We start from the raw sequence: 135242 nt of genomic DNA, 5'->3' as shown, positions 1-135242 counted from the left end.
CTAACGGTGCAGTCCAGACCCTCATTATCGAAATCCTAGAGAGATGCTCCAGTCTCCCTGCAGGTCTTCACTCTCCTCCATTTCCATCCCACCCAACATGCACCCTTCTCTTACTTGTTACCAAGCGGTGCTGGTGACAACAACCACACCTTGGCACACATCAAAATCACATAGGTAGGGCACTAAGGATTGTGGGAGGAACTACCTCCAAAAAGTGTACAGTACAGTTGCTAATAATAATAAAAGATGGCAAAAGGCAGACCATGTTTCAATAAAAATCTCCAGCACATTGAAGAGAAAAGACTGTTTTTACCCAACCTTATCCTAACTTCTAACCTATCTCCATTCCTGATCCATATCCTATTGGGCAGGACCAGCTTTATGGCTGTGTACCCTACACTTGGTTTAAGACTCTGCTGTCTCCGTCTTGAAATTCTCAGTTCTTAATGCTTTTTGAACAAGAGACCTGTATTTGCATTTTGCACCAGGCCCCAGAAAGTATGCGGGCAATCTCACCCACTGGTGACATTCTCAACATCCTCAAACCTACTCCAGCTTCTCAACCACCCCACTGCTCCTCTGATTCCTCCCCTCATCCCCTCTGCAAGCCTTGGCCAGTCTCTCCTTTCCTCACCTCTCAACTGCACTGATTCCATTATCTTCTGTCACATGGCCTCTCCCTAACACCACCCTTGTGTCGCATCCTTTGGCTGAGACAAGTACCCTCTTCTGGCCTCATTCACTCTTGGCACCTCAATCCCTATCCGACTGTCATCCATCCCAGAATTGAATCCTTCTATGAACGCTACTGCCCCCCTTCCCTTTATAGCCTCACCAAGACTCATCCTGTCCCTGAGCCTAAACACTGATCTTTACCCCATAAAAGCCTCAATTCATCTTTGCACATGGATTAACCAATTAATCAAGTATCATGGGCTGAACTGTGCCTCCCCACACAATCTACATGTTGAAGTTCTAATCCCTTTACTTCAGAATGTGACTGTATTTGGAAACAGGGTCTTTACAGTGGTCATTAAGTTAAAATGAGGTTATTAAGGTGGGACCCACTCCAATCTGTCTGCTGCTCATATGAGAAGAGGAGATCAGGGCACAGGCACACAGGAAAAAGCATGTGAAGACACAGGTAGAAGGAGAGAGATCTCTGAATAAACCAATTCTGATGACACTTTGATCCCACACTTCAGGCCTCCAGAATCGTGAGAAAATAGATTTCTGTTGCTTAAGCCGGGCTGTGGTACTTTGTCAGGGCAGGCTGAGCAAACTAAGACACCAAGTATTTACTCAGTGCTATTGTGTGCGGGGTAGTATTCTAGGACCTGGGATTACAGAAGCCAATAAAACAAACAAAAGCTCCTACCCTCATGAAGTTCAGACAAAAAAGACAAAGAAGTCAAAGATACAGGATGTTGGGTGATGACTAGTGCTGTGGAGAAGAATGAAACAGAGAAGCGACTTTGAGTGTGGGGTCTTTAGATACAGTAGTCAGGGAAGACTGCACTGAGGAGATGGCATTTGAGCCAAGATCCAAAGGATTTGAGGGGCCATACTGTTCCACCTTGTGGGATCCACACATGCCAGAGCCCTGGAATCAGGTGCACGCCTAACACACCCTGGGGGCACCCAGCAGGCTGGTGTGTTGCAGTGGAGGGACTGAGAGAGGAGGACGGTGGGGATGAGGCCAGAGAGGCCACAAGAGAGGGTGGTGAGAGATCATGCGAGGCCTTGCAGCCCATCGCGAGGACTTTGGCTATGAAAGTGATGTGGAGAGACATTGAGGGGTACTGTGATCTGACATCTATTCTCATCCAAGCGATCAATTGGGCTGCCCCCGAGAACATATTAAACAGAGAAAAGACTGGAAGCAGGGATACTATTTTGGGGTTCTTGAAATAATCCAGGTGAGAGACACTGGTGGTTTACACCAGGTGATGTGGCAAAGGCAGTGAGAAGTAGGCAGATTCTGGGTAGTTTCTGATGACAGATTCGTATTGAGCTACAGCAGAAAGACACAAGTCCAGGACAGAATGAGCAGCGAGGTGCAAGGAAAGAGGATCAAGAAGGAGGGATTGGCCACTTCTTCAAATCCTACCAACTGGATGACTAAGAGGACAAAGAAGTGACCACTGTGTTTAGCTGTTTAGCAATGGAGGGCTCACTGGTAGCCTTCCTGAGCAGTTTCCACGGAGACGCGGGGGCCTACAGGTGGATCAGAGTGCTTCCCGTCAAGAGTCAGAAAAGAGAAATTGGAAAGTGGTGGTTAGTAGGAACACGAGGGAACAAGATAAAAGTATTGTTTTAATGTGGGAGAAATTACAGCACAGGAACAACATGTTTGTGCGCCAATAAGCCAGTTAGGAAGGAAAAAGTTGACGATGCAGGAGACAGATGCACAGGTGCAGGGAGATAGGAGAGGTCACGGCGGAGCTTGGAGCACTTGTCTTCTGGTGCTTTGTCTTTTCTCAGCGAAACAAGAAGCCAGGCCACTAGCTGGGAGTGAGGGTGGGAGAGAAGTATCAGTGCTTTCAGGAGAAAAGGAAGAGTTTCTGGGAGATGCGAAGGCTGGACTCTGTGGAAATGCAGCAGGACCGCTAGGCTGTATCAAGGGCCCACTTGAGGTTGAGTGGCCGTCAATTTAAAGTGAAAATACTTACATGCCTCCAAGGTTTTCACCAGGCACATTCAATCTCAGGGGTGCAGACCCCAAGTCGGTGGAAGGTTGGGTTATATCACGGTTGAGTCTCCCTACATGAGTACAAAGAAATGGCAGAGGGACACAGGAGCTTTGCATGGTTCTAGGAAGCAGTGATGATGACTGGTCATGGATTAATGGGTAAGGAGAGAAGTAAGGATAGAGTCAGAATTTGGTGTAGGGCAGTGGAAAAAAAATGGTAGGATTGTTGGTTGAAGGGTCCCGGTGGCAGGCCACCCCACCACTGAGCCGGCACCCTAGCAAGCGCCACACCCTCTGTCCCCATCCCCCATATCTTCCCTGAGCCTTGCTCCTGAACATTTAATTGAGCACCTACTATATGTCGGGCGCTATGCCTGGTGCTCATGACATAAAGGTGAATCAAACAGACCAATGTCTACCCTGCTTCCCTTCTGGTTGGTGAAGAGAGACAATAAGCTAGAAAACACAGAGGATACCTAGGAAGGCAGTTGGTAGAGGTACAATGGAGGAAACCAAAGCTGCGAAGGGGGCTGGGGGGACCAGGTCATCCTTATTCTGACCCATGCCTGGAGCCTCCCAGTCTGTGGGCTGCTCAGCCTAGGCCAGCTCATGGTGACAATGTGTAGCTTCATCCATGCCCTTGCAGTCTCCCTACGCCAACCCTCCCCTCCCCTCCTCCTTGGGCATGGCCTCCGGATCAGCCCCCAGTGACGTTCCTGATCCTCAAGTGTTCCTCAGCCCTCAACTGAGCTGTATCATCAAACTTCATCTGCTCCCTAAGCTTCATGTTGCCCAGAGGCTTCCTTCCTCCATAAAGCTCCCCCAGCCCTGCCCGTCTCTCCTAACAGATTCTCTCCCCACTTCATCCCTACCCAGACCCCGACTCCATCTGTTCCTAGGTCTACCCTCAAGCCCCAATGCCTCCTCTCTTACTCCCCTCCCAGCTCCTGCTCTGGCTCTGACTATGTCTGAGCAGCTTCTGCCTTCCTGGCTGGTGTCAGACGGCCTTTCAGCATCCCCCTTCTTGCGGCTCAGCATGTTCCTTGGGGACACAGGGTCTGAGGGTTCAGGATCCCAGGAGTTTGAGGACAGCTGAGGAAACGCCCAAGATTGGAGGCTAGTCTTTCCCTAAAGAGGAAGAAAAAGTTCCCTCAGTGGCTTAAAGGTCCCTGGCACCTCTGCCCTGGCAGTGGGATCCTCTCCTTTTCCCTGGGCAGTCATCGTCTCTTTGGCCATCTGCCTCTAGACCGGAATTTCTCAAAGATTTTGCTGTACAGAACTGTGAATCCAAAGACGGGTCTGAGCAGCCATGAGGTGGCCCATCACAGCCCCACATCCCTTCTGTCCCAATGTACACACACGCACACCCTACTCCCCTACTCTGGGAAAAGATGCTTAAGCAGACAAGCAACCTCAGCCCCGGTGCATTTCATTTTTCCTACTGCCACCTCCTGGACACAGTGGACATTGTAGCCACCACCCTGACCCCATGCCCCCCACCCACCAGGTGCATTCCTTTCCTGTGCCAGGCCTCTCCAGATCCCATTATTACACCATCAACCATGCTTGAGGGCTCCTCACTGAAGTCCAAATACATCCCTTCTCCCTGGCCCTAATGTTTGGGGGGTGGGGAGCTGGAACCATGCCAGTTTTCAGAAGAGAACTGAGCCTCCTGGAGCTACCCCCTGACAGGAATGTTCACCAAGCAGCAGATAGGTACCAGCCACCAGCCTCTGGTCTCTGGGAGCAGACACTTAAGGGAGAGAGGATGCAGGTGAAAGCTGTGAGAGATCTGATGACAACTGTGCTGGGCAGAAGCACAGAGCTTCTTCTATCAGCCCGCTCCAGCCACAGTGCCCCCCCTTGCTACTCCGGGAGCACCACACACACGTTCCCCACCTCGGGATGTTTGCACTCGTTGTTCACTCTGCCTGGGATCCTGTCTGTTCAAAGTGCATCACAAATACTCATTGAGCACTCACTCTGCACGGGTATGTTCTAGAGGCCGGGGGCTCCCAGCAGCGAACCGAGTCAACCGAAGGCCTGGTCGGCCTGGACGGTGCAGCGAGGGAAGACAGACGACACATTAATAACTAAGCCTGATGTAAATCACGTTTCATCAACTCTAAGATTGCATCAATTGCATGACCTCGCAATTAAGCCATGCTTCCAATTAAGCCATGATACAACACTTCCCTATCACATATAATTTTTATTTTGTCCTTATTGAAAGAGCTCTTTTAGACTTCCTCGGACATTGATTTTTTTTTTTTTTCGGACATTGATTTTTATCCTAGATCTCACTGGTGCTTGCCTAAAAAGGAAACCACAAAGCAAAGTAAATTGGTGGAAGTAAATGAGGCCAGTCCTCCCGAATCATTTTTTGACCAAGCTTTGTAGATGGCAGCAGCATCCTCTGTGCCACCAGGAGTGTTGGGGAGGACGCCTTTCTTTAAAGAATTTTCTTTAAGCCTGCAGGTCCTAAATCAGGGTTTGGAATTCCCGGAGGCTTGCCCACTTCACACTCCCGCTTAGGGAATGTAGCTGATCACATTCGATTTACCACCTCGGCGCCACCCTCCACCCTGTGTCCGTGGCCGTTGGTTCCTAGAAGTTCAAGAAGTGATTCCCTATCGTCTCCGGGATTTCTTCTCGAATGCTGACACTCCCGCTGCAAGTTTTGATGTTGACACTTTGGATTGGTGCTGGCCTGGCCTGCACTGTAAATGAGAGTCATCTTGATTTTGGAGGCTGAAATGTGAACCAAAGGGAAACCAAAAGGCTCCTCTTAGCGTGTCAGATGACAAGCCTAGGGAGAAAAATAAAGCAGAAGGTGGGGTGAGGGGAAGGGCTGGGGGATGGCGGATTGCAGTTTTCAATTGGCTGGTTAAGAGAGAACTCACTAAGAATTAAGATTTGAGCAGCACTTGAAGCAGGTAATAGAGATAGCTGACCAGGTAGGAGGGTATTCTGGAATCCAGGAACAGCACATGCAAAGGCCCTGAGGCAGGCATGTGTTTGGCCCGTCTGAGGGACAGGGAGTGCCAGGGAAGGGCTCAGCCACGGCATTCCAGTGACCGCGCATGTCTCCACATAGGCCAGGTAGGCAAGGCTCAACGGCAGCCTGACTCAAGTCTCGGTCGAATGCCCTGTGACCCCCCCAGGACCATTGAAAGATGGGCAGTCCCGTGAGGAGCCATCACTAGACCCTTCCTCATCTGCCTTTGTGTCTGGTGCCAACAAGGAGGCAGTTTCTCAGCCACTTCCCTCGTTCCAGGGACGGAGGGAATTTTCCACCATGCCCCCCACCCACCTTTTGGGGACAGTGTCAACTATACCAGCGCCTTGCTGAAGAGCACCATGGTCATGTGTTGCCTGGCCCCTGACCCTTGTGTAACTTGGCCCCTGAGGAGGGGACCCCGGGGTGGAGGAGCTGCAGAAGAGATCAGAAGAGACCAGTCCACCCTGCTCCCCACTTCCAGTCACTTCCCAGCCGCGGGGTGCTTTCCTTCAGAGCACCTTCTCCCCATCTTTCTGATTCATTCAGGTTCCCTTGCAGCCTGCCCGCCTCCTCCACCTGATTGCACTCTGGACTCCTTCCTCCTTTTCTAATCTCCTTTCCCACCACACAGCTCAGGAATTGTACTTTTTTTTTCCCTCCCGATTCTGTTCATAAAAGAGTAATATGCTCCCGTTGTGGTGGCAATTTTAGACATCCCACCAGCCAGGAAAGTCACGATTACAATCTGTATATATTGCCTTCCTGTTTCTCACTCCACAAATCCGATTTCACATCATTTACTTCAGACGATGTAAAGACTTTTTTATTCCCTTTTTCTCTGCGCATTATTAAAATGTCAAGACAAAACACACATACATAAAAAGGAAAGTTAAAATCACCCCCGATCCTACTACCTGGTGAGAATCACATTAGTATTTGGGGCCTAGCCCTCTGATATTTTGTCTCACACACACACAAAGGAATTTTGAGCTTTTCCCCCCTCCATGAGGTCTGTGATTTCTCCAGCTGGTGTCCCTGTCACAGCAACACACAGACGTGTGAACCAACACCTCCTCATTTCCGAATTCTCTCCTGCTTCCTGTTTCCCACTGTACACCATGCTGTCCCGGCCTTGCCGGTGCCCACCCTTGTGCCATTGCACCATTTTCTCCATCCCCAGCATTTAAAACATTTATGGTTTTCACTGTGTGTTTTGATGTTTTTGTTAGTTAACATAGAAGTGTTTTTAAGGATTTTATTGATTTATTTGAGAGAGAGTGCATGAGCATGGGGAGAGGGAGAAGCAGACTCCCCGAGGAGCCCAATGTGGGGATTTGATCCCTGGACCCTGAGGGTCATGATCTAAGCTGAAGGCAGACCCTTTAGCGCCTGAGGCCCTCAGGCGAGCCAGCAGGTACATGTATAATCTGTCCACAATGGAATTTGGCTTAAGATTTAAACTAAGGATTAGCTGTATTTTTTGGTTTAATATCTGCGGAACACTGTCATTTCTGTAGCAGCATGGGAGAGAAGGCCAGACTCAGAAGGTAGGGTCTCTATGGGATCCATTAACTGTCCCCCATCCTGCACTTGTTTCATATGAACTATTTCCCGAGCCTTTGAGAGTCCTCCCCCCAGTGCTCCTCCCCCCACCTCACCGAACATTCATGTCTTAAAGCAAGTCCGGAGCCGAAGACAACACCAATCCAACCATGTCTGTCTTCTGTATCCTTGGCTCTGTTTCCAGTCTAGTCCATTCAACGTCTTAAGCCAGGGTAGCTCGAATGTTCTGGCAACATGTGGCGGGTCAGGCACCCTCTCCTCCCTTGCCTGCCCCCATCACTTCTATTTCTTTTCCCCCTCAATTCCATTCTTGCTTATTTACTCCGCTCTCTAAACTGTAGAATCATTGCATAAAGTTACAAATGAAAAATAATGCCATCACCATCTTGCTTGTAATTGCCTTACATTTATGGATTGAATTTGGGGGAAAACTGATTTCTTTACAGTACAAAGAATTTTTCAGTCAAGCTCTTGATTTGTCAGGGCCCCTGGCTGGCTCAGTCGGTAGAGCCTGTGACTCTTGGTCTCAGGGTCAGGAGCTCAAGCCTCTGGGTGGAGAGCTTACTGAAAAACAGACAGACAAATAAAAAACCCCAAGGTCTTGATATTTCTCTTTATTTACCTAAATCTTGCGTGATGTCCCTCAGAAAGGTCTACTTTTTTTTAGGTTCTGCATATTTTTAAACATTTTAGTATAATATATATATACATATATATATATATATAACATATATAATACATAATGTTATATATAATGTTATATAAGTATTCTATTATACTTGGCATATATTATATATTAACATATATTACATAACATACATATATTCCTTGTAGTTGTGAGTGGAATCGTTTTTTCTGTTGGGCTATTGTTGGCTTATGAGAAAGGTGCTGAGTTTTGTAAAATCATCTTGTATTCATCTGCCTTGCTAAAAATGTTTCTGAGTTTCTTAGTTTTAAAACGAGGCGATCATAGAATTTGCAAATAATGATAAATGTGTCTTCTCTTTTTCTAATATGCATGCCATTTGTTCCTTGTTCTGCTACTACTGCAATGTCCTGTCCTTGGCTTGCATGGCAATGCCTCCAGCCATTCAGGATGCATACCAATGCTTCGTCTACCATTGTCTCAGATACAGTTAATGTACTTGTTGAGGAAGAACTTCTTTGTTCCTAGTTCACTACTTTTTATTTTTTTTTTAATATTTTATTTATTCATTCATGAGAGACAGAGAGAGAGGGGGGCAGAGACACAGGCAGAGGGAGAAGCAGGCTCCATGCAGGAAGCCTGATGTGGGGCTTGATCCCAGGACTCCAGGATCACACCCTGGGCCAAAGGCAGGCGCTAAACCGCTGAGCCACCCAGGGATCCCTCTTTTTGTTATTTTAATCAGGAATAGAGTTGAGTGTGATCAAACAATTTTTGTTTATTTGCAGTATTTTTTTTAACGCATATAGTTTCATTGCATGGAGGTTTCAAAATATACCCGACAATTGCTCAGGTAATGGGAGGCTTAGGTCATTGCTATTTTTCGCCTTTGTAAATGATGCTGTGAATGAAAAAATAATTAATAATTGTGCTTCTTCTACTTCCTCTTCTTCTCAACATAAACAGGAAGGCCAGCAAGTGACCAAGATTACCGAGCAGCAGTTATGTGTTTGGGATTGGGGCTGGGGTTTCTGGTTCACCTGTGCTTGAATTAGTTGGGGGAGGCATCTCTAGTAGCTACGTTTGGGTGAAGCTTTGAGTGAGTAGGAAGCAGCTAATATGGAGTAATCTTGTCCTTTTAGACGTCTATTCATTTTTCAGCTTAATTCAATTCAATAAATAAACACTTATTTTTCCTGTAAATCAAGGGCGATATGGATTACAGACAGATTCTACTCAGCCTCTGCTTTCACCATGTCCTCATGTGCATGAGAACTTCTTAAAAGCAGAATTGTGAAAAAAAAATAAAAAATAAAAATAAAAAAAGTAGAATTCTGGTTCCCTAGCAATAAAATTCCTTGTTAAAGAATATGAACCTTGAAAGGGGTTGACTCTGAAGACCTGAAGTGTACAAAATTGTCACAAATTGCAGTGCACAAAGGTGTTCATTTCAGCTCGCCCTTTGCAGCAAGAAGCATTACAAGCAAATTTTTTGGTAGAAATTATTCATATATTTGGTCCTTTTGGATTATATTTTATCATATTTATTTTTTCACACACTCAGTCACTATTTTCCTTCTCCGTGAATTGTCTATGCTCTTATTTCTCTGCTGCAATCTTAGGGGATTTCTTATTGATTCACATATGCTCTGTGCACACTAGGTACACTGATGTATGGCACATATTTAAGCTCTTGCTTGCCTTTTACTGTCTCTCATATTCTTGGCAAACAAACATCTATTATTTTAGTGTAGATAAATCTGTTATTTTGTTTCTCCTTTGCAATTCTTTCCACGTTTTTTAACATAGAAATCTCCATCCACTCATGGATCACAAAGATATCTCATACATTTCTTTATTTTTTTTAATGGCTTCGTAGTTAGAGCAAAACATAAATCTAGAAGCCTCAAAGGGGTGGAAGCTCATGGAATGAGGTGGGGTTATGCCGCTTTCACGTAATGTCCACCCTAGCCCCATCCGCAACCTTCTGCAACTGGTGACATCCATTGGGAGCTGAGAGCCAGTAGAAGCCTGGGCTGACATTCCTCAACAAACCACTGCTTGCTTCCCTTACAGCATCTCCATTTCTTTCTTCTTGCTCTCAACATGCATCTAACAATTGCCCACCCTCCGCCCTGGACTCCGGAGAGAGTGGGGAATCAATCTCTGCCCCCACTTTGCAATAGAGTTCAGAGGTGGGCAGAACCTATATTGTTGGCATTCCATATGGGTAAGTCTATTTACTTACTTATTTCTTCAACAAAATTGGATATGAGAAGTTGAGATGATTTGTATTGCTATGAGAGTTTATAACAAGGGAGGGGATTTTAGGTAAAACAACATACTAAGATTAGGACAAGAAACAAGGGGCATACATATTGGAAAACACACACTGAAAAATGTATCATTATTTGCAAATTCTGTAACTGGCTGCTTAGAAAGCAAAAGTGTTACATAGTGTGGGAGATGATGGTGGAAACTTCCGGGGCCAAGAGCAGTGGATGGATTCCAGATCAGTTTTGGACGTAGAGCCGAGATAGGCATGTTGGGTGGATGCAAACGGTTTAGGAGAAAGAAGTAGTCCAGAGTGAGCCCGAGTGCATTGGTTGGCCCCATTGTTGTCACAAACCTGGCGGCTGTATCAGTCCACTGGGGCTGCCCTAAGAAAATAGCGCAGAGTGGAGCCGGGCTTCAACAACAGACATCCATTTTCTTGCAGCCCTAGAAGCTACCAGTCCCAGCTCAAGTGCTTCAGATGTGCTTCTTGGCAAGGGCCTTCCTCCTGACTTGCAGATGGCTGCCTTTTCACTGTGTCTTCACGTGGCCGTTCCTCTGTGTGTGCACAGCAAGAGAGGAGTCTCTGGTGTTCCTCTTCTAATAAAGACACCAGTCCTATTGGACTAAGTCCCCACCCTTCTGGCTTCATTTAATCTTAACTGCTTCCTCAAAAGCAAATACAGTCACATTGGGGTTTAGGCCTCCAACACACAAATTTTGGGGCGATATAATTCAGTCCACAACAGTGGCTTATACAAGAGAAATGTATTGTCTCAATTCTGGAAGCTCGAAGTATGAGATCAAGATGTTGACATGATTGTTTTCTTCTGAGGCTGCGAGAGAGAATTTTCTCCCCCATCTTCTATAGTAGTTTGCTGAAAAATATTTGGCATGCCTTGAAGTATAGAAGCATCACCCCAACCTCTGCCTTTATGTTCACACGGGACTATCCTCGTGTGTAGACCTGTGTTCAAATTTCCATTTTTCCAAGGATACCAGTTTTCCTGGGTCAGGGGCTTTCCTTATTCCAGTATGGCCTCATCATGGCTAATAACATGTGCAATGACCCTATATCCAAATAAGTTTACATTCTGAAGTACTGGGGGTTAGGGTTTCACCATACAAATCTTTGGGGGATACAATTCAATCCATACTCCATATTTCTGGCTTGAAGAGTTAGAAGAATGAGGGTCCCATGTACTGAAAGAGGAAAGACTATGAGGCAGGCTTTGGGGTCTCAAAGGTTTTGTTTGGGGCATATTGAATTTCAAATGCCAATAAGGTATCTAAGTTTTGAGGTATAAAGTGGGCAGTTGCTTATGAGTCTGGTTCAGTAAAGGAAGGTGGGGTGTGTGTGTGTGTGTGTGTGTGTGTGTGTGTGTGTGTGTGTGACTTAAAGCTATGGGCTGGATGTGATCACCTAGGGCATGGAAGGAGATAGAGTAAAATCCGAGATCCAAATTCTGTGTCCTCCGGAGTTTAGAAGTCAGGAGGAAAAGCCAGCAAAGGAGAGTGAGAAGGAGCTACCAGTGGGGTAGGAGATGGAGGCCATGGAAGAGAGGTGCCATAGCATCGTAGAGAAGGGAGTGTTACCAGACAGAAGGGGTTGTCCAGGGATCAGCACTGCCAAGGGCAGAGAAGTACAGAGTGATCTTGACAACACGGAGCTCATAGGCAACCCTGGTAAGAGCTATTTCAGGGGCAGGAGCTGACGCTGGATCTGAGCATACTGATGACTACATGAGGGAGAGAGAGGAAGTGGAGACAGTACCTGCAGACAAGTGCTTGGAAAAGGAGGAAGGAAATGTGATACTTGCTGGGAAGGGGTGTGGGGAGTCCAGGGATGAGTTTTTTTCAAGACAGGAAATATTACAGCATGTCTGCAAGGTGATGAAACTGGTCAAGTAGAGAGGAGGAACCCGGTGATGCTAGGGAGAGGGGCCTGTGGGAAGGAATGGCATTCAGAATGCAGAGAAGGCATCGACCATAGAAAGGAGAAGAGATGCTTCCACCATTTCAGCTTGATGAAAGGAGGACAGTTGAGTATAGAGGCAGAGAGGCTAAGAGGCTTGGTGATGGGATGATGGGGGAATTTCCATTCCATGTCTTCCAATTTCTAAATCAAACACAGATGAGGCAAGTAGGAGCAAAGCGGGAAGACATGAGGACTTTGAGAGAGAGCAAGTCACCGTTCTGAGAATGGGACTGGCAAACACAAAACATGAAAGTCCTTCTGAGCCCTGAGGTGTGCCTGGATGAAGCCGGAGATCATAAATCTACAGTAGTGCATGATCTGCCAGCTTGGTGACTCTCCCTAGCAGCACAGAGACACTTAAGTGCAGGCACACAGAGGACAAATAGCTGGGTTCACACAAAGCTGGGGATTTGCCGACTATTGTGGCCAAGGGAAGAAGGGCCAAGAGTAACAACATGATGGATGGTGACTCTGAAGGCCTGTGGAGAGGAGAGAAGTGAGAGATACCAGGGAGCTGACCAAGGACTGGACCAAGGTCTTGAGAATAGAATTTTGCCGGGCTTAGGGTCTGGCCTGGAGTAGGTGCTCAAGAAATGTTAGTTGATTAGGCCACAAGGGAGGCCACGGGACGGCTGCAATACTGCGACCGTACGCCAGGGGGCAAGAGACGACAAGAAATGAGTCCGACGGAGCCCCGCCTAAGGTTTGGGGGCCTGTGGTCAGAGCTCCAGGGACCCTTCAGCCGGCTCTAGGCTTCCCTAAGGCATGGGCGTGAGTGGTGCTGCCTATCAAGCTGAAGCCTACTGTTGGTACCACCAGATGGCTGGTGGGGGTGTGTAAGGCAGGAGCAGATGAAACCATGAGCCCCAAGACACAGATAAGGGAAACGTCCTTCATTTGTGCGAGTCCTGTGCTCCTGGCCCATGTCCGGGCTCTGTCCAATGCCTCAGCCTTGAGAAACCAGAAGAACACACTCTAAGTGTTCTTGGGCACCCTAAGCCTATGTCCTGGCCCTGAAGAGCCATCAAAACTCTTTCTTGAGGCTGGTACCATGACATAGACCTCACAGGCTGGCCCCAACCTAGAGGGCCCCCAGAGCTAAGTGTCCCAAGCCTGGAGGGGGGTGTGTGCCATGTAGACCATCTAGCCATCTGTTTATTCATTCACTCCCTCATTCATTCACAGTTCCTCTGCCCTTACTGTGTGTCAGTGGAGGGAACAATTATGCCCAAGAGGAAAGACTGGGGAAGGGCAGTAGTCAAGGCCAATGTCTGACCACTAGCTTGGGTGACCGAGGGGATGCAGGTAGGTGCCAGTCCCTGAGAGGGGTCAGTGAAGAGCCTGTTTTTTGCTGTGTAGACTTGAGGTGCCTGAAGGACACCCATGGGGAGATGTCCAGTGTGCGGTGGGGGCCAGGGGGCTGAGGAAGGGGAAAGTAAAGCCATTAAAGGAGGAAGTGGGGCTGAAGGGGGCCCAGAGGGGACACTGTCCTGGGCATGCTTGTGAGTGGAGCAGAAAGGACCAGGACCCGAGTGGACCAAGAGGAGCGGGGCTGTGAGTGTAGGAAGCATCCGCAGTATGTGGATCCTCTCAGGGACCAGGCACCCCTCTGTGTCTTCATTAGCACTGACGACCAGGCCGGGTGTGTTGGGGGAGCCAGACTGGCATTTGTTCGCTCCTTCATTCATTCGTTCCCTGGCTCTAGTCTCTGCTCTGGAGCAGGCCTGTCATCTTTGCCCCAGATGTTCCAGAGTCAGCACACGCGCAGGGGGTTCGAGTGATTTGCCCAAAGTTCCAGAACAGGTGGCAGACAGCAGGTAGAAATGTCAGCTGAGAGTTCCATGTCTTGCTGTCCTCAGCACCACATCCCACATGGAAACTGGTGGGCATGGCCCGCAGCCCCCTGAGGGGAAAGAACACAGGAGCAGCACTGAAGTGGGTGGCCCCCCACTCCTGCCTGGGTCCCCCTCCTCCCGGTGCTCAGCTGAAGTCACACGCCATCTCAGCCCAACTTTCAGCAGCCCCTCTCCCACCGACCTTCCCCACAAGCTGCTGGGCTAGAACCCTAAATAGATTACACAAACACTTGAATGCACGGTTCTAAATACTGCAATTTGTCTGTCCTGTCTGTTGACCTTTGCCTCCGTGCCTTTGACATGTTTTGATTCCGCAGGGTTGTGGGTTTTGTTTCATCCACAAGGTGACCGTGTGGTTAATTACCCTTTGACCTCCAGGGTCAAGGCCTCCATCTGGGCAGGAAACATCCATGGCTCTGGAAGTTTTGGGCCTCTTGGCATTTAGTCGTTCCTGCCAACTCCCCCGGCTCTCCTCCCACCCCCATCTCCCTGCAGGGCCCCTGCCTTTTGCGTGCCACAAAGCCACTGGCAGGAGGTTCATTGGGGCCACCACCGGGGACACTTGCCAAGTCAACCTACACTAAGCACCTTCCTTTCCCCTCACTTCGGTTCAATAGGAAAGTGGCAAGGCAGGGCACAGGACTGTACCTCCTCTGCAGGGCACTTGGCGGGTTCTGTGTAGCCTCATCTGAGCCCCGCCCTAAGAAGCCGGAGGAAGGGCTACAAGTTTACTGGTTCACACTGAGAAGCTTACAGGCATATTCACCTGAGCTAAATGTTAGGTGAACAGAGAAGGAAGGCTCTGCTAGGACCCCGGGTCCGGGGGAATGGGCCACTCTTGGCCCTGGGGACCGCCTGGCCCCTCCCAGCTCTGGGAAGGCGACCAAGGAGAGGTGACTTCCTGCCTGATGGCCTTCCGCAAGGAGCTGGGGTGTTTTAATGCAACTTTTCAGGTGACTGCTAAGGACTTCAGGTACAAAGATGTTCATTGGGACATTTGTAGAGGAAAGGCTCGGTGTGCAAGACATGGTATTCTGGGGGCATCCAGGACCTGCCCTGTAGCTCGGTCTCCAAGGGGCAATGCCACACGTGCAGCGGGAGCTGAACAGAGACACAGATGCTCTGAGTGAGGCACAGGCAGGGCCGGAGGGGGGCATGGAACACACCAGAGCTTCCCGGCTGAGCTCTGCATCATGGGCAAGGGTTGGAAACGCAGAGATGGGAGGGAAGGACGTGCCAGGTGTACGGAATAGCGACAGAGACCGGGGCTTGTGACAAACCCAATGGCTTAGCACGGGAGGAGGGACACGCAGCTGTGGAGGAGGAGTGGGTCCATACCCTGCCAAGCTGAGAACTTGGATTTGATTTGATGGGCAATGGAGAACCACTCACCAGCGTCTGGCTTACCCAGGAAAGCTACACTATCCCCTGTGAAACATGAAATTGGGTCCCAGCTACAAAGCAGAGGGTTTTCACTGGAGCTGTGGTCGCCCAGTGGACAGCTGGGGCTGGGATTGTGGGCTCTGTCCTGAAGCTGGAGACAAGTTTGGGCCTCACCCTGGTGAGAGAAGCTGCAAGGCGAAGCTCCCATGCCCACCCTGCCCTCGTCCCCTCTGCACGGTCTTTCTCTCTCACCCTTCCCTTCCTAGTGATTTTGGCAGAGCCGAGCAATAGTCATACCCCAGAACGTTCTTTCACTCTCATCGTCTTCAAAATCCTCGGGACACTGGAGATGCTGCGGAGGACATCAGCTGGGGCCGTGCTGTCCGTGGGAATGCTCTTCCTCTTCATCGGGGGCGTTCAGGAGCAGGGACAGTTACAGATCTGTGATCCTGCAGGAGACACATGATAGTGAGCTGCTGAGTCTGTAAGTGGAGTATTGCGTTACTGTCCACACTGCGTGTTGCTCAGTGAGAGGCTGTGCTGCCCACCGGGAAAGGAGTTGGTGTGGCGGTCGTGGCAGCTGTGTCCGGAAGCTTGGCCATCTGTGGGCCCCTGAGGCCCCTCAGTCATGTTTTTCCAGCCCCCAGAACCCCCCCCCCCCCCCCGCCGCCACCAACCCACAGAGAAACACAAGCAAACATGGCTTGATGTTAGAAAGGTCAACAAATCCACACTGAGCCCCCGTTGAGTCTTGCAGGGTCGTGGTAAGGTGACGATGGTCTCAGCCAGGGCCCGCCTTCCTGACAGCTTTGCTGGGGCGGCCCACTTTGGATCTTGGGTCCGCTGGTGGCTGTGTGGTGGGAAGGACCACCAGGGCCTGGGGCCACTGGATCTCCTGTGCAGGCAGCCGGGCTGAGGGAGGAGGCCACAGCTGTCCCAGGACAGGTGCAGGCAAGGCCGGGAAATCTGGAAACAGGCAGCCCTTGTAGGCCAGCCAGTGAGGAAAGTGTGGCCAGGGGCCGAAGCACAGAGCCACTGCCTCTTGGGGGCCACCCAGGCAGCTGAGCCTGGGGTGTGGGGGTGTGGGGGGATATCCTGGGAGCAAGACCTGCTTTGCCTTTGGAGTCCACCTTCCACTGGATCTGCGGACCCTTGGGCTGCTGGGGAAACAGCTCAAACTCCCCAGAGCCTCCTGGACCAGTTTAGTTGAGCACAGAGCACGAGGACGGCCGTCGGTCTTTCCAGTTTGAGGCCTGGCCATAGAAGCTCCTTCTGGGACCTGTGTTCTTGACTCAAGTCTTGCCCGAACTTCTGTCTGCCTGAGGCCTCACCCCTCAGTTCATACCTGCTTCTGATTCCATTGTTGCTGAAGGAACACCAGCCACCCCTCGCCCTCAGGCTGTCCTGCCCTCCTCCCCACGGGCCAGCCCTGCCCCCTGCAAAGCCTGCGAGCACACAGCTTTCTCCCTGGCTGCGATCAGCAGGACACCCTCTGGAGCTAGGGCAATTAGCTCTCACGCCCGGGAAAACGAGCCAAAAGGTAAGTACCAGCCGGCCCCACTTAGAGCCCAAGCCCAAGGCCTCGGCCAGGGGAAGCAGGAACGCCTTGGAGCAGGGACAGCCCGCAACTGCCAGAGGGGCTGCACAGGAATCCCTCACCACGGTTTGCCTTCAGTAATACACAGAACACACTGACAGCCGACCGTTCTGCATGTGAGCGCTGGTTCTGGGATTTGGGGCCCCCGTTCCACCCTAAAATGGGATGTCCTTATAGCTCTTCCTGTGGGGGTGTCTGGGCAAGAGCAGACCCAGGCAGCCTGCCCCTCTGACCCTCAGGCCACCTCATCCTGGGGCTGAGCCAAGAGCTAAGGAGTTGACTGAAGCACAGCCTAAGGTAACCGCAGACCTTCCCAGTTCAGGGTCCTTGTCTGAAATCCAGGGGGTGGTGAAGGCTGAGTAAGGTGGGCGGGCTCAGACCAGTCCTGGCCCCGCCAGGCACACTCGAGACCTGAATCCAACCAGTAAGCCCAACCAAGTGCCTCCAGCGTCATCAGCTTTTATGGTGTCTTTCCCGAAGTCTCTTCCAGCCCCTGTTTTTCAGATGGAGAAACTGAGGCTCAAAGAGCTTAAGTGACTTGTCCAGGGCAGAACAGGGCGTCAGCTGGGTCTCGCGGGAGTGTGCCATTCTTAGGGCCTGCCTGGACGTGTACAGGCAGAAACGAGGCAGGACAAAATCCTTTTCCTGTTGGAAACAGCAGGTGCAGCTCTGGGAGCTCCACAGTAAGCCCGAGCCTGCCCCGTGCTCAGCTGACTCGGTAGCCTGAGGGGGCCTGCAGTGCCAAGTGCCACCCGCTACCCATTCACGCTCCACCAGACAGCTCCCGGCCTCTGAGCCCGGGCCAATCTGCACGCCAGCGCAGCCTCTCGCTCCCTCGCAGCCTCTCCACCACAGCGTGGTGTGGACATGTGGGGTCCTTCCTGCACTATCTGGCAGGAGGGGGAAGGCGGCCTCCTGAACAAAAGAGGCAGCTGCCAGTGCAGGAGGCCACGGGGTTCCTGCCAACATCCCCAGGATGCCCGTCTCCACTTCCAATTCTGATTCTTGATTCTCCAGAGTCAAGGTGGGTGTCAAGACTGGCCCTGGCCTCTCTGTTTCCGTCTCTGTGGGGCAGCCCAAGAAAGCTGGTTCTTGCAAACGTTGTGCCCCTGCTCAACACCGTGGGCCCAGGAGGGACTCTTGCAAGTGAGCCTTCAGCTGCTCCTTCCCAAGGCACATGCCAAGAAGCCAACAGCCCCTGTGTCTTGGTCAGCTCAGGCTGCCATCACAAAGTGCCACAGATGGGGGGGGGGCTCCAACCAAAGGCCTTTCTTTGTTTCTCACAGTTCTGGAGGATGGAAGTCCCACATGAAGATTCCAGCGATCTAAGTTTTATTCTGATATGTCTTCTCTTGGCTTGTAGGTAGCCACCATATTCCTTTGGGCTGATAGCACCTCTAGGTGCACACAAGGCGAGAGGGGGAGCAAGCTCTCTGTGGCTCCTCTTACGAGGGCACTGATTCTATTGTGAGAGTCCCACCCTCATGACCTCACCTACACCCAAGCACCTGCCAAGGGCCCCACCTTCGAATACCATCACATTGTGGGGTCGGGCTACAATATCGGAATGCGAGAGGGACACATTCAGTCCATACCACCCTGATAGAGATCAGGTTTCCCGAGGAGTGCCAAAATCTTCCCGTGGGCCTGGGGCCTCATGTGCCCCCTTTCACTTGTCATTGGAGACTCGGAGGGGGGGTTCCTTTGCCTGATTCCAGCAATGACTCACTCTTATGATGGACGTTAAAGGCTCAGGAAGACTTCTGATAGGGTTATCCAAGTGCCCCCTCCCCCCTCCTTGTCCCCTGTGAAGATAGCTGGGACAATGCTCTATTTGGCGTTTGGCCAGAGAACAAATCACTTCTCCTCCAGGAAGTCCACCCTGGAGGAAAAGCTATAGGCAGGAGAGAAGGAACAGGCAAGCAAAGCATCCAGGCTCACCTTGGAGGTGATACATGAGGCAGAGCACGGTCTGCATGGAGTGGGTAGCCTCTATCATTTCTGGGTCCCAGAAGTCAATCACAAGTTCACAGAGAGTTGCAATGAAAGACGATTTTTATTAAGCACTGGAGCTGTGATTATTTCAGTACAAAGCACCTATGTTCATCTGATTTTAGCTTCCCACCACTGGATTGCTGTTCCCTGTGGTTTCCCCAACACGACTGTGAAGGAGATGCAGGGCTTGGCCATCAAGACCAAGGCTTTGGACCTTCTGGGGCTTTAGTACAGGACAGCTTCCTATTAGATGGCAACCCATGCTGGAGAATGTTTCTTGGCAGAAAAAAAGGTATTTGAACTTAAGCAGATTTGGCAGCCTGCCGGCCCGTGGAGAAACACACATGTGCCAGGCCAGGAAGGGTGGGGGCTGTAGCGGGGCTGTTGTCACACATTAGCACACTGGGGCCACAGGCTGCCTCTGTGACACAACTTTCAAGAAACAGGCTGTGCTCAAACAATTGCAAACAGAACTTATAAGGAAAGAAAAGAAAATCCCCCCACCCCCCAATCCCTGCTCAGGGGACTCTGAACCTTGGAATCCCCTGGCCATGCAGGCCTCATTGGCCTGTCTGCCCCTCTTCTCTCAAGGTTCGGTACGATAGTACCGCTGGTGCTGGTGCTGGTGCTGGTGCTGGCGCTGGCGCTGGTCCAAGGAGGACTGTTCCATGGACATGAAATAGCTCATTTGGCCTGGTGTATATCTGGCAGGGTCCTGGAAAGCCTCTGAACCTGCCTCAAGAGCTGCCACCTGCTGAGAAAAAGGGGGACAGAGTGAGACACTCCCTCTAGTCAGAGTCAGCAAGCTGCTGAGCCACAGCTCTTTGGAGCACAGCCTTACACGGTGCTGGGAGAAGGCATAGCTGGGGACCCTGGCGTTCCTCTCCTCTCCACTCTGTCTTCCAACAGCATCTTGCCTTAAAGAACAGCAAGAGTAGCCACGGGCTCCCCCACAGTTATCTTCATGCCTTTGGGTTCCATGTCTGGCCCTCCCCAGCCCAGATTCCCTGCCAGCCGGGGCTCACCGAGGGCTCGGAAGGTCTCTCCCTGCTCCTACCCTTGGACCTTGCTCTTACTCTGCTCAACCTAGTAACTTCCACACTGAGCCTACTCAGCAGCTGTCTGGCTTACTTGAAGAATGTGCTGGGAAAGGTAACAACCACTCACTCTGAGCTGTACAGTGGGGAGCAGGGGCAGACACAAAGGTGGTATTACGAAGAGTAAGCCCAGGGAGTCTTCCATTTGAATAGGAAGGACCCCTTTGGCTGGGTTCAACAAGTGGAACCCAGGGGGTGGAAGAGAAGACAGAGGAACAGAAGGAGCAGATGTGTCTGGGGCCCCAGGGAGTGGGAGGGCCCAGGGAACAGTGGAAACGAGTCAGGGCAGAGTGTGGGGAGCCACTGAAGTCTTGTGGACAAAGAAGCTCTCACACGGTCCCACCCGTGGCTGCTCCACTGCACTCTTGCAACCACCTTCCAGGGGTCCCCCCTTCTCCACTCCCTTGGGATATCTGCCCAGCTTAGTCTTGGCTCTGCTTCTAAGGGCTCATCCAGATGAAGGGCTTCACCAGAGTCTGCCTTGGGAACTGAACCATAGGTCCACTGAGCATCTGGTCTCTTCGTGTGGGCAGGCCCTGTGGTGGATCAACTTTCTGGAGGACTGGCAGTCCAGCTGGTCAAGGTGTGTATGTGAAAATAATCACACCTTTAGCCATTTAAAATATCCAAACTCCCTCAATCTGCCTTAGCCTCCTGGGGTTTTGTTTTTCTCATTGTTGTTAGTTTTAAAAATCAGAGGTTAGGCTCCATTAAGATCTCTAAAGCCAGAATCAAAACACCCTTTCTAAGTGTTATAGTCAGATGGAGAGTCTATGGTCCCAAGGGGGGCTTGCTGGGGGTGTATCTGGGAGCAAAAGCCAGTATGTGACTGCCATCTGGACCAGCTGCCAACCTGAAACATGACCATTGCAGATGGTCCCCGAGGTGGGGTCCGCCCTGTGATACATGGAGCACCCTGTGAATGAATACCAAGCACATTCCATACAAGAACCGTTGGTTTATTTTTCAGCACAAGGAAACACACCCACTCTAGGCCCTGGATTTTGTAGAACTAACGATCCACAAGTTCAGAAAGGGGCCTGGGCTCGGGCAATGAGCGCAGTATACGGCATGACCCACTCTGCCCAGGTAACACATGCTTGAGGAGTGTTTACAGCAGATTGCATTTAACATTCATGAGGACAGCTCGCTTTTTCATGGAAACTTAAAGGGAATCTTTTTACTCAACGGTGTGTGTGCCGCCATCATACAAGCAACCACCCTCAAATTTACTGAGCTTTGAAATCTGGATTTCACACACAGAGCGGACTCCTGTGGTGTGTGCCTTTCGGGGAAGGGGCCCATGCTGGTCAGGTGACAGGACATTCTCCGTGCAGAATGCCTTGACCTGGGCTGGGGGGCAGAGGAGAAAGGAATGGAATACCTGGGGCCAGGTGGCTTGGTCCTGCATGGTGGTCTGCTCCCTGGAAGGCCAAGTATTCACTTGCAGGTAGAGGTGATGCTGTGAATCTGGTGGCTGTTGCCAAAGTTGGATGTAATCCTGCGGGGTCTCCAAGGTGATTAAGGTGGACTCAGGATTTACGGGAGACCGACGAAAGCTGGTTATACAGCTTGGGTTGTACACCATTGGCTGCGGATCCCTGGACACACCCTGCTGCTCCATAGGAAGGAAACTAAAAGAAACACGTTACAGTGACATGGATCTGGGAACACTGACCCGGGACCCACAGCCTCGCCCGTCAATAGGTGCTGAGGGCACATTTGATTTCGGTGGCTAAATCAGGATTCGCTGGTTTGTACTCTCACTTTGCCCGAATTAAGATCCCACTTGCCAGAGTCAAGTGCTTGGCAAGATTGAGATAAATTAGTCTTTGTCTCAAGTGGTTTTATTGGTTTTACCTGGACGGTCCTGATTCTGCCACAAAGGTGAGCTCTGGGGCCTTGTGCAAGTCACTTCACCCACCCAAAGTCAGTGACTTGCCCTTTGTTGCTGAAGGCGCTAAGAGCTGAAAGGGGCTGCTGGGCCAGTTCCTGCCTGCAAACCCAGGGCTCTCTCTACAACCCTATGCCTGAGGCTCTTGGAATAAATCGGGACTTCTGAATCCGTACTTTCCACAGGCTCCTCCAGTGGATTCTGATGATCAGGCCAGCGGGAAACGTGGCACCGACCCACCCACCAGACGGATTAGGGTCACTGATCCTATAGGGAGGCCCCGAAGGACCTTTGGAAAGTTCTGGAAGGCCCACTCAGACAGCTGGCATTCATTCAAAAACATTTACTGGGCCCCAAGCATGTGGCATACAACCCCTTCATTGTTGAGCAGAGCCTTCTCTTTCGGGTATTTGGGACCACAGACTTTTATCATTGAGCAGAAAATGTGTTCGGGTCCTCAAACTTAGTCCTTCTGTGATCTTAGTGTTTTGGAATCCAACAGCCATCTAGCAACTGTTTCACACCCACTTCCCTCATAGATTGTCAACGCTATAGAGACCCCTTCGTCTGGTCTGTTGTGATCACTAGGCCACAGTGAAGCAGGAGATGAAAACTGGGAGCCCAGGAGTCGTTCAGCGACAGGCATTTGAGACTTTGCTATACGCACCCTGTGTCATGAGACAGGGCTTGGGAGGACGGAGCTAAGCCATTTTAACATCTGTGTGCCGATTCCCTAGCCTGGAAGCATCCTTATCTCAGCCTCCTATATTCACAGAGACTCCTGTGTTCCACCAGCGCGTGTTTGGCCATGCACTGTGCACGTGGAGATGGCGGCCGGTAGCCCCAGAGCAAGGCGGGTGGAAATGCCCAGCCTCTGATGGGGAGGGGCATCTGATGCCCTGTGGGCAAGTCACTTATGGTCTCAGGCACAGCGTCCAGACATGAGAGGAAAGCAGGGACCAGAGCCCTTATCACCGTCCCACACCCTCCTTACCTATGACTGTTACCTTCGGTGCCCCTCAGGGTTTCATTTTGATAGTAGCCAGAGGGCTGCTGTCCAGCTACGAGCTGGACGGGAAGGACGGTGGGCTGGGTCTGCATGAATGTCATCGGCTCCTCGTAGAGGGGCATTGCCACGTTGGCCTGGCCCTGCAAGTGGACCTGCAGCGTGTGGTTTCCCAGCAGCGTATGATGCTGCTGGGGCTGCTGTGTATGCCGCTCGTGCACCTGCTGGAACTGTTGCTGCACGTATGGGACCTGCGCCTGCAGTGATGCCTTCAGAAAGACAGATGGAAGGACCTCAGTGCCCGCAAGGGCCCTCCAGAAACCGACCGAACCCTCCCGCCTCTGTGTGCCCAGAGTGGAAGACGACAGCGACCCCGGACCTCCAAGTGAGGTCAGGGTGACATCTACGCATCCGTGTGGCCACGAGTTGCAGCCACACTCCCAGCTGCCGGACACTACTATCTGGAGCACAGGTACGCATACCTGGGCATGCATGTCAGGGTCTCGTTCACCAAGATTTTTATCTCAGGAAAGCAAATTACAGCCAAGTGAGCAGCCACTACCCCCTCAGGAGAACCAGGTGAGCCCCAGTGTGTATGAAAATGAAATCTCCTTTCAGCCCCACACTTGAAACAGACTGTCCATACCTGGTTCAGGGTGTTGCAAGGCTCCTGAAGCTCCTGAGGGCATTTGAAAGAGCGGGAAGAACATGAACCAGACGAAAGTTTGAACTCCTTGAGATCTGAGAAGGGCCCCTTCATCCACTCAGTGCGTTGTTTCTTGGGCACTGGCCCCAGAGACTGGGACTCAGGAGTGGCAAGGTGGTGTGAGGTGGTTGGCTGCATCTGGAAGGACATACAGCACCATGAAGGTCTCATGTGGAGGCCACACCTGTTGTCAGGTCACAGGACATGCTGGGCACAGAGTGGGACTGCCCTGGGACAGGTCCCCGGGGAGCGGTGGCTACACAGGAGCCCCATCTGCCACCACCAGGGCCTAGCTGGGCCCACCTCAGTCCTTACAGCCAAGAGACAAAGAGCACAGCTGTATGTCCCTGCAGAAGATCTTGCAAACATCCTGTGCTGCCCCGGTGCAGCTGCTGTCAGTGCGAGCAGAGCCTGATAACTCACTGCTTGAAAACTGTCAAGGCCCCCTCTCTCCTCTACCTTTGGCCCCTCACTTATGTGGAACTGGCCTCTGACCTGAAAGCCAGAACTCTGCATCCTCTGAAGCTGGTCCTTCACCATTTCCAGTGCATCCTGCTGGCTCTTGATGTTGCCCTGCAGCATCTGTGTCTTCTCTTCTAGCTGTTCCCTAAACTTCTTCATCAGCTCCAGCTCCCGCTTGTTGATGTATGATGTGATTGCTGATGGTGGCTGTGACAGCTATGGGGAGGAATCGCCTGGGGTTCAGGGAGAGGGACACCAAGTTCTCCAAATCCTCCCATGCTGTTTCACTGCCACATTTGGAAGGACCAAGGATGAGAACGCCGGCACCCTACTCCCTGAGGCACTCATCACTAGAGAGTCTGAAGAGAAGGTTAGAGAACCCAGGAAGTCGAGATCAGAAATGGATCAGTGGGGATCACTTAGTCTGAGTTTTTCCGCAGGACATAAAGCTGTGGCATTGGCCCCAAAGCGTGAGGCCCAAAGTCCTCAGTGGAAGAGTCAGAGCGCAGTGGGTCATATCACAGATGAGACATATGGGAAACATCTACCAGATGCCCCCATCAGCAGGCGGGAAGAAGACGGTTCAAAGGGCACTTCTTTTGTTCCAGACACTCTTCTAAGCACTGCAAGGCAATTCACGGATCTGACCTGCCCAGTGTCCTCTAAAGTGAGTACTACCCACACACAGTTATGGTAGAGGGAACAGGGGCCTCAAACAGAAAAGGAAGGAGACAGAGAAAGAAAGGGACACATTTGAGAGAAATTAAGAGAGTGGACACAGCTTCTCAAACTGACCGGCTGAAAGTGGAGGAAAGAGGCAGGTTTCTTGGGAAAGAACAATCTGTAAAAGCTATTATTTGCCGTGATCTGGGCTAGGCACTGTGTGTATGAACAAGATGAGGGAGCCACCATCCCAATATTAGTGATGAGGAGAAGGTCATAGACACGCGACTGCTAGAGGACAAAAACAAGACTCTATTCTACCATACTGTGGCCTTCAACCCTGTATGGCTAATGGAAGCACACAGCTGAGTTATTAAAAAGACACAGAGGAAAAAAACATGCAAGCAGTTTTTCGCACTTGAAATAAAAATTATACATGTATGTTTAAGCCACTGAAAATTGTCCAATTGTCTTTCTTTGGCTATAAAGTATATAGATTTTCACATAAGAAAGTGGGCATTTGTCAAGCCAAAGAAACAAAACAAACAAAGAAAACCACTAAACTTAGGACAGGAAGCGACAAACCTTCCAGGTTATCACATCCACCTCCCCATCCTCCAAGCAGGAGTGTTTTCTCTGCTGTCCCTGGCAGATGAGCTCCCAAGCCTGTCTCAGACCGGCCCATTAAAGGAAAGAAAGCTCACCACCTGGGGGAAGTGACCTAATCCATCTGAGAAAGGCTTTCTTGAGGGGCATGGGAAGCTGCCTACCCTGAGGTGCTAGATCTCCACCCTGGTTGGATCCACTGGAGACTCGTCTTCCACTTCAGGAGCGTGACAGCCACGTAGCTACTTGGATCAGGCCATCCTGTCCCCTGCCAGTCTCCCTCCTCCAGAACCTTCCACTGTGACTACCATCCCATCACTGACAACATGACATTTCCTAGCCTCTTTCCATCCTGGTCTCCATCTTCTGGATACATGACAGTCCATCAATCCATGGCACCCCAAAATAAGCCCAATACGCTACCATGGGCAGAGTTGTACTACCCACACTCATTGCTGGTTATGCTATTTTAAACAAAGGTTATATTTAAAGTGTAGTTATGAATTCATTCAAAGCAGAAGAGAAACTTGCCAATGGTGAAAGGGGAACCACACCTTTTTTGGGATAATAAAGACGTAAATCAGGACACAATGGGTTTCTACAGAAAATTTTTTTAAATTGTTCAAAACATTTTCATAGCAGTCCTAACATCCCTGCAAGGCAAGCTGACCATTTCAAGATGGAGAAACAGCCTTAGGGGATGTGCCAAGGTCACTGCTGGGGCCAAACTCAAACAACTTTCTTCTAGCCCTCAGTTCTTCTCATTTATAGAAGAGGGAGTGACTCATTTAGGCCTCTTAATTAATGCACACGATTCCACGTAACAGACCATAAACTCATTATCTTGCCTGCCAATCCTGATTTTAATAATCCTGCTATTATAAAAGATGATTGCCCAAATCTGTAATAATGTACACAAATTTGAGGATAGAAGAGCAACAGAGTAGTTAATCCAACTGCATTGATTTGGCCTCGGACCATACATTGGTGCTGACATTTGAAGGTCGGATACACCTAACATTCTGAAACATGCTTCTACCTTAATAACAATTCCATCAGAGAAACCTAGCACGTGGTGGGGAGGCATTGGTATGGCAGGCAGGAAAGTCATCTGCCCCTGAGATGATCAGCAGCCCCTCACAGGTGATAAGGAACACAGCTCTTAAAAATATTGCCTTTTCTTAGTGGGTAAGCTTCCTATTTGGCCTAAACTTCCTCTCAAACCCAAAGTGTCTTTGCATATTTCACATTAATAGGAGAACAGAGATTTTTGTCTTAAAGAACCTCCAACCTCCCTGTTTCCGAGGGTCCACTGGACTCTCAGCTGCGACTGAAAATCCAGTATGATAGAAATAGTGATAAAAATGGGATGCTCTCAGCAAAGTGGACCTGAGCACAAGACTGGAAATTCAGGGCTTTGCAGAGTTAGTGGTCCAGACAAACATATGGAGCAACATTTCCAGAAGTACCTGGTCAGTGGTGTTAGCAGCCACAGTGGAGGGTGAGAGGGCTTGCTGCTCCAGCTGCTCATCCTGCTTCATCTCGTCCAGCTGCTCTTCCTTCTTCACCTGGTCCAGCTGGTCATCCTTCTCCATCCGGTCCACCTGGCTCTTCTGCTCCACTTTTTTCTCCACCATCCATTCCACCTCTTCCTCTTCATCTACTTGTTCCATCTTTTCCATCTGGTCCGCATCATCCATATCATGTATCTGTTCCAACGACGATTCCAATTCAAAGCTCTGCAAAGATGATGTAGCTGAAGAAGAAAGCACAGTAGAATGCATGACCAAGAGACCAGAAGTACCAACATTCTCCAAGAGATTTACAGATTTCTCTTTATTTTCTTTTCAAGTCATAAAAACAGGAGAGTTCAGGTTTATTGCATGTTAAGGATTATAGGTGCTGGGTACCAAGAATAATTCAGAACATTCCTTAAAAATCTGTTCACATTTGAAAAGAAAGGAAAAGGAGGCAGTGTCTGACTTTACCTCTACCCACCCAAGCACAAGTGGGCAGGTACCCAAACCATTCGTGCTGAGTGTCTTCTCATTATAAAATTCTTCTGGCCATGCTTCTGGAAATTTGGTAGCTTCCAACTGGTAACACCAAATCAAACCTAATCACAAATCACTTCCAAAAAGTAGGTTCCTCAGATGTGGTGATCTCAGTAGTGCTTGGAATGCTGATGGAGGTATTGAGAAATTACTCTCCCTCAACAACCCCCAAAGCAAGGTAAAGAACATTATTTGAAAAATGCACAAGGGCAAAGTCATTTTGGAAAAGATTCTGGCAGTTTCTTTCACACATGCTTCATATGACCCAGTTGTCCCACTCCCAGGAATTTAACCAAGTCAATTAAACATTTGTATTCACACAAAAAAAAACCTCTCTGCAAATGGCTGTAGTAGCTCTATATATAATCATTGAAAAACATGAAAACGACCCAGATGTCCTTCTGCAGATGAATGGATTTTTAAAACTGCATAAGATGCAGTACTGAGTACTCCTAAGCAAGGAGAGAGGAATGAACCATTCATTCATCCATGAATTAAGACTCATGGATGAATCTTAAATGCATTCTGTTAACAAAGCCAAACCAAAAAGTAAGATACTGCATGATGCCATTTACACGACATTCTGGAAAAAGAAAACCAGAGATGGAATACAGACCAATGGCTGCCAGTGGATGAGAGACAGGGTTGAAGTTCAAAGAGACAACACAGGGGAATCTGGGCATGACAGCACTGTTCTGTTCGGTACTGTGGTGGCAGGTGCAGGACTCTCTACCTTTGTCAAACCCACAGAAGTGTACATCCCAAAGAGTGAAGTTTACTGTGTGCAAATTTATTTATTTTTTATTATTTATTTATTTTTTTGTGTGTGTGTGCAAATTTAAAACTAAATTTGCTCTTACATGTTTGGGAAATCACAACCACGGGTTCACAGATATCCCCCTCCACAAATCAACTGTTTTGAAAGGAATTTTTTTAGGCAAAGTTTGAAATGGATAGCAATAACATAAGAGTTGTTAATTTGGATATTTAAAGCTAGAGGTATTAATTCTATATATGAAAATTCCACAATACAAAGACTCTATGCTAAGGTCAGGAATCCAAGGACATGATCTGCATTATGCATCCAGCACTGCTTCAAGTTTGGTATTATTTATACAATTATATTTATGAAATGTCTTTAATATTGAAACTTACATAATAAATATCACCGTTTCTGAGAGACCATCATTTTTGGCCTTTTGTAAAAATTCTTCTTATAGTACAGTTTTTTAAGACAACAGGTTTCTTTGGACTGCAACCACTATGGCACAGCAGTGAAGACTGCATGAGTACAAAGAGATAAGATGCTACTCCCCCAAGGACTGAGCTCCAGCACCAATCTTTAGAAGATTAAATTTTAATGGGACAGAGTAATACCACTCCCAAGCACTCGAACCTTTGATGAGACATTCACTTTCATTGCTCTCAAATCATCATCTCAAAAAGCTTACAGAAGATGAAGAAAGCTCACTCTTGTGAATTCACACCATTATGAACAGAACATTCTCTTCCTCTGAAAAACCAGACCTACCCTGTGGGCCACAATTTTTCTTCTGATAATCCCTATCCGAGTGTCCAAATGTACCTACCTGGAGATATTGCTGTGCTTTCCAGGGAAGATATGCTGGAGTTGTAAGATGTATCAGACTGTATCTTGATTATCTGAACAGACTCCTGTAGTCCATACTGCTTGACCGTGACAATACTGGCCTGATCCTGAGAATTTCCCAAAGAGGAGAAGAGAACATGTCATTTTGGAGACAGATATATAAACAACAGGAAACTCGGGCAGAACACAAACTTGGACGCATTTCACATCACAATTTCCAACACTGCTCCTACCAAGTGAACACCTAAACAAAACCATCATGAAACATGTCCTTGAAAAATATTATTAGAAGGTAATAACAAGCAGGGATTATGGGTGCCACATGCTATACGCTGGCAAAACTGAGAAAATAAACAGAGTACAAATGTGCTGAAAGCACAAGCAAAAGAAAACGGTGTTCCATTTGAAGGCCGTGGCATGCGCACGTGGGCACACACACACACACACACACACACACATATTCCTTTCACAGGTGTTGGTAGGATGCTGACCAGGCCGCGGGAGAAGGGCACGGCCACCAGTGGGGCTTTTTCTCCACCGCTTCTGCATGGGCAGCCCGCGCTGAGAGCAAGGAAAGGTCAGATGCAAGCTGCTTAACGACTAACTCCATGTCTTCAATCCAGGTCAAAGTTGGAAGTATTACTACCCAAGACATCTTTACCATAGGGATGCTGAGATGGAAATGGCCCTGGAGAGCAACCTCCCCCTTTGACGGTGTCAGAGAGGACAAGGTCACACAGTAAGGCAGGAGCAGAGTGAAAGGGTCCAATGACTTCAAACCCAGCACTCTCTTCCCTAGCCAGGCTTCCTCCATTTAAGCCGTCTGCTCCTTTCAATTGTACACATCCTATTCCTAGCCCACTGATCCACTTCTACTTCCTTCACACCTGGATCCTTTTGAGCAGTCTGCAGCTCACTGCTCACATAAGTACCTGGTTTAGCGATGGAATCTTTTACATCTCTGCTGAAAATTTTAGCGCTTGGGCTTTGATTTGTTTTGTTTCCAGACTGGATTAAGACATGGATCCATGCCGATTTTTCTACAGGGAACCTGTTTGTGGGAACACACTGGCCAAGATCAAATCCCAAGATTTCAACAGCAGGACATTGCGCAAGCTCCCTGTTCAAGTGCACTGTGTTTTATACTCCTTAAAATAAGCAACGTGTAGCTGGAGACGGGACAGTCTTTTCATTATTGAGAAAGATATGCTGGTGGGGCAGTATTCAATGAGATGGGATATTACCTTTCTTTCCCTGTCCTCCTCCTCCTGCTTTTTATCATAGTCACATATCAATTAACTCACTAGTCCTTGCTTCGTGGATGAGTTTCAGTAGAAATGTGCATACTCAGATGTTGACTAAGATGTCCATTTTTGTGTGTTCAGATGTTTTATTTAGCCTAACATAAATTCACTAAGCCATTATGGGTTTCTTTAAAAAAATACCTTTCCATGTTATAATTACTTAGGTTTTAAAAGTTTATAAAGTGAGGTATTTAAAGCCCAGCTTTCCTCAAGACACATTACACTGAAGGACTCTGAACTGCTCACACATTATACATTACAGACCCAAGGTGAATATTTGTTGTCTGACTGATGAAGTAACGTTGTCAGCAGCATAGATGCTAGACGGATGGCCAGAGGTCTGTGGATGTGCTGGCCTCTTTTCCTGGCCTAACTGCAATTAGTTTGTATATAAACAGAACACTGCTCTGCTGAAAATAGCCTTTTTCTACCTCATTTCGTCGACTTCATACTTCTTTGAACTGTGTTAGGTTAAGCAGAGGTACTGTCTTCAGAAAGTTTCATCTACATACAAGTGGCTTGTTATCTACAAGGTTCTCCTGACTGCTCTAAGAATGAAACTTCCATCAGAGAGACTAACAGGAGAAAATCAAACATGGCATCCCTCCTGCATACATGGGAGAGACCCAGGCATACTGGGTGAGTGCTCAGGGTGGCTAAAGCCGTCAGCTTAGACACCATCTCCAGGTAAAAAGACAAAAGACGACGCTGGGGTTAGGGAGTCACTTGTGGGAGGTAACTAGGAGAACCAAAGTAATAGGGTAAGATTGTCACGTAGATCTGAGTCATTTAATCTCCACTGATGAGTTCCTAGTGATTTAGAGGTCTTTCTACTCTTCCTGGTACAGAGAGGGAGTCACACTTAACAAAAGAAGGATTTCCCTTGTAAGGGAGATTTCCCTTGTAAATGTAAAGGTCTCTTACAAAACGTTAACTTTTACTCAGTCTTCTGAGCTTCTCCTGTGTTTGCACTTTGTTAAAAATATTCAGCCTAAAAGAATCCCGATGCCAGAGACATATTTTGGGATGGTAAGTTCTGCTGTCCTACAATGAGCAATAGCTGGAAAATGCAGTTACAAAATCAGCACTTTGTATTTAAAATGTGTGCTCACGGGATCTCCTATGTTACAGAAGAGCTTAAATAGTAAAAACACCTGCTGTCTGCACAGTCCCAGAGACACAGAAATCCTTTGAGACAAAATCACATGCAGGCCTGAAAGCCAAAGTGAGAATCCACCCACCCACCTCTCTATACTGCTCTTGGAATACCTTTATCTTACATTTGAAGAGGGCTATAAAAATAACACAGTGCTGTAACATACAATATTCACTGTGCATCTAATATTTATGAGCACCTCTTATGTGTGGCAAACCTTGTTCAAGAGATCTGGGGCTAGGCTGATGAACGACACAGCCCCTGCTCTCACAGAAGCTTCACTCTATTGCAGGAATACAGAAAATACACTGATAAGGGAGGTTACGTTCAGGTGAGACAGCCTAGCAGATGATCACTTCCCTTTTACTGATAGGGAAACAGAGACTCTCCCCAGGCAAATAACTTTCCCCAGGTCACAAAAATGGTAAATGGCAGAATCAAGAACTGACCCTTATCTTCTGACGTCTAGGCCATCTTTCTCTCTGCAGCACCACCAGCGCAGCAACTGGGTCACAGGGACCCAGGGAGTGGAAGGTAAGGTGGAAGACTGTCCATAGGGAAGGCTTTCTGAGAGGCTTTTTCTGCTCTATGCCCTTTTTCTTGCACTTTAATCTTCTCTCCCAGACTAGAGTTTCAGATCACTGAGTGCAAATCCAGGTTCCATATTTCTATTAATGTCCAGCCCTATAAGATTCTCTCTAGTGACATCTGGTGAATGGGTAAATGGATGATCCATTCTGTGGCTTAGGAAAAGAATGAGGACAATGTAGGCTAATGAGAGGCTGGGTTCTGCCCATGAAGGGATGATGCCGTGCCATGAGTCTACTCACATTAGCCTACTGCAGCAGGCACGTCAGGAAATGTATTTGCACGTCAAAAAGATCATGATTGATGGCACAGACCCGAGCTTAATTTTTAAAAATGTATGACGGGGACATTCCAAGTGTTGGGAGACCAGGGCAGGATGACCCAAGATGGGCCACTTTGCATGAAGATTATTTTGAATTAAAAAAGCAATCAAAACCCAGCATATTCAGGAAAAGCTCTTTCCCTGCCTGACAACTGCCTAAAAGAATTTAGGCAGAGGCCCTGCTCCAGGAAGAGAGCTCTCACCATGTACCATTATACCTACGAACTAGGGAGGGTGACGTAACAAGGCCTGTCTGATCAAAGGCCTCTCTGTGCCCCACTGTTTGTGTACCATTTACTCTTTTTCATTCTTCCTGAGGATTGCATTCCTTCCCTTTGAAGTCCCAGACCCCTATCTCCTTTTCCTTAGTTCAGAATGACATACAGATCTCCTTCTGCTTGACTTCTTTGAAATTTCCATTGTCTGTGTGGGTTTCCTCTATGTATGCTATTAAATTTAATTTTCTTCCATTAAACTGTCTCATGTCAATTTGATTCTTAGTCTGGCTAGAAGGGCCTTGAAGGGGACAAGGCGTTCTTGCTCCCTAACACAAGCATGACAGGTTACTGGCTCCCAGTTAAGAAATGGCTACAAAATGGCAGCCTAAGACCACCACTCAGGTGCTCTGCCCATATGGGCTACCTCTTTAAATTAAAACCCTTTTACATTGGCAACACACATTAACTAAAAAATTAACATTACAGGGAGAAGGATCCATCCATTCACCCTATGGCTCTCTTAAGTACATACGCCTGAAACACCAGTAGCAACAGACTCAGCAGCACGCAGCGATTCCATTCTAGAGCTTCTTCTTTGGCCTTGGATTCTATAAAGAGATGAAAAGAGAAATGCTAAGCACATCTTGCTTGCCATTTAAATCTAAATTTTCTATTATACAGTAAAAATAAGGTTCAAATAAGAACAAATATTTATTTTTCTTAATACATCACATCTTTGTCTTTGAGGTGCTGCTATTCCTACAGAGAAAGTTGTTCTGTGCCGTATCTATAAAATGAATCATCTGGACCCTCATGAGAATGAAGTTTGCCACAGGTCTCAATGCCTCTGGTTAACAGTGGTGAGCAAAGCAAGCTTAAAAAAAAAAAAAAGCCAAGGCGTATGAGTGAATCTTCTTAATTTTTAAACCAACTACAATTACAAAAAAATGCCTTCAGGCCAAATTTAATTTTGTTTCTGTTTCCTGTAATTAGAGAAACTCTCTACTCTTTGGCTCATTAACAATTCATTTCTATCAAAATTAGAATTTTGATGCCCAAGGTAAGAATGCAGCTTCCTGGCACTGGAGTCTAAGTACTAGCTTATTTTTCACCAAGTGAGTGGAAGGTGAGAGAGAAGTAGGGGGAGATTGAGGGATGGTGTGGGGAGGAGAGAGTAGAGTGAATGAGAATATTGGTTTTAATACTGAAATTACTTTTTAAGCCTTAAAAATGTCCTGGAGATCTGTTATGGAAATGTAATTTGTTTTCTAGAGTTTTTCTTTTGCAGGCCAAGGCCAAAGAGTAAAAAGCTCCATCACTCCACAAAATTGAGAAACTGGAGTCTGGTAACAGATATGATAAAAAACAAGTCCTTAAGGTGGCAACACAGTGACAAAACGGTATGTGAAACCGTCCCAATTCATTCACAAAACACGAGATTAATAAAATAACTGGATTATTCTGCAAGGTTTCAGAAAGTCAATCCTGATCCAAAGGTGAGAACTTTTCCATTCGATATTTCACGGGACACAGCCAAAAAAAGTCAATTTTATTTACATCATTTTTAAAGACATCTATTTATTTGAGAGAGAGATTGAGAGAGAGAGCTTGGGAGGGGCAGAGAGAGGAGGAAAGAATCTCAAGCAGACTCCCTGCTGACCACAGAGCCTGATGCAGGGCTCAATCTCAGGACCCTGAGATCATGTCCCGAGATAAAACCATGAGTCAGATGCTCAACAGACTGAGCCACCCAGGTGCCTCTTACATCATTTATTTTTTAATGGTAGAAAACTAAGAAGAGCTTGGGAAAAATATATTTTAAATATCAAAATATACAACATTTAGGAAGGAGTGATTTAAGTGGTATAAAACAACTATTTAATGAGTGAATTCAGTCATTTGTGTATATGATGGGGCTATAAAATGTCTACTATGTATTTCTTAATGGTTTGACTTTCAGCATCAAGTAACATCAACAGAGTTACTTAGAAATTTATCCTGACATCATTTAAAAGTAAAGTTCCTAAAAGAATATCTATATCTTTATTTTTTTTCGGTCTTTGACTCAATTTATAAGCAGCTAAGTCTAATAGAATGTTTTCTTACTTTGGAAGTGTTGGTACTTCTTTCAGAATGTTCTTCACTTTCTGTTTTTTCTTTATATTATCTTCTTGCAGACTCCATTTTGTTTCTTGGCTTCAACTAAGGGCAACTCTAATAACTCTATCTCAAGACCTCTCCCTGAGGTATAGACCCAAATATCCAACTGCCTTCAGGATGTGCAGTCTGGATGTCTAACATTAGACACCTTAACTCCAGGTGGTCCAATGAGACCCCTTCTCCTCTTCCTCATCTTCCTCATCTTCTTCCTTCTCCTCCAGTGTCTCCTCTATTGGTGACAAATGCCACTCTTCACCCAGTCTCCCAAGACTAAATCGTATAAGTCATCATTGACTCTTCACTCTTTCTTTACTCTGTTTTGTATGAAAGTTTACTTTTTGTCCACCTTTTCTACTTAATGAATTTCTTGAAGGTAATGCACATGCACTGAACCTCTTGTATCCCCAGCACCTAGCACAATGCAGAGCACTTACCAAGTGCTCGTGAATATTTGCTGAGTGAACAAAGGAATAAACAATTTGACCAGCCAACTCAATTGAAATATTTGCACATTTCTCACCCCAGGGCTTCTTGGCATGACACAATTATTTTCAGGAACAAACGGAGGCTTCTATCTGTTCCTTAAAAGTAATTAAATGTCACTATATTGGCCTCTAAACTGCGAATATCTTTATACCTCAGATAAACAGCCTGTGAATGAATATACTGCTGAACTGCCTAATATGGTAGCCATGCACCACATGTAGCTAAATTAAAAGCAGAATTAAAGAAAATTTAAAATTGATTTCTTTGGTGTGGCAGCCACATTTCAAGTGTGCAGTAGCTACATGTGGCTAGTGGCCATGGTATTAGAGAGCAGATTAAAGAGCATCTCTGTCATCACAAAAGGTTCTATTGGACAGTGCTGTATCAAAGGATGCAGTGAGTTTTACTGAACAAGACACCGAATTTGACAACGAAACACTGTGAGGTGATTACGATTTGCTTTAAATCCACTGCTTGGATATCAAGAATGTAATAGTTTTCCAAATTCTTCCATGAATTCATATTTCATGCTTCTCTGTCAATATAGATGGCAAATTTCTGAGTTGTAATCAGAATGTAAAAGTAACAAAATAAGCACATACATTGCTTTAAAAAAAAGCATTAAAGAGTACTTCATACCTAACTAATCTATACATATAAATAATGAATTCAGACTCAGGACAGGAGGTGTAACAGAGAGTTTGCAACCATAAAACATTGCTGGCCTTTGGTCAGGAACAGATATAAACAGAACTTTCCTTTTCTAAATCACATCAGTTAATCTTCAAAAAGAAAGAAAATGATCAAAGAACACTTTGCTAGCTGTATTTACATGAGACCAACACTTTCTGATTTAATGAAGAAAAGTACTTCTCTCTCTCATTATGTAAAACCTCAAAATGTGACTCTTATATTGAGCCCTTAATGTTTCTTACTCTCTCTCTCTCTTAAATTTTTACCAAGGTTTGATATTCATTGGTAAAGCACTCAACACTGCTGAATTACTATGATGGAGGACGGTTCTTGGCTCAAATAAACTCATCTATTTCTACTTGCTATATAAATGAAATCGTAAATATGAAAAGATGTCCAATGAATACTGTCCTTTCATACATCAATGCAGAATAAACTAAAGTGTTCTGAACAGTTGTGGCAGAGTCAGGAAACTAGTGACAGTAAAATAGAATCTTAACTGTCGCTCCTTGTTTAACTTAACAGCTGAGATTATCTCATCTGAAGTGACGGCAGAAAGGAGAGTCAGGTTTCCCTTCTGAGTCGCAGGTTGTAAGCAAAGTGTAAGAAGCTACTTTTCAAGAGTTCTCTAACCAGAGCTAGTCTGTAGGCTCATGGAAGCACCCCACCACCACTCCCTGTCAGAAATGGGACCTCTCAGGTCAAGGTGCAGGCAGCCGCTTTTCCTCCAGGCCCAGCTGTATCTCAGCCATCCTTGACAACTGCATTGGTACTAGCATCTCCAAAGCCCACCTTCCCCCCAAGTCATTATTCTCTTCAGTGCTCCCCTAGGAATGACGCCTGAAACAGCCTATTTCTCCCAATCCCCTATTCCCACCATTGTGTCCAGCATTCCAGAGCTGCCAAAGGAAGATGGACAGAATCTGAGGTTGCCCAGCCTAGGGCTCACACCTCAGCCCTGACACTTCCTAGCTGTGAACCTTAGAGCAAGTCTTTTAGCTTCCCTGAGCCCCAGCTTCTGAATGTTTAAAGTAAAACTCATAATATGTACCTTGCAGTGTTCTTGTAAAGATGAAATAATGCTGGGACAAAGTGCTTTGTAATCTGTACAGGCTAACGTGATCATCTCATCTCAAATGCCCTCATTAGTCATTCTCCCTTTGATTGCTCCATTCCTTTAAGTTCTTCTCCACTTAAATATATGATTTGGGATATATAAGACTGTAATTTGCTCTAAAATGGTTCTTTTGTGATTTTAATTCTCTCTCCTAGAAAATGTGTTCCACAAAGATGAGTTCTGCATATGCTATCATTGTTCTATTCCTTCAGAGCCAACAAGCAGACTCTCCAGTGTTTTAAGATAAGCAGACTGGGGAGCAAAAGGTGCTATTGCTAAAGGTCACCCAGATGGTTATTCCTTTGGGCAAGGGTTGGGGGGTGGGTGGAGACGGGTGTTGTATGGTGATGTGGATGTGCATATGATGCACACTTGTAAAGAGCTCCTGAATGAATGTACAAACTGATCCCTACTAATAGATAATAATTACCCTGCCTTTTAAATATTTCTTCTCTTTCACTATAATACCTTTTAATAAATAAATTATTGGAGAATGTTACCTTAATAGACTTACATTATTTGAAGATGTAATTAGTTTATTTGGGGAAACTTACCTAAAGGCAGAAGGTGAAGGGGATGATTCTGATCAGTTCAGGAAATCAGTAATTTGAAGTGAGTGCCCCATCACCACCTTCAGTTCTAAGGCAACTGCTCACTAACCTTTCTCCTTACCCACCACCAATCTCACCTCTGACTGGCAGGGGAGACACTATTATTTACTGTGTTCCTACCACGTAGTGGGTATCTTTCACATATTATCTCTGTATCCTAAAATAATTCAATGGCATGTGTTCTATTATCATCCCACCTTTACAGATGGGGGAGATAAGGCTCCACAAGGTGAATAATATATAAGGTCATAATAAATGACAAAGTCTGAATATAAACCCAGTCTGACAACTCCTTGTACCAGTGAGGGCAATAGTTACGTCACCCCCACCAGGGTGAAAAGGAATAATTTGCAATCCCAAAATATGCCTTTTGTCACAACGATTTATCTTGAGCTGGTTATTCTTTTTTTTTTTTTTTTTTAAAGAATGTGAACAGCACCAGCTGTATTGCAGCCTTGATTTATTTTTGAGTAGGGAAAAAAAGAGAAGGGGGATAAGCTGGTAAGAGGTGCATAAAGGAAGTGAGAAAAAAAAACAAACTAAACACCCCATATATGGTGCCTGCACACCCGCACACACACACACACAAACACACACACACACACACAGCACACAGCTGTCCTAGCAGCTCTGAGCCCCATGATGCAAGGAATTCCAAGTTCTCAGGATCTTGAAAACTCTGGGGGCCAGCAATCCTCATTACACCATTTCTACAAGCTCAGAAAAGCCCTGCCTCATATCATGAAATAAACCCTGTGGCTGCCTCCAGATGGAACGGAGGCAAAGAAGACCTTGTCCTTGCATTCACATAAGAATTTTAGTCTTTGAGCCCTTTTGTGCGTACACATACCATCCGAGTGACCAGTTTCCACAGAAAGGAGCTCTATGGCCTTTTCTCCCCAGCCTAATGTCTGACAGGATTGAATATATGCTACAGATGTTGGCATCTCTCCCCACTTCAGAACCACATCCTTGGGGATTTTTCCATAGGTATTCACATAAACCCTTTCATCTTATAGCATACCAGAAGATCCATGCCATCTGTGTTGGGGAGTATGATGATTGCATAGGGTTTGAGGCTACACTGGATCAGAGTCTGGGTTCTTTCTTATGTGTGTTGGTTGATAAATATCATAGACCTCTCCTGAATCCACATCAGTGGCATGTCCAGCCAAGGATCCACAGATCACTTTCAACCGCTGGCCTTCCCCCAACAGTGATATCCACCAGTAATGGTTTAGGTACCAATTCTCCAAATGACTCAAAGGCTATAAATCTGTGATATGGCTTGTGTGTCCATGCAAAGACCTTCACAGAACTCTGCAAATTACCAGAAATTTGTTCTTTCATATTTTACAACTTCATAGTATACACATCCTTCCAAATCCCCCACAGTTGTCCATCCTTGCTTTTTCTCAATTTCTGGATCATTGTGGAGTAATTCACAGCATCAGGCCACTTTCTATGCCTACTAAAAAATTCACTCCCCATAAGACAGCACACAGAATCTCAGGATTAAAGCTCTTCTTATATTTATGAATCTCTGGAGTGCCACTCTGTGGTCTAGTGTTCATGGCATTCACACTGACCACTGAGCCCTTCCAGGTAGGATCTTGCTTATGGTTTCTGGTCTTAGTCCATCACAGGAAAATCCCACCACAGAAGTCACTGCTGTCCCACCAGATGGAGAAATCTGTAGCAATCCGGTGTCTACAAAAAGTGTAAAGAAGGAAGAAGACTTGTGTTTCTGGAATGTGTTACCAGTGGACTGAGTCTAGTGGATGATAGGAGTGCCCTCCTTGGATGGGGCCATGACTCGTTCACTTTCTACAGCATCATATAGACAATCACAGTTTTCATGGATTCTGTTTCACCATTGCTCAAATTCAAAGATGCTGCTCTGGTGTCCTCAGTCCAGAGGTGGGTTCCTCAGCCCCTTCTTATTCTACATCATCGTCTTCCTCATCTATTGTCCCTGACCCCTCACTGGATGAGTAGTCATGTGTCACTTGGTGTGAAGGTCACACATCTTCCACTGCTTGAAGTTCTTTGGCCAATGCAGTCTAATCAGCAGGCTTGAGAGGTCTAAAAACTTCTAATCTTCACATTTTTTCACTGCATTTTCAAGGCACTGAGATGAAGAGCCTTCAGATTTGGATGATGAACTCACTCTGAAGTGCTCCCCTGAGACACTCTGGAGACCCCGGATGGGACACAGGCTGGGATCCTGAGTTGCTGGACCCCAAGGAACTGCCACTACCAGACCTGGGCACCAGCTTCTCCACTCTCTCCCATAGCAGCCTGGGCTCAATACTGCTGGTGGAGTTTCTCTGACATGCTTGGCTATTTTGCTATCCACTGCCTTGCAGTGAAGAATCTCAAAGGAACAGAAGAGGAGAATAAGACATTGTCCTCACAAGAACCTGTGGCTCAGCTGGGTCTCTAAGGGGCAGGATGCATAGACTCAGAGCTGCTACTGGAAAAAGATTGATCTGGAAGGCACTAGTACTCTGCCTGTCTGCTTAGACTAGGGTTCAGGGGAGCTGTGGTTAATTTTCCTAAATCAATCTTCCACCTCTCAAGCTCTATTAGTGGTGAACTGGTTGGTTATTCTTAAGAGACACAGGTCAAGCTCTGAGAACTGAGTAGAAGTTACCTTTTTGTTAGACACATTTACATTTATATGGGAAATCTCTATTTAGAAGTGTTATCTCCCTCTCTAGAAACTCTTAACAATGGAGAAGGCAAGGACTTAAATCCACACAGCCACCATACCCTTGTTTACTGTGCTTTTCCTGATAGCCTCCATAACTGTCCTCTTCGCACCAAACATCTTTTGTCTTTAGCTATGGATGACTTTTAAGGTAGTGGCTTGGGCTATTTCAGGGAGTTACTCAGTTTTCCTGGGTCTCTCCCATGTGCATATACAGGAGCTATATATGCTATTAAATTTCTATTTCTCTCCTGTCAATCTGTCTTTTATAACAAGGCATCTCAACCAAGAACCTGGAAAGAGAGGAAAGCTTACTCTTCCTCCTCTACAAGGAAGTAGTAGAAATTAGATAATCTTTAGTTTTGCTCAACTCAAGCTGGAAATGTCTTGATTTTGCCATGCCACATGTACAGTATGACTTTGTTTTTATTAATTATAACATGTTTGTCTCATAAATTAAGAGACCACATGTTAAAATCAGTTCCATTCCTTAATAAGTCACACCACAAACTAACCTATGAACATCCTCCACAGAATGAACCACAAATGAGTATGTGCTCTTACCAACTCTGCCAAATAGTCTGTACACGCTACTATGCTCTCCATTCTTTCCAGAAAGGATAGAAACTTGCCCCACTTCTGGCTTCACTTTCAGAAAGCCTCTGCTTTCTAGGATGGAAGCGGAGTGATTCACAAAGTCGATTTATTAACATCAAATTTGCCAAAAGCCAACTTGCCAATGGACCATTTGGCTAAATGGCCAAAGGATCTATTTGCCAAACTGGCTAAATATAATGATTTACCAAAAACATGTTTCTTAAAACTATTCATAATATTTATAGTGCAATGGATTGGCAGAGCTCAAGACTGTAGTAGTACGGATTTCAGAGTTCTGGGACCTTCAGGCAGCAACTTGGCTCCTGATCTCCTTCTCTCATGGACACAACAAGTTCCCTCTCAACCCAACATGAGGCTGTGCTGGATTCTTGGCTCTTCTTCATTTCTTTTTCCCAATACAAATTTTTCCTCTCTTGTTGCCTGCTCTATCCAGTTGCAGCAGTAGGAAACTGGGGTACAGAAATATGGAACTGTCCTTAAAATGCTGATTAAAAAACTGGGGATCCCTGGGTGGCGCAGCGGTTTGGCGCCTGCCTTTGGCCCAGGGCGCGATCCTGGAGACCCGGGATCGAATCCCATGTCGGGCTCCCGGTGCATGGAGCCTGCTTCTCCCTCTGCCTATGTCTCTGCCCCTCTCTCTCTCTCTCTCTCTCTCTCTCTCTCTCTCTCTCTCTCTCTCTGTGACTATCATAAATAAATAAAAATTAAAAAAAAAATGACCATGGAAAATATTCCAGGTATCTTCAAAAACTGTTGAAACCTTTCAATCTACTCTAAATCACTGAACTTTGACATTTAAAAGATATACATTTTGGGAAAATTGGTAAACTTGGCAAATGAGTCAGTGGTGATAAAATCTGAAAACATGCTAGATCATTAAAAAAATAGAAAATGAATTTTTGACAGGATTAATACTACACTAAAATAACCTAAAACTTTTTCGTATGAAATCCTAGAATAATTACTGCTGCTTATTCATAAGAATGGTACTCTTTCTGTGATTTTTAACTTCTAACAAATGGAATACTCCTTAAAATGCTGATTACAAGAATATATCCATTGACTATATTTAAGAATGTAGCCACTGCATATACTCAAGAATAATATATTCATATGAAAAGATAATTAATTAAATATATAAGTGGTCCATGGGGCATTTGGCTGGCTCTGTTGGTAGAACTCACAACTCTTGATTTTGGGGGTTGTGAGTTTGAGCCCGACAGTGAGTGTGGATATTACTGTCAAACGACAGCCCATGAGGTAAAATTGGAAGCTGCCCATTTTTGTATGAGGTAGGGATGATTTTTGCTTTTTTGAAAAAGTTGTAAAACAAGCAAAGAATATTCTATAGAGACCTTATATAGCCTGTAAAGTTTAAAATATTTGCTATGTGGTCTTTTTCAGAAAACTGTTTATCAACCCTTAGAATATATTCAAAAAGCTTAAGCTTTTTGATGAATCAATACATTCGCATAAATTTTGTCAACTGGACATTTGATGGATTGGTTTTGAATAAATTGATTTTTGGCAATTTGGCCACTGGACAAATTGATCATTTGGCAGAAAGTTTTCCAAGAATTGTTTTTGGTGAATACACCTGGAGCTTCTCAGGAATTCTCTCAAATGAAAGACTATGGAATTTTAATATATCAAACTTTTGAAAAAATAAGTGAAGGATTTCTTTTCTCTCAATGACTTTGGAAGCCAATGGAAAACCTGAGTCCCACCAGAGAAGCCCAATCTATTCTCACTTGGGAAGGACTTTGATGGATTCAACCCCCTTTTAAAAAATATTTTACCATTTGAGTATGAAACACTTTTTAGTAACTGCTTCCAAAATTGTTTTTTGGGTTAAATGATCATTTTTATTCTCAAAAGTTTTTACTTTTGGGGATCCCTGGGTGGCTCAGCGGTTTAGTACCTGCCTTTGGCCTAGGGTGTGATCCTGGAGTTCCGGGATCAAGTCCTGCATCGGGTTCCCTGCATGGAGCCTGCTTCTCCCTCTGCCTGTGTCTCTGCCTCTCTCTCTCTTTCTCTCTCTCTCTCTCTCTCTCTCCCTTCCTCCCTCCCTCCCTCCCTTCCTCTGCCTGTGTCTCTGCCCGCCCCCCCGCCCGTGTCTCTCATGAATAAATAAATAAAATATTTTTTTAAAGTTTTTATTTTCTTTTTTTATGGGAGGAGCAAAGTATAATATTACAGATACTCTGAATGAAGCAGTGTGCTATTTGAATATCCAGTCTTCTCCAGTAGAGTAATTTATATTACTGACTATCCTATACTGAAGATCCTGGCAGTTTTTAAGTGCAAATTCTGGAAAAAAAAAAAGAGTATATATTTCCTGGCCAAAAAGGATAGAGCAGGGAAATGTTTGTGTGTGTGTGTGTTTGTAGGTGAGTGTATGTGAAGGTTGGGAGACAGGCAGAAAGTGAACTACGATGGCTTGGGAAATACTTGGTTCTTCTCCTCTCAGATTCCCTACTGCACTGCACCCGTCACTGCTCCTTGGCCAAAATGTCAAGAGAACTGGTACTCATGAGAGGGTAACTAAGCAAATGTACCAATGGCATCTTCCTTTTTTCCTGCTGAAGCCATGGACATAAATTCTTGTGGCTTTTAAAATCATATTCTTTGTGCGGGCTGATATGTATTTGATGTATAACTGATATATCTGAAGCTAATATAACTAAAATGCTATGTTACCAAACCTATATTATACAGGAAGTTCAGATGATTTTACACATTACAATATGAAGACCTAAAAACAACTGTGGAGTTTCAAATGTTGAAAATACGGAGTCCCTTTTAAAATGATTTGGGAGGTTATTACTCTTATCACATAGCTAAGAAAACTCAATTCTTGTTTTAGTGATATGTTAACAGACTTGTTTTTTTTTAACATTTTATTTATTTATTTATTTATTTATTTATTTATTTATTTATTTTAGAGATTTTATTTATTTATTCGTGAGAAACACAGAGAGGCAGAGACACAGGCAGAGGGAGAAGCAGGCTCCATGCAGGGAGCCCGACGTGGGACTCGATCCCAGGACCCCAGGATTGCGACCTGAGCCAAAGGCAGATGCTCAACCACTGAGCCACCCAGGTGCCCCAACAGACTTATTTCCAATCACTGCTGATACACAACTGAAAAGCAACAAAGTTTAAATGCTCTGACCCTCATATATTTCAGTGTTTTACAAAGGGTGGCATCCAAGTGGGAAAATTTCCACCAAAGGCTTACTCCATCCATTTCATAGAAAACACCACTCTCTAAAGGGCCAGTGTGAACTTCTCTAATGTGCTTTCTTGGTTACACCAGCTTTCCACAAACATTTCCAAAGAGGAAAGACATCTAACAGCACTCAGTGGTATTTCCTCACCAGAAGAGAAAAACAAGAAATGCACACTTCAAAAGTACATACCATCAACATGGTAAAAGCCATAGCCTGATGTCCTCCATACCTTGAAGGGCAGGTAACTCATAATAAGCAATGCCCTGCTGTCCAAGAATGGAAAGCAAGCAAACACCAAGTCAACAAAAACTTTATGGCTATGAAAATATGGTCAGTCATCAATAATCAAAAGAAAAGTTTTCCAGTAGTGACAGAGATTATAAGAGAAAGGAGGGGAACTGAGTGGGAAAAAATAGAGAGAGAGACAAACCATGAGAGACCCCTTCCTAACTCTGGGAAACAAACAAAGGGTTTCAGAAAGGGAGGTGGGTGAAGGGCTGGGGTGACTGGGTGACGGGCACTGAGGAGGACACCTGATGGGACAAGCACTGGGTGTTATACTATATGTTGGCAAATTGAATTTAAATTTTTAAAATGTTAAAAAAATAAAGAAAAAAATTCCAAGGTTTTATCATCTTGAACAGAATATTGCTGTTATTGGCCTCTTCTGACCAGCATGGAAATATTAAGTAAACAAGAAGGGACCTTTTAGCATCTGATTAGTGTTCCGCGGTCTGCCCCTTTTTCAAACAGAAAAGGCGACATATCGTGTTGGTTGGTGAGTCACTGGAACACGCCTGGGCCTTAGCCTCGGTGCCAGAGGCTAACACTGCTAACATTCACAGGCAGACTGAATGTCAAAGCTACACAGTTCTCCATCATATATTTGTGGAAAATTCATTCCAGGAGAAATTCATAAATCAGACAAGAGACCAGCACTGTGTGGGAAGACAGTTTGCTCTGTTCCCACTAACTAATAAGCCTTTTATACCAAGTCTTGAAGCACAGCACAGGGTTCTATAAGGACGTATCTCCTACTCCAAGAGAAGAGAGTCTTTGAAGGACTGGAACTGACAGCTGAGATCTGTGTTTATAATTTATCTGCTAGTGTATTTACTTGCAAACTTCACTATTTTTGTATTTAGATCTATTATCGAATATTTCTTCCAGTTTGCAATGGTTTGAAAACTGTTGTATGAGTTAAAGCTCAACATTGTTTAGTTAAAATCATTCCCCTGACACAGCACTTCAAAAAAAAGGAAATGCGCACAATATTTTTACATGGAAAAAAAAGCTGGACCAACTTCTTTTTTAATACAGCCAGTGGATTCAGAGGTCCTGGTCTGGGTACATACGTTCATGGTAGGTTTTACCGAACAGCCCACATTTTATTTGGCACCTCAGACTTCCTACCTTACAATCCACTCTCTCAATCATTTCTCAAAGGTGACATTCTATGTGTTTCTTCTGTCACTTTCATGGGACTATTACTGAGCCAGTTGGGGAAATAAAGGAGATCAAATTCCAGCATACGTTAAAAGAAAGACTTTCTTTTTTGGACATGTCTTCACTCTGTATTAAAGCACAGATAACCTAAGTGTTGGCTGTGTAGATAGGAGATAGAACTTTAAATTTGGCCTTCTTTTTTCGTGTTCATTCTACATGTCAGCTCTATTAATTTTTACTGGCAAAGTGACACATGGCTACTCAGAGGCTCGTATCCTAGAAATCAGAAAGCAAGTTAATTTAAGAAGACAAAGTATTCTCTGAAAAGAGAGGGAGGCACAAGGTGAATGCAGTTTGGATACTTCCCTCTCGGAGCTTTTGATTCTCTAGAAGAAGAGTTAAGACAGTCTGTGTAATCTCAATGCCAAGTGGAGAGTGTCAATGGGAAAGCAGAGAGGGGAGAGCCCTGCCAGCCCAGGCAGCAGGAAGGACTTCAGAGAGCAAGTTCTAGAGTGGTGAGGATGATCTGGACATCCAAAATATGGAGGACAAGAAAACAGGGCCAAAGGTACAGTGAAAGAACTTAGACACATTTCCATGGTATGGTGACATTATTATAGTTTCTTGCTTACTTGTCCATCTCCACATTAGGCAGTAAGTTTTATGAAAGCAAGGACAGTGCAGGGCACTGAGAACACAGTCTCACAGAGTTTACAATTTCATGTGGCATTAAATGAACTAAACAGTCCCAAGATAACTATACATTTATGAACTGTTAAAAGCATGACCTAGGAAAAAGAGCAAGGTGCCACGGGAGAGAACCAAAGTGGATCTAGAGGACCAGTAGGAGCCAACCATGGGACAATACAGTGGAAGAATAGTTCAGATTGAGGACATAAGCATGTGCAAAGTTCTGTGTTGGAAAAGAGCTGTGAGAGTTCACAGTGCGGATGGAGTAAGATAGGGAGTGTGCCACAAAATGAGGTTTGGGGAACAGGTAAGCATGAGAGTGGTGTGCCTTACAGATCATATAAAAGGCTATCTGATTTCGTTCTTTTTTTTTCTTTTAATATTTTATTCATGAGAGACACACAGAGAGAGAGAGAGAGAGAGAGAGAGAGGGGGGCAGAGGGAGAAGCAGGCTCCATGCAGGGAGCCCAATGCGGGACTCGATCCCAGGACTCTGGGGTCACACCCGGAGCCAAAGGCAGACACTTAACCACTGAGCCGCCCAGGCATCCCTGAATTCATTCTAAGAACAAAGGTAAACCACTAAGAGCTTTTGTGCAGGAGAGGGACAAGATCGTATTTTAACAAATGGTTTTAGAGCAACTGGACATGCATATGCCAAAAAATATGGACCTCAATGTAAGCCTCACACTTTATAAAAGTATTAACTCAAAATGGATCATAGATACAAACCTTAAACCCAGAACTATAAAACTTTCAGAGAAAAAAAAAACAGAAAACCTGTGAGTGGTTTGGTGATAAATTCTTAGATAAGGCAAGAAAGCACAATCCATTAATTAAAAAAATGGTAACACTATCCTTTCAAATTAAAAACTTTTGTTCTGCAAAAGACACTGTTAAGAGAATGAAAAAAGAAGCTATAAAAGCTAGAGAAAGTACTTACATATCAAATATCTGACAAAGGACTTGTAGGTAGAATATACAAATATTTTCAAAACTCAATAGTAAAAAGTAAGCAACATTGTTTTAAAAATAGGCAAAACATCTGAATATTCAAATGATAAAAAAATGCTTGACACCTTCAGTCATTAGGGGAATGTGAATTAATGCCATAAATTCAAGACCCTAGGGAAATGAAATGAAAGCTTATGTCCACCAAAAATTTGTATACAAATGTTTCTAGCACCTTTACTAATAATTAACCCCTAAGAGGGCAACAACCCAGTCGTCCTGTTTCAACAGGTGAATGAATAAGCCATGGTACATCCATACAGTGAAATGCAACTCAGCAATAAAAAGTTATTGATGAAAAAAAAGTTATTGATGCTTGCAACAACAAAGGAATTATGCTGAGGGGGAAAAACAATCTCTAAAGATTGTATACTATATGACTATTTCCAGAACACTTTCAAAATGACAAAACTCTCAGGATGCAGAATAAATCAGTGGTTGACAGAGGTTGAGAGTGAGGTGAAGTAGGGGTGATTATAAATGGACAGCGCAAGGAAGTTTTTTGGGTGGTGATGGAAGTGTTCTTTATCTTGACTGTGGTCATGATTACATGAATCTATGCCTGTTAAACCCCCCCAAAAAAATATTCATCTTACTATATAATTTAATGAATTTTTAACACTTTAAAATGAAAATATATGTCCACAAAAAGACTTCTAAAAGAATGTTCACTGCAGGTCTATTTGTAGTAACTAAAAATTAGAAATAAATGGTCATCAAAGGAAACTGCCTTACAAATTGTGCTATATCCATAGACTAGGATACTCCTCGACAACAAAAAGGAATGAACCACTGATACATATGACAAGATGAATACGTGTGTGTGTGTGTGTGTGTGTGTGTGTGTCTATTCTCTTAAGAGAGCAGACTCAACAGAGTATGTATTATATGGCTTCATTTTTATGAAGTTCTAGTAAACCAAGAAAAATCTATAGTGAAAACCATCAGAATAGTGGTTGCCTCTAGGTAGGAGCAGAAGAGGGAAAGTGCACAAAAAAAGCTTTCCAGTGTGTTGAAAATATCATATGTCCTGATAGGAATATGGGGCACGTGTGTTTATGCGTTTGTTACATCTCAAAGAATAACAGAATTAAGATCTGTACATTTTATTATATGTAAATCTTACCTTAAAAATGTAAACAATACGAACTCAAAGAGGAAGTTTGCTTTTTGCAATGACGTGAGTTGGCAACCCCCAAACTACTATTTGTGTATTGCAGACTTGAGCTAATAAGTCAGTATACTGAGGATGATGGGGCCAAGCCTCGATGACTATTGGGTAAGACTATTGCAAAAATGGAAACAGGAAGACCAAAATGAACCCCCTGTGGTGCTGGGGTAGAATTGGAGGCACCCATATGAATTCATGGGTGGTATTATTTTCTAAACACATGTATACCACAGTACACATACATAGAGATGGGCAGACAAGGAGATAAATATAGATATAGGTCTTTATGCCTCTGTGTGTGTGCGTGTGGATGTGTTACCTAGCTCTGAAAGCACTAGAAGTAGTCACAAGCTAGTAACAAGGAGCACAGCGAGTGCCTAGAATTTGGCTTCTAAACAACTACACTTAAAAAGCCAGGGTCCCTTTGACTAAGGCTTAAAGAACCAACTGATTTCATGGCTGAGGCAGAGAAAGAACAAAATGAACCTAGAACATCATTAGTGCCAGAAAGTGAGGAATGCTCCAAGAATGGTGAGAAGTGTGCAAAAGACACAAAATCCAGGTTAAAGGGGCCACGATTGGTCGAGTGTGGGACAGTCTGAGTATTGAAATAAATGATAATAGCAAAATATTATAACCTGGTGAATAAACAAAAAAACAAATACGAAAGAGTGCAGTAAAGGAGAGGGAGATAAAGAATAATGATAAACCAAACATGGTCAAATGCCCACAGTTGTGAGTACAAGTAGAGGAGGATACACACAGTAGATCCTGCCAATATTCAAATTAAAGTTTAAAAGTTAACAAAAAAGTTTGACAGAGCAAAAGCAAAAGAGTATCCTAGGATACAAAAAGGTAGAGAAAAAAGCAAGTTTAAAGAGAGCCAGATCCTGTCTCACTTCCTTAGATCCTAATACCCAGCCTGACATCTTCATGACAGGATGATGAATGAACACCATGAGGAGAAAAAATATATATATTACATTAATTATCTGAGTGGAACAAGCAGCTGCCAGTTTATTTACCCAAAACTACTTTTCATAAAATAGGCTAATACTCAGATCATTTGTTCCCAGTTTTTCTAAACTTTGATATTTATTAGACTTCTTTTCATTAGTATCTAAGCCCTCAGTGATTTCAGAGTTGCTTCAATGAATTTCAAGTACAAACCCTTACTTTGAGCTTTTCAAAAAAAATATTAACAATGAAACTGTTCTTATCAATTGCAAATCTAATAAGACAGTTAATGACTTTATGCTTTGAGGTGATCGGAATAATTTGTCATGCAGCTAAATATGGCATATGGATGGGCTAGGGGTCACATAAACACAATGAAACATTAAAAACCACAATGAGATACCACCTCACACCAGTGAGAATGGGGAAAATTAACAAGGCAGGAAACAACAAATGTTGGAGAGGATGCGGAGAAAAGGGAACCCTCTTACACTGTTGGTGGGAATGTGAACTGGTGCAGCCACTCTGGAAAACTGTGTGCCGGTTCCTCAAACAGTTAAAAATAGACCTGCCCTACGACCCAGCAATTGCACTGTTGGGGATTTACCCCAAAGATTCAGATGCAATGAAACGCCGGGACACCTGCACCCCGATGTTTCTAGCAGCAATGTCCACAATAGCCAAACTGTGGAAGGAGCCTCGGTGTCCATTGAAAGATGAATGGATAAAGAAGATGTGGTTTATGCATACAATGGAATATTCCTCAGCCATTAGAAATGACAAATACCCACCATTTGCTTCAAAGTGGATGGAACTGGAGGGTATTATGCTGAGTGAAGTAAGTCAATCGGAGAAGGACAAACATTGTATGTTCTCATTCATTTGGGGAATATAAATAATAGTGAAAGGGAATATAGGGGAAGGGAGAAGAAATGTGTGGGAAATATCAGAAAGGGAGACAGAACATAAAGACTCCTAACTCTGGGAAACGAACTGGTGGTGGTGGAAGGGGAGGAGGGTGGGGGGTGGGGGTGAGTGGGTGACGGGCACTGAGGGGGACACTTGACGGTATGAGCACTGGGTGTTATTCTGTATGTTGGTAAATTGAACACCAATAAAAATTATATTATTAAAAACAAAAACAAAAACAAAAAAACAGAATCCTGGGCAGCCCCGGTGGCTCAGCGGTTTAGCGCCACCTTCAGCCCAGGGCCTGATCCTGAAGTCCTGGGATCAAGTCCCACTTCAGGCGCCCTGCATGGAGCCTGCTTCTCCCTCTGCCTGTGTCTCTGCCTCTCTCTCTCTGTCTATCATGAATAAGTAAATAAAATCTTAAAAAAAAAAAAACACAGAATCCTATGCCTGCTCTCCCTTCTCCTCTCTTCTTCTTCATTTAAAAAAAATTTTTTTATGGCTTCCCTGCTCAAGAACCAGGTCCTATACATAATGTATCAACAGGAGAAGTTAAATGGAACCCAAGAGGCTGGCTCCCATGCAACAACTACAGCTGCATGGGAATGGGTCCCAACTTTCTTTATCTGTTAGCACCAGATATTATCATGCAAGTGTCCCTCAGGTGGGTGTGAGAGCATGGAGTTATGGACTAGATGTGGCCTCCAAGCTAGGAATTCTATCATGTTCAGACTTGGCCATAAACACTCCCCCCCACACACACACATACACACAACAAGCAAGATGGACACTTTGCAGAGAATAATTTGTGTTAATGGATATAGAACCATGTCTTAAGAATAGAGGCTTAAAACGTGCTGGCTTTATTTTATTTAACTTTTTAAACCGTATTTATTTATTTATTCATTGTTAGCACGTGATGTAAGGAGCACTGGGTATTATATACGATGGATAAATCACTGACCTCTACCTCTGAAACCAATAATGCATTATATGTTAATTGGATTTAAATAAAAATTAAAAATAAATAAAAAATACATGTGCTGACTTTAAACAGAAAAAGAGAACCTTAAATTATTAGAAAAATAAGAGTATTGAAGAAATCACGATACAGACTTTAGACCATGACCGTAAGCCAAGTTTACATGTAACCCTTTGCACTTAATAACACCATTATAGCTTAGTTAAGGATTTAGTATAGATTTAAATTATAATTAGTCTATCTTTGGAAATACTTAATTGATAATAACTTGACTTTGTATAGTATTTCACAAAGCATATAAATCTCATGTACTTATCAAAGCAGATAGATCTAGTTCCTTATCTTCTAAGATTGTGATGAACATTCTGCAGTTATTATCCTCACCGTTTATAGATAAAGAACCTGAGACTCAAGGAGTCTTTTCCAAGATCACACAACTTGTAAATGGTCAAGGTGAAGAATAAAACCCAAATACTGTAGTTGTTTAAAAATCCTGATTCTATGTTTCTTTTTTTTTAAGTAGTACTATACCACAAGACCTCCACCCTATTTGCCAAAGGTGACAGATGGTAGTGTGGAGTAGAATTAGCCAAGTAACTTGCTCAGAGAGAGAAAGGAGATTTGATTGAGTCTTCAATAGGCTGTGAAAAGGTCTCTTGTGGAGAGCGGAGCTGGCCACCCTAATATGTGACACCACTAGGAACTGCCAACATTGCACCATCTTTTAACTGATAAGAATGTCAACTACATATGGCAAAACCTAAATCAAATTTAACCTCCCCCGAGAACCTTCCCTAATCATCCTCATTGCTTACTGTTTTTCCTTTGGCCCTCCTCACCATGTAACCTACTCTGTTCTATTGCTGTATGTATGATCTTTCTCTTCCACTAGAATGTAAGCTCTAGGAAGTTAAGGATTTTGTTCACTGCCGTGTCCTCAGAGCCTAGGACAGAACTTCCCTCAGAGTAGGTGCTAAGTATTTACTGTATGCATAAGTTTCACTGGGATTAGAACCGTAAGACTGGCAAACTAGCTCCTGAGTGGCAGAGAAACCCAACATAACAGCCTGCGATCCAATGATGCGCAGGGCCCTTCTCCTGCCCAAGATAGGGTGGACATGAGGAATGAAGTCAGTATAGAATAGTACCAAGGCTCCATACAACAAAACTGTGCTAACTAGAATCATCATACATCTTTATAAAATGCCCTTCCCCACTTTGAACAACATAACTCTTCACTGACACAAGCTGAAAGGGGAATTAAGCAGGAACATTCTTCTCGGTGCAGCTGCTGACAGGTTGGAGTCTCCCCAGGGACCAATTCCAGCACTCTAGCAGTTTCTGAAGATCGCAAACTAATATAAGAGCTACTTGGAAATGCTTGCCATTTGATTTTCCAGTGTTCTTTACCCGAGGGTGAGAAGATGCTGTCCTCATCAGCAGTGTTAGGGTTAATCGTTGTGGCCTCCTCCCTATGAATTGTTCTCTCCTCTACATTTAAGGTGAAATTAAAGGGAATAAAGATTTTTCTCTCAGTAACATCCTCCATCAAGGACTTCCTAAAGACTTCTTGAGTTTTCTCCTTGGAATCTCATACTAGCCACAGCTCCTGAAACTGATGTCCTGATGGGAATGAGCCCAGGAAAATCTGGGTCCCAGTTCCACCTCTACTGCGGCACCAACTCTGAGTTTGGGCAAATCGCATATCCTCTATGACTATATTCCAACAGGTCTAAAACCTACCTTATAGATTTGTTTATAACTCAGTTAATAAACATGCATTCCTACCGTGAAGGATAAAGTACAGATTGCATTTGTACTGAGATGATGCTATGAGGGGAATCCAGGCCTTACCTCTACATACCACTGGCCAAACTGAAAGAGTAGTTGGGTACTTCCCTCTGACTTTAGCAGGACACAGATAGGAGAGGGTCACACAGTATTCCAGTTTTTGTCTGCCCTTCACTGACTTCTGAGTACCCCTTACTTCTTTCTATCTTCAGTGGTCCAAGCAAACAAGACCTTCCACTCCAGTGCATTTATAGCTTTAATGGAAAATAACCTAACCACTGAGTTCCTCTTCTGAAACGAAAGGTTCTTTAGCCTCAAATCTGAAACAGCAGGGACAACATATCCTCCATGGAAATAGATCCTTTCTTCCAAACATCTCAAATTTCCCTCTTTGTGTTTCTTTCATGAGCATAGATAAAGCTTTCAAGCCTCTTAGTGAAAATGCTTCTTACCTTTCAAAGAACATGTAAAATTACCAAGAGAAATTCCAGAAGTACTTTGGGAGCTGCAGGTCCCTATGACTTCTGTGCCTGATTACTTTTCTAGTCATCCCTCTCAGTCTATAAAATGGGAGCCAGATTAACAATGACTGATCTGGGTGCCTGCAGACCATGACCCTGACAATCTCTTCTCCTTATTATTTAAAAATAACCTGAGGACAAGGAATGAGTCTATGACAAAAATAAGGCAATACTAGTCTGCACTGATTTATAAATACTGCATTATGTTTGAGAGGCCTCACGGCATGGAATGGATTACCATTTTGATGGAATCGATCAATCAGTGGGTCCCTGAGTAGATGTTTGTTTTATGCTTACTCAATGTGAGGCTCTGTGCCAGACAGGGTCCTCCTTTACAGGCCTCAAGATAGTGGATGAGCCAGGTCCACCAACAATCCATCATTGAGACATTGTTGAGAGCTGAGGTGGCTGAGAGCAGAGCAGTGACCATGGTGTTGGAGGAGAGGGGAGGGATATGAAAGGGACAGGAGGGCTGGAATTAAATAGAATTTCTTCATTGGATCCATCAGCTCTGTCCTAAGTGTCCTTATTCCATCTTACTGTCTACATGATAATCCACTGCGTAATTTTTGAAGGAACTTTAATAGTATTTTATGGAAGTACAGAACACATGAAACTATAGTGCATTCATCCACACTGGAGTAATAATTTCTTACAATGAGAAGCAGCTCTAAGCCTTACGAAAACACTTATTTTACATTCTATGTAGATCAGTGGCATAAATGTAGTAGCTGGCTCATTTTTGCATCAGAATATTTTTCATCCAATTAAACTCCACTTAAAAGTAAAACACGGGTTTCCTTACTCTCTGAACTCTCATATGTGAATATCTGCTACAATGATCTGCTGATAGATACAAAATTCATTACCCACGGGGCTTGCCGCTTTTGTATCTCAGATATTCTCCTGATAGGAGAGTGTCTTGAGTTCACATTGTTTAAACATGTTATGTTTTATAGCTATCCTATTGCCCACATTAATCAGTAAAAGGTCTTCTGATAATTTAGAGAAACTAACGAAGGAAATTGTCAAGCCTAAAAAGCATAAATAGCCATACGCAATACAAGAATAACCGGTAGTGATAACGCACATTGAAAGTTGAAGGACTATGAGCCTTTAAGCCTGGCCATGCACTCGTCCTATCCCCAACACCTACAAACCACAAATACAATGCTGAATATTTACAAAATATTTGAGATTCCACAAAAGAGATTTTTCTTTTTTTTTTTTTTTTGCTGGTGCAAGTGAGTGTGATCCTGGCATGAGCAGACTTGTCACTTTCACACAATTACAAATGCAGTCTCACGTTAGCGAGAGCTGTAGGACACCAAGCACATGGAATGCAAACAGACTGCCACCGGGAGCTCTGCTTTCCATCCCATTGCTCTGTGTGTAGCTTTAGACAATGGTTCACAGCCAAACACCTCTGAACTCTCCTGCCAGGAAGGGAAGATTCTCGCCCCCCCTCCCCATTGCTTAGATCCAGACACAGATGAACGTCAGACATTTCCTGTTTAACTCACTTCTTCACCAGCTCTTTCTTCCTTACCACCCCCACCACCAAATAGCAACAGTGACCACAGTCTCCAGCTCCCTCTCCTTACCACCAGACCTCACACAAGCATGTCTTTAATCATAAGAAACCTCTTGAAAAATTATCTTGTTTATTTTATTTTTAAGTATTATTGGCATGTGGTGCACATCTTTAATAGATTATTTTGCTATTTATTTACATGTACATATATACTATCATGCAGAAGGAAAGATGCAATCCACTCTCGATACTCTACCCAGCACAGTGTCTAGTATTATGGCTTTCTACATACAGACATACCTACTAATGAGTTTATCAAGTATTAAATAACTAGATAGTATCACAAACAATTTCGATTTTGTAAAAATCTTTGGTGGATTGTTAAAAAGGTAAAAGAATGGATTTACTAGTGATACCTGTTCAACTGGCATTTTCCCATGAATTAGGAATGTAGTTTTATTTTTCTCACTCAAAATCATGGAATACTGCCTCTGTTCTTTGAAACTTGATTAATAAATGTTAAAAAAACACATAATATTCACAAAAAGAGGGACACCTGTCTAATAGCAGTGACCACAATGTGTACTCGCTGTACACATTTAAAAGTATTTCAAGAAGAAGTAATAATCAAGTATCATTCTTAAAGGCATTGTCTTAATTTGAAAGTCATTAAATGTCTGTGTCAGTTAAGTGTGCTCTATTGCTTTCTTAAAAAAAATAAAAAGCCAATGGCTTGTATTTATATTCAGCTGGAGAGGTTAGAATCATATTATCTGGGCAAAGGAATTCAGGCTAGTAGGTTGCTCTACTGGATTCGATTGTTTTTTCATTTTAATGGGAGAATATTTGTAGATATTATTTCTCTCATTTCAGTGTTGTTTAAAGTGTGTCCTTTCATTAAAGTATGTCTCCATCACTTACATCAGCATCAGCCTCTCACCTGTACTCTGGATATACATGTTCTTCATTTGAGTCTTCTTGTATCAGCATAACCTCATCCTCAGCTTTATTGACAGCACAAAGTTCCTGCAGAAAAACCAGCATTTCAGATACTTAAAATGTACTTGTATAGTAAAGCTACCCAACACTTTTGTATATAGCATGTAGCCAATTTGGAAGCAATCTCATATCCAGTATCACAGCTAATCTGCATATCAATGTGAGAAAGACGCTTGATTTTGCAGATGTGAACACTAAGGATTGTAGAGATGTAATGATCTGGCCCGAGAGGCACAGCTAGTAGACCCAAGATCAGAGCCGATCCATTAAACAGATGTACTGAGTTCACTGCTCTGTCCACTGTGCTACATAGTCACACCGTGAAAAAAAAAAAAAAAAACCTTCAAAAGCCCTCCATTCTCACAAGATTTGTCCTTCAAAGTGATCACTAATATGGAACAAATATTCTAGAAACCCAGAGAAAAACTTCAATAGATCACAAATAGGGATCCCGGTGCCATGATGGTAGTGTGCCAAATGAGATCTTTTTTTGCTCGGAGGGAGGAGACTTGGAAGTGACCCCAAAATGGGATGTCTGCCTTCTCGATGCAAATATGAGAGCTCAAATCCCAGAGAGCTGCCAGAGAGGCGTAATGATTGGGGCAATCAGATCAAGCAATTTCCTTCAACTGCTTTTCTGTCACTTTTGTCACGATTTTAAATCTGAAAAAATGATGACATACATTACTGCTCTACAACTGAATATAAAGGGATCCTTCACAGTTTCTGAAATGTGGTCAAAGTCCACATTCTAAACCAGAGAGGAAAAGTAAAGCATGTCTTTTGCTCTCTCTGGATTCTAATGATCACAATACTAATGATAATGATGATTATGATGACTGTAATAGCTTGCACTTCCCAAGTGCTTACCACACATAAGGTGCCATCTTATTCACCCTTCACAACAACCCTAAAAGGAGGTTCCATTCTCGCCATTTACAGAAAAAGAAACTGAAGCTACAAGACGTAAGTGACTCGGATGAAGTTCCACAGCCGGTCTGGACCCAGAGGCTTCTCCCGCAAGGCACCTGGATGTATTGTATGTCACAATGTCATCATAATGTTAACGTGGCTCTTGATTTGCCCCCCACTCCCACACTGCCCAATCCACAACATCCCTGTCTTGCTCAAGTCAGCTGGTGGCACTTCCATTCACTGAGCAGCTGGGGCCTAGAAGCTAGGAGTCGTTTCTCTCTCTTCTCCCACCCACTCTCGCCACATCAGCAAAGACTCTGCATCCCGTCTGCCAGTGACAACCCCAACCCGCGTACTTCTATCTCCATTACTCCAATCCCAGCCCATTCCATCACCCCTCACACCACTCCTCTCGCCTCTGCTCTTGGTTCCCCCAGAGTCCATTTCCCACCCAGGAGCCAGCCTCATCTTTTAAAAACAAAAGCAATGATATCAGATCACATCATCCTGCTTTCCACTCCACTTGAGTAAAATTCAAACTCATGCTTCCAGTCCTCCAAGTTCTCCATAACCCGGCCTCTGTCTACCTCTTGTATCTAATTTTCTACTACTCCTTCCCTCTTTCGTCTTCTTCTAGTCCCATAATGGTATTTGTTCCTTGGTATCCTACAAGCTAGTTACTACCTTGGCACTTTTATAGCTGCTGAACCCTCGACCTGGGTTGCCTTCCTTTCTTTGCCGGGTCGCCATCATCATTGCAGGTCTCAGTTCAAAAAACAGGTCATCAAAGAAAGACCTTCCGTGACCACTCTGCCCGAACTCCCTATTGCCAGCAGCCATCAGCATATGATTGTTTTTTAAAGATTTTTTATTTATTCATGATAGACATAGAGAGAGAGAGAGAGGCATAGACACAGGCAGAGGGAGAAGCAGGCTCGATGCAGGGAGCCTGATGCGGAACTCGATCCCAGGTCTCCAGGATCACACTCTGGGCCAAAGGCAGGTGCTAAACCTCTGAGCCACCCAAGGATCCCCGAGCATATGATTGTTTTATCATCCCTGTGGCACCTTTCAATAATACTTGTGTATTGTCTCTTTCCTCTTCTATTTCCCCAGAACCTAGCATAGTGCCATGGACATCATAGATGCTTACTAAATATTTAGTGGATAAATTCACTGAACCTGAATCTATCCAATGAATTCTAAAGGCTGATTTTTCTTTTTTGAGGCAGAATCTGTGAGTGCTATGTTAGTAGAACACTAAGCAAGCCATAGTGGTGGACGTGGGGGAGAATGGCCTCAAAACTCAGCTGGTGACAGAAATCTTCCTTTATCCTCCTGCCAAAATGGTCACTTATCTTAATATGTCCCAGCCCCCAGTCCCCATATACCTCTTTCATATCACATCAAAATCACTTGTGAATGATTGTGCATCCCTTTTGGATGTGCTGACGGACACGTTCACCTTCTGAAATGCAGGAGCTGATCTTTCCTCATTCACATATCCTACTTAGCGCAACTCCCTGGACACGTTGGGTTCCTTACCAATGCTGTCTGGTAGTGGAAGGACCAAAGAGGCCATGGCCTTTCAAAGGAAGCCCACACACTGAGGTGGGCACTTGACGGGATGAGCACTGGGTGTTATTCTCTATGTTGGCACCAATAAAAAATAAATTTATAAAAATAATAAAAGGAAGCCCACGATGCCACAGTAGGAAAGGCACACACACACAACATACTCACCTGTAGGGTCTGAGGCTTGAAGAGACAAATGGACCCCACCATATAAAACCGATCCTCCAAAGGAAGATATGTAGGAAACGATTCAGCATAGGTGTGGCTGGGGAAGAAGCTACTGAAGAGCACCAAAGGCTCTAAGGGAGACAGAGACACACATGTGACAACCAAATAGGAAGGCAGCCTGGCTACACAAGATGAACACCTGCCACCTCAGTGGGATGTTTGACCCTTAGTCTCCAAGACACATGACAAACATAGGAGACAACCATTCTGTAAGCTAATTGTCATTGTTTATTTACTCATTCATTCATTCATTTGTTATATTTTCAGACCTCAGTGACGAAGAACTGAGTTACTTACACTCTTAGTTCACGGCATGTAATGAACACAGTCTCCACTCTTGTTTTTCTTTCTGCCCCTTATCCACCCACAGGCACCCATTGCCATCTACCACCTTTGATATATACACTTTAAACTATGTAGTCTGGTTTTATGTGTATGTGTTTACCATTTAGAAAGGTGGCATTGTGCTGTGGACCTCATTCTGTTTCTTACTTTTTTTTTCAATGAACAATATGGTTTTAAGATTTAACCACGTTGTAACATGTATATCTAGAGATCATTGCTTTCAAAGTTTTCCACATGGTATGTCTACCACATTTTACTTATCCATTTCCCTAAAGATGCTCACGTAAGTCTGACTCTAACTCCCTCCTACCACAAACAACACTGACATACGTAGTACGTGTCCCTTTATACACAGATCTCTCTGCAAGTTCGCCTCTGGTATATTTCCACGTAGTGATGGGATTGCTGAGTCACAGGATAATTAACATAACTTAAGTTCACCCTGTTTTTCAGGAATGCTTCATGAGTTTACATTCCTCTCAACACTGTATTAATGCTTTAATTCTCACCTCTTCACCAATATTTGCTTATTATTCACACTTTCTGAATGCTGTCATTCTTATGGGTGTACAGTGCTATCTCACTGGTTTTTAAATTTTTCATTCTTTGCACACCAGTTAGTTTAAGCATCTTTTCACATATTTGTTGTGCCATTTACCTCTGCTTCAAGCCCTAGATGTTTTAATGGCCCCAAATCAGTGTTTATGTTAATTTCTCAGCCTACAGTTCCTGAAACCTTAAAAACTATAAATCTGGACCCCGTATCCACACAACACAGATTTGAGTTTTGATTTCTTGTAAAGAACACATTTTTTTTCCCATTCAAATTCTGAGGGAGATGGCATACTTATTCTCCCTCTAGGCCAGTGGACAGAATTTTACCAATCATTTGAAGTCTCTAGGCTTTATGTGTTGGTCCTTGAATGAATATTAGAACTCCAGACACCAGCCAAAGGAGCCCATGTATGATTTATAGCCCACTTAGGCCACCACCTAGGCCTCCTGTTACCATGACAATCTTGTACTTTTTCCTTTAATTTCTGGCATCCATGGACTTTCCTTTCCTTTAAGCTTGGCTATGCATCAAACTTCTTTTATGTTTTAAGAATTGTTTCCCTGTTTTTATAGAAGGAAAGAGTCATTCTTATTAGCTCAGTCCATCATGTTACCATGTGGCCCTACCTTGTAAATTTCACTATACTTTTAAAGTGAGTATTTAATATACTTTTTAAGAATAGAAGGATTGCAACAAGGACGAGAGTTTTATAATATATGTGAGATATTTCCGTAAAAGGAATTCCATTTTTCAAAGAAGTTTCCCTTATTTCCCTGTCTTTTCTACTTTCCACAGAGCAATAAACAGTAATTACAACTCTCATAAGTAAGCTGCTCCATCGTACTGGACAGTAATCATATCTTTATGTTTCAAGTCCTCATCATCTCCAAAAGCTCCTTTCCTTTCACTGCGCAGTTTCACTGCACTCTTTCACAATAACATTGCACTCTGCTCAAATTCAAAGAGCCTGAACAAAAAAGCTAGAGGCCCAAGGATTTTTGGGTACTGATTTAGTAGCAGTGTCTACTGGCACAAACCTTCTATTTATTCATAACTGCCGTAATAGAAATGAAAGCTACTTTAATGAACAAGGAACTGAAGAATGAGATCATTAAATATAATGAAACATTTTAAATATAATATCATGTGTTTTCCGATTAGTGTCAGGTAAGTATCTAAGCTATCTATCCTGAATTCTGGTCACAGAGAAAAAGGTCAGAGACAATTACAAGCAAGGTGCTTCGTATTAGCAGGTCCATTTTTAAAACAATGAGATCCTCTGGAACAATTACTTTACTCTTTCTTTGTATCAGAGGTTTCCTTTGGTCCTTTTGTTTTAATCCATTTATGTCTGTGCCTTTATTGTCTACTTTGCCTTTTTTAAATCATAGGATTCTTTTTTAAAAGTCTGAATAATGTCTATAGCCAAAACCTGTGGTCATAGGGATATCACAGGATGTGAGAGTACCACCAGCAGAACGGCATTTATGTCAGCAATGAAGGGCTAGGTAACACATTAACTTCATCTAGATCAGATTAAAAACTGAATTGCTTACCACTTGAAATATCTTTGACTGTGATGATGAACTTCACGTATTCATAAGTAGGGCTGCTACTATGTTCAACATCTCCTCTCTTAAAATGACAGCAAAAATCAATATGTTTTCCCACTAAGAAAAAAGAACAGATACAAGTTTACAATTGTACATTACCATATTCTGCAAGATTATTTCATAGGACTATCATCTTACTTAGAACAGATTTTACAAAAACATTATTTTCTTTCCAGGAACATTAGCACTGCATAAATATCTATGCTGTATCTGTAGAGTGGAGTACCAGCTAGAACATTATTTATAGAACACTAATGCAATTATATGAAAACTGAAATAATCACAGTTCATGATAAAGAACAAGGTTTAATGGAGGAGAAATTTTTTAATACTAGAAATATAATTTGTGAAATTACATTAAGTTAATACATAATCAACATCTATATTGTCCCTAATGTTTTTATTTTTATTACTTCTCTGAGTGACTGCTACTTGTCTCTAAAAGAAAAATCTAAGAACTTACAATTGAGAAAAAATGATCTGTACCTGAGCTTGACAAAGGAAGTTTGAGAGCAATCTTTCGATAGACTTCGTTTTTCTCATTATCAGGCAGAAGACTTAATAACTTTTTGCCTATGAGATCATTCTTGAGAAAGAGAGGATACATTTTGTTATATCTGCTACTACTGTGTACTTTCTTCACCTCCTTACCTCCAGTAAGCTTATCATCATCTGCTCCCCCTCAGCCACCTCATGGTCATATGTATGTATTATGCCTCTCTACAAGTCCCAGTTCACATTATCCCACTCTACGCCCAGTACCCCCTACCTTTCGCAGTGCACTCACGCAAGTACTCTACCTCTCCCACAATAATTCCACACATTGAGACCTCCAGTCCATTCCCATCACATTTCCACTGGGCGTTATCTCCTGCAAATTGTCACATCCCTCCTTACTCAGCTCAGATCCCTTGGTGGATCACTATAATCATTATAATCACTCCCATGTTCTCTTTCTGTCTATCTGCCTGGGAAAATTTCAAATCTTGATCTACCTTCTACCTTCACCCAAGCAACTGCTTGTCTATGGCAAAAAAAAAACCACAACCATGTTATATATCATTTTATATGGGCACTCAGATCTCTTTAAAATCATTCTACATTTCCCTAGACAAAGCACTCTGCTACTCTTCGGTGTGACTATTTTTGCCTTTTTCTCCTTCTTTAAATCTCCAACCCTCCCTCATTCCCCCTCATATTCAGCTGGGGATCTCATTTCTTATTGTGATTACAAACAAAGAGTAAAAGAAATGTCAATATCTTCCTGCCATCAAATATACCATACCAACCTATCTGTTCCTGTGGCTAGAGACCTACTTTTTCTCCTATTCCAATGAATAAGTTTCCTCAACTAGTCAAAGATATCATTCCAGAAATTTCCCCGTCCCCCACATCATCAAGCTTTCCCTCTCTACCAGGACTTTCCCATAGCATGCAAATCCTTTATAAGAGACGCTACTGTATCAGTCATCTTAAAAACAAAAACAAAAACAAAAACAAACAGAAAATTCCAAAAATCCAAAACCTTCCTTGACCCTACACTCTCTCCTCCAGTTCTTCTCTGCTCTACTTTAGAACAAAAATATTTGAAAGAACTATATTTGCTGCCTCTCTTTTCTTCAGCTCTCACTATCCCTTGAACTACACTAATTAGATTTTTACCCTAACCGCTCCACTTCTGTCAAGGCCACCAATGTCCTCCACACTGCCAAATCCAATAGTCCATTCTCAACCCTCATCTTACCTGACATTGTAGAATTTGATACAACAAATCCTTCCTTCTTCTTGAAACACTTTGTTCACTTGGCTTTCAGGATACCATACAAATATGGATTACCTTCTGCTTCAAAGGCCATTCCTTCACAGTTTTCTTTGCTGGAGTTTTCTTGGCATTGGAGTGCCTAGTCATTGGACTGCTTTCACTGTACTGTCTCCCTGGGTGTTCTCTTCCAGTTCTATCTCATTAAATACCATCTATCTTCCTACCTCTGGTCCAGACTTCTTTCTGGACTCTTCTAGACAACTCAACTTAGATGTCTAACAGGATTTCAATTTTAAGATATTCAAAACACTGTACCTGGATCTTTTCCCTCACAAAACATGCTCCTCCCACATTTCAGTAAAAGGCACCACTGTTTACCCACATGCTTGTCCTTGACTTGTCTTTTTCCTCTTACACACCAAACCCAGCCCATCAGCAAACTCTTGGTAAAACAGTCAAAAGACAGGCAGAATTGGTCCACTTTTCACCACATGGGCTAAGCCACTATCTCTAGATTGGATTACCACAAACAGCTTTAACTGATCTCCCTGCATCTATTTTTGCCACACCCCAGTTCTCAGTCCATTCTTCACAGAGCAGTTACAGTGCTCCATTTAAGACACAAGTCAAGGGATGCCTGGCTGGCTCAGCGGTTAAAATGTCTGCCTTTGGCTCAGGGTGTGATCCTTGAGTCCTGAGATCAAGTCCCACATTGGGCTTCCTGCATTAAGCCTGCTTCTTCCTCTGCCTGTGTCTCTGTCTCTGTGTCTTTCATGAATAAATATATAACATCTTTTTAAAAAAAATAAAACATAAGTCAGGTCAAGTTATTCCTCTACCTAACATTTTGCACCAGCTACCCGAATTATTCAAAGGAAAAGCCAAAGTACTGTCAATGGCTTATACAGCTTTCTGTTCTGGTTCCTTGCTATCCATTGACCTTAGTCCCTCCCACTTTCATTCTTTCTCACTGCATTCCAGGTACACTAAACTCTTTATTTCCAAATACACCAAGCAAACAAGACACCTTGGCGCCCTTAAACTTGCTCTTCATTCAGTGTGAAACATTTTCTCCCAGATATTTATGATACTCTCCCTTATTTCATCCAACTCTTTACTCAAAAGTATTTGAAAAAGCACCAATTTCCTGACTTTCTCTTCCTGCTTTTTTTTCACAGCACACTCATCACTATCCAATATTATAGTCCCATGTACATTTTTACCTTCATCACTATCCAATATTATAGTTCCATGTATATTTTTACCTGTTTATTATCCATCTCCCTCAGTAAAATGTAAATTGCATTAGAACAGAGACCTTGGTTGTCTTATTCACTGTTACATCCTCAACACTTAGAGCACAGCTTGGCACAAGTGAGCATTCAATAAATGTTGGTTAAATGAATGAATAATGCTGTACCATGTAGCTGAAATATGGTGACATATGGATAAATTGAATATCAGACATTAAGTAATGAGTTTTTAATGTGATAGGAACAAAGTAATAAACTATTCTTTGTAGCTAAATAATGGTTTTGGGTGATGAACCACAAAATCAAATAATTTTTAACTGATTAATATTAATAATATACAGTCAAAATTCAGAAATATATTTTTATGGCCTATTTGTAGAAGCCAGCATAGCCTATGAGTTAGCCCATGCTCAAATTAGCAGATGGATCCTGTCTCAATCAAGAAAAAGCATGGTTCGATTCAGGGCAGAAATATTACCTTAATTTAGCAAATAAAACATTATGAAATTAAGGCGACATATTTTGACAATGAAAGTCACTCAATAAGAAATTTACTTCCCAAAAGAAATCTAGATATTTTTCATTAAACTTAACTTTTCCAATAAAAATTCTTTTATTGGTTTAGTTATAAAATAAACTTTAGGTACCAAACCAAGTTACCTCTGGTCAGTGGAGCCCACTCGTCCATTCATTTGTCTAACCCATGATTAACAACTGCTCTATGCCAGACACTGTGCTAGGTGTATTCATATAAACTAGCTTACATAATACCCTAAGAGAGGAAGAATTATCCCATGTTTTGTTCATGAGGAAATTAAGGCTTGTCCAATTATTGAGAGGTCAGAAGTTCAGAGATAAGATTCACACCCAAGTCCATCCAACTAACTCTATGTCCAGTATTCCCTCCAATACACCATGGCTGCCTCAAAGCCCAATTTGTATCAGGAGCAGATGACTTGCTATTGGGTCAGTTTCTGCACTGTGGACATTCTACATGAAGCAATTTATCAAGTTATTTTTCTGAGTACTTATAAGGGTTAAAAATGATCCTCTCATGAATTCTAATTTTAATGAATACATAGTTCAGTAAAGCAGATGAGACAGGCACAAAATTATGATGCAAAGTATACAATAAGACCATAATAAGAGGTACAAAGTGCCATGCCTCACCAGTTCTTTCTTTAGTAGAAGAATAAAGGATAGCATTGTTACATAAAAGAATTAAAAGTGAGCAGTCTTAAAAAAAATAAAAATAAAAATAAAATAAAATAAAAGTGAGCAGTCTTTTGATAGTGTACATTCCCTTGGATGGAAATACTGGCAATTAGTTTCTTATTAATTAACTACATTCTTTAAGGAACATAATAGTGACAATGAATGCCCTGGAATTGACCACCAACTAAAAAAAGTGAATGTAACGATCATTCCAGTGATCCTGCTCCATAGTTCGATAAGGGCAGAGATCTGAAAACATTATCAACATCATATTATTTTTGTAAATCTTTGGCATTTGCTCTTCTTATTACACAAGGCAGAAAGATCAAGGCACTCAAAGCTTAATGAAGCAAGGATTAAATACCAGTGAAAAGTTAAGGAGGTTTTTCAAGAGCCAAGTTTGCAAATACCTATCAGTTGTCCCACGAATATTAGTATGGTGAGCCTCAGTCATAACAAAAAAAAGTAAAAGAATTTACTACACTCCATAACATTTACTGAGAATCCAGGCAAGAAGTATCTTTTTGTTGGCAGAGACATTCACATTAAACATGCATTAGAAAACTGTTCAACTGTATAGGGCAGAGGGAAAGATAAGAGCCTCTGCATGAAATTCAGACTGCATTTTGATTCAAACAAGACTCATCACTAGTAATTCTCTACTTTGCTGTAAGCTTTGCAGGGAGAACAGAACAAAACTAGTCACAATTATCGTGAACTAACCATATATCTATGTTCGAAACCTGCTAAAGTTTCTGAAAAACTCAATGCTGGGAAACTGCTTCCATGAGGAAATGTGTTTGAAAAGTTTCATTTGTTTTAAAATTGTAAGAGAACAACTATATGTAAATTCACAGTTTTAACTTTTTTTGGGGGGGGGAGAGTGATGAAGTGGAGTGAGTAGGAGGGCAGGCTGCTAGAAACTACAAGTTGCTACTACAAGTGACTGCAAGTTTTTCCAAAGGAAAACACTCTCAAGGAAAATAAATGATTGGGAAAATACAACGGCAGATTTCAGATATAAACTTAATACCATGATGATGATAATATGCTATCATTTTAGTCATAATTGCATGTGTTACAACACCATACCTTGGACTCCTCACATCTTTTTGTCACACCCCTGTCTAATCCATCAACAAAACTTATTTTACCTATAAAATATTGATGACTTCCATGTCCACCTTAAAGCAACCCATCACCATCTAAGCCTGGACTATTGCAACAGCTTTCCAAGTGGACTCCCTATGTCTCATGCCTGCCCCCACAGCCTACTCTTTTTTTTTTTTTTTTTTTTAGTTTCAGCAGCGTTAACATACAGTGTTGTGTTAGTTTCAGGTGTACGATATAGTGATTCACCACTTCTATACAACAGCCGGTGCTCATCACAACAAATGCACTCTTTCATCCCCATCACCTGTTTCACCCTTACCCATCTTCCCACTGGTGAACATCAGTTTGTTCTCTATAGTCTGTTTCTTGGGGCACCTACGTGGCTCAGTCACTTAGGCATCTGCCATCAGCTCAGGTCATGATCCCAGGGTCCTGGGAGCCTCATATCGGGCTCCCTGCTCAGGGGGAAGCCGGTTTCTCCCTCTCCTTCTGCCTGCCATCTGCCCCAATCCCCATGCCACGCTTGTGCTTGAGCTCTCAATCTCTCTGGCAAGTGAATAGATAGGATCTTGGTAAAAACAAGAGTCTGTCTCTTGCTTTGTCTCTCTCTCTCTTTCCCTTTGCTCTTATGTGGGATTTAAAAAATAAAACAAACAACCCATAGCCTATTCTTAACATAAGAGCCAGAGTGATCCCGAAAAAACAAGTTCAGATAATTCCCTTCATCTGCTCTAACCACCACAATGGCTTTCTCCCATATTAGAGGAAAAGGCACATTCATTATAATGGCCCTAGATGGGATCCCTGGGTGGCGCAGCGGTTTGGCGCCTGCCTTTGGCCCAGGGCGCGATCCTGGAGACCTGGGATCGAATCCCACGTCGGGCTCCCGATGCATGGAGCCTGCTTCTCCCTCTGCCTATGTCTCTGCCTCTCTCTCTGTATGACTATCATAAATAAATAAAAATTAAAAAAAAATAATGGCCCTAGACAAGGCAGGCTTGTGTTACTGCTCTGACCTCATCACCTCCTAGTACTTTTACTTTTGCTCAAAGTGCTCCAGTCACAACAGCCCCTCTACCATACATTTTCCACACCAAGCACACTTGTGCTTTAGTGCCTTCTCATTTGCTTTTACTTCTGCCTGGAACATACTTGCTCCAATTATCTGCAGGACTCACATACTCACTCCATTCAGGCCTCTGTTCAAATGTCACCTGAAAAAGGTCTTCACCAGCCCCACATTTGTAATAGCCCACCTCCAGTCACTCTCTAAGTAGTGTTTTTTCCCACATTTACAGATGAGAAACTAAAACTCATGTAGCTGGTGAGTGACAGAGCTAGATTTTAATCTCCAGATTATTTGACTTCAAAGACAAAGTTCCTCCCACCCACAATGTTATCGCTTTAGAGTTGTCCAAGAGACAGAGGTATCTTGATATTTAGTGAAATTGTAGATTCCTGGAGCCAGGAAGATACTCTAGAAATGTTTTAGCCTCTATATTAATATGAGTTATAAAATTAAATTTTAAATCAAAGCCTGGAAAAAAATTATGTGTTGTTACAAATTAAGACTTGGGACTTAATGAGGAAAAGTGTGAAATAATGCCTCAGATATAGGCTTTTTTTTTTTTAGCAACACTATATCCATCTCAGGTAATCAAATCCATGATTTAAGATTGAACCCCACATCCCAGGCTCTTTTACCTTAGGATGAGTCCATGCGTGTGTGTTACTGAAAATGCTGAAAGATGAAAGATCCTCTTGAGAGTGAAAACTTTAAGCCAAATTACATAAAGAAACAAGGATAATACAACTAAGACCATCCCTGTGTAAAATCCTCATGTAATAGGAAGAATTCACCAGTCTCACTCAATGACCAATTTGGTTTAAGTAACATCTAATACAAGAATTTGGGAAGTTTTCTGGTCTTTACTGTAACAAAACTTAACCTGTCATGGATTATACTCATACACTCTTTCTGTAATATATATTTAATAAAACCATTCTTCCATGATACAAGTACTCTAAAGTCCAATTCAATGAAAATCTCTAATAATTGTATTTTATTCGGCTGTTTTGGTATCCTACAAATATTAAGCTGAATTTGAAAATGTAAACCTGTTTTCTAAAAGAAAGAAAGAGAATGAGAAAGAAAGATATAGATCATACTATCTGTAAGTAAAGAGAAAAGAGCAGAAAAGCTCTCTGTGCTTCCAACTGGGACATGCAACATATTGGCTGGAATGGCATAACTGGTGGAATAAGCTTCTAATCTATTTCTAACTTAACTAAAGAATAATGTAATAAGACTCCTATTAATTTACATATTCTAAACTTGAGTGCTATAGATCTCTGGGTCAGAGTTCATCAGGTTCTTTAGATAGCTCTGTGGAATGAGGAATATACGGTAAAAGCAATGATCCAAATATGATTCACACAATTAGACAAATGACAAAGATTTCAGGAGTGGAGGTGGATGTATTCTACATATCTTCTCTTCACACATATGCATTAATGGGATAGGAAGATATGTAGTACTTTCATTGTGCAGCCTGAAGATCCAGAAAGGTTTTTAGGAAATCATATATTCTAAGTCAATGGTCCTATGAAGAGAGAGAAAGCTTTCCTAAAGAGGGGCAGAGTGACACCAAAGAGCTCAGGACTGAGTGACCTTTCTGGACACCACAGACCCTGACTACAACTCATAGGTAGATGTCTCTAGCTAAACTATGTCATCCCTTCTATATTTTTTCTAAATGAGATCATAATTTGTTCTGTAATCTAAAGAAACAAAAAGCAAATCAGATCTGGGAATGGATGCCATGAGCCAGCATAAACAAATCATGACATTCATTGTTTAATCAGTACATAGCAGAATATGTCCAAAACCCAACACATCTATCCCAGTGAGGGCTGCCTCGCAAAGCAATCACCTTGGAGGCTAGCCACTGGATTCTGAGGAGACTGACATTTCAAAAAGCACATTCTTCTTTGGATTTTGCCTCGGGGGCAGTTTACAACCCCCCCCACACACACACAGAGTATTGCATTACCTATCAGAATTCGTTATTATAGATTTAAAACTGAAACCAATGAAGATGACAATAAAACAGGTACACATTTCAACAACACTGAAAGAACATCTTCTCTGTTGAGTTAAATGCTCCTGAAAACAAATAATGAACCCCTGAAAAATAAACCAGAATGATCCTTTCCCCAAAACTGTAAATACTTACTGGTAAATGGCCAAGGAGACAAGTGACGTTTCCAGCGACAAAAATTATCACTCCATCTGTGCTCAATATTATCATAAAGCCATCTAATGACTAATGAAGAGAGAATAATAATGTGATCAAATAGTAGAACAATAATAAAATGATGGCTTTATTTCAAAATGCATAAATAATTATAATAGCACACTGAAAATGATTGTGGTCCTTAAATATCAATAAAGCAGGCACAGACTTAATTAAAATTCCATTCTTCTGCCTCCCACACAGAATCTACTTAACCTTAAGCATGAGATGTTTATCAAACGATGTGTCACTTAGAGAAACAAATTTTAACTTACACCCAATTAACACAAAACTCTCCAATATAAGCTAGGAAGATTATTTCTGTATGTAGGTTGTTTCATATTCAATTCAAAATTAATTTCAAAAATGCTAAGAATATTCACAGGGCAGTTTTATTTGTCATTATTTTAGTCATCTACTTATAAATATGGATTTGCCATTACTTTCCTGCTATATAATGGATCTGATATCAAGACAAATGCCTCCTGGTAGAGAGAACCCCTAAAATGATGAATAAAATATATAAGAACTTATATTTCAAAAGAAACCAAGCTTAATGTAAAGTAAAGCAAACAGTCTGATATCAGAAATGACTAGAACATGGGAATTAAAGGGTAAGGGGATATTGGAGCCTGTATTTGCCTTGGAAATATCTGCACAGCATTGATGGCATAGAGACTGGGGGAGAGAAAGCAAAGTCAGGCCTACACAAGGTGGGAAGTGAAATCAGAGACTTCTGTATAAGACCAAGCTTCCCAAAGGATAATACTGTCAGCAGGCAAAATAGATCTTATCCAGAAAAGGGACAGAGTCAATTCACATGCCTTCCTCAGCCTCAGCTCTGGCTAGAGAAGGAAAACTAAAGCTAGCCTCATCTGAGAATTGCTAATCAGAAGCCCAGACTTGGGGCACCTGGGTGGCTCAGTGGTTGAGCGTCTACCTTCGGCCCAGGGCGCAATCCTGGAGTCCCAAGATCGAGTCCCGCATCGGGCTTCCTGCATGGAGTCTGCTTCTCCCTCTGCCTGTGTCTCGGCCCCTCTCTCTGTGTGTCTTTCATGAATAAATAAATAAAATCTTAAAAAAAAGAAGCCCACACTCACACAGATTTGGAGCTGGAATTCACTAACTACCGGTGTAGACTTCCACACCCCAAGCCAATTATTTAGTGTAAAGTGTTCCTGACCCCAGATCTTCTCCAGAGAATCATTCTAAAACCAGGGTTCAAAGAATTCATGTGGATAAAGTTCCAAATAACAGGAGCTTATAATAAGATACTACTAGCACAGGAAGAAATGAAACATCATGAACGAGGGACAGTAATAAAATGAAGAATCATACTCAAAACCAGCAGATATCATAATTATTGAAGATAGAATATAAAATTCAAGTTTGCTTAAATGGCTTAAATAAATAACGAAGGGTATTGGAAATATGATGAAGGAACAAGATACTCAAAACTGGCCAAGTAGATGTGAAAACTAAACAAAATGTCTAAAAATGAAATTATCATTAAAAAATAAAAACTCACTGTACAGTTAAATAGCATGCTAGAACAGAGCTGGAAAGAAAACAGAGGTGAAGAAATGACTCAGACTGCAATACAGAGAGACATGGGAATAGAAAATACTGGACACTGAACAGCATGAAGAAGGGAGTGAGGAAGTGCACTAAGACATTTTACACATGTCTGCTTTATTCTCAGAACAAATCAGTGACAGAGATTTTTTAATACCCATTTTACAGAGAAAGAAATCAAGGCTCAGAGATAACTCTCTCAAGGACACAGAGCAGGTAAATGACAAAGGCACAATTCTATAGCCCCATCTGTCTGACTCAAAACACCATGATCATTCAGGCTTTGGTTTGTGGCCTTTAAACTAAGTGAAACTAAACAGTGTCCTTGGAGATAGAAACCGTAAACACCTCATGTCCTTGAGAGGAAAAAAGAAGACTTGAAGGCTTGTTATTTAGAGGCTAACTTTCTACGTTGAATGGTCTACCAGATATTATTTAACTTGCCACTAACCTATGCGAAGACTTGTTCATATTTGCTGTCACTCAAGATGAGTGGTTTTTGAAACTCAGTTGGCATAAGAAATGTCTGGAGAGCCTGTTAAAAATGCAGCCTCCTGGCCCTCTCAGAATTGAGACTCTGATTCAGACAGTTTAAGTGGGTCGCAGAAATCTGTATTTTTACTAGGGTCCCTAGGTAAATCTGATATGCATGGTCTCCTAACCACACTGCAAAAAACACTATTCTTTATCTTCTATTGGATGTATTCTACCGGTGAAGTGAAGTAATCCAAGAACAAACCCCCTCTTACTTGTAGTGTCTTACACTTGAAGTCTTCATAGCTCTGGAATGATGGAATCCAATTAGATCGCTCTCTAGAGGTTTCTGGATTGACTGTGCCTTTTTAGAAAAACAAAGAAAGGATAGAAAACTGTCACATTAAAATGATTAGCTATGGGTATTAGATTTTTCAAAGTTATAATTAATTTTATAGAAAAGACTCTCATGAGAAAATGCTGAGCGCTAATGAAGGAGTCGATGTAGACTAACTAATTGCTTGTAAATTATCATAAACAGAGAAGTGTTTGGAATTGAAAAAGACCTTGAAGATCATCCAACTCAATTTCCACTGTACACACCTCTCCAAAATCTTTATGATTTTCAACCTCTAGTTCTTTCCTTTCCTTGACTTCTGTCTTCTGCATTCCACCAAAACCCAGTAAGAACATGCCAGAGAAGGTATAGGCTGTGTCAAGGGCTCTAGGCAGATGCGGATACCTAACTAGAATGTCCCTAAGCCCTATCTCATATCTCTTCAAAGCTGTTAACAATGCTGTATCTCCCATCTATCCTTCTTCATTCTTCAACATTTTCTGGTTTTCCCAATGAGCACTGTTTTGCTGCTGTGCTCACTCAGAGCCTTTGCTATCCATATCTGCCCCCTCCACTTCCCCCAATCCCACCTACTCCGCTAACATCACTAACACAGGTATTTCTCTAACACAGTCGTCCAATCTCCAGTTATTTTAATGCATGTTAATAACTATCAGTTTCCTCTCCTCACAGAACAATTAGAGACCCAGAGCATACGACTTTGATCCCTTTTAAAAATGTTAAACCCCCTGACAAAGATAATTCTGATAGCAATTCTTGATTTCCTAGTGGGTATGAGTCTCAGATCCTTTCCTATCAGTATATTTGGATAAGAAGGAGGCCAAGCATGAGCAGAAAAGCTCTGAAACTGTCACTAAGGAGGGAATGAAGAGAGTGTGTGTAACTGCATGGGAAATGACAAAATATAAAAATAAGCCACACCAATTGCACAAATGCCACAAGATAAAGGTTTCTGACCACTCTCCCAGCCTGGAAACTCAATTCTGGTCACAGCTCCTCGAGATCAGGAAACAACCTATGACACTTTCCCATATCTGATCGCTGAAGTCATTTCCCCATTGATTTTCAGCTCTACTTAGTGATTTTCATCTCCTAGACTCCCTCCAAAGAAATAAATAAGACTGAAAAGAATCTACATATTTCCAAGAAAATAAAACCAATGTATCTTATCAATCAACCATAAAGGGATTTTCCACATTACCATTATCCATAGACTTATTCTTGTTTTGCTTGCAGGATGGGCATCATATCCAATTCTTCACTAAACCCCCAGTATCCAGCATAGTACTTAACTCATAATAGGGGCTTGGTAATTCTTATTGAACTAAAACCTTACTCATTCAGTTATCTAACTAATATTTTTTAAAAGATTGACTATTTTAGAGAGAGAGAGAGCACGAGTGAAGGGGCAGAAGGAGAGAGAAACTCAAACAGACCCTGCACTGAGCATGGAGCCCGACACAGGGCTCAATCTCATGACCTTGAGATCATGATCTGAGCCAAAACCAAGAGTCAGATGCTTAACCGAATGCACCACTCAGGTGCCCCATTATTTAACTAATACTTACTGAGCTGTGACCATGTGTCTTATTCTGTTTAGAGGCTCAGAATATAGTATGAACAATACAAGTGATGTGACAATCCTTTTATATCTTACAGACTGGTGGGGGTGGTAGACAGATAATGAACACATGGACAGGAATGACAGGAAGACAGCCACAGGAAAACCTGGGAACAAAGAATCTTGAGCAGAGGAAGCAGTAGTAAAAAGTGAAGCAGGAAAGAATTTTGCCTATTTAAATTACAGACAAGAGGCCAAAGTGGCTACAGCAGGGTGACCAAGGGACAGAGTACTAGGAAATGAAGCCTGAAAGATAGGCAGGGCCACATCATGTAGGGTATATGTTAAGGAGATGGCATTATTCTAAGTGGAATATTAAATACTTTTAAGCAGTAGAGTTATATGTGTTTTTTTAAAGGATTTTATTTATTTATTCATGAGAGACACACAGAGAGAGGCAGAAACACAGGCAGAGGCAGAAGCAGACTCTGTGCAGGGAGTCTGTTGTGGGACTCGATCCCAGGACTCCAGGATCATGCACTGGGCTGAAGGCAGATGCTCAACCGCTGAGCCACCCAGGCGTCCCATGTGATATGTGTTTTAAGTGGGGGTCATAGGGAGAGAGAGAACCTTAAAGCAGGCTCCCCACCCAGTGTGGAGCTCAATCTCATGACCCTGAGATCATGACCTGAGCTGAAATCAAGAGTCAGATGCTTAACTAAGACACCCAGATCCCCTTGGAGTGATATGTTTTTAAAAGACCACTATGACTGATTGTGCAAAATAGATAAAATTGAGGAGCAAGAGTGGAGGCAAAGTGTCCTAGGAGACTTCTACAAAAGTAGAAGGCTGGCGGCCTGGATTAGGTTGGTATATCAAGGCTATGGAAATGGGGAGAAGTGAATGGATTTGAGATATATTTTAGAGGCAAAACCAAAAGGACTTGCTGATGAATTGGGTGAGAAGGTGGAAGAAATGGAGGACACAAGAATGATTTATAGAGTTTTAGCTCTGGCTGCTGGAAGAATGGGTGGTGGTGCCAGTTACTGGAATAATGAAAACTGGGTGGGGGGTGGAGGGGTATGAGAGGCAATGGAGTGGAGAGGGACCAAGACCTCCTTTACAGCCATGTTAACTTTTCTATTAGGTATCCAAGAGAAGAAGTCACATAGGAAACTTGCTGATTTAATAATGAGTACAATTTTCAAGTACAGAGCTTAAATAATAGGTCAGTGCTAGAGACAGATTTAACAAGCAGGGGTCACTGACATCCAGGTAGCACTTCTAGTTAAGAGACTGGATGAGATTACCTAGGAGATAAGTGTAGACAGAGAAGAAAAAAAGTCCAAGGACTGAGCTCTGAGGCACATAAGTGTTCAGAACCTGAAAGGGAAAAACAGAAAGTAGGAAAAAAAATAAGGAGCAGCCAATGAGCTAAGAGAGAAACCAGGTGAGTGTATTATTCTGGAAGCCAAGAGAAAAATACTTCAAGAAAGGAGTGGTCACTTGTACAATGCTTTTAAAAGGCCAAGAAAGATGTGGAGAGTTAAAAACCAAATAATTCAGCAATGTGGAAGTCACTCATTCCTGATAAAAGTAGTTGTACTGGAGCAGTGAGAGCTGCAGCCTCAATAAAGTGGATTGAGGAAAGAATGAGGGATGAGGATGGGGGGACAGGGTCTATACAATCATTTCAAGAAGTTGTGCTGTGAAGAGTGTACAGAAACCGTAATAGAAGTATCACAAAGTCAAGAAAATATTTTTTTAAGTAACAGATTTTTACAGCATGATTATATGCATATGGGTATAAAACCTGTTCAGATGTTTTGAGTTAAGCCTACTTAAGTATTATAGGTACTATTTTCCACCCTCAGGGCCAAGTTTCCCTTAGCAACATTTACCATATGCTTCAAGTGCCTAAGACACAGAAATTTGCATTATTATTGCCCAGTATACTCTATCAATTCTCATTTCCTTGTTCCCCTTTTGCATGAACCTTAACAATATCTTCAGCATTGGCTATAAACAAACTTATAAATAGAGAGAAACTAAGAGTCTGTGTATTAGAAGATGCTTCAGGAGATCCTCTATTCATTAATTTCTCCCAAAGATGCTTGAAGTAAAGGGAGAGACCCTGCTGTCCCACCCACAACCAATTTTCAATATAGGTAATCAAAAAGCTGTTAGGATGGGTTGGGGTGCCCAGACCGAACCTTTCTTCTTCTGTGAAAGTGCAGTAGTGCCCTGTGATGTTTTAGATCTGTCTCCTTTTATGGGATAACCATGAGTTTGAAGCATGGCACGCAGTTCTGTGAAGAAGGTATTGTATTGGTCCTTCTTTTTATTTTCAGATACATTAGATACATCCCTAAGCGACAAAAAAAAAAAAAAATCAGTGTTGTTAATGGTAAGGGTAGGTCTAGGAATTCAGATGATGGAACAATTGATGGAGAAGAAATAGGAAGGGAGAAAAGGGAGTTGTTAATGTTAACATTCGAGCAAAAATCCAGTCCCTTGATCATTCATAGGACAATAATAACTGTCAATATTAAAATGAGGAAATTAAAAAAAAATAAAATGAGAAATCAAAAGCCAATCTCATCTCCTTTAGACTGTGAGGCCCTCGAGGATAGGGACCACATCTGTCTCAGAGTCTTCCAGAGCAAAGCCCAACAGAGTAACCTAAGAATTATATGAAATAAATTAAATCCAAATTAATGTGAATTTAATGGTGGATCTTTGTTCCACCATATATTCTTACCTGTTTTTACAAGAGCACTCCTGATTAAAGACAATTCTTTCTGAATGATATATAATTACTCAAGAGGCTCTTGCAAAGCTATTGCTCCTGCTCAGAGAGAAGGCAGAGCAATAAAATGTTAATTGAGATCTTTTTTTCAACCTTTGAAAAACAGATCACACTGAAAAATTTGGACAAAAACTTTTCCATTGGTGCAATGGAATTTACTTTAGATGCTTGAACTGGAAAAATAAGGTAATTTATCTTTTCAACAAATATGAATTCAAGCTCTAGGCAAGCCATGGACCCAAAACAGGCTTCTAAACCTATCAGGGAGTGTAAAGCACTGATTTAGTGTCAACGCTGGGCAGCCACTGTGTAAGTCATAGGAGACACAGTTTGATGTGGGAGGCTGTCAGATACATGGGTAATGCAGTAAGTATTATTACAGAGTTGGAGCTAGAGGTTATGGAAAACCCACTGGAGAGACCAAGTTTCCCTGAGTCAGGCTTCCCTGAAGAAGCAGGATTTTGTTAGATGTGAAACAAGAACAGAAGACAGGGGGGAGGGCTTTGACAGAAATATCAGTTATGAATTCATACCTCTTCTCTTTTTCTCTTTCAGTCTCATCCATTATTCAGTGATATAATGAAGAATTCTGAAATCAAAGTGGAACAACATTTTACTAAGGTATCAGTCTATGATGAATCACAATAAAGCAATAAGACTAATCAAAATTCTCAATTGCATAACACCTTTCCCTTAAGGAATGCCTACTTCTGTTAAAGATAGAATTTCATTAAGTACCAATAACCCTCTCAGACGTTATGTAGATGCGGAAGGCTTGCTTTGTTGTCTGATCCCCAATGAATGTTTGTCACAATAGCATTACAAATGAATGAATATATTTGAAAAAGTTACAAAAACATTCTGTGAAGTATGCACAACTTAATCCAAAAGTATCTGTAGATTTAATTCCATACCATTAAAATTCGTTTAACTTCCACTAACTTGAAGAACAGTTAATGAAACAGATGTGGGTTAAAAGCTTCATATCTACCTCCAACAACATGCCACCACAGACAAAATGTGCATTTATTGCTGCTATCACAGAAATCCTGGACGTATTAAAAAAAAAATGGCCCTGAAATCACCAAGATCCTCTGCTTTGAACTGTATGATTAGACTCACACATCACCTCAAGGTGAAATCCTCAAGGCAGAAGTTAATGACATTCAAATACATGTCTGTTAAATAAGAAGCAGCAGCAGCTAACACACAGCAAACATCCTTTAAAAGCTGTCCAGAGGGCAGCCTGGGGTGGCTCAGCAGTTTAGCGCCACCCTCAGCCCAAGGTGTGAATCTGGAGAACGGGCATTGAGTCCCACGTCGGGCTCCCTGCATGGAGCCTGCTTCTCCCTCTGCCTGTGTCTCTGCCTCTCTCTGTCTCTCATGAATAAATAAATAAAATATTAAAAAAATAAAAGCTCTCCAAAAAGTAAGGGAAAGTTTAGGGGTAAAACACTGACAAGATGCTGAAAACCAACGCTGGTTAGTACACGGACCTGTGCTGTTGTGAGGACAGGGAAGCAAAGCTATGCAACAAAGGACCTGGGGTATTAAAGCCCTCTTGGGTGCAGGAGAATCCAAGCAAAGCATTGAAACTAACACCCACATATAGGCAGGACTCCAAGAGGCTATGGTTTCATTTAAAAAAAACCCTCCTGACAAACAAACAAACCAACCAACAAACAAAAAACCCTCCTGACAACAAAAGAAGAAAACAAGGAAGTTTGGCTATCTCAGCATATTCTCTGGGTAGAAAAAAAAGGGTGCTATTATACCAAATAAGGTTCCAGGAGATGCAAAGAAAAACCCATTCTGGAGAGATACTCTCTTAAAACAAGTCCCACAGAATTTCCACAGATAAGGCACTGCTGAAGATGAGCTCACCATCCAGAATTAGAAAATATGTAAGGAAACAACCCAGCATATACCAGAATTAGGACACACACACACCAGCATCCCCAGCAGTATGAAACCTCCAAGAACTTAAAATGATTAAAAGATCTGAAACCTATTATATAACAATTCTGCTTAGAAATATGAAAAATAAAATAGATGAAACTAAAAATATGAGAAAAGTCAGGTAGACATGAAAAAGAAAAGTGAAATTCTAAAAACAAAAGCATATTCAAATGAATTAATTTCAAAAGGATGGATTAAGCATGTATTAAGGAAAACCAGGTGAGAGGCGCCTGAATGGCTAAGTTGGTTGCATGTTGGACTCTTGGTTTCAGCTCAGGTCCTGGCCTCAGGAGTCATGGGGTCTGGCTCCAGGCTCCTCAGGGAGTCTGCTTCCCTCCCTCTCTCTCTGCCCCTCCCCAACTCATGTGCATGCACACTCTATCTCTCAAAAATAAATAAATAAATCTTTTTAAAAAGAAAGAAAAAAACAGGTGAGAAAATTAGTAAATGGAATACAGATATGAAGAAATTTATCATATTGCCTTTACAGAGAGACAGTAAAGTAGGAAATATGAAATAAGAGATTATAAAACATGTATGACAAAATGGGAAAGCCATATAATACAGTTCTAACAGAAGGTCCAGATGAAGAGAATAGCAAGAATTTGAGAAAGGCAGTAAAGAAATAATGGCTAAAATTTTCCCAGAATGGAAAATGTGACCCAATCTGGCTGGATAAATTAAAATAAAACCACATCTAGAAACATATAGTACATTTCAGAGCATTAAAGATAGCTAGGACATTCTAGGCCATAGAAAGATCAACAAATTCCAAAGAACCATATGCTCTGGCCCTGATGCCATTTAGAGATCAAGAACAAAAAGATAACATAAAAACCTGTATATCTGTATATTTAAAACAACAGCAACAAAAACAAAATTTCCTAAATAGCTCAGGAAATCAGAAATATTTAGAACTGAAGGATTATAAAATACTACGTATTAAAACCTATAAAATGCAGCTAAAGCAACCTGAGGGAATTTAGACTCATAAAGCTCATGAGAAAAAAATGAAAATAAATGAGTTAAGCAATCAACAAAACAAATTGTAAAAGTAAGAGTAAAGACAAATAACGGTGATGCAAGGAAATAAAAGAAGATGAGAAGACAACATGATAAAAAGGAAATAATAGAACAGGTCAAAAAATCTGTTTCTTAAAAAAACAATAAAATATTATTATAGCAGACTGATCAAGAAATAAAAGAGTTGACACATTCTGGAATGGAAAGTGCATACATAAGAATCTGAGATGCTAAAAAGCAGTATAATCAACTCCACGACCATAAATTTGAAAAGAGATGAAACAGAGTATTCCTAGGAAAAAATGTGTTTTCATCTGTGAAATCTATTAAATAATACAAAGAAAATTGGAAGAAATCATAGAAATGTAAAGAAATTAATGCAGTAATTAGAAATCTATCCACAGAAAAGCAACCTAACCTAAACAAAACAGTCCCAAGGGATTCACAGATTGATACTTCCAAACATTTAAATAATAGGTATCTCATACCTCATGCAAATTATTCAAGAAAACAGAGAACTCACCCAACTTATTTTATAATCCTAATATATTCTTTATACCAAAACAGATAAAGGAAGCCTCAAAAGGGAAAATTTTATAAGCCAATTTTATTTATGATCCACATGCAAAATCCTAAATAAAATTATCAAACCCAAGCCAAGAGAGTATTTAAAAATTTGAGCTAATTCTAAAAGTACTAAGATGATTTCACATTAGAAAAAAACACAATTCAATATATCAGACAAAAAGAATGTGATCATCTCAGCAGATGCATAAAATGCATTTGATATCATTCAAAACATGTTTAATTTTTTAAAACATATTCTTAATGGAATAAGTAGAGACTAGACCTTCCTTAACCTGATAAAGAGAAACAACCAAAACATACAAAGATCATATTTAAAGGTAGAGCATTAAAGGAATTTTTTAGATTCAAGAAAAAAATAAGACTGGATGCTAAAACATTTAATATATAGTGCTAAATGTACTAAACAATGCATTAAGATGAGAAAAAGAAATAAAATGAATAACTCTTGGAAAGGAAAAGTAAAAGTCCTCTTTCTTGAACACTGATTATCTATACATAAAATCCAAGAGATCCTGCAATTTGTTAAAATAACAAAATAGTTCAGCAAATTTGTATACCAGATTAATATGTAAAAGTTCATTTTGTTCCTATATACCAGCAACCACAATTAGAAAGTATTTCTTTGAAGATACAGTCAAAACAGAAATTTATAGGGACTACTGAGTATGGCCATGGAATAGCCCTCCTGCCATGAACAACTAAGAGACTGGACAAATTAGAGGAAATATCTATTTGGAAACATTGGACAGCAGGCGGCACATGCCTGTAATCCTTGTGATAAAAGCAAAAATGATATGAGCCCTAAAATAATCCCAGCTTTCTACCTAAAGGCACTTTCAGACCATGGTTCAGGAAGCAGAATCCCAAGGAGAGTACAGTGGTCTCACTGGGATTAGGAAACAGAAATAAGAGTTCAGGAAAGCCAAGGTGGCTGGAATTTGTGAAGTAGAATACCAGAAAGAAAAAGCTATGGCAAAACAAACCAGCAAACTCCAGAAATGTGAATATAGATTCTCTTGAACGTTTTGCTGAATACTTAACCTGTGTCTGTGCAAGGTGACACTCTACAAGACCAATTAAGGGACAACTACCAGGGAAAGAACAAATCCAGTGAATTCAAAACAATCACAGCTTATGCATAGCTGGAAGGTAGATCTGAGTTTCATCCAGCAGAATGGAGAAAAAAGACTGAGCAAATGCACAGAGCCACACTGTGAGATAAAATCAGGCAATCTAAAATAAATGTACTGGATTCCCAGAAAGGGGAGGCAAAATAATTTGAATAATGGCCATGTTTTCCATACTGGATGAAAAATATAAACTCATATATTCAAGAAGCTCAATGAGTCCAAAAAAATAAACACAACAGAAAAACTCACCAAGGCATATAATAAAGAAACAGATGAAAAACAATTATAAAAAGAAAATCTTAAAAGCAAACAAAAATAAAAAACACATTTAATACAGGAGAAAAAAGGATGACCTCTGTCTGACTTCTTATCAAACAACCCAAGCCAAAAGAAAATGAAAGATCTTTAAAGTGCTGGGGGGAGGGCATTGAAATCAAACTAGAATTCTGTATCCAACAAAAATATACACTTCCAAGAAATTGAGGGTAAAATAAAGACATCTTCAGATGAATAAAATCTGAAAGAAGTCAAGGCCAGCATACTAGCACTACCAGAAATGTTAAAGGAAGTACTTCAGGTAAAAGGAAAAGGATACCAGATGGAAACTTAGATTTACATAAAGACATGAAAAGTACTGGCAATAATATATATGTAGATAAATACAAAAGAATTTTTTTCAACTTTATGTCCAAGAGAGTTGAGATAAAACAAAGGACTGTAGGCTTTATAATATGTGTAGAAGTCAAACCTATGACGATAACAACACAAAGGATAGGAGGGCAGAGAATAACAATGTACTGTTGTCAGGTTCTTACATAATATATGAAGCAACAAAATAAGGGTTCACAACACACAGTAATAAGTTAAAGATGTATATACTATAAACTTCCTAGAGCAACAAATAAAACACACATGTGATACAAATTGTAAATTAAAAGAGATAAAATGGTATACTAATTAATTTCTCATTTAATCCAAAAGAAAGAAGAAAAACAAGATAAAGATAACAAAGATTAAATGGGAGAAGCAGAAAACATATACCAAGACAGTAAACTTAAATTCACCAATAAATATTAACTGCCAATGGACACAAATGTAAAGTCTGGGACTGCTAAAACTGGATAGAAAAGTAAGGCCAAACTACTTTTGAACCATGTGGGGAGGTTAGGGCACTGACCCCCCTATCACAGGTTGAAAATGCACATTTAACTTTTGACTCCCCTAAAACTTATTTTTAAAGATTTTATGTATTTGTTCATGAGAGACACAGAGAGAGAAGTAGAGACATAAAGAGGGAGAAGCAGGCTCCTCACAGGGAGCCTGATGTGGGACTCGATCCCTAGACAGAGATCACACCCTGAGCCAAAGGCAGACACTCAACCGTTGAGTCACCCAGGTGTCCTGACTCCCCTAAAACTTAACTACTAACAACTTACTGTTGAGTGGCAGCCTTATTGATAACACAGTCAATTAACACATATTGTGGATGTTATATGTATTATGTACTACATTCTTACAATGAAATAAGCTGGAGAGAAGAAAATGTTAAGATAATCATAAGAGAATATACATTTACAGTATTGTCCTGTATTTATCAAAAAAAAATCCACATATAAATGGACCTGTGCAGTTCAAACTTATGTTGTTCAAGGGTCAACTCTTCAAGAGTCTAGAAGATACCTTAATTATAAAGACACAGCTAGGTTACAAATAAAAGAACAGAAACATATATACTATACAATCCTAATGCCAAAAAGCCTAAATGGCTAATTAATATCAGACAAGACTTCAGGTAAGGCACAGTACTAAGGGAAAAAAGGGATGTTTCACAATGATAAAGGAGCCAATCAAGAGAACCTAACAATCCTAAATAGGTATGTACCTAATTAGAAAGCTTCAAAATGTAGTAAGAACTGAAAGAAGAATTAAATGAACTCAAAATTACATTTGGTGAGTTCAACACTTCTCTAACAGTAATGAATAAAGCATGTAAAGAGAAAATAAGGGAGGATATTGAAGACTTGCTGCACTGCCAAGAAACTTGGCCCCATGTGTTTACAGAACACGATGCCTAGCAACTATAGAATACTTGTTTATTATGTATAACTGCTATGAAGATTCAAAATATGCTGCATCATAAAACCAGTTTCAGCAAATTTAAAGCATTAAAATCATACAGATTATGTTACTTCAGTAATAAAAATACTTTTTAAAACTATTAGCCTACTTAAGAAAAAGAATGTATACAGTGCTCAGTAGTTAATTTAACAAAAATGTGCTAAAACATTACACAAAAAATCATGTCTTTATTGAAGCAGACAAAAGATCTAAATAAATGGAAAGATATGCCATATCCCTGGACAGGAAGTCCCAATGCCATAGATTTATCAGATCTCCCCCAACTAATTTACAAATTAATGTAATTCTCATCAAAACCCAGTAGAGGGACACCTGGGTGGTTAGCGGTTGAGCATCTGCCTTTGGCTAAGGGCGTGATCCCAGAGTCCCAGGATTGAGTTCCACATCAGGCTCCCTGCATGGAGCCTCTTCTCCCTCTGCCTGTGTCTCTCCCTCTTTCTGTGTGTCTCTCATGAATAAATAATTAAAATCTTTTAAAAAAAAAAAACATAGATTTGTTTAGGTTTACTTTTCTTTTCTTTTTCTCTTTTTTTTAGGTTTATTTTTCTATATAACTTCAGAAGTTAATGACAAAATTCCTATGGAGAGCAATGAGAAAGATCTACGATAATCTTGAAGAGCAACAACAGTGTCAAAGGATGTGTCCTACTAGACACTGAGGCTTATTATAAAGCTACAGTTATGTCAGTAAATGGATAATGGTGCAAAACATAGGTATAGAATAATGAGACAATAGAGATCCATCAAGGAACAGATATACAATAAACTGAAAATTTGATTTATGACAAAAGAAGCATTATAATTTTGAGATTTCTACCATGGAGTGTGTGTGTGTGTGTGTGTGTGTGTGTGTGTGCGCGCGCGCGCGCACGTGCATTTCTTTTTTGGTTCACAAGAAAATACACTGAATAGATGGATTATGGGACTATACCATGAACTGAATTCTGTAATTAACCATTCGCTCTCTGTAGTTGAGAATCACTTATGAAGATAGCTTCTAGTGTGCCAATTATGATGACACAAGTTATCAGTGTTCAGTTGGGAGAAGATCCACAGTTCAAGGAATTTTCACTCTTCATCTCTCAGTCTCAAAACTGCCATAGCCAAATAAGTTATCAGATTCTCAGTTCATGTTCCATGGCAGTATCAGTACTCTCTGGAGACAAGCGACTTGCTGATCAAATCTGGGCTCCTGTTGCTAATGTTCTTGAAACATTCTGCAGGGGCCACATCTGAGGCCTGTGTGACACACACAAAACATGTGCCACCATCTTCCAGTTGAAAGAGACTAAATGACACTAAAGGTTTAATCCTGAATTAGAATCAAAGTGAATACATCCTGAGAACTATTTCAGGACTCAGCTAGGCTCATAGTTATTACACTCTGCAGCTGTGGAGGGGAGAAAAAAGGCTGGGGAGCAGCAGAGTAGCAGGATCATGACCTCCTTTGGTTGCAAACATAGAGGAGTAGAAACTTCAGATTGAAGACAGCATTGTAATTCAAGGAATTTACTTATATATCTCAGGGCTGATGATGACCCTTTCAACAAATTCTCTGAAATTTCAGACTCACCAACCTTTGCTTATTCTGCTTGAGGATTTATAGACTTGAATTTTAATGAAGCTCCATGTGAAATATCTACATTTGTTGCATTCTTCAATTTGAAATAGAGCAACATTGGCCCATCACTAGGAGTTGAGCTCTCTTTATCATTCCTCTTGAGGTTACATGTCTTATTTCACGGCAAGTCTCAGCATTTGCAACAGCACCCAGTGGATTTTTTAATCAGTGAAGAGGCCACTGAAAAGCATGTTTGTGAAGAATCTGTATTATGAAAAAATACTTGTTATAATACAGGTGAAAAAGGAGGTCACATGGGACACCTGCACCCCAATGTTCATAGTAGCAATGTCCACAATAGCCAAACTGTGGAAGGAGCCATGATGTCCTTCGACAGATGAATGGATAAAGAAGATGTGGTGTCTCTATACACACATACACACACACACACACACACACACACACATATACATATACATATACACACATACATATATATATATTCCCTCAGGGAGAGAATCGAGGGCAAACAACTGGCGATGCACAGGCTTCTTGATGCCACTTGTGACAAGAATGAGAGAACCCTGAGGAGATCAATCACCATGCAGTGGACCAGATGGATAAATCTAATATGTCACGAGTAAGTAGTGTCTCAGGCCAGAGACAGAGGCGGGCTGTTATGCCACCTGATGTATGTCCTCATCACGAATGTGTGGTGAAGAGCAGGACACTAGAGTGGTACTCAGCTGCACAGAAGCGAGATTCTCCCCAGAAAAATCAACAGCTTGCATGTAGGAACAGACGAGGGAGATGATCAGATTGATCTTTGCTTGGGGGTTTTACCTCACACCAAGGAAGACAAGAGACACTTGGGATCCTGGCCAGATAAAGTACTTGAAATTGGACCTCAATGGAAAGATAGACTGAGAAGTTGCAGGCGAGGGTAGGGGAGATTCACCAGACAAAGTACAGCGGCCAAGGGGCTGGAATAATTCTGCAGAGGGCAAAGAGCAGGGCTACTAAAAGTGCCATGGAAAGAGCAACAGATGAATCGGGGCTTCCAGCATAACTGGGAAGAATTCCATTGAAAATGTCACCAATAGTTTCTGGTAATAACCAAATGCAATCATGAAAAATATTTGTTTCATAAAGAGAAAGACCGGGGCACCTGGGTGGCTCAGTAGTTGAGCGTCTGCCTTTGGTTCAGGGCGTGATCCCGGGATCCTGGGATAGAGTCCTGCATTGGGCCCCCCGCAGGGAGCCTGCTTCTCCCCCTGCCTGTGTCTCTGCCTCTCTGTGTCTCTCATAAGTAAATAAAGAAATTCTTTTAAAAGAAAATAAAGAGAAAGATATAGCAGGAAAGAGCACACCTTCACCCTGCCACGTGTGAGGAGGCTGAAGGTAACCAGTTACTGCTCTGTAACCAAGGAGCAACTGCCCTCTCTGCAGGGCTGCCTAGCCCCAGGCAGTCACTGGGGGGCCTAGTGAGCCAGTCAGTACATTTAGTCCCTGACCAGGCTCTGCTGATCAGTTTGCCCCCCCCCACTGCACCACCACCACCACCCCACCCCCGCCGTCCCAACCAATCTGTCAGTCAGCCTGGCACGCCTGACAGAGAGAAGGAAATGCTTGCAGCCTTCACAGACCAATAATGGCCAGAAAGTGTTTGGCTCATGTAAACATCATTTAAAATGTTTATGTGGAATTCTAAAGAAAACCAGATAGGGTCTGAAGAAAAGCAGAATGTAACAGTGAATCCATCTTTGGCTATTACTCTGGTTACAATATTTGTTTATTTTAAAATAAAAACCTCAAAGTATTTAAAATGCCATTGTGGAAGATAATCATGTCATATATTTGTAATTTAAAAATTTGCTGTGCATTATCAAAGACCAACTCTTTCTTTATACAGAGAGAGAGAGAGAGATGTACACACGCACTTTTTTTTAATAAACAATTGCTCACATAAAGGAAAGTGGTCTTTCAAATCTCAATATGACTCTGGGGATTTTTTTAAGTTTATAGGGTAAAATGCATGATGGCATGCTTCATCAATTTGAATGAAGTCATCATCTCTTACTCATATAAGGTTTATTAAAGATATTCAAAGAGCAAGAAAGAATGAAATATTTATAAATCTCATGTAGGCAGTAATGATGTTAAATGTGTATGGCATAAATATATCAACCGAGTCACGGAATTTTCCAATTTATTTTCAATCAAAACTTACTTCAAAAATTACATCTTGTAATACTATATTTCATCAGTTACTCACCCATCTTAAAGGAACATGATTTTTCCAAAGGATAAAATTAAGAATGAAAATTAACCTAGACTGGATTATGTAACGTGTACCAAGTACCATGCTGAATAAACCAGGAAAGGGCAAGTGGCAAAGTCATGCCCAAAAGAGATACAGAAACAGAATCAGGCTTTCTTATGCCTTTGCATGATCCCCAGAGGATGTCTTTTCTCTAACCTGGGTTCTTTCAGTGAGCTCTCTGTGCAGGCACGGGCCTTGGTCTGGGTGAGGTGGTGGGGAAGCTAGTCACTGAAAAAAATGAGCCCATCTACATAAGAGCACACATACCTCCACAAGTAAAATGTCCGCTTTTTCCTAGACCAAAGATGATGTCCATTTTGTGCACCTCCTGTACAAAATGACCCTTCTTAGAACTGGGTCAGGTGATTTGTCTCCACTGTTGTATTCCCAGCACCCTTAATTCTTCCTGGCAGAAAACCTATGCTGAATGAATGTTTGGTGGATGAAATTAGTTAAAGAAAAACACTGAGTCCTACCTGGAAAAATGCTGATGAACAGCCAAAAGTTGCTGAACATCTCTCATCCTGCTAATTCTGTTCTGTTCCTAAAAGACAAACAGAGAGAGAGAGAGAGAGAAGAAAGAAAGAAGGAATGAAAGAGAGGGAGAGAGGGAGAGAGGGAGGGAGGGAGGAAAAAAAGGCAAACCCAGATCGATAGAGAAACAAAGTCGGATCTACAAGTATATTTCTTCCTGGTTTTGCACTTTGGGGACTTCTGTATGCCATATTCTCTTAGTCTGAGGCAATACTAAAAAAAATCAAAAGGTCTCATATCCTTCAACATTCTGGCAAGATATTTCCAGTTTCTATATGGTGCAGTAAAAACTGAACATGTCCCTGCAAGAAATCAGCAATTTATTAAATTCTTAATCTTACTCATATTCCAATGAAGCCTCTGGATCGTCTATAAAACCTTTCCATGGTCCTGCCAGTTCTGAAATTTCAGCAGTTCATTCAATCCCCGAGCCCATCAGAACCTTGGCAGCACACAGGCTTATGGGAAAGGCTGACATCAACATGAATCCACATATTCGAAGCAAGGGGATTATCACTACTGGACTAGAAGCTTCACAGAGGCATCTGAGATCATAGTGCAACGGATCCAAAAGACCTGAGCCAGCAGATAGAGAGAAGAGGACCCCACAGGCAGCAAACAGAGGGCGAGTAAAGCAGCAGGGTGGAACATTACGGTAGGGTGACATCAGACTGTCTTTACTGCTGCCTAGTGTGTGAACCTGGGCAAGTCATCTGACCTGTTTGGGCCCCAGCATCCTCAACCTATAAAATGGGAAGAATATTAGCACCACTTCACCGGGCTGTTGTGAAGAGTCACTGACATCATGGACAGCAAAGTGTGCTAAGAAACAGAAAGTAAGACGGCGGTGACCAGGGACTGGGGAGGGGAGAAACAAGGAGAGCTACTGTTTAACAGGTATAGGCTTTCAGTTCGGGATGACAAGAAAGTTCTGGAGATGGAAAGCAGTGATGGCTGCAAAGCAGTGGGAATGCACTTAATGCCACTGAGTCACACGCTTAAAACACAGTTAAAATGGTAAATTTTATGTTATGTGTATTTTACTACCACAATAAAAAAATGCAAAACAAAACCAAAACTAAAGTGCCAGGCCTGCTCAGCAAACAACACAGTGTGAATGAAATCAAGAATGCTTAGGAAGGTAGGTTAGAGCCAGAAGCAAGAGCATTGAATATGAGGCTGAGAAGGAGTATGAGTTTGATCCACCCCAGTGTCGCATGCGAACACCTGGAGGTGCCACAACTTGGACTGATATTTTGCAAAGATATATTGGATATGGATATTCATAAAGATCACCCTGGGGGTGGGTTAGAGGATTACAAAGAAGTTGAGGCTGAAAGAAGGGAGGCCAAGTAGACTTCTGCTATCTAAAGTGTGGCCCCCCCGGCCCAGCAAGGTTGGTCTTGCCTGAAAGTAAATTCTCAGGCTGCTCCAGATCTGCTGAAGCAGGATCCTCGTGCTACAAAGCCTCTGGCGAGCCTATGCACATGAAACCTCTGGGAAGCCTGGGGTCAGAAGGCCCAAGGAAATCAGCTGGGAGAGGCTGAGGACTGACAGCAGGGCAGTGGCAGCCATCATCACTAACATTTATGGAACTTACCACATACACACTAGGTTCTGTGTATTTCCAATCCTGCCATTTAATCCTCGCAGCAGGCCCATGTGACAGGGCCTATTAATCCCATTCCTCACATGGAATACACTACCCAGTCACAAAAGGAGGGAAATCCTGCCATTGGCCACAACATAGATGGAACTTGAGGGCATTGTGCTAAACAAAGTAAGATGGAGAAAGACAAACACCATAGGATCTCACTTATACGTGGAAGCTTACAAAAAAAAAAAAAACATGTCACAGAAACAGCAGACTGGTGGTTGCTCTGGGTGAGGGGTGGGGTGAAGGACACGGGTGAAGACGGTCAAAAGGTATAAACTCCCCGTTGCAAAATAAATAAGCTCTGGAAGTGGAATGTACAGCGTGGTGACTACAGTTAACAGTACTTTATTGTATATTTAAAAGCTGTCATGAGAGTGGATATTAAAAGTTGCCATTACAGAGGGAAAACGTGTGTGACTATGTAATGCAATGGATGTTAACTTACTGCGGTAATTGCTTTGCGATATATCCATAAATCATTATGTCATACACCTTAATCTTCTACAATGTTATGTGTCAATTATATCTCAGTAAAACTTTTTTTTTTACCTAATGACCAACTTCTTTCCATTGTTTTTTTATTGGAGTACAGTTAACATACAGTAGTATATTAGCATCAGGTGTTCGGTATAGTGATTCAACAAGTCTATACATTTCTCAGTGCTCATCAAGGTGAGTGTACCCTTGATCCCCTTTATCTATTTCACCCATCCCCCTCCCACTCCCCTCTGGCAACCACCAGTTTATTCTCTGTATTTAAGAGTTCGGTTTTTTGGTTTGTTTTTTTTTGTTTTGTTTCTTAAAGTCCGTATGAGCCAATAAAGCTGAAAATTTTTTTTTTCAATTAAAGTTGAAGTAACTTGTCTGAGGTTACATACCTAGTACCTGACAGAACTGGGATTCGAATCAGTCTGTAAACATTGACTTTATCATCTCTTCTGAGCTGCTTTTCGAACCTCAGGGAAAATGAGCTTGCCCTGTCTTGCTCCACTACCCACCATCTCTGTTATTAAATCCTGAGATGATTACTCTGACAGCTCTCTAAACTATTTTGGAAGCCCACCTGATATGGATGACAGCATATGAATAAATTGGAAACTTTTGAGCTCTCTAGCCACCCACTTGGATGCAGTCTTCTACATCCTATCTCCCACCTTTGCGTGGGTATAGTATACATGCAGCCCCTGAGTAATATGCTTCCTGGTCAGTGGTCAAACTGAGTGTCCCTTCCACAAGCCTGTCCCATCCAGAATCCCAAGGCTATGCTGGAATTCAGCTGATCAGCAACAGGGTGGCATTTAATGTTTGCTCCTTTCCTTTATTATCAAGGTAACTCAGCATTTACTTCCTTTGGCTACAACAACAAAAGCTCTCCAGAATTAAATTTCCACTGTAGTATACAATAATCCTCTAAAAGGAGTAGAAAGTCCAATTCTTCATCTTTACCCAGCTATATGTCAAAACTCCTCAAGGGTGAGCATCAAAACTCTATACAAATGGAATTTGCCATGTTACTTTCCATACCTCTCTTCCTTCTCTGCCCTCACATGGCCCCCATCTGATCAGCGTCCCTGGCCTAAGAAGCCCACCTCTGCACTGTGGCTCATGCTTGCCTACTCCTGCCTGTCTTCCACGCCAGACTTCAGGCTCAGGCCCTTCATCTCAATCCCTACAACCACCCTGTCCTCACTGGTCTCCACTCTTAGCCTGCTTCAGTCTATCCTCATGTAGTAGCCAACACAATCCAATACACCAACCTGATCTTGTGTTCCTCCAGAAATCCTCTCTTGGGTCTCCCACTATCCCAGACTTACAAAGAGGCCCTGATCTCTCCAATAAGCAACTTACTCAATTCTCACAACACGTCTGTGAGGTAGGCTCTGATGTTGCCATCTCAGTTTCCAGGGAAACTGAGGCACAGAAGGGTGGCCCAAAATCACCCAGCTAGTAGTAGTATGTGGTCCATCTGAGATTTGAATCCAGGGAGTCTGGTGTTGGGAGTTAAAAACTATACTACACTGCCTTCCATCACTGCTTCCAGGAAGTCTTCCCAGGTTTCCCCCCAAGTCTTTCCTTCAAAGACCCCTATATAAACTGTGTCTTGTATGCATGAGAATGTAAGCTCCTTGGAGCATAGGAGTCTTATTCTGATTTCTATACCCTAGAGTATTTAGAATTGTTCTCCAGATGTACCAATTACTGGGTATTTGTTTAATCCAATTAACTGTGCACAAGCACAAAAGATGATAGAATTCATGATACCTCTTGTGAAAGAGCTGGTGCCAACTACCTCACTTTCAGAGTTCTCCTTTTCTCTTTGCCAAGTTCACAGTGACAGAATATGGTCCTATACACCCAGATGATAGAAAAAAAGGAAATGGGAACTCAGAATGTCAAAAACCAAAGGGATGTGGTCCTCAAGAGTCCTAGGATTTTAGAATAGAAACCCTTTCAGAGAAATCCAGCCTATTCAACGTCAAAAGTGAATTTTGCGTGAGGTTCACCAATCTTACTGTGTTTTCAGAGATTTCAAAGGGTTGGAGGATGAGTAATGGCCTACAGAAGCATTTAAACAAGATAAACAGATTCCAGGTTTCTCATACCTAATGGCTCAAGTACTGTTTCGCACTCTCTTTAACTGCCCAGGGCTATCTCTGCTCACGACAGGCAAAGGGAAATTCAACATCAGTTTGATTTCCACTAAAAGAACAAGTTCTTTCTGAAATACTTCACTTCCTAGAAATGCAGAATTGATCCAAAGTCTCTGCTGCTCTGATGTGCACATTATCTCTGCTAGCCACAACAGCTAGACTATAAAGTCTCACAAATGAACTCTATAGATGTCCAGGTAACAAACAAGACTTGTAGGATTTTTTTTAAGACTTGTAGGCTTTTAAATAGAATTCAGCCAGCCTGTAGAACCTAATGGTTTCCATTATTCCCAAAGCATGTCCTCGCACAAAGCACAGAAATCAATCCTTATAGAAGCCTTCACCCCTGAGATGCAGAAAAGGAGCTTAAACAATGGAAGATTCACTGGACAATACTGGTTTTCTTCCAGATGTCCTGTCTGGTGCCATCTTTCCCTGCCTGATTCCTTCAATCGCTATTCCTAGGGCTAGTCTTTCTTTAGCAATGAGAGTGACTGTGGGGTTTGGAGGAGACTTCTATTTTTTTCCAGCTTTATTGAGATATAATTGACACATAACACTATATATATTTAAAGTGTATAACGTGATGCTTTGATATACACATACACTGTGAAATGATTACCAAGGTCATGTTAATTAACACATCCATCACCTCACATAATTATCTTTTTTGTGGTGAGAACACTTAAGATCTACTCTCAGCGAATTTCAAGTATACAATGCAGTACTCTTAACTACAGTCACATCACTATACATTAGATCTCCAAACTTCGCCTTATAACCAAAAATTTGTACTTTTAAAACTTGTTCAAAATCCCTACATTTCTAGCTATGCCACTCTATATCAACCTCAATTTTCTATTAATCCATGAAATGTATAATATTCTCCTAATTGACATTTTTTTAAAAACCTAGTGAGAACTAATAGGGAAGCATCAGTAGATTTTTCTATCTTTTTTAGATCCTCTTTTGATTTCCCCTAGACTTAGTGTGAATTCTTTTAGAACTAGGAGAGATGAAAGCACCCTAACTTAAAAAGTTAAAGCACTGCTCATATTTGCAGTCACAGAGTGCCTACCCTGTGCCATGCTCTGCAATGCTGAGCATGGGAATCAGGGATGAGGATGATACAGTCTCTGCCCTCGGGAAGGTGAAAGTCAATAAGGGAAGAGGCATTTAAACCAGCAGTTTATAATCCCTCAATTAAAAAGGATTTCCTTGGGGCACCTGGGTGGCTCAGTCAGTTAAGTACCTGCCTTCAGCTCAGGTCCTGGGATCAAGCCCCAAGTCAGGCTCCCTGATCAATGGGGAGCCTGCTTCTCCCTCTGCCTCTCTCTCTCAAATAAGTAAATAAAATCCTTTAAAAAATTAAAAAATAAAAAGGATTTCATTAAGTTAAAGCAATCTGTAAATTCCAAAAAACAAACAAACAAACAAACACACGCAGAACTGAAAAAATACTGCAAACTTTTCAATTTAATAACCAAGGGTAAGTCTCTATCTCTTCTCTTTGAAATCACAAAGAAACTGGGGTGGAGTTTGCTCAGAATCTGTCTTCAGGCCCCTTGCTATAAGAGCTCTGTAAAGATGAAAGCAACCTCATTACAATGTTATTTTTACATTTAAGCCATCAAGCAAGCCCCCTTGGGATAGGGCCCAGACTCAACCACATTCACTGAATTTAGCTTTAAAGTAGTAGAGTAGTAGGAAGAGAGAAGACTTTTCAAAAAAGTTACCCCAGTAATAACATTAAGTCATCTTTATTAAACACTTATTACATCCAAGGTTCTATTATTACCGTCCCCATTTTACACATGAGGAAAATGGAGTCCAGAGAGGTTAGTTAACTTTCCCACGGCCACCCTGAGAGTCAGCGCAGTGCCTGAACATTTGTTCGCTAGTGTACCGCCTCTCCATGACTTGGCATTGGCCCTCTTTCAATACTCACACCCATCTGGAAACGTCACGTGTCATCTCCCACTTGCCCTCTTCCCACCCTCTTCCACCTCCATTCTCTGCCTGTGACCTTCCAGCTGACTAGAAATAAGCACAAACATCTCATGTTTCTCCCAACTTTGGTTCCTCAGCCTATTGACAAATTACTTTGAAGTGCTGTAGCAATCACATTTATGTCCAATAACCTTTCTGCAATTGATCATGTCCTTGAAACTCATCAAAAATCATAAATATGCTGACAAACTGTCTAAACACATCAGTGTCCTTTGCTGAAAAACATAGGGGAGTTTGGTTTCTATCCTGGTGAGGGCCCAGTCCCTTGACAGTGATTTGTGAGACACAAGATTTGAGTATTTGAGAATTTCTGGTCTATGGCAAAGAGTGACAGTCTGGTGTGCTTCAAGACTCTAGACAGCATCAAGGCTGAAACACAGCAGTACTCGGGCTTTGTAAAAGGCATGAATCTTCAAGTGCATTCCATTGACTCCTTCCCACCTTGGCTCCCTCCAGTGGTTGGAGATGATGGGTTCCAAGCCCCGTCACAAGTCTCTCCCACCCAAGAGCTCTACCAAAGCCCCCTTGCGTGTTCGCTGCTGTGACTATCCAAAGGGACGATGGAATCAAACCAAGGCTAACACTCTTAGACTCACTCAAGACCCAAGAATGCATTGTTGAGAATATTGGCCCTGAAGTCTTCCCGTCAACTATTTACACAAAAAATTTCCTTGTCTATCCTTCACACATCATAACTCTCTCCTACCTATTTCAGCTACACTCTGGTACTGTGCAAAACTGAGTGACTGGGGCTGGCTGTGCAATGCCTCTCTTTCCAGGCTTAGTCAATGGACACTTTCTTCCTCTATTCTACTCTTTCCCTGTCCCCTTTTTTCATCACTTAGTCCCCATATTCCAATATGGTTTTATCAACCCGAGAATTTACCGAAAATGAAGAATGAGCAACTCAGAAACTGTAACTGATGGCTCCTGTGTAAGGAAAGGAGTACAGGGAAGACATGAGAGGGGAAGAGAGGAGAAGCTCCTATATCCCAATACCCTGGTTCTCCTCCCCAGACAGTTCTTAGGAAAAAGAAGACATTTGACTGTGGAAGTAAATGAGTGCTTCCCTTCATCAGACAACACATCTGTCCTGAAGGATTGTGTGTAAGTTCAATTCCATTCATTTATTTATTAGACATTTGATAGACCTCTTCCAGGTGAGGACTCTACAGCAGACTCCGGGAGATAAAAAGATGGAGTAGACTTAGACTGCCCTTTGAGAGATCAGACTTGTAAACAGATAACTAACTAGAATACAGGGTTGAAACTGGCAAAATCACAATTCACATAAAGTGTTCTGGAACTAAAAAGAAGAAACAGAGAGGAGAGGCACGGGAGGAACACAGGAACAGAGGCACAGAAGCTGTAATCTGATGTTACAGGTGGCAGAGGAGCATCTGGGTTAAAGTAATCATGCTGTTTCTTAAATATAACACCCTGAACTCTGCTACCGTGATGCTCAGGATTCCCTAGCCAGCAGAAAGCTTGAGCTATCATCCTTAGAGCCACAGAGAAAGTAGATGTGAAACTGTTATGGAGGAAAAAACAAACCATTATCAATGAAAAACTATTTTTGATCCATTATATCTCAAGAGAACTTTGATTTCAATCCATTCAGGGAAATCAATGCGTTTTAATCTTGCCTAACAATAAAAATAAACCATTAAAATGTAGCCTCCAGGATTCTAGAAGATAGGCTCACCCTTCCTTCCTTCCTTCCTTCTTTCTTTTCCTTTCTTTCTTCCTCCCTCCCTTCCTTCCTTCCCTTCTTTTTCTGTGCAAGAAACCACTGGCCTCAGGAAAATGGCCACACATGTTTAGAGGTCCTGGATGCCTGAAGGCTGGTGCATGGGAGCAAACAGTGCATGCTGCATGACTTGACCCCCAGGCTCTCCAGGCTTGTCTCTGGGTCCAGTGAGTACAGGGACAGGCAGGGCCACAAGCAGGGGGACATGCCTGGCTGCCAGGGTCAATCTTGCTTTTAAACTGAGCTGCTAATCCTGAAGCTCTTTCTTGTCTACACATCTTCCCTAGACCTCCCATCCTCACTTTTGTCCCCAAATTGTTACTGGGTGACTAAATAAATTAATAAATTAAGTAACCATGCTTTAATATTGGTTACAACACTAGAATTTGCAAATTATCTTATCAAAAATTAGAGCTGAATCAAGATTATACTCATGTTACTCTCATGTTTATCTCAGTATGTCTCCTTCCCTAAAACATCTGAGGTTTGTAGGTTTCCTAGGGAGTTATGCCTTTGCTCTTCACAAAAGCTGAATAGTAACTCAAACTTTGACTTGGGTTCCATAAATCTATGTAACACTTTTCTATTATTACTCATGTAGGGGGAAAGCTTCATTGCACATATTAGAACTTACAGAAACTAAAGTGTAATCTAGTCACTCCTTAATTCAGAAATTTTATAAAAATGACAAGATACACCACACCTAAGAGACTCATATTTAACTTTCAAGATTTTTAATTATGAGTCTTTACTGATTCATAAAATAAACATTTGCTATGAAACTGTCCACATTAGATCTACTTTATATACTATATAAACAGAAACTGACTTTTTTAAATTATATGTTAAATAGAATTCCAATCATATTCATTGAAAAAAAACCACTAAAACTTGATGCCAAGGACTTCAAAACTCTGCAGAATGGGTAAATTACTTTTTACTGTTTTTTTAAAGAAAAGTTAATTTGTCAAGCCATATGCAAACTCAATTTTCTACAGTGGAAAAATATGGTTTCTCAGAAACATGAATTGGATTTGGTCTGTGACCCTGGTGGCTCAACAGAGGATTCCTCAAAAAAGAAAAAAAAATCCAATAATATATTCTAAAACTCTTTCTTTAAACCTTACTCTCTGAAGCAACACATCCTCTGAGCTTTCCTGGAAGGAGAGGAGACTTTGTCATCAGAGGTGTGATGCTGGTCCCCACACTTCCCCTCCAAGGCCATGGATGTGGTTACCAAATTCTGCTTTCTCAAAGCCACTCAATCCAGAGGGAGAAGGGGAGAGATCTTTGGCGAACGTCATCCCTGTGCAATAGCATCTCAGAGCAGAGGGGACTGTGCCAACAAATCTCATTCTTCATTTTGGGAGCTGGCCATTGTTTTCCATCGTCTCTGCAACAGAGAAAGTGCTAAGCCTGGGAGGCCAGTTTCTGAACTACTGGAGATCCACAGGAGTTTTTGCTACATTCAAACCTGCTGGGCCCTAAAAATGCAAACATTCATAGACAGTTATTCTAGGAAGTTGGAAGTTGTTATTAACCACTGCTAATCTTTTTTGCTCAGAGATGGCTGGTCAATCTTATTCCTGGGGAGTTTGAGAATACCAGGCTCAGATGCCATTACTTACATGTATTAAATGGCATAACACAAGGAACCCAGACCTTCCTAAAGGTCACTGCTGCCACAGAACACAACACCAAAATATGTTAACAGGTTTGAAGAAAATATAAAAATGAAGTGTTCCTTGGTTGGGTACATTTGGAAAATGCTGATTTAAATATAGTTAAGCAAATTTTTTGACTACAGGAAATCTCAGGGCTTTTCATAGATTTTAGGAGCACTGAGAATCTCCAAGATGACTTCATTGAGTCTTTGGTTTGCTTTATCTTCCATCCTCAAGCACCTTCAATGACAAGAAGCATTTTAGCTTACAAATGACAGAAACTAAGTTTTGAAAACCTAACAATAAATATTTCATGAGCTTTGGGACGTAAACACCAGTCTGGGATACACACACACACACACACACACACACACACACACCTCAATCCAAAATCTACAATTTATCAAAACCAAAAACATCTTTTCTTCACTTCACTTTATAATTCTCTCAGGAAATGGGTAGAATGCTACATTTAGAGTGATCGAGTACAATCTCTTAAGATAAAATAGTTGAATTTAAATCTGTAGTTGGTGAAGATCAGGGACATCTATAAACAGATATTTTTATTTGTGTTACACAACTTGACACGCATTCATTTCACTAGTGTTAAGAATTGATTGTGGTGCTTGCTTCAGCAACACATATGCTAAAACTGGAACCATTACAGAGATTAGCAAGGCCTCTGCAAAAGGATAACACGCAAATCTGTAAAGCATTCCATATAAAAACAAAAAAAGAATCAACTATGATTACTTGATGTTACATCTTGACCTGTGCTTTAAGCCTGACTGAGCATGTCTTGATTATATGAATTATTGATTAATTCAGGTGCTATTATTATTTAAAATGCAACTCACTAATTGGATTTTCCTCAATCACTTATGACTTGCTGATCAGTTTCAAAGCACAGAGGACTCTTTTTTTAATTTATTTTTTATTAGTGTTCAACTTGCCAACATATAGTATAACACCCAGTGCTCATCCCATCAAGTGCCCACTCAGTGCCAGTCACCCAGTCACCCCCATCCCCTGCCCCCTCCCTTTCTACCACCCCTTGTTTGTTTCCCAGAGTTAGGAGTCTCTCATGTTCTGTCTCCCTTTCTGATATTTCCCACTCATTTTTCTCCTTTCCCCTTTATTCCCTTTCACTATTTTTATATTCCCCAAAAGAATGAGACCATATAATGTTTGTCCTTCTCCGATTGACTTATTTCACTCAGCATAGTACCCTCCAGTTCCATCCACATCAAAGCAAATGGGTATTTGTCGTTTCTAATGGCTGAGGAATATTCCATTGTATACACAGACCACAGCTTCTTTATCCATTCATCTTTCGATGGACACCGAGGCTCCTTCCACAGTTTGGCTATTGTGGACATTGCTGTTATAAACATCGGGGTGCAGGTGTCCCTGCATTTCACTGCATCTGTGTCTTTGGGGTAAATACCCAGCAGTGCAATTGCTGGGTCACAGGGCAGATCTATTTTTAACTCTTTGAGGAACCTCCACACAGTTTTCCAGAGTGGCTGCACCAGTTCACATTCCCACCAACAGTGCAAGAGGGTTCCCTTTTCTCCGCATCCTCTCCAACATTTGTGGTTTCCTGCCTTGTTAATTTCCCCCATTCTCACTGGTGTGAGGTGGTATCTCATTGTGGTTTTGATTTGTATTTCCCTGATGGCAAGTGATGCAGAGCATTTTCTCATGTGCTTGTTGGCCATGTCTATGTCTTCCTCTGAAGCACAGAGGACTCTTACTTCCATTGGATTATAAGTGCACAGTAAAATATAAAAGATAAGTATAAAAGAAAAGTCTAAAATATAAAAACTGTTTTCTTACCCAAGAGCAAGAGATAAGGAAACTAATCAATGTTGTCTGTGGACAGTGGATATTCTACTCACATGATCTTCAAAGAAAGAAATGTTTCTAGATCAAAAATAGCCCTTCTGGGATCCCTGGGTGGCGCAGCGGTTTGGCGCCTGCCTTTGGCCCAGGGCGCGATCCTGGAGACCCGGGATCGAATCCCACATCGGGTTCCCGGTGCATGGAGCCTGCTTCTCCCTCTGCCTATGTCTCTGCCTCTCTCTCTCTCTCTGTGTGACTATCATAAATAAATAAAAATTTTAAAAAATTAAAAAAAAATAGCCCTTCTAGCGGCACCAGGGAAGTGGATTACCATGTAACTGCACATTTAAAATAAAGATAAGGACCCTTTTCTTTTTTATTTTTTTTTATTTTTTTTTTATTTTTTTTTATTTATTTATGATAGTCACAGAGAGAGAGAGAGAGAGGCAGAGACACAGGCAGAGGGAGAAGCAGGCTCCATGCACCGGGAGCCCGATGTGGGATTCCATCCCGGGTCTCCAGGATCGCGCCCTGGGCCAAAGGCAGGCGCCAAACCGCCGCGCCACCCAGGGATCCCATAAGGACCCTTTTCAACTACCAAGACTTTCCAAGTTAGAACTGACTTGTCCATACAATGCTATGAATGATTCTCATAGCAATGCTTTGGGATGGAGAAAGTAGGATTGCCCCTCACCCAAGAGGGTTCTTAAACTGCTTCTAGTTTCTGCATGAAGACAAATTTCCTTAGTCTCCTCATAATTCCAGCCCCCTTTCATCCTGCTTGACCAAAGGGACTGAGCTTTCTGATGCTATCTTGTCCAGTGGCCTTGATATAGCCCCTAAAGATGACATTAAGATTTGCCTCTAAATAAACTCTCCTTTATGTACAATTAAGAAAAACTTCTGCGTGTAATCCTCAACTTGGTTCCTAGATACAGGGGTGTTGATGTTCATGAATTTCTTCTAACAGTTGCTATAGACTTGCTTCATATTAGGCAGACAGTATTCCCACTTTCTCTGAGGGACACATGATCCTTGCACCACCTGAGCTGTATCAATTCTACACAGCCAAAGAGCACAGTCCCAAAACAGAAATCTGTTTCTGATGTTTGATAAACCTATCCTACAGCTTTTAAGAGGCCTGAAGGTATCTGGGGATCTGAATATATGAGTTTGGATCCAAAAAGATATCCTTTTTTTCTCAAGTTTTTCCAGAATTATGTAGAATGCTCTTCTGTTCATGCTCTCCTCATATTCCTCCTCCACGAGCTCCAAGGAGTTCACGGTCTACTACTGTTTCACAGCACTTACCACTTTCTAGGGTGCTTGCTCATTATTCCAGCCCTCATTGGTCCCCCCCCAACTCAAGTATGAGCACAAGGCCAGGCCTAGCACAGAGTAGAAGCACCAGAAGCGTGCACTGAAAGGATCATGAGCCACAACACTGCTCACATCTCCTGAATGCTGGGAAGTACTTGCAATGGCCCAAACACACACTCTTCACTGCCTCCCACTGCCCTTGCTTGATGACTGTCTCCCTGCCCGGAATGTCCTGCCCCATGTCTTTACCGATTGAAGACACATCTATCCTCCAAAGGCACATTCCTCAAAGCACTGTCTCCAAGAGTGCTTTTCTGATCCTCTTTCCGGGGCCCCTGATGGCACCTTCCCTCATTGGCACCTGTATGAAGGTCATGTGTTGCCAGTCTCTTCCTTCTGTTGGGAAACAGGGTTGGTTCCTCTCAATTACTCATGGTTATCTGAACCTAGCTTATAAAACTGCGAGGAATAAATCACATTCAGTTGGGTGAGGACTATGACAAGAGCTTGCTGTCTTCTCCAGAGACCCTACGGTTCAGGGAAAGAATGACCGAAGATATAGAAAAATATGTTGGAAACAATGTAGGAGAGATGACTTCTTATGCAGGGCCATCTCTTTACATAAAAGTGTATTTGAAGTGAACCATTGAAAAAGGTCTTAGTAAATCATTAAATTAAGAACCTGATAGGTAAGTTTTCTCACCCCTCAGTTCAGCTGAAAATATTACAAGCCACCTGGTGAAACAGACCAAAGAAAATGACACTCAAACTCCTCATAATAGAACTTCCTAAACAGGGTGATTAACATACATAAAGTAGGAAATCCTGAATTTGAGTCAAGAACCTGCAAGTATTACAGATCATATTGGAATATTGTAGGCCATTCCTTGTCCTTGTCCATATTTAGTGTGGTTCATTCTACTTGACTACTAGAGGAAGCTACCAAGGAAGCAAGAATGCAGTTTTCAGGGATCTGATTCCTACACTTCTGGTTTCTGTGCAAACCAGGGTGTCTTCCATTTATTTGCTCAGCCGTTCAGGTCCTAAATAGTTACATACTAGGGGCAAGGCACTGTGTTGGCTAATTTTACTATTGCTGTCATCAGCCCTGAAAACTCAAAGAACTACAGAGAAACAACAATTATTATATCAAAGGAGAACTGTCAAAAGAATTCTCTAAATATCAAGTAGTCAGAACGTTGAAGAGTCTAAGGATCAAACGGAAAAATCAATGTGGTCAGACAGGTTGGTTTCTCTACCCAAAGACATTAACATTTTTATTTATTTTGTAAGATAGCAGGGCACCACTGCAAATTTCTGAGAAAGAGACTTCCAAGATCAAACCAACTCTAAGAGAGATGATGCAGGGAACTCAAGCAGACAGGGTGAGGAAAGAAAGGTTTGAGTTTAGAAGGTAGTTGTTATAGAAGGAAGAGAAGAAAGTTGCAAGAGAGGGTGGATTTCAGACATGCTCTACAGGAGGCGGAGTAATAGGAAAAGGGAATAAGGGTAAGTAAGGTAAGAGGCCAATGTGATACTACCTATCATGATGGGCCTGGGGACAGTGTTAGCTGGAGTGGTTGAAAGTCACAAGGCCAGAGAGGTTTCTTACTAAAGGGAAAGTGGGTTATGGAAGAGTCTAGAGAGAAAATTCACCAGCTTTGGGTTCTCTTACATGTTTAAGCATCAATAAAAATGCTAGAAAACCCATCTTTACTTAACAAGAATGATCAATCTGACCACACAGATATGAGAGATGTTTGGGCAGGTGACTTGGAGATCTCTTTCAGTTTGGGAGAGTTCACAATCCTACTAGACACGTGCACAGAGATAATCTGAAATTTGACTAATCACTGGAGTGCTCTAAGGGAGTGATTTAAGGAGAAGACAAAACCTCGGAAATACTCAATTAGAAAGATGGAGGGAGTAACCAGGAGCTTCTCCACTCCAGACAAAATGAGGGTCAGGGAAGGATATGAAGAGAATTGGAAACAAGAGATACAGACGTAATAGATTTTGCATAATGTCAAAGATCAACAATTTCAGCACTCCCGAACTCTATGCCACTTTATTCTATTTGAGGAATAATTTGTTCTTTGTCAATAATTTCTTAATTGCATGAAGTTTTTTTTTTTTCACCAGTGTTCAATTTATTAGCAATGGCATTTACAAAAACCATTTCAATCGGCCTTTCTTCCCAGGAACACCTAACCTGGGCGATCTCCTTCCCAGCCCTGCACAAAGCCTATCTGCCCAGAATGGCTTAGCCGGTGTCTGTCTCAGGGGGGGGCTTGGGACAAAGAAAAGAGATTTACATAAAGGTGGTCAGCTGAACACAGCCCCTACATGAGGCTGTATAGAACTGAAAGGGCCATTTTCCAACCTGGCAGTGTAATCCTCATGGAGAGCTTTTGTCCCAGAGGCCACGGTAGGCTGCTTTATTCAGCTGACAATAGGCAGAGAAAGAATGAATGAACCGCCTCCTTTTGGTAAAGCTAAGGCAGCTGGTAGCCCACAAGCCTGACAGCTTACGGAATAAGAGGCAGGACAATTGTTAGTCCCAGACCCAAAAGGTGTTCTGTAAGGGAGTGCCCACTGCTAGTGCTCCTGGCTGCACACTGGGTGTTCACCGCTCAAGACAAAGGTCCTGGAACCACCTTCACATCAGAAAGGAGCAGTGGGATCTGGAAGCTCCGGCAAAGCCCTGCCCTACAATCCTCCCGAAAGAAAAAGAAAAAAAAATTCTGTCACTCCATAACCCCTTCCATAGCTTTGTAGAACACTATAATCATTTCCATTCGAATGCTGACAAAGAGCCAGCCTTCTTGTTTCCTTTGACACTTCCTTTTTAAAAAGAAATTTAGTTTTCTTCTTTTTTGGAGTGTTAAATTTACAAAATGGAACGGAGAAACAATACAAACATAATTTGACCACTTAATATCGCCATTCGGATGATTTCTTTCCAATCGTTTTAAGGAGCTGTGAGAGCTCTATAAATAAAGTTTGTTCCCATGGCAAGTCTAACTGATCCCTATTTATCACCTAAGGAGCAAGCCCTGCAGAAGTTAGGTGGCTTCTCCTGATTTATTTTAACCCCCTGACTTTAAGGTAATTTCCCAGCCTGACCTCCAGTTCTCCTCAACCCTAGTCCACTCTTCCATATACCCTAGGCTGCCTTATTCAAAAAAACAGGGAAGCTGTCACACAGAATCCATTGAATAATGTGCTTATTTTTTTAAAATAATATTTTATTTATTTATTCATGAGAGATACAGAGAGAGGCAGAGAGAGAAGCAGGCTCCATGCAGGAAGCCTGACATGGGACTCGATCCCGGGTCTCCAGGATCATGCCCTAGGCCTAAAGCAGGCACCAAACCGCTGAGCCACCCAGGAGTCCCCTGAATAATGTGTTTAAAAGGGGCCATGTCCATAAACAAAAACCCATATGCAACAAAAATAACTTAAAATTAATTTATGAATTATGTGCCAATATAGCATGAATGATTAAAAATGTATATATACCCCCTCGGTAAAAAGTTTCTCAATCTATTAGATACACGGTTCTCAAATTAGAAGAGGGGCCAAAGAAACCTCCCATTTCCTGAATGAAAGACTGAGGACCTCGTCACTTAAATGATCTCCCTAATCGGTGCCAACTCTTGGCCTTGCCCAAGCCACGTGCTCTCTGGCCCACACCACTCCCGGCCCCCACTCCCACCCAGTCCCTTTTCTTAATGCTGATGGTTAAGACACAGCCACGCGGCAGAGCAGCTCTCCAAAGTGCCCTCGCTGAAGGCTCCAACAGCATCTCTGCTCCATAAGCTTCAAGTGTGCTCTGTGATTACATTTGCTGGAACTTCACACCAAAGGTTCCAACTTGTTTCTTGTGGAATGTAAAAAGAAAACAGCTCTCACTGAGAGTTTCCAGATTTTTCATGTTGATTGACTTTGTTTGTGAATTTCACCTCAAAGGACAATTGTTTAGTGCAGACCTCACAATTTCCCAAAGTCCTGCCTGTTACTTTAAAGCTTTCCCATTTCCAAGCACTGTGTGGTCCACACCATACAGCACGGCTCACACCTAGGTTCCTCGAGAAGATCAGCAAATGGAGCTCATGCTAGAAAAGGCTAAGAGTAAGTGGCCTTTATGAAGTCCTGTCTGCAGAGCACTCGCAAATGTTCCAAAGTGGATTTGACATACTCCGAGGAGGAGAATGAAGCTTCCACAACTTCTCACCTATACCAAGGAGATACTTACTGCTTCCTATGAGGAAACAGCTGACTTAGAAGTTCACCCTCTAAAAATGATTAATCCGATGGCTTAACTAGGGAGATGGCAAAACTAATGGAGATCAACAATATTCTTGAAGTCAGCCTGCTTGGGACCTAGTTGCAGTTCTGCACTAGCCACGTGACCTTAGGCAAGCCATCTGGCCTCTCTGAGTGCCCACAAAAAGGTGCTAAGCCTGGACGTGGCCACCCCATAAGGTCCTCTCAAGAAGATCAGATAGCATAAAGGAGGGCAAGTTCCCTGAAAAGTCTAAGATGCACTGCACACCCACGAATTTGGTGAGTGCCCCAAAGGCTAAGGTTCACTTTCACCTCCAATGTTAAAGTCCACTCAAACAAGGGGACAAGTAGCACGAAAACATACTGGGAGTGCAACACCTTCTCCTGAGAAATGGTAGCGTTCCTGAATTCAACAGACACTGCAGCAAGTACAACATACATCGTCAGAAAATAAAAGGAAAAATCTCGGAACATTGTGTGCATACATATATTATGGTTAAATATCGATGCAGAGAGAAGAACGCTAATCAAATTCATGAATTTATGCTTTAATTTCCAAAGCTAAATATTAGCTTGATTGAGTAATATCTAGTGTGCCTTGATCTCAGGTATTAGCATCTGAAAGGCTGACTGCCCTTAGCTCCCTGCCCTCCCAGAGGTGCAACTTGTATATTTAAATATGGGGTACATTTATTAGTGATCATGAACGCTCTATAATCAAAGAACAACCTGTTACTTAAACAGTGTGCTTAATTGTTAGAAGCAGAATCAGAAGAAAAACTCATCAACCTCCAAAGCACCCTTCCCTAGTGGGCCATTAGCTCAACTCAAGTCAGGACACATACTCCATAAATACATATCGAATAACAAGAACAATAGTCTATTCCTCATAAACAGCATTTGTAAGTCAATTTAATGTTTGTGTAGTGTGTGGGAAAAGCCTTACAGAGGTCTAAAGCTCTTGATAAAGGACAAAGGGAAAAGGCAAGGTTTCTTCGCAGACTGTGAACCGGGAAACCTACTTCAAAGGCAGTTTGTATGCTCTATTCAAACACCTGACTCTTGTCCTTCAAGAGACCAATATTCTGGGATCATCGCCTTGAAAACCCGGTGGGAACCTGTGTCACACAGAGCTTGCCCCTATCAACATTCAGACACGGCATGAGTTACACGGGCATGACAGGGGACACAGTAGCTTTTTATGGCTGGAGTGGGTAGGCATGACTCAGTTTCCCCACGCCAGAGCTATAAAGAAGTGCTAGGAGTCCACAGAAGCCTCTGCCAAAGGGAAACCTCCAAGACTCTGGGCCTTTATTTCCAGCCCAGACCGTTCCCTTGAGCTCTGGCCCTGGATGCTTCCTGGATGTCCCACCGGTACCTCACACTCAGGTGGTAAACTTGCCCCTAACCGTTCCTGCTTTGGTGCTCCCCATCTCAGTAAATGGAACTAGTTATACAACCCAGAAAGCTGCAGTCATTCTTAACAGCTCCCTCTGCAGAATTCTTTCCCCAAATCCAATCCAGCACAGCAAGTTCCAAAGGTCTATCTCCCAATCAGATGTGGCATCTGTAAAGGCTGCTTTGAGGCAACAGGCTTGAGTGATGGAGACCTGAATAAGTCCAAGGGCCCACAGTGACCACCGGCTAAATGCAAACAGGCCAACTTGGTGACCCATCTCAAAATAGCCAGAGGCCCTGGCTGACCAATGGGCTGCTTACAACCGGGCACAGGTACCAAGAAAGGAAAATCATCACACATTCCCATACCCCCCACTGTTTACTACAGCTCCCCACCACTGCCTCCTGGCAGACAGGCTCTCCTTTGCTGTCCTGTCCACTGCTCCCTTGCAGTGTGCTCAGTAAAGTTCTAGCTCCTTTGTTCTGCCTTGCATGAATTCCTTTACCGCCCCGGGCTGCCGGCCTCCAGTCTGTGGAATCAGGCTCTTTGTTAAAACCCTGCCACGGCTCCCTATTGTCCAAGAAATGAAACACAACTCCTCAAACTGACCCAGCCCACCTGACTGTGGTTCCCCAATCCTCCCCCGGTAGCCTCAGGACTAGTGACCCTCACTTGGTCACCTCCTGCTTTGGAAAACCGCAGGCTTCTTCAGTCCCCCTTGATTTTGTTCGCCCTTCCGTCTGCTTCTCTTTCTAAGGATATGGAACTCATCCTTCAAAGCCCAATCTAAATCTTCCTCTTTGGGGCACCTGGGTGGCTCACATCTGCCTTGGGCTCAGGGCATGATCCCGGGGTCCGGGATCGAGTCCTGCATCAGTCTCCCTGCAGGTCTCCTTCTCCCTCTGCCTGTGTCTCTGCGGCTCTCTGTGTCTCTCATAAATAAATAAAATCTTTAAAATAAATAAATAAACAAACAAACAAATAAATCTTCCTCTTGAGGAAGATGTGCCAAGGCCCAGCTGCCCTCACCCCGCCCCAGGGGAAGTCAGTCACTCCCTCCTCTGCTGTACCAAGGATGCTGTCACATATTCAAATACAATGCAAGTACTTCATGGTATAATCGCCCCCTAGCCTGGGGGTCCCTGAAAGCAGTATCTGTGTCATATTCCACAGGCTTTTCGCCAGTCCCCAGCTTCAAGAGTGCCTGTAACAATGTGAATGTGTTGAATGACATCTGAACTGGGGCTAAATCCAGAAGAATTTGGCTACACTTTGATCACAATTCTTTGTTTAACCACCATTAACCAACTGCTTTCCCTACAACCATAATTACTACATTAACCTAAACAGTTTTCAGTTAATTTAAGAGGAGTAGGAGGATTTTTTTTGTCCAATTCATTATAATCACTAAAGAATCTGGGTACCTGTAAATTGATTTGCAAACAAAGCTGCACACAATGGTCCTGGCTTAGTGTGGGAGGGGAACACAGCCGCTATACCTGCTCCCCGCAGATAGAACAAGGGCCCGGTTCCTTCCACTCCCCAAAACTGTCAAGCCATGCTGGGCCACGTTCAGAGGCAGAGATTTCTCTATGCAGTGACTGACTCATGGGAACGGGTATCCAGGCCTTCTCCAACTTGGCCATCTTGGCCCACATACTTTCAAATCCATGAGGTAATGCTTTCCAGAAATTTCCTGGAGTTTAATGAACAAAAATCCTCTTGCGATGCCTTGGTGTAGTCACACCTCAATGCTCCCTTTTCTTTTGTAACACAGAGAGAAATAAGCAAAACAAAGCTACGTACTTCAGACACAACTGGACTATTTTATTTTTTTAGAGCAAGCACTTCAGTTGGCAGTATTTGTTTCCAAGTGTGATCGCTGCAAACGCCCCCTGGAGTGATTAAAATAAACTGATTTCTCTCTCTGTCTTGCATGAATAAATAAAATCTTTAAAAAAAAAAAAAAAAAAAAGGGCAGCCCGGGTGACTCAGCGGTTTAGTGCCACCTCCGGCCCAGGGTATGGTCCTGGAGACCCAGGATCGAGTCCCGCATCGGCCTTCCTGCATGGAGCCTGCTTGTCCCTCTGCCTGTGTCTCTGTCTCTCTCTGTCTCTCATGAATAAATAAATAAAATATTAAAAAAATAAAATAAAATAAACTGGCTACCTATTTGACTATAGAATTGCTTAATTTTATAAAACAAGAGGAATCTATGATTCCTCCAGAAGTGACATTTTCTCCCTTGTACAGCTGCAGCTCTGAGTAAGAAAAGGACCATGTTAAGAGGTCATCATCATCTCAGATGGACTTTTCGCCTGAGATTCTCCATCTGCCCTGACATTCAGAGTCAAGTGACTAAACCTCAGAATAAAGGAGAATTGTAGGATCAGAGTGGGAGTTAATTCCATTAAGAAGAAACAGAAGAAATTTATTACTGTGCTATTTTATTTATCTATGGAGATATACCATACATGAAACCCTTTCTCAGAACTGTTTAAAATGTATATATACAATGAAATATTCCTCAGCCATTAGAAACAACAAATACCCACCATTTGCTTCAACGTGGATGGACTGGAGGGTATTATGCTGAGTGAAGTGAGTCAATCGGAGAAGGACAAACATTATATGGTCTCATTCATTTGGGGAATATAAAAAATAGTGAAAGGGAATAAAGGGGAAAGGATAAAAAAATGAGTGGGAAATATCAGAAAGGGAGACAGAACATGAGAGAATCCTTACTCTGGGAAACGAACAAGGGGTGGTGGAAAGGGAGGTGGGTGGGGGGGTGAACTGGGTGACGGGCACTGAGGGGTGCACTTGATGGGATGAGCACTGGGTGTTATGCTATATGTTGGCAAATTGAACTCCAAAAAAATAAATATATTAAATAAATAAATAAATAAATAAATAAATAAATTTTCCTGACAGAAATATCAACATTCACAAGGCAAAGATCCAAAAGAGAATCATTTTGTAGTCAAATAAGCAGCCAACATGAGAAAATCTAAGTGTTCCTCCCTGGGTCATCACACAATTAACCCTCAGTGGCGTCACCACCACCCAAGGGTCCCCTGTCACAGGGGACCTCAAGCTGCTGAGCTACATACACAAATAAAGGGCCACGTTCATTTTAATCCAATTACATATGTAATAACCCCAGCTGATCAAGCCAGAGCCCTGGATGAGTCACTGGCCTGCTGGCTCACACTGTTTTCCCAGTATCAAGCAATTAGAACTCTGGAGCTCCTCATCTGCCATTTTAAATTAGAACAGGAAAAAACACAGTTTTTCCAGGGGTTAGTCATTATATGAAAAGTTGATCCTCTTATTTCTTTTGTTTAAAGGAATAAGGCAAAAAATAACAATGCAAAATTCTCTCAATCAGTATAATGAAAATTATGCTTGCTTTTAAATTCCTTCTTTATGTGCAGGGTCAGAGAAATTGGTAGTCTACTGATACATATACCTCAGAAGAACAGTAGGGAAACTATACATACCTTGTCCTGTCCTTTCCCTCTCTCTTTTTTTTTTTTTTTTCTCCTGGCCTTGGTAGATATATGACTATCTATACTCTTTATCTTTCAGGTTTTGCTTCCACCTGGGAAAAAGCAAAATTCCCAGAAATCTTAAACATACTAGCTTCAACTTTGCTCACAACCTCCGAATCACTTGGTGCTTTACCTGCGTTTCCCTAGCGTGCTAGGCACTGACCTTGTTGCTACCACCACCACTGCCACCTGTGGGGCAAGGGCATGTAGACCTTCATGTCTTAAAAGATTTAAGAACTGATCACATGTCATGGCCATGGCCTTTTGTTTTTATATATATATTTCCATTTTTAAACTCCTAGCACATGGCTTCATGGTAGCCTTACTTTGAGAATCATAAACTACATAATTATTTACATGCAAGATTTGGCTTTACAGAATAAAGGTATATGTGTTTGTCAGTAACATAGTAAAATTTGGGACCACTGCTAAAATACCTCATTAAATTTCTCTAGCTATACATTGAGTTTACCTGGTTGATTATTAAGTAAAAACTCCATTTCTGTCACTCAGAGGAGAGTTAAAAGCTGCAGCTGCCTCCACAGGCAATCCAGCACAGAACATGCTATTCTTCCTTTTATCGATAGAAAAATCACTCAAAACTACCAGAGTTCCTTCTCCCTCACAGTCAATTTGGCTATATTTTTCAAAGAAAGAACAGCCTCAGAAAATCAATTTAAGCACAATAAAACTATTTTTAACACAAGTTGTTCTACCAACCGTAAAAGCCTCTCAAACGGAGTTGTCTACTTAATTTGGTCTTGTTTACTTTGCTTACTTCGGGAGGTCCTATTGACTTATTGCCATAGGGGCATTTGTTTATATTTATGTAGGCGTCACTTATGTATACTACAGGCTTGTAGATTCATACAGGGGGTTCAGCTTTTGTGTTATTATTATCTTTTTTAAATAATTCTAAAAGAAGGCATTTTTCTGCAGTAGCTCAGAGTTGTACGCTCTCAGTCCGGATGGGCTCAGAAGGGAGTCCTTAATGCAGACGCCCGTAGGTTTTGAAAAACGAAACTTCGGGAACCCCACGGGGGGCGGGGGGGGGGGGCTCAGCTGTTTAGCGCCGCCTTCTGCGCAAGATGTGATCCTGGAGCCCCGGGATCGAGTCCTGCGTCGGGCTCCCTGTGTGGAGCCTGCTTTTCCCTCCTCCTGTGTCTCTGCCTGCCTCTCTCTCTCTCTCTCTCTCATCAATTAATAAATAGAATCTTTAAAAAAAAACAACAACGAAACCCCAAGGGGACCGTTTGAAAATTCGCGCTTGCCCCACGGCCGTCAAACCTGGACGGCGGACGGCCTGTCGCAGCACCAGCGGCCCGGCCCGCTCGAGCCGGGACAACCTCCCGCTTTCCAGGCCGCGTCGACTGGCCCAACGCGCCGGGGAACGCCTCTCTGGCTCTGCTGCTCGCTCCGCTCACCTGCCTCGCAAGGGTGCCCGCCACGTCTAGGCGGATGCTGGGAAGCTTCTAGAAGTTTCCGAAGAGGGGCCAAAGGGGGCCTCCCGCAGTGGCAGCCGCGATGGCGCCCCTCCGGAGGCCTCGAAGCGCCGGCCTTGCCAGCCACGCACCCCGGGCCTTCGGGCCGAACCTCCCTCCCGGGACGCCCCGAAGATGTACCTGGGCGCCCGCGGCGGTGGCAGCCGGCAACGCGCCCCCCGAAGCCTGTTCGCTGCCGGGAGCCGTCGCCTGCCTGTGCTCGCTCTCTGCCTTCTGTGGGGGGAATGAAGGAGGTCTGAGGGGGGCCGGGGGGCGGCGGCGGGGGCCCTGACGGTCGGCGACGGCGGCGCTGCGTCCGCCAGCCACGAGCCCACGGGACCCAGCGGGGGGCACAGCGCATGTCCGTGGGAGCCAGAGACCGCCCCCGGAACTGGGGTGCAGGACGCCCTTTCCGCACGGCCCCCCGCTGCCGGGCCCCAAGGTTCCGCTCCCTGAAGGCGCTCGGGCTCCCCAGCGGACCTCGCCCTGTCCCTTCTCAGTCGTTGCACAAAATAGGTGCATGTGGGTGATGTAAAAATACCTCAAGGCCGCACATCGTACACCTCGAATATGTATTTTTTTGATTTGCCGACCATGTCTCAGTAGAGCTGGGGGGGTGCACCACTATGAGAGGAAGTCTTTGGATGTATTCTTTTCCCCATCCTAAAACTGAAGTGAAAACCCTACTACCCCCGAAACTACCGTAACATTGTCAACTATGCTCCCATTAAAAACAAGTTAAAATCCTGCATCCTTATGGAGTCTAGAAGGGAGTTCTTAAATGCAGTTTCACGAAGGACTCGTTTGAAGACATGACTCTTCCCAAAGTGCGTTTTATTTTGTTTTTTTAAAGATTTTATTTATTTATTTATTTATTTATGATAGTCACAGAGAGAGAGAGAGGCAGAGACACAGGCAGAGGGAGAAGCAGGCTCCATGCACCGGGAGCCCGACGTGGGATTCGATCCCGGGTCTCCAGGATCGCGCCCTGGGCCAAAGGCAGGTGCCAAACCGCTGCGCCACCCAGGGATCCCCAACGTGCGTTTTAAATAGAGTGTTCAGATTTGTGGCTGTAGCACCGTCTTCAGGTACCTCAGACCCTATGAAGTGTAACAGCTTCAGCCTGGCCTAACATCTGTTGAAATAACCAGGAAATGATAGAGCAACAAGCTTAGTGAGGCAGGCATGTACACAACACTTTCTTAAATCCTAAAGCCCAATGTTCCAGGACGGGAGAAGAGCCAGGTCCCACTCTCCCCGACTGTCATGTTCTTGTCATCCTAAAACAAATCAGTTCTTTCCGTGCCAGATTCTATGTGAGGAAGTAAGGGTCACATGTAGGTACACAATGTCAGTCATTTGTAGAGCATATCATCAGCATTAATTAACTTTAATTATATAATTAGTACCGCGTTGTCAAAGACAACATTCAAAAGAGAGAGATGATTAAAAGCATTCATCCTGATAATGACCAATCAACCTTCCACAGAAACAAAACCATGACTCGCCCCAAAAGCAGAGCAGGAGAGTCTGTGCTTAGGTATAAATCTTGGCCAATCTTAGAGACTGCAATTAACTTCTCTGAAGCCACGGTGTCCTCTCAGCAATGGACCCAGTGATAAATAGCACCTGCCTCATAGAGTACACAGGGTTCGATGGGAGGATGCACGCAAAGTGCCTGGCACAGGGCCCAGCAAGGAGGAGGCCCTGGTCAGTGAGGCTGTAATTCCCATCGGGAAGCCCAATAAAATACTCCCCAAAGGCAGGCAAAGGCTTCCAGATGTCCATCCCCTTGGAACACAGCAAGTAGGATTTGGGGGACTTCCACTGAGATTCTTCTGGTCTTGCCTGGAGGTACCACTTTACCCCTGGTCTCTCTCACGGGGGACCTGCCAATATCACAGAGTAGGCCCCCTCCTCAGAGAAAGGACAGCGATGGGTAGCCTCGACGGCAAGCCCCACAGTTCCATGGAAATCTCCAAAGTCTCCCCACAACACAAAAACAAAACAAGCAAATCAACAAGTGATGGACCATTTTATCACCGTGTGGGCATCAAACTGCCGGTTGTTTGCTTCATCCCCAGAGGAAATAAGTATCCCATTTTTACATCTCTTGAGGCAAAAGACAACACACTTGCACAAAATCGACTTCAAGTCACTCCTGGCTCATAAGAGCACTCACACTCTGTTTATCTCCAGTTGAGTATGATGTCATTTGGTGAAAAGGTAGTAATATTTCCACTACATCTGGAATACATGGATCGATGTGTGATTTGAGTTTCCATTAAAAGTCCCTCATTTTTCCTGGTATGATACTAATACCTAGTGCTACACTTTAGTGAAATATTATCTGTTGTAATTGTGGGAAAATTCGATGTTAAATACATGAGAAAAATTTAAGGAGTGCTATTTCATTCCATCTTGATTAAAAAAAAAAAAAAAAAGCAGGGACGCCTGGGTGGCTCATTGGTTGAGCATTAGCCTTTGGCTCAGGGCGTCATCCCGGAGTCCCGGGATGGAGTCCCACATCAGGCTCCCTGCGTAGAGTCTGCTTCTCATTCTGCTTCTCCTTCTGCTTCTTTCTCTCTCTCTCTCTTTCTCTCTCTCTCTGTGACTGTCATGAACAAATAAATAAAATCTTTTAAAAAATAAAGATTAAAAAAAGGCAATCAGTGAATTCTGCAAGAATCCACTTTTTTAGTCCACATCTCCATCAGCTCTGGCCTGCACCACTAACTGCAGTCCTTCCTATTCTCATTCTTGTCCCCTCCAAACTGGTCACCAGCCCAGCAGCCAGCGAGGACTCTAAAAAAGTTCATGTCACATCATTCCCCTGGTGGGAACACTGTCTGCTCTGCCCCATTGGCACTTCTGGCTATTGAGGAAAAACCCCATCCCATTCTCACCACCTCTGAAACCCTCTCAGTCATAATGGCTGCTCTTCTCTCCTCACTGCCCAACAGTTAGAACTTTGCTCTGGCTTTTACTAAATATTTTAATGTGACAAACTAGAGAAGAGCCATATTCTGGCATTGAAACCCAGAAAAAAAAGTTATTTTATTTTATTTTATTTGGTTTCAGGCGATCGTTAGCTGAAAAGAAAGACCAGTTGTTAAAATATGTTCCCAGAAGTCCTAAAGGCCCATGTGTTCTACCTATACTGTCAATTTAGTGATTTTGGAACATTCAAACGATGTATGCTATCCAGCCTACAGACTGTGAGTGAACCCTTAAGGGTCTCTTCCAAGGATGGGAGTGGGGTGGAAATGTGGAACTTGCTGGGGGCTCTGCCTTAGTGATGCTGGCATAGCTGAGTGGGTCCCTACTGATGGTTTGGCCCAATGCCCCTCATTTTCTAATTATGGACATTGAAGCCCACTGAATCCTACGGGAAGGATTGTCCAAAATGTGAGAGCTAGAGATCAGTCATGCCCAGATGAGAAGGCCTGGCTGCTCCCACTATATCAGGCCCACATGTATATTTTGCATCCACAAAAAGTCCCTATGTGTGGTTATAAGGATGTGCTTTTACTTCTTAGTATAGGGAGGGTATTTTTCATACGAGAGATTTGTGTCTTGCTTTCATGGGGACGGAGGAGGGCCTGAGTGTCTGTGCACTGGTTGTTTCCCAAGTAACATCAATTCAAAATAATCAGTCTGCCCCTGTGGTACACTTTGGGCAGCCTGCCCTTGGCGCCCACACCACAGAACCTTAAGGTGCTTTTATAGGAGAAAACATCTTCACCTAAAGACTGAACAAGACATGTTTTTATTCTCTGGTCATTTTTTCCCAGTATTTGTATAATTATTTGTACTTTCAGTTGCTATGGAAAGCAAACACTACTTACCATGACAACCGTAACAGCCTAAGGTACGCAGCGTGTTTCAGACTGAGAAGCTTCAAACATACTGAAGTGTGTGGGGCTTTAATATCCCTCCTTGAAAAAAAAAAATCAACCAAATGTTCTTCTCCCCAGAAAAGTCACCTGAGTATTCTCCACTTTCTCTGTGTTATCTGTCATGAAAAACCAGCATACCTCAAGGAATACCTGAGGGCTGAAATCAAAGGAAATTTTAGTAAAAATTGATTAAAAAAAAAAAAGGTTGGTAAGAATCAAAGAACAAATAAATGCAGATTTGCCATGTACCTATTCTGCACCAGAAATGCAGAAATTCTTTTACCTACATTTCATCTGATTGTGATTGTATCTCATTTTACAGAAGAGAGAAACAGATCCAGAGAAGTGAAATAGGGCAGCCCGGGTGGCTAAGCGGGTTAGGGCCACCTGCAGCCCAGGGTGTGATCCTGGAGACCTGGAGTCGAGTCCCATGTCGGGCTCCCTGTATGGAGCCTGCTTCTCCCTCTGCCTGTGTCTCTGCCTCTCTATCTCTCTGTGTGTGTCTCTATGAATAAATAAATCTTTAAAAAGAAAAAAAAAGAAAAGTGAAATAACTAATCCTGGGAGACAAAACTGAGATTCAAACTCAGAATGGGCTGGCCCCACCCAGCCCACCATACATGGTTTATTCCAGCAGTCTAGTCACCTGATTATTTTATTTTATTACTTTATTATTTTGTTTTTTTAAGATTTATTTATTCATTCATGATAGACATAGAGAGAGGCACAGAGACACAGGCAGAGGGAGAAGCAGGCTCCATGCTGGGAGCCCGATGCAGGACTCAATCCCGGGACTCCAGGATCGCACCCTGGGCCAAAGGCAGGCTCCAGACTGCTGAGCCACCCAGGGATCCCCTCACCTGATTATTTTAATCAGCCCAAAACCGAGGGTTCAGAATGAATTTTTGTTTAAAAAATTAGAAAACTAATATTTCTTGTTTTAAAAAATCAATCCAATCACTGGCCTTCTTGTCACTATACCTTAGGAACAACAATAACTCCCTCTCGTCTGGCTCCCGCTGCCCTGGGTCAGGTCAGGAATTATCAGGGTGGGCAGTGGGTTGGGAATTCTTGCTGCAACCCACAAAACTGGCCCTCAAAATGACAGATAATAAGTAGTATTGTTGAGGCTGTGTAGAAATTGGAACCCTCATACACTGCTGGTGGGAATGCAAAGTAGTACAGCCACATTAGAAACCAGCCTGGCAGCTCCTCAAAGGTTAAACCTAGAATTACCATAGGACCCAGCAATTTCACTCCTACGTGTGTGCCCAGGAGAATTGGGAATATATGTCCACACCAAAACTTATACAGGCACGCTCACTCAGCATTATTCATTACAGCCAAAAAGTGGAAATAACCCAAATGTCAATCGACTGATAGCTGGATAAAGAAAATAGGGTCTATCCATACAGTGGAATATTATTCAGCCATAAAAATGAGTGAAGTACTGACTCAAGATATAGTATGGGTGAAGCTTGAAAACATTATGCTAAATGACAGAAAGTGGTCACAAAAAGACACATACGGTATGATTCTACCTAGATGAATACCTGGAGTTGTGGATTCACAGAGACAGAATGTAGAATACAATGGTGAGCTGGTTCCCAGGAGTTCGAGGAAAGAGGAAATGAAAAGTTGTCATTTATGGGAATAAAGTTTCAGTATTGCAACATGAAAGGAGTTCTGGAGATTGGTTGCACAACCACGTGAATGTACTTAATACTATTCAACTGTGTGCTTTAAAATGGTTAAGGGGCACCCGGGTGGCTCAGTGGTTGAGCATCTGCATTTGGCTCAGGCCCTCATGATCCCGGGGTCCTGGGATCGAGTCCTGCATCAGGCTCCCTGCAGGAAGCTTGCTTCTCCCTCTGCCTGTGTTTCTGCTTCTCTCTCTCTCTCTCTCTCTCTCTCTGTCTCTCGTGAATAAATAAATAAAATCTTTTTTAAAAAAGTAAAATAGAAAGTTTCATGTTATGCATCTTTAACCATAAGAAAGATTCCTCTTATAAGGAAATGTCCAGAATAGGCAAAGCTATGAGGGGCAGAGTACATGAGAATAGGTTGGGGGAGGACAGGGGGACTGCCTACCAAAGGGGACAGGGTACCTTTTGGGGGGGGGAGGGGCAGGGTATCTTTGGGGAGTGATGATATGTTCTGGAATTACATAATGGTGGTGTTCACACAATCTTCTTTATACGCCGGAAAACCACTGAATTGTACTCCTCTAAAGGGTAAATTTTAGGATATGTGAATTATATATCAATCAAAAATCGGAAGTGAGAAAATGAGAGTCTAGGAGTGAGAACTGGTGTGTATGGCGGAAATGACAGGGAGGGGAGGAGAGGAAGTTGACAATTATGAGAAACCACGCAAAGGCAAGGAATGCACGGACCTGCTTGGCCACAAACAGCTCATTGTACTGTGGTTGCGGACAATCATGTGCCACAGTCAGCTCAAGGCAAGGGTGGGCTTCATGGCTGGAGACCAAATATTTGAACAAAATATGTACACTTCTTTATGATTATTCTAACTTTTTAAAAAATTTTTATTTGTTTATGATAGGCACACAGTGAGAGAGAGAGAGGCAGAGACACAGGCAGAGGAAGAAGCAGGCTCAATGCACCGGGAGCCTGAAGTGGGATTCGATCCCGGTCTCCAGGATCGTGCCCTGGGCCAAAGGCAGGCGCTAAACCACTGCGCCACCCAGGGATCCCTCTTTATGATTATTTTAAATGTGACACAAAATTACTGTGAAACTCAGTTGATAACTAGCGGCTAACTAGTCAGTAGCTAACTAGAGGCTACAAAGAAATAATTAATGAACAAATGCTGAGACTCTATTTGCATACAATCTGAAAGCATATCTTTTGAGTAAGTCCTACCTCGGCCTCACCACCGATGTTGGATAATAGAAATCACTGTGGACAGCTACCAGGATACTAGGGTAAATTAACAATGAGCATCATTTATTTAACCTATCTGAGACAATCTACTGCCTACTGCATTTGTTACTAGTGCATCAAAGCCCTTGATTTATGGCAATTTATGGCACAAGTTCCTGGCTGTCCCATGGAACAAGGAATTGTCACAAACCCTTTAGAATGAAGGAAAGCGAGAAAACTGTTGGAAATGGAACTGAGCCTTCAACTTGAAAAGAGCCCTTGGCACTTGTGGAACACTGAACTCAATGTTCTTCACTATGGAACTAATTATCAACAGAAGTGTTGCCTATACCAAATCCAGCAGGTGAGCCCCTACTCAGATTGCTCTTGCAAGCTTGTTTTTTTTCTTTTTTTTTTTGTTTTGTTTTTTTGTTTTTTTGTTTTGAGGACAACTATTACTTTCCTATCACTGAGGAAAATGACCAAGGTTGAATGCACATAGAGTCAATCTCAAGTCATGCTAGAGATACTATTAAGCTTAAGCAGACCATGGAACAAAATAGAGTTCAGAGGGCGACCCAGGTATATATGGGATCAGAGGATGTGATAAAAGTGGTGCCACAGGTTATAGGAAAGGATAGATTACTTGGTGAATGGTGCTGCAAAAATTGTCTCAGTTTAGGCAAAAAAAAAAAAAATCAAAGTAGGTTTCCATCTAACAATCTATATGAAGGCGGATTCCTGATGGTTTCAAAAATAATTATCAAAGGAAAAAATAACATCGGAAAGGAAATTGCAAAAATATTTTTTCATCTTGGAGTAGGGAAGAATTCCTTAAATAAGAAAATTTTTGGTTTTTTTCTGAACCCAAAGATGTGAGATGAAAATGAATGCATTTGATTTCATTCCAATTAAAGATTTTTGTTTAATGAAGGACATCATGGATAAAATTGAAGACAGATGGTAAGATGGGAGAAAAATTTGCAATATCGAAAGCCAACAACAACTAATATTTTAAAAGCATCACCAAAAGGATAGGAAGCCTAATAGAAAAATGGAAAAAGAATAAAGGAACAAAACATTTATAAAAGAGGAAACCCGAAAAGCAAGTACATAAAATATTACAACTCATTAATTAGTGCAAAATAAAATATTTATGTGGTATCACCCTACATCTGTTGGCCTGGAGAATATCTGAAAGTTATAGATTACTAATTGTTGACAAAACTGAGGTATTACAGGAATCCTCATGCTTTGCTGTGGGAGCACAGACAGGGCCAGCTTTTTGCAGAACAGTCCAGCACTACTCAGTTAAATTAAGTATACACAATAGCCTGGCAATTTTGCTTTTGTATATCTGTTTGCATGTATGTATTTGTGTACGTATATGTGTAAAATTTTAACTTGTACACATGTTCATAGCAGCATTATTCATGATAGCTATAAAGGCGAAAGCAATATAAATGTCCATTGACTGATGAATAGATAAACAAAATATGGTATATCCGTGTGATGTGATGTTATTTAGCCATAAAAATGAAGTACTGATTCATGCTACAATATGGATGAACTTTGAAAGCATTATGCATGCCAAGTGAAGTAAGCCAAACACAAAAGGACAATTACTGTATGATTCCATTTATATGAATATCTAGAACCCATATCTAGATGAAGCCACAGAGAAAGTTAATTAATGATTGTTAAGTACTAGGGATACAGGGAGATGGTACTTGGCTGATAAAGGATATGGCATTTCTTTTTTGGGTGATGATAATGTTCTAAACTTAGATTGTAGTGACTGCTATGCAACCTGTGAGTATATTAAAACCATTGAATTATGTGCTTTAAACAGATGGGTTTGTGGTATGTGAATTATATTACAATAAATCTGTTATTTAAAAAGGAAGGAATGGCTGAGTGAAGTAAGTCAGTCGGAGAAGGACAAGCATTATATGTTCTCATTCATTTGGGGAATATAAATAATAGTGAAAGGGAATATAAGGGAAGGGAGAAGAAATGGGTGGGAAATATCAGAAAGGGAGACAGAACGTAAAGACTGCTAACTCTGGGAAATGAACTAGGGGTGGTAGAAGGGGAGGAGGGCGGGGGGTGGGAGTGAATGGGTGACGGGCACTGGGGGTTATTCTGTATGTTGGCAAATTGAACACCAATAAAAAATAAATTAAAAAAATAAAAAATAAAAAGGAAGGAATGAATGGATGCATGAATACATGAAATAAATAAAAATATAAGCAGGGTTTTGCATGGACTTATGATGAGAATGTGCCCAGAAGCGGGTGATTAATTCAGTCTTCTGCTCCAGTGGTATCTGCCTCTGAGATGACAAGTCACTTCCCAGAGATGGCTCTAATTTGAAGCAGAAAGGGAGAGTTTGGGGCAGCCAGAGAGAAACAGGTGAGTATTCAGAGAGCCCCAGATCTGCCCTGGGACCTCCAGGAATTCCAGGGGGAAGCTAGGGTATATACCATAGGGGGAAAGAGTTCTCAGAAAATCTCTCATCTAAACTGCAAAATTAGTTCCATAAAAAGTCCTTTCAGTTGACTACTCAATAGATCCCTCTTCCTATGTGGTTAGAAAATATATTCTTCGTGAGGTCTACTTTTTCTAAGTTTTCTCTATTTGCAGTTTGTTCTTTCATGCCCAATTATCATGCGTAATTTAACTGCATGATTTAATTAACTACCAAAATGCAAAAGTGCAAAATTTTATGTATAAATAATTAGTGACACAGGCAAATTCTTGTTACTTTAGAACGAACAGCTGGTAGCTAATTGTGCTCACAATTACCTAATTGTAGGTTTAGCAACTTTCGGACTTGTTTTATATTCAAAATAGTTTCCATCTTCTTTAATTTAAAAAATTGTTCTAAATTTAAAAGAAGAGTACATCTAAGTGAAAGGTTATAATACGATTTTGTAAAACATTCAGAAGAATACTATGTGGAATAAAATCTAATTACAACACAAATTAATGTTCCATCGAGAGTAGATGAGATGGAGTTTAGGACTGTGTTTATTGTCGAAGGTAACAGATTCTCTAAGACTGACAAAATCCAACGGGAGGAGATGTGAAAACATTCACAAAAAGTAAAAGACGGAAGAAAAAAACCACTGTGAAGTAAATGAATGTATGTCCAATGGTTTTATATATCCTGGGGGCACAAATGAGGAAAGATGTAAACAAAAATTAGGTTAGGAAAGGAGCTAAAGACAAAAGAAAACCAACCAAACAAACAAACAAAAAAAACCCCTGCAACTCCAGTAAGAATTTTGAATCTCGAAGTAAGCAATGTTGGGGGAAATGAAACATCTTGCTTCTGTGTGTTGTAGCTAACCATTGGATGACTCATTTTTCTAGCAAGTCGGAATCCTTGGAAAACAATATGGTGGCTGACGTGTGTGAGCACAGCCTTTGACACAGTCATCTCCTTCCTAATTATAATCCCCAAAGGGAAAACAAATCTGGCATAAAGCTACACATTATAGGTTTGCACAGTATATGAATGATTCCAGGAATGGAGCATAGCAACGTGAATATTGCAAAATAAATAGATTAAGTTCTAAGATTTTAATAAATAAGCAAAGTGAAAAGACTGCCTCATTCAATATTATGCTCAGGGTGTTTTCAGAAAGCCATTAAAACCAATTTAAAAGTATATGTCCTTTAAAAATAGTGAAAGGGGGATCCCTGGGTGGCGCAGCGGTTTGGCGCCTGCCTTTGGCCCAGGGCGCGATCCTGGAGACCCAGGATCGAATCCCACGTCGGGCTCCCGGTGCATGGAGCCTGCTTCTCCCTCTGCCTGTGTCTCTGCCGCTCTCTCTCTCTGTGACTATCATAAATAATAAATAAAAATAAAAATAAAAAAAAATAAAAATAGTGAAAGGGAATGAAGGGGAAAGGAGAAAAAATAAGTGGGAAATATCAGAAAGGGAGACAGAACATGAGAGACTCCTAACTCTGGGAAACGAACTAGGGGTGGTGGAAGGGGAGGTGGGCTGGAGGTGGGGGTGACTGGGTGACGGGCACTGAGGGGGGCACTTGATGGGATGAGCACTGGGTGTTATTCCATATGTTGGCAAATTGAACACCAATAAAAATTTTATAAAAAAAAGAAATAAAAGTATATGTCCTTTCTCATAATGAATCTTCCACTTTGACATAAGAGGAACAAGAGTTAATATCTTGGTTTGAGACAAGACATATTTTTGGCTATTTTGTTTGTTATGGTGACTATTGTTTCCGGTCAATAAACTTCCACAATCAGCATTAATTCAACTATGCAGTTTCAAGTATTTTGAATGGAACTGAACCAAATATATCTGTCGATGTTTGATTTTTAAGACTAGCATGCAGGTGATTCTTTTAAATCTTGCTATGTTTTAGACGAATAGTATATTTGGGGCACAGCTCACTTGCCAAATAAGAGTCCAAGTTTAAAAACAATATATATGTATATGTTATCTATATCTATTATCGACTCAGAAGAAAAACTAAACCCTTTTCATAAATCCATGCTCTCGTATCATTTACTGAGTATTTGTGAAGCCGAGTCCCTTTCTTTTCTACTGATTTATTCATAATCATACAAATTCAGCTAGTGGCTTTAATTCTCAACTCAGTTTGATTCTGTAAGCACATACTGACTATCTACTATACACAAAGCAACACATTTTTTCAGGAACATTTCATCAGAAATATTTCAGCAGCAACATTTCAGAGCTATTTCCTCAGAGAAATACATAGCTTGTTAACATTAGAATTGCTACTTTACATACAATGGCATTTAGATTGGGGATGTTTATATTTACATATTAATCAAACCAAATGCATCAGTCTTCACCACCATCCCCTCCTCCTGCTTTCCAGCTTCTAGTCAAGAGAAACTATTTTGAAATGGAAAGGAGAATCATTTTTCCAGATGCTTGACACAACTGTGTGTTTTTTTTGTATCCTTAAAATCACCTGTTTCATCTCCTTAATTAACCACACCATCCATTTTGTCTAGCATTGATTTTTGCTCTTCTCTAACCTTTAATATCAACATTCTCTGTTGGATTATCTATTTATGATGATAAACATCCTCTAAGACTTACTTCTCTAGCTAGATGATAATTATGCAAGAAATGGGGACCAAGCCTACTATTTCAATGTGTTTTTTTACTGTTGAGAACACAACCTGCCATAAGAACACAAAAAGTAAATGTGGATTGATTGCTTGATAACCGTGCAGTATAATCTGCAAATAAACTGTAAACAACTGATGCACATATTAACTCCTTAAAATTCTGGAAAAGCTATAATCAGTCTTTTAAAAATGCAACCAAATTTCAAAAATCCTATCAGACACTGGGAGTTGTCCTAAAATATTTAAAAATTGAGCTTAAGGAACATTTTAAAAGGCATTTTCCTTATTTCTACATTTGCCAGCAACACACACGAAGGTGCAAAAACAGTTACCAGGACCTGTACCAAGATAGAGGTAGGAATGACATGCAAACACGATGCCACTGACTTAGAAATGAATGACTTCAAATTTACTTTTAAGACTGGGATCCTCCTTAGTTGTATGTCCCTTCCCTACCCACACCCTCAAATGCACGCATACATCCACATTAGTAAACATCATCTTGAAATCTACCAAATATGAAACTTCAATGTTTCTTGGCTTGATTTATGGTGAATTCAGAATGTCTAAGTTAAGAATTTGTAATGTTTGATTGTAGAGGAAACTCATGGCTGATCAAGTAAAAAAAAAAATCTCTTGGGGAACTTAATTTAGGGTTTCTCCCTTGAAGGAAAATGACCAAGCCCTGCCTAACGTCAGCCCCAGGGAAAGACTTCAGGATCAGGAAGAAGGATTTACAAATTCTTAAAATTGCCCTCTGTTTATAGTTTAATTTTGAAGACTCAACAATTCTGTTAAATTCTGCTCAGTGCCTTAACCAGAGTGCTTCCATATTGAAAGCATTAAGTGAAATAGCTTCTGGCTGGAAAATACAAACAAGTTTCATTTATCTCGATCACTAAGAACTGGAGAAGGCCCACCCTGCCTGGCAAATGAGCAATTAGCTTCTTGGATTTGTGCGGCTCATTGAAAATACTTAATGAACTTGCTAATATTCACTGCCTGTTGAGGAATTAGCTGATTCCGCAGCCCCACATGTATATGATGAGGGCTGGAAGCTCTTGGGCAGGTTGTTTCAGCACTTCTGGATCCCACCAATGGAAATAAAAATCACTAATAGTCTAAGAGAGAAAGAGAGAGAGAGAGAGAGAGAGAGAGAGAGAGAGAGAATCAATATTAACAAGCATCTCAAAAGCCATAAGCTGCCCAGTGCATACAAACAACAGGGCCCTAAAAAAAGTGCCTTAACAAAAGTGTTCGGGTCTTCTTCCCCACTGATTTCTTAAAACCTCATGGCCTTACATTTCGTGGAATGCAATCAGTTCCACCTTACAGGAACCTGAGTTTTGTCCCGCTCCTACATGAATTCACTATTTACTCACACCTAATACTTGAAAATGGGCTAACGTGCAACATTGGCCTGGGGGACTGGATAGTGTTTGGTGTCAGGCCAAAAAGTGGAAAATGATTCCCTTTGAATGTTTTCAGATTGTATACTTCCTTGCTGATGTGGTAAAATAAGCTCCAATTTAGATGGCCCTTCTGGATAATGTTGCATGTTGGTTTGTTGTTGGACATCACATATCTCTTTTCAACTCTAATTATTTGTTTATTTGAACTAGTCTTAGCTGTGGTCAGTGGTGAAATGTGAAGGGCTAATTTCAGCAGATGTTTGAAGCCAGCTCTGCAGGGAGCCTCTACCCAGGACCCCTGTGTAGGATGACGGGGGTAGGGCATGGAGGTCAGGGTCAGAGGTAAATCAGCATCAGCTTCCAGAGAGTGAAAGCAGAATCAAACCAGAGACAGGCCAGGGTCTGTCTGGTCCTGGGAATTGGGAAAGAAAGATGGCACACAGTGAGTGATAAGTTTGGTATAGAACACAGAGGGAGGCAATGATGCAGGGAGTTAAGGCCCGAGTAGCCGAGAGCAGAGAGAAGCTAAACCAGCATCTAAGTGTATGGATGGGCTGAGAACAGGACCAGACCAAACTTGATGCTTAGTCGTTACCTTCTAGAGAATGAGGTATAGGAAGGAGAATGTGTGCTATTTCCCTGCTAATTATTGCTACCCAGACTTACCGTTTTGGAAATATACCTCCTTGATCACAAAAACAGGTTGAGAGGAGAACAGGCAAGGCTGAAGGGACCCTTATCCATCCACACAGCTGTATGAGTCAGCAGTGCCTTGGTGCGTGAAGGGTCCTCTGAGCATTCATTTCCATGCTCATCTCCTGTGGAACATCTCAAAGAAGACCCTTGCCCCTTTGTTCATTTCAAAATAGATTGATCTGCGTCTGAGAGATGTATCTATCAAACAGGGACAGATGATCCATCAGCTGATTCATGAGTTATTAGGGCAGCTAGGCCCACATAAATACAAACGGTATTCAAATGAAGGTAACCTTTCTGTGCAAAAAGGTCCCTGCCAATTAAAACTTGTGAAAGTTGTCTTTGTCCTTCGTGGAACAGCATGGTTGTTCAATAGGTGCCAGTCAATTATGTTGAACTTTAAATTGAATATTCAAAATATTTACATAATACCTCTTCAAGCTAAATTGAAAATTTCAAAAATATATATATTTAAATCACACTCTCATTGGGTGAAAATAGAGGCCATGGACAAAATGTTATTTTTGTTGGAGAGTAAGTGACCTTTTCATGTAATAATTTCAAAGGGTCACTTAATCAACAGACAGATCTCTGGGGTTATCATTTGTGTTTTTTACCAACATTATCCCAGCATTGTATTGGCAACTGTGAAGAGTATACATTGTGCTTTTGAAAAAACAGAGACTAATAGGAATTGTTTTCCCTATAAATAATGCATCAGGAAGAAAACAGAGTCCTTTTCATTATTATTTGTCAAGTACTTTACTTTAATCATTTTGGAACAATTGAACATACATCATCTTTGTCTCTTTTTATGATTATAAAAGCAATGTGTCTTTGTGAAAAAATTAAAAACTGGCAGGACAAGCTTAAAAACACATAATCTCATCAGGCAGAAACAATCATGATACTGACTCGGTACACTTCCTTTCATTTATATTTCTTTTACATAATTGAGACCACATTGTGCACTCAATTTTATACTCTGTAGAAATTACCATTATCATAGGTTTCTTCATGTAATTAAATTAAACTATACAACCTGATTTTAACGTCTGCATGATAATATATTTTATGGAGACACCATAATTTATTTAAACATACCCTTCATGTTGTACAGACTTACCCAATTGTATGTTGTGCACCTGAAATGAATGTAACACTGTGTGTCAATTATAGGTCAATAAGAAAATACCCCCAATAAAAAAAAATACTATTTAGGTTGTTTCTAATTTTCCCTATTACAATGTGATAGTTGTGCATAAGACGATTGCTTTAGAATCATGTCAAAGAAATGATGTGCATAAAGGTATTTCCTTAGAGTACAAAGAAATGGAATTAATTCTTAACATCAAGAAAGGTCTGATGGCACCTTGATACACATCGCCAAATTGTTTAACGCAAGATGGCTAAAAACTGATTTTTTCAAATGACTAAGTTCTCCAATAGAATAGAATTTGAATAATTTTGAAAGGAGCTGTTTACTTATAATCCAGCTTTGTTTTATCTGTTACTTCTGGACTTGCTGATATCAACTAACCAATAACTTAACATGTATGAAAGCATAGCACTCCTAGAATTCTGAACAGTCCGAGCTTGGAGACATCTTATTTTATAGGAAGGGACTTCTGGAGCAAAGAGACATGGGACAGGGAACCAACAAAGCTGAGACTCAGCTTTAAATCTCCTGAGTCAGGGATCCCTGGGTGGCGCAGCGGTTTGGCGCCTGCCTTTGGCCCAGGGCGCGATCCTGGAGACCCGGGATCGAATCCCACATCGGGCTCCGGGTGCATGGAGCCTGCTTCTCCCTCTGCCTGTGTCTCTGCCTCTCTCTCTCTCTCTCTGTGACTATCATAAATAAATAAACATTAAAAAAAATTAAAAAAAAAATCTCCTGAGTCGCAGCCCAGCGTTCTTCTCATTGCAGGGTTTTTAAAAAATATTAAAGATCCCCACAATTTCCTTTTAAATCTTGACCAAGTCAGCCCATTAGCACCACTGTGTTTCAACACAGAAGGTCAGGTACTTTTTTTACTATTAGCCAAGGATTTCATACAGCAAGTTATCTGGAATGGATATATATGATTGTTCACTTTCTGATCCTTTTTCGAAGTGTACCTTACAGTTTGTGCACTTCTCTCTCATCATGTTATACTTAAACACATTTAAAAATCCTGGGCTATAGTATATAGAGAAGTTGAATCACTGTGCTTTATACCTGAAACTAATGTAACATTATCTGTCAGTTATACTCAAAATTTTAAGACTATTAAGAAGTTTTTTTTTTTTTATTGGTGTTCAATTTACTAACATACAGAATAACCCCCAGTGCCCGTCACCCATTCACTCCCACCCCCTGCCCTCCTCCCCTTCTACCACCCCTAGTTCATTTCCCAGAGTTAGCAGTCTTTACGTTCTGTCTCCCTTTCTGATATTTCCCACACATTTCTTCTCCCTTCCCTTATAGTTTTTTTTTAAAAATCATACATTACATAGAAGCAAGAAATCTCTAACTCAATAAATCAGGTATGACACAAAAAGTATACTCTCCTCTGCATACATGGAAAACCGTCTGTATACTCACTGGAAAATAAAATGTTATATGTTTTCTCTTTTAATTAAAAATGATTGCATCCACCTGAAAAATGAAGGCATAAGATCTCATCAACAAAAATTAGATCAAAGAGACAATAAATGGATAATTATAGACTATGAAACAATGAAAACCAATAGAGTTTATATCAAATCTATGAAATATATCTGAAGAAGTATTCAGAGGTAAATAGATGCCTTTTAGTATTTTTTAAAAATGAAAAGAAAATAAAATTGCTAATATTTTGGAAAGGAAACATTAAATCTCAGATAATGAGGCAGTGTGATAGATGTTCTGACCGTGGGCCCCCAAATCAGATGGCTTGCACCCAAAATCCAACTCTATCACATTCATAGTGGTATGATGGGCAGGTTATTGAACTTCTCAGAAATTTAATTTTCAAAACTGGAAAATATCCAGATAGCAAACATTCTGTGTTAAGAGAGTAAATATTTTAGGCTTCTGTGGGCCACTGATGGTCTCTCTCTCAACCTTAGATAAATAATGAGTGTGGCCACTGGGTGGGGGCAAAACATGCTGCTTCAAAATGCACCACTTTGGCATATTGATTATTTCGAATTAAAGTTACTTAAGAAACAGCCAGTACAAAAAGAACACTCTGACCCTCCTTTGTCTCCCTGAAAACAGGAAATAAATCTCCCATGTAAAAGGTATGCTCCCTGTACCAGGAGGAAGAGAGGCGTTCTTATCACCAGAGATAGGGAATTTAAGGCTGCAAAACCTGTATAAATAAACCTTGTTACTTCCTCGCTAATTTACCACCTCCAGCCCAAACTTCTTTGTCTTATCAGTTCTTCACGAATGCCTTGTTTCTCTGCCTAAAAGGCATAAAATCTGCCTGCTTGGGTCACTTCTTTGAGTCTCCTATTTTTAGGAGGTCTTATATATACAAAATTAAATCTGTTTTTCTCCTGTCATTCTTTCTTATGTCAATTCAATGATTACATCAGCCAAAGAACCCAAAGGGAAGATGGAAAAGGTTTCCTCCCCTACGCTATGTTCCATTTGTCTCACTAAAACTTTATTTGCAAAACAGGCAACTAGAGGCAGAATTTAGTCCCATGTGGGCTGTGGTTTGCTGCCTTTAAATCACAGTGTTTCATGATATTTAATTAAATATAATAAAGTTTGTGAAGTACTCTACAGAGAAAACTAGGATAGTATAGAAAATACCGCCCGCCCCCTTACGCACACATACATATAACATTGCATTCCTAGGCGAAATCCTACTTGGTCATGGCACATAATCCTTTTTATATGTTGTTGGATTCACTGTACTATCACTTTGTTGAGGTTTTTTTTTTTTTGCATCAATATTCATAAGGAATATTAATTGGTAGTTTTCTTGTAACATCTTTGCTTTTGGTATCAGGGTATAACACTGGCCTCACAGAATACATTGGGAAGTGTCCTCTCCTCTACTATTTTTGAAAGTTTGAGAAAGATTGGTGTTAATTCTTCAGACATTTGGTAGAATTCAGCCATGAAGCCATGCGAATCTGGTCTATTCACTGGGAGAAGTTATTTGAGTTACTAAATTCAATCTCTTTACTTTTCAAACATCTATTTAGGTTTCCTATTTCTACTTAAATCAGTTTCAGCATTTTGTGTCCTTCCAGAAATTTTTCCATCTCACCCTGGTTATCTAATTTGTTGGTATACAATTGTTCATAGTATTCCTTTATAATCCTTTTTATTACTGTCAGATGTTCCCTCTTTCATTCTTGATTTTAGTAATTTGAGTCTTCTCACATTTTTCTTGGTCTACCTATCCAAAAGTTTGTCCATTTTATTGATCTTTTCAAAAAGCCAGCTTCTTTTAATAGTTTTTCCCCTTCCCTGACCTCCCCTCTCTTCTCTGAGCTCCAAATCTCTGCAACATGGAACTGGAGCAGAAGAGAAATGCTGGCAGCCTGCTTCTCCTGGGGAGAAATCAGCCCTAGCCTGTAGCTGGGAATATAGGGATCCCTTACTTAGTCTTGAGTGGTCCTAAGCTGCAGCTGGAAGGAGTTGAGCTTCCAACATGCTGAGCTTGGGGGTGGATAAGGGAGTGGGTCACTGTTCCTATTGCAATTTAATAGATTTTTAAAAAATAAATATTTCCCCATTTGCTGAATACTTTCTGAATATTCAGAGACTTTAAATAGTTGTGTTCTCCAGTAACATTCACAATTTATGGTTGTTTCTCTGGGAAGAGGGAACACAAAAGTATTCATGTTACCATTCTGCAAATTGCTTCTCCAGTCTGACATTCCTTTTGATTTCCAGATGAATCCCTTCCATTTTGAATGAGCCCCCTTTCTTGTGCTGGGTCCTCTCTGGCTTGTTTGGCTCTGTGTACTCTCCTTGGTTATTGCATCATGGAGGCAAGTGCCAGGAGGGCCCCAAGCTTATTCCTGTCAACCTGATTCCTGTTCTAATTTGACTTCCTTCCCTTCCATCTTTATCTAAGCTGTCTGCCCTTCACTTCCATTCTTCTTGTTGCCGCTGCCCATGTACTTCCTAAGGTGGCATCTGCTGCACTCCAGAAGGTGCCCAATGGGCATACCAAGCCAGCTGGGGAGGAAGCGGTGTGAGGTGCAACTACTTGACAATTAAGGAAGTCCAGTTACCATCTACTTAATCACCACTGTTTCAAAAAAGGATGAGTATTCCTTTATCAAGAAAATGGGAAAAATTAAAAATCTTACAGTAAAACATTTTGGATACATTTTACTTATGAAAAACTCTTCACATTGTCCAGTGGCACACAATCACACCGCAAGTACTAGTCCATGGGAGGGCAATTTGGAACCACTCACCTAAAAACACATATGACTGCACTCTCAACCCCCACTCTCACCCCTACTCCAGTAACTGCACTGCAACTCTCCTAACACCCCCTCCTCCCGGCTCTCTGGCCCATTCTTGTAATCGGATGTTTATCGATGAGTTGGACTGCCTCGTAAGACAGTGAGCATCTTGAAAGCAGGGATCCCATCTTCCTCATCTCTGCATGCCTATCGAGAAGTAGGTGCAGGTGCTAGCAGAAAGTAGTCTATGAAAGTATGCTGAATGCGTGAGTGAAGAAGTGAATGAATTGATGCACATTGGCAGAAATCATAAAACTCAAACTTCTTAGCCCCACTTTCAGGGCTTTCCTGATCTACACTGTCCTACCAATCTTATCACTTCAGTTCTTTCTTCTTCCCAACAGGGACTCTCCATTCCAGTCCAGCCAGTCTGCTGCTCTCTTACCATCAAGTGTCCTGCATCACCTCACCTGCTCACTGTGGAAGTGCTCTCGCCCACAGCCCTGCTTATTTGAATGCTCCTTCTCCCTTAATCAAGGCAACCCTTGAGACTCCCCAGCCCCTTTTGCAGAGGTAGACATCTCCACAGAGCAGAGCAGATCTATTTCCATGAGGGCAGTCATAAAACCTTCAAATGTGACCAGCTGCCTCCGCCGTCTTCTATGGTAGTGCTAGAAATAGTGACTAGAACAAGACCAGGGGTAGTCCTATGGCACATGTCATTAAAAATGTTTCTCCAGTCTGACAGCAATTTTTTTAATCAGCTCACTTTGGGAACAGATGTCCCACCAGCCTTTAAAATCACCCAGTCTTCACTTTCTGGAATTTGCCTCTTTCTGTTTATGGAAAAATCAGAGTAACTTTTGCCTCTTTCAAGTCTCATTCTTCATGATTCTGCAAAGAAATTTGTTTCTTGTTCAACAAATATTTAAATGACCACCACAAGCCAAACAGGTGCTGCTTTACAAATAGTGTGTTTGTTATTCCATCTAAAAATTCCGTGGGCCCCGCGGGGGATGGATTGTGTCTATGAGAAAGAGCTTTGATTCCTGTAAAAGCGCTAGGTGTTCTCTTACCTTTGTCTCCTTAAATGTGAATTGCCCATTCCTCTTTACTGTGTGGGATGGTTGAAGGTAGCCTTTCCTGGATTGGATGGTCCCCGGAGTCTCTGTTCTGTGTAACAAGTGAACATCCACTGTCCTTTTGACATGACCCATCCTTGGAATTTGACCATCGCAAAGTTTCTGCATATCAAGAGGGAGCTGTTAGTCCATTATAATCATACTGCCATTGAAAGAATGAGCCATGGCTTCATATTGTTCTATCCTCTGTCAAAATGCTATGATCTAGCTTTTCAGGAAATAAAAACAGTTGTAATCTACTCCAGAAAACTGGGTTGGGCTGTCACATGTGTTTTCTCTAATGAGCATCTCCTTTAGCTGAAGGGGAAGCAACCAAATCACTCCAAAGTCCCAGAGCATTGATGCTGGGGAGTCCTAAGGAAATCTTTGATGGCAGTAACAGTGCAGTTGAGACAGGACACTGTGATAGTCATTTTTTATGTATGCACAGTGCATTATTGTTTATAAAGTGCTATAGGATATCTTGTCTCACTTGAGTATCACCACAAGTACTGTGAGGCAGGCAGGATGAGAATTACTATTCCCATTTATCAGAGGAGGAAACTGAGGTCCAGGGGAGCAGAAGGCTTGTTTAGGACCACAAAACTGGTAAGTGGAAAAGCTGGAAGAAGAATAGGATTTCTGACTTCCGTGACCTTGTCTTCGGGCTGAAATGGAACTGCAAGGGCCCTGAGTACCAAGGGCATCTGGGTAATGTAGGAGTAAATCCAAATGCTTGCTCTTGGGGTATCTACCTCCAGGAATGGCATTTTTACTCGAACTTCCAGGTAGCCATTCATTTATTTTTCATTCAATAAATAAACATTGAGCCTCTACTATGTCACAGGGCAGCAGAAAACAAAACCAGTCAGTTTTTTTTCATTTTCTAATAGATTTAAATCTTTTTATTGGAGTTCAATTGGCCAACATATAGCATAACACCCAGTGCTCATCCCACCAACTGCCCCCCTCAGTGCCCATCACCCAGTCACCCCAACCCCCTGCCCACCTCCCCTTCCACTACCCCTTGTTCATTTCCCAGAGTTAGGAGTCTCTCATGCCAAACACAGTCTCTGACTTCCTAGAGTTTATAGTTTAGTGGAGATCTATTGGGAGGAAAATCACAAATTGTAATAGGTGCTAAGAAAGAAGAGTATAAGATGCTATGAAACAGAATAAAAAAGGGACCTCATTCAGTTTGGGAAGGTCAGAGAAGGCTTCTCTGACAAAAGCATATTTAACAAATTGAAACCTAAAGGATAGAATAGAAGTCACCCAAAGAGTTGGTTGAGGATGGTTCAGGAGCACAGGTGAGGGGGTAATAAACAAACCTGACAGCATGAGTGAAGGTCCCAAGACAGGCCTGCGCTTGGTACATTAGAAGAAGACAGAAAAGGTTCATGTGGCCAGAGGGGAATGAATGAAGAGGAAATAAGAGAAGGATGAGCCTGGAGAGTGAACACAGGCCAGATCATAAAGTCCAAGAACAACGTCCTTTTGAGCCTACTTTGAATATACTTGACTAAGGCCTAGACTACTTGAGGACCCTGGGAGTGCTTATCGATTCTTTATTCAGGCCCCTTCCCATTCATCTTAGATGCTCTGGGGCCACCTAGAGGCCAAAGCACAGTGCCCGGGAAGAGCAGTAGGCAGAAGCCCGGAGATGCTATTATTTAAAGGGCAAACCAAGGAAGAGTTCACTAGACTATACACTCCTTCGGGGCAGAGACTTCAACACCTGGTATGACAACCTGCACACAGTAGGATTCTCGAGAAATATTCATCAGACGCAGCAAGAGGAGTCCACAAAGAAGACTGGGGGGAAAGACACAGAAACACGAGGAGAATCATGATGGTGCATTGTCACAGGAGACACCAAAAGGAGAGGTCAACTGCTAAATGCAGCTCAAAGGGAGAGAAAGGTCAACTGCTGGATGCTGCTGAATAAAACAGAGGGCCCAAATAAGATCAGGAACATGTTTTTAATGTTGGTGAAACAAATCTAAGCTCATGGGCTCCCAAATTGTGATCTCTAGCCCAGAACTTTCCCCCTGAGCACCAGACCTGAATATATGCTAATCATTTCTACGTTGACATCCCGTACAGAGGTGAGACTTGTTCCTCAATGTCCCGTGTCCCCAAATGAACATATTATCTTTCTTCTAACTCTTGGCCCTCTTCTTCTGTTCTCTATTTTATAAATGGCATTACTGAATCTCATTAACAAACTAGAAACCTAGTAGTGGTTCTAGGCTCATCCCACTCCCTCGGGCACACCATTCACTGTTCAGTCTCTCTCTCATAGTTCTCATATCTATCCACCCTGATCCAAATCATTTTCCTGCCCTGACCCAGGCCACCATCATCTCTCATGTGCAAAACTGAGGGAACCACTTAACTGGTCTGCTCACATCTGCCCTTGCTCTCTCACAAACTTTTATCCAAAAGCCAGCCGGAGGGCTACGCTCCCCCCCCCCAACATGTATATAATCTTTAAAATTTAAGCTTATTGTTAATCTACATTCAGGGAAAAAATCACTCTTTTGCTGTACAGTTTGATGAGTTTTGACAACCACTACCACAAAGGCATACAACCACTACCATAACCAAGACACAGAACAATTCCATAACTAACCCCCAAAAAGTGCACACATGCTACCCCTTTGTTGTTAAGCATCCTGCCCCCGCCCCGCACATAACATTTCCAGGATGTCCTCAAAATGAAATCATACAGTATGTAACCTTTCCAGATATGCTTCTTTCACTTAGCAGAATGCATTTGAGATTCACCCATCCTGGGAGTATCAGTAGTTTCTTCTTTTTATTACTGAGTAGT

The 135242-nt window shown here is 42.3% G+C and overlaps 1 protein-coding gene, 1 non-coding gene and 1 pseudogene across 7 annotated transcripts; 1 reads left to right on the top strand and 2 right to left on the bottom strand.

Moving 5' to 3' along the window:
- Positions 1 to 19027: 19027 nt before the first annotated feature.
- PASD1 (PAS domain containing repressor 1) lies at positions 19028 to 112126 on the bottom strand. Of its 6 annotated transcripts, none has more exons than XM_038588564.1 (17): positions 111983 to 112126; positions 77497 to 77552; positions 76368 to 76522; positions 72511 to 72599; positions 70127 to 70216; positions 62034 to 62133; positions 61491 to 61604; positions 58974 to 59104; positions 56257 to 56342; positions 33203 to 33278; positions 29063 to 29189; positions 26889 to 27175; positions 24184 to 24366; positions 23629 to 23826; positions 22971 to 23251; positions 21467 to 21716; positions 19028 to 19739 (listed from the first exon to the last, which is right to left on the bottom strand). In XM_038588564.1, the coding sequence occupies exons 2-17, from the start codon at positions 77526 to 77528 to the stop codon at positions 19572 to 19574; spliced, it is 2367 nt and encodes a 788-aa protein (XP_038444492.1). In that variant the 5' UTR covers positions 77529 to 77552; positions 111983 to 112126; the 3' UTR covers positions 19028 to 19571. The 6 variants fall into 6 exon arrangements, with proteins under 6 accessions (XP_038444492.1, XP_038444496.1, XP_038444494.1 ...); XM_038588568.1 differs by having other exon boundaries at positions 19028 to 19736; positions 111983 to 112125; XM_038588566.1 differs by lacking the exon at positions 111983 to 112126 and adding an exon at positions 111785 to 111901.
- Positions 38472 to 46387, bottom strand: LOC111094804 (annotated as a pseudogene).
- LOC119868627 lies at positions 98575 to 98679 on the top strand. Its single transcript, XR_005386613.1, has one exon. It is a non-coding gene; the product is annotated as a U6 spliceosomal RNA (small nuclear RNA).
- Positions 112127 to 135242: the final 23116 nt, after the last annotated feature.

Source organism: Canis lupus, chromosome X, assembly GCF_011100685.1.
Source record: "Canis lupus familiaris isolate Mischka breed German Shepherd chromosome X, alternate assembly UU_Cfam_GSD_1.0, whole genome shotgun sequence".
NCBI classification, from domain to species: Eukaryota; Metazoa; Chordata; class Mammalia; order Carnivora; family Canidae; genus Canis; species Canis lupus.
This window is presented reverse-complemented; position numbering and strand designations above follow the sequence as displayed.

Bases quoted from the DNA above. Each gene is read 5' to 3' on its own strand.
- PASD1 (XM_038588564.1), bottom strand. From the start codon at position 77,528: ATGGATGAGACTGAAAGAGAAAAAGAGAAGAG. The intron at 76,523-77,496 runs GTATGAATTCAT...TTTGTCGCTTAG, and splicing joins GAAAGAGAAAAAGAGAAGAG to GGATGTATCTAATGTATCTG. The intron at 33,279-56,256 runs GTGAGAGGCTGA...ATCTCTTTATAG, and splicing joins CATGTATATCCAGAGTACAG to AATCCAAGGCCAAAGAAGAA.